The sequence below is a fragment of the Salvia splendens genome, chromosome 7 (assembly GCF_004379255.2).
Source record: "Salvia splendens isolate huo1 chromosome 7, SspV2, whole genome shotgun sequence".
In the NCBI taxonomy this organism is placed as follows: domain Eukaryota; kingdom Viridiplantae; phylum Streptophyta; class Magnoliopsida; order Lamiales; family Lamiaceae; genus Salvia; species Salvia splendens.
Window position 1 is genome coordinate 13,914,483 of NC_056038.1, and position 128,719 is coordinate 14,043,201.

A 128,719-nucleotide genomic window follows, 5' to 3' on the forward strand; every position below is an offset into this window, starting at 1 on the left:
GAAGACGACCGTGCATCTAGCTCTTCCGGCACATCGACCGACACACCCGATAGAGGGTTACCGTTAGGCTTCGAAGAGGTTCTATCTAGACAGGCCTCAATGCGCAACCAACATGAGCATGCGCAGCTCATGAGCGACATGATTGAAGAAGTGTGGGCTCGTAACCGCCGTCGCTGAGTTTGCGTTTTTTTTAATTCGCATTGTAATGTATTAATTTTTATTAAATGAAATGAAGTTTTTGAAATTCGTATTTTAATGTATTATTTTTTTTAAAATTCGTATGGATTTTGTAAATATTAAAAAAATGATGACGTGGCGCGCCATAGGGCGAGCCTTAGAGCGCCCCACTGCAGGTGGGGAGGTAGAAGGATAAAACTGCTGACGTGGCGCGCCTTAGGGCGCCCCATTGCTAATGCCCTAAATCTATTAACTTAAACTGTAGAGTGAAAAAGTTACAAACATTAAGAAAAATCTAAAATTTGTCCTAGGTGATAATATCTTCCACGATTATTTATAAACGAACAATCCAATGAAAAGAGAGGAGAATTTCTGTCTCTACAATTTGATGAAACCTCAAATTCATCGGTGATAATATGTGGTTGCACTTAATCCATCAAAGTGGGACAACCTCCATTAATTGAAAAAGTTCTCCAATTCCAAACCCTCTACTCTATATAAATCCACACACTCTCCAAACCAACCACACCAAACACCAAAAATGCATAAGCTATCCACATTGCTCTTTTCTCTATCCATCCTCCTCTTTGTCTCCAATGCCTCCGTGCAGGACTTCTGCGTGGCCGACCTGACCCTCCCGGCCGGCCCCGCAGGCTACTCCTGCAAGAGCGCCGCCAACGTCACCACCGCCGACTTCGTCTTCACGGGGCTCCGCAAGGGCGGCAACACCAGCAACATCATCAGCGCCGCCGTGACGCCCGCCTTCGACGCCCAGTACCCGGGCCTCAACGGCCTCGGCCTCTCCATCGCCCGCCTCGACCTCGCCCCGGCCGGCGTCGTCCCCTTCCACACCCACCCCGGCGCCTCCGAGCTCCTCCTCGTCGTGCAGGGGACCATCGTCGCTGGCTTCGTGTCGTCGTTCGCCAACCAGGTGTACGTCAAGAAGCTGGAGAAGGGGGACCTGATGGTTTTCCCTCAGGGCTTGCTGCATTTTCAGATCAACGGCGGGGGGAGGACGGCCGTGGCGTTTGCCAGCTTCGGGAGCGCTAACCCCGGCCTGCAGATCACGGACTATGCGCTTTTCGCGAACAATTTGCCGTCGATGTTGGTGGAGAAGACCACGTTTCTTGACGACGCGCAGGTGAAGAAGCTCAAGTCTGTGCTTGGTGGGAGCGGATGATGACCTTGTTTCTCACTCATATTTTTATTTTTAATTTTTTGTGGATTTGGGGGTTGAATTGTTGCATTGTTTACTTGTGTTTGGATTTTGCAATGAATTGTAATGTGGAAAACAATTGACAATCTAGTTTAATGTAATGGTATGTATCTTGTAGGAGTAGTATATATAGTCTCTAAAATCACCAACGTTAGAGCATCTCCAATAACCGGCGTCACCACCGCGACGCCGATTTTTCGCCGACGCCGGTTTGACGCCGAACCATTGGAACCGGCGTCGGCGAAATCGGCGTCAAAATCGGCGTCGCCATGCCGATTCCCGCGCTGACGCCGGTTCCGACGCCGATCCTCACGGGCGCCATTGTGCGTCCCGGATCGGCGCCAAACCGGCGTCGGATTTAAAAAAATTTTTTTTTTTTCGAAAACACTATATATACGCGCGTTGAACCTCATTTTCATTCGCACCACTTGTTTTAACGAGTATTCTCTCTACCTTACTTTCTGTTCAAGATCAATTTAAGAAATGAGTAATGCCGGTGGTAGTGGTGGGGATGCGGACGAGTACGAGCGTATGATGAACGAAGAGCTAGATGCCTATACGAGCCGTGAGGTTGATCGATGGATGCAGAGTTATATGCAGCCGGCGGCACCTCGCCCACGACCAGTTGTCCACCGTCGACAAGTGGTGCATCGTGATCATGAAGCTGCACATCAGCGCTTGTTCACAGATTACTTCGCAGAGAAGCCGCGTTTTGACGCCAACCATTTCAGGCGTCGTTTTAGGATGAGGCGGGACTTATTTATGCGTATTGTTAACGCATTGGAGCAGCGATATCTGTATTTCCGCTTCAGGCACGATGCGGCTGGCAGACCCGGCCACACCCCTATTCAAAAGTGCACTGCGGCAATCAGGCAGTTGGCCTACGGCACCGGGGCAGACATGTGGGACGAATACCTCCACATCGGTGAGACGACTGCCATCGAATGTATGAAGTATTTCTGCCAGGGCGTGATCGAAGTATTCGGTGATCAGTATCTCCGAAAGCCTATCCCCGAAGATTGCCGGAATCTGCTGCGGATGCACGGGGATCAGCACGGGTTCCCGGGAATGCTAGGCAGCATAGATTGCATGCATTGGGAATGGAAGAACTGTCCCGCTGCCTGGAAGGGGTTTTACACGACCGGCTACAAGGGAAAAAATCCCACGATGATCCTCGAGGCCGTGGCTGATTACCGGTTGTGGATTTGGCATGCGTATTTTGGGATAGCCGGTTCGAACAACGACCTAAACGTCCTCAACTCGTCGCCCCTTTTCAACGAGCAGTGCCAGGGCGTCGGTCCGGCCATCAGTTTTGTCGCCAACGGCAACCAGCATGATATGGGCTACTACTTGGCGGATGGGATATACCCTAGGTGGCCCGTCTTTGTGAAGACGATCCGGTGCGCATCAGATCCGAAGAAGGCCTACTTTGCGACGCGGCAGGAGTCGGCGCGAAAGGACGTGGAGCGCGCATTTGGTGTGCTTCAAGCTCGATGGGCTGCAGTTAAGGGACCAACGCGTTTGTGGCATGTCGACTGCATTGCTGATATAATGTACGCCTGTATTATCATGCACAACATGATCGTCGAAGATGAAGGTGTACAACTGACTGATTGGGTCACCGACGATAATGAAGCAGGTCCAAGCCACGGCGTCACCACCGCCAACGTACGAGGTGGGGTACCGCACGATGAAGAAGCCCTCCTCCAAGCACATGCCGACATGCGTCAGACGGAGGCTCATATTCGACTGCAAAAGGATTTAGTTGAAGAGTTGTGGGCGCGGAGGATTGCAAGGCGTTAGTTTTTATGCAAATTTATATAATTTTTTAAATGTAATTTTTTTAATTATTGTACTTTTTTTTAAAAATTAATGTACTTTTTAAATTTTAATATTATTATTCGAATTTTCCGTATTTGTCTCGTAAATTAAATTCCGTATGTTGATACGAGTGTAAATTAAATTATATAATTGTTATTAGTGATGTGGATAGGTAGTGTGAAGGCTATGTGAGGGCTATTTGATATCCAGTTGATGTGGCAAGCTGATGTGGCAGGAGAATTGTAGTGCTGATGATGTGGCAGTGTGAAGGCTATTTGAGGGCTATTTGACGTCCTAACCTATTGGAGATGCTCTTATAGTTCGGTCCCAAAAATAATGAGTTTTGACTTTGTAGGTAATTTATCACTGACTTGATGCTTGTAAAATTAAAATTGATGTAACAATCGGAATCGAAAAAGTAAAAATTGAAATGACAAGTCAATCTATTAAAATAATGTTATATTAATAAATCTGGCAAAGTTATTGTATTTGACAGAATTAGAATTGAAGTGACAAGTTGTATACTTCCATCTTTCAAAAAAAAAATATATCCATCTTTCATTTTTATTCATCCATAAAAATATAGTCATTTCTATTTAGAGAAAGTTATCCTAATTATTACTCTTATACATTAAGTTATTTATAACTGCCGAAACATATGAAATTCGCCTAATTTCCTCAATCTCACTAGGTGTCTTATGACTCATCTCTTTAGAGAGGATAGTTCCATGTCAAAAGATAGAAAACGTTTCTTGAAATTCTCCATGCTAAAGCGCTTAAGAACTGTATTGATGTAGGACTTTGAGGCATGCATAACTTTCTTCTGACTAACTCAGATAACCTTGATGCATAAGATGTGTCCAACGTCTGCCATGTCCTTCACATCCTCTTATTGTCACCAAACAATAAGAAATCCTAGTAAAGCTTGAGTCAGATGAATGTAAAACTAAATAACTGGAATAACAAAACAGTCGGTGAAATTAATAACCGCCCTTTTTCAAACGCCCTTTTTGTGGTGTTATTTTTGGAATGGAGATTTAACACGCTCTTATCTCGTTGTTTCGAACGGAACTCATTGTCTTTTTAGCTTAATGTCACTATATCGCAAAACCAAAAGAGTAGGAGGTAATCCAATGAAATAAACCAAATTATTAATTGTGAAACAATAATTGAATATAGAACAAACATAGAGAAGGGAGAAAGATGGTATTTTATTCCGAACAAAGGGTACTCGAGGTCGAGAACAATAAATATTAACTTTTATAAATGTTCACATATTATTTGAGAATGGAAAGAAGAAGAACTTGGAAAATCCTATCCTATCACAAATAATTAGAAATGGCCAAGGGCCAAGAATCTTCTAACTTTGGGCCTTTGTAGTCCGAGCCTAAATCGCACCCACCGCGGCCCGGTCAGCCCGTCGGCCAGTGAGCCCAGCCCCTTTAAGACAGCAACAACACAGCAGCCGAGAATTTGCAGCTCCTCCTGCAATGTAAAAACAAATCAACAACCTTAATTTACCAGCTACCAAAAACCTGCCATGTAAGAAAGGAAATAGGGAAGGAGACAATACCACTTTTTGATGAAGACCAAGGGATTGCCAAAAGAGGCAAGGATAGGTGGCTGCAAGCTCCTGCACTCTCCCCAGCCCTAACCGAAGGCTGCCATGGGTCAAGATCAGTCTCTTCAGCTGCAGCAGCCCTGCAGAGCACAGTTAACAGCCCTACCTCATTGTTGTGCACCTGCATTTCACCACCAAAACTCAGTTAGAAGTGCCACAAGGGATAAAGAAAGGAGGGACTTCTGCAATAGGATAACAAATGAGAGGGACTTCAACATGGCAGACTCTAACATGTTGAAGAAATCAGGTCACACTTCGACTTTGGCCACCAAGATAGAATTTGAAATAGATAATGAATTACATTTTTGTTATTTTATTTTTCATTTAAATTATGAAATTGTTTTACATTAAGTATTTAGAGTTGTTTTATTGAAATTATTATATTTTGTTTTATTTGTAAATCTTAATTTTAATTGATACTCCCGTTGTCCCATCGCATGTGATTGATTTCTTTTTGGCACGAGATTTAAGAAAATGATATTAATTGAGTTAAGTTGAGAGAATAAAGTAGGAGATATAATAAGAATTAACGTAAGAGAGATTAGATGTTTTGACTTTAGCTAAAAATTGAAAGTCAATCACTTCTAATACGACAACTAAAAAAGAAAAATTAAATGTCTCGCTTTGGCTCATCAGTTTTTGTAAAGGTAAAGAAAATTAGTGAAAAATTTATTAAAATGTGTGGTGCATTTACCAAAAAATAGTAAAATAAAAATATATTAAATTTTATATTAAAATATTAGTGAAATGAATTATTGTAATTTGTGGTGCATTTATCAAAAATAGTAAAAATAAATTATTAATATTTAAAGAGTAAAATTATAACTCTAACTTGAGACAAGTTTTATAAAATATAGTAAAAGAATATGGGAGGAAAAATATATTAGAACTTGAGTAATACTTTTATATATTCATATATAATGAAATGTGAGACTTACTTACCACTTATAATAAAAATACAGTGTGACTTTATTGGTCAATGGACCGAATCGAAAAAACGGGATTTCTGTTGCCGAGCCGAATGAAGGGAGTAATTAGCATGCATATAGTGTAGAAAATTATGTGAATAAGGTAATTATTTTAAATTTAATTTAATTAAAAATTTACTCCGTCCAATAGTTTTTTCACTCTCTCTCTCTCTTTCAGAGAAATATGTTAGTTTTGAGACGAAACAGATTTTATGCGTAATTGGTAAAGTAAGAGAGAATGTGAAAAAAGTAGTTGAAATAATATAATGGATGGTGGGACCCACCACAAATGATACATTAAAAGAGAAGAGGGAAATGTTTCCATAAATGGATTTTGACTATTTTTATGGGACGGACAAAAAAGGAAATTCAACATATTTCAAATACTCACTTCGTTCTTAAAAAATAGATTAATTTTGAAACGACACGGGTTGTAATGTGTAATTAGTAAAGTAAAAGTAAGATAAAAGAAAAAGAAAAAGTAATGGGTTTATTGTTAGTAAAAAAATATGACCCATCTAATTAGAGAAAAAAATCATTATTTAGAATTGATACTCCTTCTGTCCCAAGATAAGCAACTCACATTCCTTTTTGAGACTTCCCAAGATAAGTGAGTCATTTCCTTTTTTGGTATTCTCTCTCTTACTTTTTCTCTCAACTTTATTAACTCTCTTACTTTATTCACTTTTCACTTTACTAACAAAACTCCATTTCTTTAAATCCCGTGCCAAAAAGTTTGTGCTCACTTATCTTGGGACGGAGGGAGTATAATTTTAAAGGACGTCCCAAAATAGCCAAACTAGTAATCCATTTGTTCCATAAAATTTGTTATGTTTTGATCTTACACGGATTTTAAGATATGTAATGGATTGTGAGCTGAAAAAAATAGTGGAATATAATATCATATTATATATTAATTTTATAATAAAATGTGAGTAAGATTGTGTTATTAGAATGTTAGGTCCGCCGTAAAAAATGATAAAAGTTAAATATGATAAACTTTGTGAAATGGTTGGAGATTAAAATAAATAACAAATTTTATGGAACAAAGATAGTAGTACTCCTATATATTTAGGACCCTTTTGATAAGAGAGGTGGGATATGAGAGATATGTAAAACAAGAAATACGGGTTTCATGTCAAGATATGCAGAGATAAGATTTTTTCGTTGTAGTTTGATAAAAAAAAAGAAATTATCTAAATTTGTATAGTATTTAATAAAAGTGGCTTAACTTGAAAAATTAGTGGATTACATAAACATGGTTAAAGTTATAATTTTGGCAAGATTATGGCGGACCCCAGGGGCGGAGCCACTTTATAAGAAGGTGGGGCAAATGCCCCTCCTCAAATGTGTTTGCATTTGCCCCACCTCAAATGTGTTTGCATATACTATTTTATTGTTCAATTTTGCAAAAAGAAATTAAACTTCCCTATGTTTGCCTCTTCTCTAATTCTTAAATTTTCCTCATATATAATTTTGCCCCCTTTTATTAGCTCCGCCCCTAGCGAGCTTGTATCTTATGTAGGGTTTTGAGTTAAGCTTAAATATGATACTATCAAACAATTATAAATATTCACATATAATTCTTTATCTTTGTATTACTATCTTTTTCAAATACGTCCTTAGTAGATGGAGGGAGTATGGAAAGTTGAAAATTGGATTTTAATTATGTGGTATTTACAGAATTTCAAATGATGGCGACTTGCCTCAAAAGGATAGAAGTAAATAGAATATGATGAATGCTATTCCATATATATTACAGATATATATATTAATTTGGTAAGGAAAACGAATAGGTAACATGACCTGGCCTACACCTTTCTAAATTACGATTGCTATTTCTTTTTTCAATATACCCAATAATAATATTTATCTTTAAAAATTTGATTAATTTTATTTGGCAGACGCTAAATTGCATGAGATCATTTTCGAATTGTGTGTAACATTTTACGTAATAACGAAATTGGCATAAAAATCTTTAGAATCTAAAATCTTCGCCTCGATCTAAATCAATCTCTCTTGACTAAATACTACAAGACAAATGAATCAAAATGGTTACTGATTTTAAATGTAAAAATATTATTTGTACTAAAATCTTTATTGTAAGATTTTAAAAAGTTGATGCCATCCTAATTCAGTTCAAATTAAAGCTATCAACATTGATACATAAAAGTGCACTCAAAAAAAAAGTTACTACTATTAATTAATAGGGCCGCGTTATAATGCAACTAATTTTCAGTCCAGAATGCAAGACTTTTAATATTGCATATTAAACTTTATCAATAATACATGTAAATTTATATATCAACACAAAGACATAAATACATCAACAGTCTTGTGTTGATACATTTATATCTTTGTGTGGATAATTTTAACATATAAAATTGAAAAAGTTATGGGTTCTGGATTGAAAATTAATTAGCATTTGATTACCGACCATATTACTAATCGAGATTATCTATTCAAGATCTCTATAATAGATATCCACATAATAAATTCCTAAATATTTCAGTCGTCGCTACTATAAATTTATCCATTTTCCTCTTTGATTTTCACCATCTTTACCTCCATATCTCTTGTTTATTAACTCTACATTCGGTAATTTATCCGTACGATCATTTCTTTTGTGTATTTCATCTTTTTTTATTCGAATTTGAAATATTTTCACACTAATTAAACATGAAGTTATCTTTTTTCTATTTGTAGAAAAAACATCATTATGTGGGAATCGGGTAATTTTTGGACTGAAAATATAAACAATGCTCCAGTTGCTTTTATCCATGCAACAATGCATGTTTTGCTAGTTGATCATGAGGCAGACGCCCTAAACATAGTTAACCAGCTCGAAACGTTGCAGTATAAAGGTAGATATATTGAAAAAAAATTCTTTTTTACTTAATTCATTTACTATGAAAATATATTAAATCTTAAATATATATATATATATATATATTAAATTATTTAGGCTAAAGAAACTGCAAATTTTGTATTGTAATTTGTGTGATCAGTTAGTTGTGTTGAGCTTCCATATCCTTGTATACCAATGCTTGCGAATGCAAAATTCGACGTTGTGATGGCGAACATCAATTCTCCGGATCCCCAAGGTTTTAGACTACTTCTTCAGCATGCACTCAACATGTGTATTCCAGTAGTTTGTAAGTTTCTATTCATTTTGAAGCCAATTTTCTACTAAAAAATGTATGTGAAGTTAAATACTTTTGGTATATGTATAGTGATGGCAGATGATGACAACACGTTGTTGAGGGCTCTCGAAAATGAAGCATCCCTTTGCATCAAGAAGCCACCACCGGTGGAGTTTCTCAGATACTTATCGCAACATGCTACGAGGGAGAAGGCAAGGATGATCAGGGAACAGGATATAATCGCATCCAACAACCTAGGATCGCTGGGGGGAATCGAGTTCAGGGAAGTGGTTCATCGTAAAAACCCTAACCCTAACCCTAACCCTAACCCTAATCCTAACCCTAGAATGATGGTAAATAGGAATGGCAAATATAAGAGTAGATGTAGAGGTAGATATGAGGATTACAATCAAGGATCCAATTACACGATGAGTCAAAATGGTAATGTGCGGAAAAAGATGTGTACCGAATGGACTCAAGAGTTGCACGCCAAGTTCGAGGATGCAGCTTGGCAACTCGGGGAAGGAAGTACCTACATATTTTGATGTTAAATTTTATATTTACTATGTGTATTAATGTCATATTCATTTATAGGGTGTTTTCCAAAAGAGATCTTAGAGTTGATGAATGAGCCCGGTTTAACCAGAATGCAAGTTGCAAGCCATCTCCAAGTTCGTTTTCTGATCCAACTAGATTAAGCTTCATAACAAAATTAGTAGTATATCCTCATTTTTTATTCTAATTTAATTTATAGAAATGTCGCAATGATCTTTGGAAATCTCCGGAAGAGCGAAAGCCAAACCTTCAAACTAGTCATCATTCGTCTCCGAATGGAAATAGAAGCCAAGAGAAGCCAAGGCGGTTCGGGTCAATGCCCAAAATATACAGACCCTCAAAGACTCAAGAAACGAGTCAAATGAAAAATGGGTCGACCATTACTACTACTACTATTACTACTCCACAGCATTATGGAACGGACTTTATGCCTTCATCCAATGAATACCTCAATGATATGGATAGCTTTATCCATGACTTCTCCGGTAATCACAATAATGATAAGGTATTTTTTTCATACGCATTCTTAATTCTTTCTCAACAACTGAATATCTTCACAACTTCGGTGTTTTGTTGATGAAATTTTACTGCAATATCATATACTATGTTCTTTCTTTTTTGTGTCTAACACCAATATGCTACTTGTATGCAGACCGGTGAACCAAGTATGAACCAAGTATGAAAACAAAGAGCAATAATTAAAGAAGGATGTATTTCGACTACATATTCATAGCTGAAATTTTAATATTGTGTTTAGAAATTTCAATCTTTGAAATTCTTCATGCTAATTGTCTATCAATCTTGATACAATATTCAATATGAATAGATGACAATAGTATATATAGGGAATTACAAAAAGTTAATGCTCTATCTCAAACATTTGAAAACAGTCTCTGTGTTATGACTTTCTTTTTCTCATGGTTGTTTATCCATCCTCAATATATTTTGTCTTTCGTAAATAAATTGTAAATATATGTTTAACCTCTTCATTTTCAATCAACAATATTTGTATCGAGGATGGAATCCCCCTGCTTTGGGAGCTTTTGACATTGGTAATGTTATCCATAATTAATTCATCAATTAATAAGTCTAGTGTTATCGCACTTTATTTTGTACTATTATATTTACAATAGTCCCTCCGGTCCCCATTAAATATCTCATAATTCCTTATTTGGGCAGTTCACAATAAAGATCTCATTTCATTTTTACCATTTTAGTGAACTCTGTTGGGGTTAGGTGCCTCTTGCACAGCGGAAATTATGCATAAACAAATATATCATGCATACAGATGGGATCAATTACTTACATGTTAAACAATCAATTGCATGCTAGAACACATATAATTCACAAATAAGGAATCAAAACCATAATTCATGAATTCCTATGGTTTAGAATTATCGATCTGATTCTTCAAAGAATCGTCGATTGCTTGCGCCTTCTCCACGTGATGTTCTTTGTACTCGACCACGGGCCTTCTAATATGTATCCCGAACTCAAATAATGGCCTTTGGGTGGGAAAAGCTTGTCAGAATCGAAAAGAGCTTGATTATAAAGAAGACAGAACTTCAGGTCTGTGAAGAACCGATTTTTCCGTCCACTCCTAGAGAGGAGCACGGAAATTATGAGTTAATTAGCTATCCAGAGAGGTTGGACTTGAGCCAAACTTGTTAGACTTTTACTAATTAAATCGAGTCTCAATTTAATACAAGTCCAACAGAACCTTATTATCAGCCACTACAGTAAAATAATATTGACTGCCCGTCCAATCCTAAATTACGAGTAATTCGGGCTTTACCTTTTAATTTATTATTTCTCGTGTTTAAGATATAAATATTCATTAATTAATTCTAGTATGCTATTTGACTTTATTTAATTAATATCTTTTTTCAAGAGTTGTCTAATTCAAAATCTTAATCTATTTTGGAATAAATTCCAACCGGTCAGGTTTCTGAATAATAAACCTTTTTCGAACAACTCTTGAGGATATTATCAAACTGAACTCACCCAACACACGATTCATTGCAATAACAATACTAGCACCTCTAGACATTGATCACCATTTGATAAATCAAAGTAGTGTATAATCAATATCGTATGCTTTATGTTATGTCAACAATGATTAAGAAATAACAATCACCGAGACCTCGTCTTTCAGTAAATAGCAAGAAAGACTATTCTCAACTATTAGATCCTCCAGTGCTATACCACACCAGAGTCGTTTATTTCCTAAGGTAAGGAAACATGCAGACTGACACTGCAACCTTTCGTGATAAGTAGCCAGAGTCTATTTAGGCTGTGAAATTCTATTTCTCTTCTACAAAGAACCGACTGCGTCACCTTCTGTGAACATCATTCACAACCAGTCTACTATCCAGAAGAATTAGACTTGTTTGCTTCTTATATATTTAAATGTTCGAGAAACATCTTATAAATGCATAAGCAAACACCAATGCGATAAAATTACTTATTCTCGCCTTAGGTTAAAAGTGCATTGTAGAGTTTATTGTATACAAGCAATTATATAGGTGCAACATGCTCGAAAAATGCTTTTCAATATACCAATCCTAACAAACTCTCATTCCATTAAATCATTCTCACACACATTTTATTAAAACTAATAATCCCTCCATCACATTAAAAATGAAATGTTTTCTTTTTTGGATTGTCCCATTAAAAACTAACACTATCTCTACTTTTTCATCTCTTTTACTTTATTCTCTCCTAATTAACTTACTAAACAACATTACATAAAATCTTGTGCCGAAAACAATTGTTTCATTTCTAATGGGACGGAGGGAGTATAAAAAAGTAGGATCCACATTCCACTAACCTTTTCTACTCACTTTTACTAACAAAGTCAAATAATTTCTTAAAACTCGCACCAGTCAAATATGAGGCATTTAATAGGGACCAAAGAAAGTATTATTAACAAAATAAAATATAGATTAAATGATTTCACATACACAGTGGGATCACATTTTTTATAATCCAAATGGCTCAAGCCATCAAGAGTGACGAACTAGGCAAGGTAGAACATAGAGCACTACAAGAAACTTCGAAAACAAGCAAAAACTAATCTGACCAAGGACAACCACCTATATATTTACAGACGTAGTATTATTTTTAGCACTAAAACTAACTGCAAGTATACACAATAGTCTATCTAGAGCCTTTCTCCTAGCGGCAAGGAGCTTAGACATTATTGTATGAGGTGCCGAGTTCGAGTCTTCTTGACATCAGTTGTAATTTCCTCCTTATTTGTAATTTTCTATTTTCTATAGTATAGGAGTTTATTTATAATTTTCTCAGTTGTAATTTCCTCCTTATTTGTAAATTTCCTCCTTCGTATAGGAGTTAATTTTTAAAAAAAAGGAGTTAATTTTTTAAAAAAATAAAAAAGTATACACAATAGTCTTGGAGCTTAATTTGGCCAAAAGACTATCTTACCCCTCCCAAAGATCATACCAAAATCTCGTTTGTTCTCCATTTCCCACCTTCATTCGGATCTCATATCTCACCACTTCTTGAACCTCCTTGATAAAGTTCTCAAAGCTTTTGATTTGGTTCCAAAAACTATACTGATTTGAGTGGTTTATAGACCAAAGATTTCCTTGATGGCTATGGTCGTGGTTGGACCTATCGATTTCCTGCTATAATAGTTTGTGTTCGTCCGCAATCCTCCACCATCACTTGAAGAGTTGGGATGCATTCTTAATGAAAAAATATCTTTGATTCCCAAGGCTGTCTTTGTCCAAAGTTTTTTTAATAACATCCCATGCTATAAGATTGCCCCCTCTGACCATCATTTTCCCCCAAAAAATTGTCGTTTGATTTGAATAATGCATTCAACAATGCTTTAAGAAGGACTAACCTCCCAGCTCTTGAAAGATTCTCCACCTTCCATAATGTTAATCTCTTCTGCACATTTTCAATTATCAGCCTCCAAATTTGAGTCCTACTTAGGTTTCACCCCAAGAGTTGTATGATGCTGAGATAATTAATTGGCAGCTTTGCTACACCACAATTCAAGGAAAGTTGCATAGCCTCAATACAGTCATTGGAAGCGTTATTAAGAATCCATCTATTCTTCACTAAAGCTTATTGAATTTCTCCAATAAGGCTCGCTAACACTTTTGAGAGACTACTAGCAAGGTTCTTTATTTGTGGTGACACATTTTAAGTAAAATAGACAAAATTATTGTGTGTGGAGGATAAGTTCTGTCAACATAGTAGTATTAGTAGTTGAAGAACGATAGGAAGAAGATTTCTGGTTTATTTACTTGATAATTGAGAATACACGGTTGATACATTTTATAGCCATAAGATTGTACCTATATGGTAAGCCTAGATTATAGGGATTCTAATCTATTTTAGGAAGTAAATCATTTATATATAATCACTAATCAAAGGAGTGATCTTCGGTAATCTTCCATGATCTTTGGCAATCTTCCAACACTCCCCCACAAGTTAAGTAATGGGATTTCCAACACTTAACTTGTCTAGTGCTTCTCGGAACGACTTTGAGTTCACTGCTTTAGTCAATATGTCAGCCAATTAATCTTCGGACTTGACAAACGGTAGCTCGACAATTTTGGCCTTAATGTTCTCCTTTATAAAATGTCGATCCACCTCCAAATGCTTAGTCCTATCATGTTGAACCGGGTTCTCTGAGATGCTAATCGCAGCTTTATTATCACAGAACAACTTACAAGGTTGTGATGGATGAAGACCAAGTTCAGTCATAAGTCTCAACCATAATATCTCGGTGAGGCCACTCTTTATGCCTCGGAACTCTGCTTCTGCACTTGATAACGCAACCACCTTCTGTTTCTTACTTCTCCAAGTAACAAGGTTTCCTCCTACAAAAGTGAAGTACCCGGCGGTTAACTTTCTATCATTGGGGTTTCCCGCCTAATCTGCATCAGTGAACCCATGTACTTCTAAGTGACCATGTTTTTCAAATAACACCCCATGGTCTGCCATTCCTTTCAAGTATCGAACGATCCTTATGGCTGCTTCCCAATGATCTTCCTGCGGTGAGTGCATAATCTGGCTGACGACACCCACCGCATATGCTATATCTGGACGAGTGTGTGAAAGGTAGATAAGTTTTCCTACCAATCTCTGATATCTCCCCCTGTCGGTGAGCTTTCCTCCTTCACGTATCTGTAATACATGGTTCTGTACCATTGGAGTGTCGGCAGGTCTGCAATCTATCATTCCCACTTCTGCGAGCAAATCAAGCACATACTTCTTTTGGTTTATGAAGATTCCTCTGTTCGATCTTAAGACTTCAATGCCCAAGAAGTACTTGAGGAGGCCTAAGTCTTTCATCTTGAACTCTGTGAACAAGTTCCTTTTCAATTCACATATCTCCTCTTCATCGTCCCCTGTGATTATCATGTCATCGACATAGATGATGAGACACGTGATCTTTCCACCCCTTTTTTGAGAAATAACGTATGATCTGAGTTACTCTGCTGGTACCCATGCTCTCGGGGACTTTTTAAGCCCATATAGTGTTCTTTTCAGCTTGCACACTTCTTCGGTTCTAAACTCGTCAGTGAACCCTGGAGGAGGAACCACAAACACGGGCTTCGGTAGTTCGCCATGTAGGAATGCGTTCATGACATCGAACTGATGGAGAGGTCAGTCTCTGTTTGCTGCAATCGAGAATAATACCCGTACGGTGTTGATCTTTGCCACTGGGGAGAAAGTCTCGGCATAATCGACTCCATATGTTTGGGTATATCCCTTTGCCACTAGTCGGGCCTTATATCGATCGATTGACCCGTTTGGCCTTCTTTTGATAGTGAACATCCATCTACATCATACGGCCTTCACTCCTTCCGATAGTTTTTCTTTCACCAATGTATCATTTCTCATCAAGGCTTTCATCTCGGTAAGCATAGCTTCTCTCCAGTGTTTGCACTTCATTGCTTCTTCGGCCGTCTGTGGGATCTTCTGTTCTTCATACAGTGCAGCCTCAAAAGCTCGGGCCACTTTCGTCAGATTGCCTTGAACAAAGTCTGCCACTCCATATCTGCTTTTCTTTCCAATCCTCTCCGGAGAGTATCTCTTCGGGGGAACACCTCGAGTACTTCGTGGAGGAAGAACATACCTCCCGGTATCACCGTCTATAGCATTATCCTCGGTTTTTGAATTGTTAGTATCAACTGTAGAACTTTCCTCACAGATTGGTTCCGGACATACCTCGGATATTGGTGGAGGAGGGTCAGGTGAACGCGGTTGAGGAGACTCTGGAGGGGCCTGCTCGGCGACAGTGACAACCGTCTCGGGTGGATCCTCAATCGAGTGGCTTGGAAGTGGCACAAACCAACTTAGACAGTCCTCATAATTACTTTTAGGGTTACTTTCGGATGTCTCCCCATGACTGCTAAGGTGGTGTTTATAGAAGAACTCGGTTTCTAGGAAGTCACAGTTTATGGTGGTGGTGATTTTTCTAGTGCTTGGATCGTAGCACCTATACCCTTTTTGGTTGACCCCATATCCCACGAAGACACATTTGGTTGCGCATGGAGAAAATTTGGTTCTTTCATGTTTGGGGATATGAACATAGACAGTGCATCCAAAGACTTTTGGTGTCATGCTAAGGGATTCCGGTATCTGGGCTTGTTGGGAAAGGGTGTCAAGGGGTGTTTTGGTTTTTAGGATTTTGGTGGGCAGTCGTTTATGAGGTAGATAGAGGTTCCAATGGCTTTTGGCCAAATGAATTTTGGGATGTTGCACTCAATCATAAGGGCACGAGTCATTTCCAGAATGGTTCGGTTTTTTCTCTCAGCGACTCCATTTTGTTCGGGTGTATAAGCACATGATGTTTGGTGAAGGAGACCTTGTGTTTTAAAGAAATTGGACATAGCGGTATTAACAAATTCCCTCTCATTATCTGAACGGAGGATTTTTATGGTCTTGTGGAACTGGGTGTGTATCATATGAAAAAATAGGATGAATTTGTCAACCACTTCTGATTTATGTTTCAAGAAATAGATCCAAGTCATTCTCGTGCAATCATCAATGAATGTCACAAAATACCTAAATCCACTACCCCCAATAACAGGTGCCGGCCCCCACACATCAGCATGCACTAAATCAAACATGAATTTCATACGAGTATCTGAAGGTTTAAAACACTGTCTGTGGCTCTTGGCCAAAACACAAGTTTCACACGAAAAATCCCTAGGTAAAGAAAAGTGTGGGAACAAAAGTTTAAAGTAACCATGAGACGGATGTCCTAGTCTTCTGTGCCACAGCCAAGCCTTCTTTTTCGTGGACCCTTGAACCAGCATCCCACTGCCATGTTGAGCTACCCCATACACGTAGTAGAGTCCTTGATCTTCAGTGCCACGCCCAATGATCCTCCTCGTCCGAATATCCTGTAAGATGCAGAAAGTTGGATGCATTAGCATTGTTACTGACATTAGCCGCTGAGACAGGCTAGGAACAAACAAACAGTTTTATAGTCGAAGCGTGTGGGAAATTTTTATGGTTCCCGCCCCTGCTACAGTAATTAATTCCCCATTGGCAGTTCTAATGTAGGTTTTAGTAACTTCTTTAAAATTACTAAAATCATATCTTTCTGGAGTCATTGTGTCTGTGGCACCATAGTCAAAAATTCATCCCTTCCTATCAACATTTTTTGTATTTTTCACAGATAAAGCAGCGGAAATATTCATTAGAGGTGTAAACCGATTATGTGTGGAAATATGGCTAACTAGGGGTAGAATTCGGATTTTCTAGAGTATTTGGGGTTGGTTTCACAAATATCCAGATCTGGGGGGTCACATTTGAGATTATCAATAAGTGGCGGACTGAATTGCATAACTTTCATATTCAGGGGATTAAATTGCAATAAAGGGAAAGATCTAGGGTTTGATCCTGGATCAAACTCGATACCTCCTATTGCGCCTTCATTCCATTTTTGCGTCTCGTTCGTTCTCTCCACGAAATTTCCGACCCGAACTCCTCTGCCTCCGCTGCCACCGCCATTATCATCAGGATATTCTGGGGTACCCTGCCTTTGAATTTGGGGATTCCCCTGCCTTTGCCCTGTTTCACTGACCTCGGCGGCTGCGAACTTCGCCTGTGCTCGTGCTCTCTGTTTTTCGTCCCACCATTCCGAGAATCCCAGACGGAGGAAGCAAGTATCTCTCGTGTGTTTGTTTTTCCCGCAATGTGAACACCATAGTTTGGTTTTGTCGATTCTTCCTCCGGCTTGGTTGGCCGGTCTCTCTGTGCTCCGAACCTGTAGCCGATATCCCCTGATGATGCATCGGCGCTGCCAACGCCAGGATCTTCGGTGGGTTTGGAGGATTCCGGTGGCATGATCTTCAATAGAGCCGCCTCCCTCTGAACCCTTCCGTAAGCTTCTTCGACTGAGGGGTAGGGTTCTTCTTTGAGGATATCCCTGCGAATTGTATCATACTCAGGGTTGAGTCCAGTGAGGAACTTGAATAACCTTATGGTGTTCGAGAACTCTCAGAACTGCTTGACCCCTTTGTCGCAGCAATCCACCGGCTGTTTCCGACACCGATCTACATTGATCCACAGTCCGTGGATTCGTCGGTAGTAGGTTTCGAGATCCAGACTTCCTTGGCGGAGTGCGATGGCTTTATCTTCCAGATCGTATATAAGATACGAATCATTCTTGCCTTCAAACGTTACGACAAGATTGTCCCATATTGCCTTCGCAGTTTGGTGGTGAGCAAAGTCAGCAATTATATAGTTTTCGATGTTGTCGATGATCCACGAAAACACCACGAGATCAGTTTCCTCCCACTCGGCATATCCGGGGTTCTCTGGTTCTGGCGGCGGATCTTTGATGTGGGAATACCCTCCTCGGCTTCCTATCGCGACTTTCATCAGTCGAGCCCATAAAGGATAGTTTTTCCCATTCAGTTTGAATGCAACAGTGACGTGCTTGCTTGTTTTCATCTTGGATGCTTTGATTTTGGGTATATTGTCTCATTCGGAATCTGATTCTGATATGTTTTATGTGTAGGGTTTTTTTTTGGCAGCCTCTTGCTCGGGATTGGTATGGTATTTGGCTTGGGATCGGTTTCAGCCTCTTGGCCGAGATTGGTATGGTTTCTTGGCTATGATGAAGCTTTTCTAAGCCAGATTTTACTCTGCTCTGATGCCATGAAGAATGATAGGAAGAAGATTTCTGGTTTATTTACTTGATAATTGAGAATACACGGTTGATACATTTTATAGCCATAAGATTGTACCTATATGGTAAACCTAGATTATAGGGATTCTAATCTATTTTAGCAAGTAAATCATTTACATATAATCACTAATCAAAGGAGTGATCTTCGGTAATCTTCCATGATCTTTGGCAATCTTCCAACAGTAGTGATAAAAAAAAATGTATTCTGAATAAAGAAAATGAGTGAGGAATGAATCTGATGATAAAGTAATTACTAAAAATGAATAGTGAATAATTTTAGTAATGAAAAAATATGACTATTTTTAGAGTATATATTAAAAATAATGCTCCCTTTGTTCCTAATATTTTGTCGTTATTTAACCGGGCACGGGTTTTAAGAAATGTAATAGAAAGTAAGTTGAAAAAGTAAGTGCCATATGGGTCCTACTTTTATATATTAGTTTTATAATAAAATGTGAGTATGGATAAGTTAGTGGAATATTGGGTTCACTAAAAAAATAGTAAAAGTGTAAGGTGAACATTTTTATAAATAAATAAAAATAGAAATAAATGACAAATTTTCAAGAAGAAATTGTAGGTTAAGAAAAGCCAGGTCATTTTTTTTTTGGTTTAGTTATGGTGATTGAACCTATTAATTATCATTATGTAACATTTCCACAATTTCTTATTTGATATTATCTGTTTATCTCATTTACATTTATGAGTCATCACTCATTAGTCATTACACATCATTTTACTGTGTGTCGTAAAGTCCAGTTTTCAATTTTTCCTGTACACCATTTTACGTCTAGATAATCTTGATTCTCAGCTTATAGCTCCTCCATTTCATTATTATATTAATTTGTAATATTATTATATCGTTAAGTACGTTTAATATACATGTCGCAATAGATTTTCTGTACTGTGTTACTTTGAATTCGAATGTGTCGGTACAACAAAGTTATTACTTTATTATTTATTTAATGTTGAAATTCAAATTTTAACGAACGATTTCCATTTGAGCATATGTATATCGAATATAAATCGCAAATAAAAATAATCCATTTGTAACGGATTCAATATTCTAAATCGGTCGTGAAAATAATTAGTGTGGGATATATAAATAGGCTCTCTCCTAATTGATTAGTCTTTTGGGCTAAGCTCTCCTGTTTGGTATGTATCATCCTTCGTCTCACATTCCATTAACTCTTTTATACTCACATTTTATGTACATTACTAGTAATACTCCCTCTGTCCTTTAAATTTTATCACACTTTGACCGAGCACGGATTTTAAGATATGTAATGGAAAGTGAGTTGAAAAAGTTAGTGGAGAGTAGATCCTACTTTTATATTTTAGTTTTATAAATGAGTTAGTGGGATATGAGGTCCGCTATAAAAAATGGTAAAAAGTGAAATGTGACAAATTTTATGGGACGGACAGAAATGGAAAAATGTGACAAAATATAAGGTACGGAGGGAGTATATAAAAGTGAGACCCACATCTCACCAACTATTCCAACTCACTTTCGATTACATTTATTAAAACCCATGTCGAGTCAAAGTGCCACACATATTAAGGGACAGAGGGAGTAATTATTTTCATAAAAGTAAAAATTGTTATTTAAATTATATTTTTTGGTTAACTTCTTGTCAATATCACAACTTTTCCCTGCTAAATAAATTATTCCGACCGTCAGCGAATATGTGTCACGTTTTTTTCCTTTTAATCCGTCTGCAAATAGAAGTTCATATTCATTTTCACTATAAATGGTAATAGAGTCTCGCATTCCACTAACTCATTCAACTGATCACATTACATTTAAAACTAATATATACAAGTGAGACTCATATTCTTGTAACTTTTTCCACTTTTTTTAACATGAGACTCCGAAATGTGGACGGAAGGAGTTTAACTTTATAATATTTGCAAAATGTCCCATGAAACTAATTTTTCAGGAATTGGTGGTTGTTTGGAACCCAAATTTTTAGATGTAAACAAAATGTCGGTTCTTTAAAACATTATCGTTTAATTATTTTAAACAAATTTTAGGGAATTATTCTTAGATTGTATCACAGACGTCTGAATTTTTGGGCTTTACTATCGATTTGTAACTTCGATTCACAAAAATTGCAACTTACCGTTGCGCGGAAGCTAGATTGGGGTTTGCAACTGACAAACCGCAATTCTGGTATTCATGATTTGGCCTCTATATGAGACTATTACAAATTGTAAGAAGGTTATGATTTAATTGGTATAACTTGATAGTAATTATGAGATTTAACATAAATTTTTAAAAAAAAATTGCGCAACGACAATTTCACCATTCAAAATAGGTAGTAAAAATACTTATTTGTGGTGAACAGTAGAATTTACGAAAGGTGATTTACTATTTACTAATAGGACGGAGGGAGTAGTTAATTTTCTTTAAAAATAATTAAAAAAATATTTAAAAAAATCCACAATCGAGACTGGATACCCGATTTTTCAGGACTGGATACCCGAGTCAGGTATCTAGGTACCCGAAATCATTTTCGGATCGGGTATCAGGTATTAGATTTTAGGAAATTCGGGATCGGGTATCCGCGAGTACCTGATTTGACAAGCCTAGTGGGAACCATGAATAGTGAAGAGCATGTTTCTTGGGAAAAAGTATGGTTGTGGGTGTTGTGTCTTAACTAAGGCCGAGAACCAAATATGAATAAAAAAAAGTGGAATAAAAGTAGGGTCGAGCCCATAAATAGTGAAGAGCATGCTCTAAGGCAATAAACGTGGAGTATAGTTTTATTTTATTGTAGAATAAAGAGATGTGATGAATAAAATGGGTTTATGAATAGAATCATTCATAAATTATTAATTAGTCATTTAATATGGCCATTGATTGAATTCTCTTTTTTGTCTACCACATATGAATACATGATTGAATTTTTCTTTCCTGATTGTCACACTAAAAGTAATTGTTTTTCAATTTTTAGCAAAAAATAATATATTTATTCCTTTTTATTTTACTTTCTCTATTTTACTTTGTTTTATCTCTCTACTTTATTCTTTCATACAATATATTCTCTCTCCACGTACTCAATAAATATCACTTTCTTAAATCTTGTGTCCAAAATAAATCAATTACTTATAGTGAGACAGAAAGAGCAGTACTACTAAATATAGATTAGAGGATAAAATAATTAAATTCATAATTATTTTATTTAATTTACTTAAAATTGGAGAAAATCTTGCTTTAGGGACCCTTTCATATTACTCGCCCTATTCCTTAAAACTATGAATCATTTCCTTTTTTTAGTTTATGAATTTTCTAATTTAAAAAAAATCTCATGTAGAGGAATTCATGCAACAAAACAATATTTTTATTTTTTTTTATTTTTTTAACTTCTGTTTTAAAATTTGAGTCTCTTTAAAAATTTATGAATGGAGAGACAGAAATAAAATTATTCATTTTTGGGTCTTGTGCACTTGATAAGCCCATTTAAATTTTCCATAAATTTAAATTTCGAGCCCATTAGTCTGAAATGAGTGACATAATATTTCAACCGAACAGCCCCTTACTAAGCCCTAATTTCACCCCCGAATTTTGAACACGATCGATTCTCGTTCAAAAAATTCCCAAGTCGTTCTCTGCATCCGGAAGTCTCCTCAATCTAAATTCTTAGAAACTCTATCTATTCTCATCACTTTTGCAGCTGAGGTATATCTCTCTCTCTTGATGTACATGTCTATGAATGTGGAAGGAAACTTTTTTATTTTCATGCCGTGATTGAAGTAGTGAACCGAAGTTAATTTAGCAGGGTTTGCTTGAATCAAGTGATATATGAAATCCTGTAGCTTAAATTTCAGCACATGTTGTGTTCAAATGCTTGTTAAGCTGCATTGCGACCTACTTGGAACTGTTCACTGTTATTTATTCGTTTAGATAAATTTTTTCGTCTTAGCTTTTTTTCCCTAATAGATTCGTAATTTCGGGAACTGTCGCAGAGGTCTTTTTAAGAATGACGGAGGTGGGTGAAGACGTTATGCCGAAGGATGCCAAGATTGTGAAGGAATTATTGAAGTCTATGGGTGTCGATGACTACGAGCCTCAAGTCGTAAACCAGTTTTTAGAGCTCTGGTATCGCTATGTAGTTGATGTGCTATCCAATTCGCAGGTGTATGCAGAGCATGCTGGAAAGTCTGTCATCGACTCTGATGATGTTAAGCTTGCAATTCAGTCCAGAGTCAATTTTAGTTTCTCGCAGCCTCCACCTCGAGAGGTAGAAGTTTCATCTCGATTTTTGTTGATCCGTTGAGTGCTGTGTTATGATTCTTTTGAGCTAATATGATGTGCTTTCTTTAATGGGTTTGCTTATGACGCTAGTTGGTGCTGCATTATTACTAATTAGCCATTGATGTGGGCCGGGTTGTTTGTTTAACTCATTATTTGTAGTATCAACAGTTGATGCATATTATAAGCTTGTCCGGCGATGCAAATGAATCTATATATTGTAGTGTTGTCACAAGGATCCTCATGAGCTTCTCTAATTAACTGCTCCCCGTTTTTCTGCAAACACAAATATTTAGGATACTTGATGTTTTCAATAGCTTTTACTGGCCTATGTTGATAATGTGTCTATATAGTGTAATGGCGTGATCATGGTCACATGAGTGTACTAGTTAACTGGTCTCCCTTTAAATCTAAATTCGTATATTCTGGATACTCTTCTTGCATTCTAGTTTCTGATAACTTTTGGTCGATTCATCTTGCGAAGAACGTGTGCAAATTTTTAATAAACTCGGTTTGTGTTATTTATATGGTCATGTGATACTATTGTGTGCTACCATGTCCCTTAATAGGTGCTGCTAGAGTTGGCTAGGAGCAGAAACAAGGTCCCCTTGCCGAAATCAATAGCTGGGCCGGGGATTCCTCTGCCTCCAGAGCAGGACACTTTGATCAACCCGAATTATCAGCTTGCTATTCCAAAGAGACATAACATGCAAGCGCCTGAAGAAACGGAAGAGGATGAAGAGACTGCTGATGTCAATTCGAATCCTAATCCTGATAATCCTCAAGACCGGAGGAATTTGTCTCAAGGAGCTCAGCGCGTCTCGTTTCCCCTTGGGGCCAAACAGCCGAGATAAGTCTCCTATTGTAGTAATGCTTGTAATATTAAAAATGATTTATGTACCAAGTAGTAGTTGGTTTAGCTTGTATAATGCACTTGGTTATTGTCAATGGCAGAAATCTGAATTATAGACCCAAAACTTGAATGTCCTCATCTTAATATACCAGTTTAATTTTTTCTGACATACTGAAGAAACCCCCCTCACATAGTTACATTGCCAATCAATCTCAATCCAATCCCATCCCAATCTATGCGATATTTTCTTTAGATTGACTGTATAAGATTGAGTATTTAAAGAATGAAAGTTACAAAATTCATCAATTCATACTATCCCTTAAAATATACACCTTCAAAAGGGTGACAGATAGAGAACACAGCGCTATACTCCATCTGTCCATAGAAAATAATCTTATTTGTGGATGGCACGGGTTTTAATAAGAAATTAGTAAAGTAAGATGAGAAAAGGTAGGTAAAGTATGGGAAAGAGGAGAAAAAGTTGGTAAAGTATGAGATATAAACTTTTTGTTTTTAGAAATGAGACTATTTTTCGTGTACATGTGGAGTATATTAAAAACTAGAAATGAATCAATGAAGTAAGAGCATCTCCATCCGTGCTCTTGCCAACGAGCATGGATGTGGGCCCGGACCCACTTTTACTCCCTGCTCTTAGGCAAGAGCACAACACCCACATCCGTGCTCTTCCGCAAGGACAAGCTCAAGGGTCCCACCATTCTATTATTCAATTTAAATAAAAACATTTCTATAAAATTAAAATGCATTAAAAATATCCGAAATACTAAAAATTACATAATTAAAATCCTAAAAATTAAAAAGTATATAATTAAAATCCTAAAAATTAAAAATTACATAATTAAATTCATAAAATTAAAAAAACCACTATTTGTGGCCGAATTTCGCCCAAATGTGTTTGATTAGGTCTTCTTGTAGCTCAATGTGGGCTCGGGTATCGCGCATTGTGTTCCTTGTTTCGATCCTCTCACCCATCGTCGTATGCACACCTCGGCGTGGGGGAGACCTCGCGGGTGAGCTTTCGGCTTCATCCTCGTCGTAAAAGCTAGCCGCCATCGGTCCTTCGTCAGCTATAATCATGTTGTGCAAGATAATACACGTGTACATGATGTCGGCGATATTTTTCACGTACCACAGCCAAGACGGGGCCTTCACAATGTTGAATCGGGCTTGAATGACCCCAAAAGCTCTTTTGACGTCTTTCTGAGCGGACTCTTGACGCTGCGCAAAAAGAACCCGTCTCGGGTCTTGTGGGTTGCTGAGCATCTTCACGAAAGTCGACCACCTTGGGTAGATACCATCGGTGAGATAGTAACCCACGTGGTATGCATTTCCGTTGACAGTGAAGTCGATCGCCTGTGCTACACCATTCAAAACATCATTGAAGAGTGGTGAAGAATAGAGCACGTTCAAGTCGTTGTTGGATCCGGCAATACCAAAATATGCATGTCAAATTCATAGGTGGTAGTCGGCGACCGCTTCAAGGATAAGTGTTGGGCCGCCGCCTTTGTGGCCGCTTAAGTGTTGCCCCCTCCAAGCAGTCGGGCAATTCTTCCACCTCCAATGCATGCAGTCAATGCTGTCAAGCATACCGGGAAAACCATGGACTGTTTCGTGAAGACGAAGCAACCACTGGCAATCATCGGTGGTGGGTGCCCGAAGGAATTCCTCACCAAAAGCTGAACGAGCGCCGTCGCAAAAAATTTTAGGCAAAGGATTCCAGTTGAATCACCGACATGCAAATACTAGTCGAAGAGGTCAGCCGTTTGCCCAGTTGCAAGTTGTCAGATGGCACACGTACACTTCTGCAACGCCGAGAGACTTTGCCAACCGGCTGCGTCTGTCCTTATTTGAAAGTATTCAACACGGGCGGATAATGTGTTGACAATACGCATAAACAAGCATTTTGACATGCGAAAACGGCGCCGAAAGTAATCTTTCGGACACCGCGGCTGGTCGGAAAAATAGTCGGCAACGAGCCTTTCGTTGACTCCCTCCCGGTCTCGATGGATGTAGCGGCGAGTTGATCTAGTTGGTCGAGGAGGAGGGGCGGGGGTATTCGCGGTGACATAGGCTTCATAGGCGGCACGATATTGTTCATAGTATTCTTATTTTTCGCGCTCCGCTTCCGCAATGAGATTGGTTTGAGTGAGAGAGGAAGATGTAGATAAGTGGTATGAAAAATTATGAATGAGAGATGGATGGAAGATGATTTCATGTGAAAATGGATGATAAATGTGTGCATTTATAGATGATTTTGGGAATAAAAAAATTTAAAAAATCAAAAAAATTCCTGAAAAACGGTAAAAAAAATGCCATATTTTTTAGAATCTGAAAATATTTTTAAATTTTTACTATTATTTTCAATTAAATAAAAATGAATTTCCAACGGAAATGCCGTTGGCCAATCAGAACACGCCACTTCAGCTGCTCGCTGGCACGGACGAGCTCGATGCATCGAGCAGCGCCGCACCAGCGGCAAGAGCGCAGCGGCGAGCAAGCGGTGCCGCGCCGCTGGCACGGAAGGACGGACGACTGTCCACTCACCGCTGCGGATGCTCTAACATACTTCCTCCGTCCTTTTAAAATATAAACTCTTTCCTTTTTTGGTCCGTCTTATAAAAATATAAACTCTTTTCTTTTTAGTCCGCCCCCTAAAAATATAAACTCTTTAGGAAATTTCTTTATCTCTAGCGAGATGGTACCTATTTTCCACTAACACACTTTTCTTTTTATCTCTCTTTTATTTAACCAATTTTGAATTAAAACCATGTCGTTTTAAAAGTTTTTATTCTTAGGGGACGGAAGGAGTAAATTTCAAGGGAAATAACCAATAACAAACTAGTTGAAATAATAAGCCCACTAGAGGGAACCTTCTATCCACAAAACGTATTACTCCTTAGTTGTTGCTCTTGGATTAACGCATCTCCCCACAAAAAAAAAAAGACTTTCTTCCTAACATGTAAAAGGCATCTTAAACTCGTTAAACACTACGGGGGTGTTCGGTTAGTAAGATTGTATCCGAGATTAAATTTGTAGTGTGTTTGGTTCATGAGATTCAATCTCATAACTCAATCCTAGATGGATAATCATGGGATAATTAGTCTTAGCTAACCCCCTATAACTAAAATAATCTTACAACTCAATCCTAGATTATATCTTGGTGGAGTATTATTTTATCTTGGCAACCGAACACCACCTACTAGCATTGACCAATTAATACTCGGTTGTTGCACACACTTTTTCTAGGGACTTACCTAGGGTTGTCGAGGCTCTCGCTCCCAAAACAGGGGTGTGATCATGTCAGCCACATTTCAGGTTTTAAATCGAATACGCATACAAAAGTTGAGCTAAGCAAAACTAGTTTCAAAAAGTGTCCCATTTTTCAATCCAAAACAATTTTCCTTTACAGTTACCAAATTTCACAAGAAAAATCATCATTCACACATTTTCAACATAAAAAATTTACGATTTTACCATTGATCGTCAGTCATGGACTTCATTGATCCTACAATACCCCGATGCGTCGTCAAGGGTTAAACTCGGCATATGCCGGAATATGCCGACGTGTATTTCTTTATTTATATTCTCAGCTTAGACTTGTGGAGATTGGAGGAGAAAAAATTCAATGGTCAATCCGCACCAAGGTGTTAATCCAGGGACGGATTTACATGCATCCTACATGGGCAAATGCCCCACTTCAAAAAATTTCATTTGTGCTATTTTGATCATTATTTTTAAATTCTTTTTGAAATACCTTTATAAATGTCCCTTCTAAAATCCTTAAAATGTCTTTGTATGGAATTTTGTCCCACCTATATAGAATTTCTAGCTCCATCCCTGTGTTAATCCTATTTGGCATACCCTACTAATAGATATTTGACAAGGGGAATCATATATAGTCATGCTTCCAACTAGATATATAAACAATGGAAACATTAAATTATATGGAAAGTTTCCTCATATTCCATGTATAATAAATACACTATATATGAAAGTGATATTCATTATTCTATTTATTTAAATATTTAATCATCATAACAATTATTGTCAGTCATTTATACGTAAATATAAAAAAATGAAAGCTTTATATTTTGTATTAGAACTATTATTTGTTTTATTTTATTATGAAACAATGGAGATATTTCATGTATTAATTACTATCAACTAACTTTGATAAGATAAATTTTTTAATTGGGGATCACTATCACTTTTGTTATAGTAGTTTTAGTTTTTTTTTTTAATTTTAAATTTAAATGTTATTCATGGAATTTTTGTTTATGGAACTTTTTGATAGTATATTGAAAAGGATAAAATGTACTAGTATTAGTTTTTAGATCATGTTATTATTATTTAACTATTTTTATAATTTAACATAGCACTCGTATATAATATTCATACAATCATGTGCAATGAAAATATTAAACAAAAACTACACTATATAATTAGTCAGATAATTAATTTAATTTATACACTTCAGAATTATTTATATTGTTGATTTAATTTGTAAGTATTTATGCTAATAAACCTGCAGTTATAATTACATGTTTTATTTATCTAAAATTTTTGTATATATAAATAAATAGAAAAAATAAAGTACCACCTAAAATTTAAAATGGGTGACGTGATCGTTTTCTGTATTTATGTTTAAGATGACCTTGACAACAATCATGAAAATTGATTCAATATTGAAATACATAATAGTGTATGCATTATACAAGGAATGGGTAGAAGCTTTCCATATAATTTAGAGTGTTCCATTGTTTATATATCTAATTGGAATTGTGAATATAATTGGAATTATGAATATAATGTATTGCCATTTGTCAAAAATTTATTGGTAGGACATACCAAATAGGATTGACACTTTGGTAATTATTGAATTTTTTCTCAGATTGGAGAATATTTTATTAGTCAAGTAAATGGTGTAAATGGCCATTATTATATGAATTATATCATTCACACTAGATTATGATGATTCATCAATCAAATTTGTTGGTTATTTGTTCCTTATCAACGCACGTTTCTTGGTTTTTTAATCTATCATTTTTAAATTGTGTTATGAACATTCTATATAGAGTATGGTGAAAGGAAATAAAGTAGAATCAGAAATAATTATACTCGTCAGCCACTTTGGAAATTAAGTCATGAGTTGATAATGATATATGTTTGGAACTGAAATGAGATACGGAGATTTTTGCTTTCAGTATAAAGATTTATTGTTAGTAGATACATAAACTATGAGGAATGATATGGAGTAATATGTGAATAACTCATTTGACCCATCTTTAACGTTCTTCATTTTGATTTATATATTTAGTTTGATTTTAATACGTTTAAAATGTTATTGAAAATTTTAATCTTACAAAATTCATTAAAATCAAAGCTTGATTTGTTATTTTATTAATTTATTTGAAATTATAGAAAAAACGAGTAAATCGATCTTTGATTTTTATGAATTTGTGATATTCAAAATTTCAATAACATTTTTTAATGTATTAAAGTCAAACTAAATACTTATATCGAAACAAAAACTAAACGTGCGTCAAACGAGAGAAGTGCTCATATAAGAAACTCACATAAGGTTTGTAGCATATCATTCATCATCATAAATTATAGTAACAAAGTTTTGGTTTTTATTTTTTAATTGTACTTTATTTTTTTTGTTAAAAATATAGTACTAGAAGTATAACTTTTATAAAAAGTTGGTATGTCATACGATCATAGAAGCCGTGCATCAAGGATTTTACATACAACTGGATTCAACCAGTGATCAACCTATCAAGATGACGTTCAAATGCTCTGAATATGCCACCAATGTCTTCGGCTTCAAAAGAGGTTCACGTTGGTACCTTGCACGCCTCAATCGGAGTCCAGTGGAGAAAGTTATGGTCGATTTACGAAAGCCGCGCATTGCAGAAAAGTTCCATGCGGCCGGGTGAATTTCAAGGGGGATGAGTCACTCGGCCGGGTGTCCTTTTTAGGACCCGTTCTGCCTCAGCGGGTCACCCAAGCTATAATTAGTATTTTTCCTCATTTTCCAAGTTTTATTGATGAAAATAGATACTTGAGAGATTTGTTTCCCCTTTGAGGGTTTTTATCCAATTCTTAACTTTAGGTTGCTTGATCATCAATTGATTCAATCAAGCATGATCAAGTATAGGTATGCATCAAGGGTTTGTGAATTCCTTTGAATAGTGGAGCCATTAGTTGAATCTAGTATGTTGAAGGGTTAGAGTTGTGTTCTCCATCAATGGATTTAGCTAATATCAAATTCACATTTCTTCATCTCTTATCTCTCATCAAATCATTTTGGGTCTAGTTTTTTAAGGCTAGATCGACCCTATCTTTTTATTTATTATTTATTTACGACCCTATATTTTTATTTATTTATTTATTTATTTATTTATTTATTTTTGTGTTCAATTGCTAGGAACCAAGAATCATCCCTACACATTGAACACATTCTTCCTACCTAGTGGTGTTAAGAAGAGAGTTTGACGACGCATGCCCTAACGAGCTTCTTCGACTCGACTATGGGTATCCGACACCCCACCTTTTTCAAGTACTCTTATCAGCTTTTCAATCTCTCGTCTATATACGGGCATGAAGTGCTCAGCGATCATGGTCTGTGAGAGCCTTAGTTTACTATATAGTGACCTAGGAGTGAGAAAGATTGCGACTTCTGTGTTTTCCTCCGGGCTACTGTCCGAGTCACTGGAGGAAACGTCACAGTCTCTCTCTCGTTCCGACTCATCAGAAACTAGCGTCACTATGTGCATTATCTTGCCAGCGGGAAAAAATCTATGCACCTCCTTTGTGTTAGGAACTGAGGCTTGAGATTGAGGGTCACTTACCTCAGCGATGGCTGCTTCCTCTTCTTCCCGGATTTCTTTGATTGTACCACTTTCCTCATCTGATTCTGAGTGTTTATAAAGCTCGCGCTCTATTTGCTGCCACAGCTCTACCTCTGTCATCTGATCTTCAAACTTCGCAGGGTCCATGATATCGTCATAATCCTCAACTTCGGTATTAATGGTGAAGTCGATGATCTTATGCTTGTCTCTTCCGTCTGGTGAAGATGCGGGAAGCGTCAAGTTTTCAACAAGTGAGGTTGTTTCTTCAATTGTTTCGATAAGAGGCTCCTCTGACACGTCTCTTTGAGAAACGGAAGACTCGGAAGGGTCTTCAGTTACATTGCAACTCATCTCAGCTGCTGTGACTCTGCGACGAGGACCTATGCAAGACCATGACCGGAGGGCCGGGCGGGACCAAGCAGCTTGGGCCATACTCTGAGCTCTCTTCATGACGACCTATTTTGGTGAGAAAAAAAGCTCAGTTCGAGAGATATAGCAATTGACGCTCCAACGTGATTTGGAGACTAAGGAGAGAACAAACACCACTTCACAAATTTAAAAAAAAAAAAAAAAAAACTCAAGTTTCCCACATTGTACAATTGAAAGCAATTTTAAGATGAGAAATGGACACCTGTGTACGATTGGAGACTGGGCGTAGGATTGCACCAGCACCAGCTACTTTGGCTTTAGCACTTGCCATGGAAGGAAGACGAGAACCCAATGCTGAAGCAGAGCGATAAACTGTACTAAGTATTCTGGTACGTTCGATTTGATTCCGCAGATCATTCACCCAAGCAGATGCTGTTACCTGCAAAACTTACAAATCATTAGGTAATCAACACGTCAAAATATGAACAAGCCTCGTAACAACACCTCAGCACGCAAATCATCTACTGATGCAGCCGAGAATGTGGGCACTAAATCAGCTCCATTTATTACAGAGGTAATGCATTCATTACCAGACTCGGCCAGCTCCCATGTCATACAAGCAGCTGTATGTGATCATCGAAGAGGCAGTTAATAGTTTCCCGACATAAATCACAGGCTCAATTGCCAAGGAGGATAACATTAACAGAAAGGGAACCTGGAGCAAACGCAACACAGGTAGCAGTTGATAGTTCATGTGTTTCTCGCAAAATATATGTTAAAAGGGCAGCAGTACCGCCACCAAGAGAATGTCCTATGATCTGTAGGAAAATGTAAATAATTCATGTAAAGAGAGTATCATTAGAGACACAAGGCAAGAACTTAGTGCGGCATGTAAGGAAGTTATCTACTACTGATTTTTCTAGGGGTTTGGTTAACAAGAAGCTAAGAGAATGAGAGAAAGAGAGAGAGTGAGAGAGAACAAGTTCACCATCTATTTTTTTCTCAAAGCACCCATTCAGCAATAAAATATACTAGTACTTTTTTGCACGTTCTGAAAATAAAGGATATTCCGAAAAATTAAAATCTTGGAAAAATGGTGAGCAAACTTGGACCTTAAGTTTGTAATCAGGGTGCTTAGCAAGTGAAGTGAGAAGACAAGAAGTTGAAAGCTTTGCAATCCATCTAGCAGCTGCAACCATTCCACCATGTGCATAACCTAGAACTAGGTTGATGACTCCTCCCTCACAGACCACTGAATGATGGAATGGTACAACAGCTCCGGTAACAGCTGTCAAAGTGTCCTTTATACTGTGAGTTCCACGAATCAGCAATAGGACAGTTTTTTATTTGTGGTCAATCAAGACAGTGAAGGCTGGCTTCAAAATCTGCATAGAAAACTTTGCTGTCAGAAAAATAAAAAAGTATTGAAACTGATCTCCAGCCTAAGAATTTTAAAGAGAGCACTATAAATTATAAATGAAACTTACTCCAGCTTTAGGTTCTTGAAGGATAACGTCTTCTTGAGAATGGCCAGTCTCTTCCAGAAACTTGGGAAATGGTTTCTTTGAGAAATGCCAACGGTGAGTGAGCAAATATAGAAGATATCTGAGTTCTGCAGCAATTTCAGGTCCTTTAAGCAGTATACTATCACTACCTCCAAATTCACGGCCAACTTGTAAATTTCCCTGTAAAGTTTGCCCATAGCCTAATCCTCAGTATCATACAATTCAATTGAAAGATATGCAGTTCAGTGTGAAAGACTTCACACCAAAAAGAGAGCACATGAGGTTTAAACTTTTTGATGGGTGAATAAGTACTATGCTACCTACATAACCAAATACTATCTGATACTTCAACTCAAGATCACGCAACCCTAAGTTGGCAGAAGAGTACTTAAACGGCGCACTAGCTGTGAGCCAAAAAATTAGTAGAGTACAACAAATTTTCGTTCTGTCAAACTCGAAACTTACAACATAGCAAAGCAGATCTCTAAGTAGGGAATGCCAACTGGAGATAGATATTTAATTAATGATTAGCTAGTAACAATGCATAAAATCCAACAGAGACTTTCTTTAAGAAGTACCTTCAAATGCATGTTGTTAGTATGCCTTGAATTTGTTTCCTAATTGGGATAGGATTATGCTTCCTAATTATGATAGGATTATGTTTCCGAATTAGGATGGAATCTCATGTGTGCCTATTTATATGTGAGTAGAGCACATAATTCTGTGATCGTGATCTTAGATCTGAAATCTGTAACTGCAGTCATAATACAATTTGTTCTCCGTTCCTGCCCGTGGATGTAGCCAATTGGCGAACCACGTAAATTTGTGTCTTCTTTACGTTCTTTCGTTTGTCGATTACACAATTACTCTATTTTGTCATAACAAACGGGTATCAGAGCCTGGTTTTCGAACTAGGGTTTGAATTCCGCATCTGTTAGGGTTTCCGTGTTAATCGATCAAGATGTTTGCTCAGAACGTGAAGGTCGACAAATTCACCGGGAGAAATAGTTTTGGCTTAAGGCAGATCAAGATGCGATCCCTGCTGAAGCAGCAGTGTTTGTGGGCGCTGCTCAAAGCAAAGAAGGCAATGGAGGATGATGAGGAGTGGACAACCTTAGACGAAAAGGCCCACTCGACCATCATGTTGTGCCTGTCTGACGATGTTATCATCGAAGTTACTGAGCAGGAGACTATTGCCGCCCTTTGGATGAAGTTGGAGAGTCTATGCATGACGAAGTCTCTAACCAACAAGTTGCTACTGAAGCAACGTTTGTTTCGATTAAGCATGCAGGAAGGTATGCCCCTTCGGGATCATCTGAAAAATTTGAACAAAATTTTGTGGATTTGCGTAATGTTGATGTCATGAGCTGTTAGTTGCCCGTGGAGAGCAAATTTGAGACAAGGATGAAGAAGTTTGTTTGTTTGGTATTATGATGATGCATTTGGAAGGAGGATTCAAGTCAACGTAGAGATTTGTTATTATGCCTTGAATTTGTTTCCTAATTGGGATAGGATTATGTTTCCTAATTATGATCAGTGTTGTTAGGGTCGCGGGGTGCCCCGGGGCGATGAGGGGGGACCCCGGGTCGCGGGGTGATGGGGCGACGGGGCGAGAGACCCACGAATCGGGGCGCCAGAATAGCCGAATGATGATTATATTTGTGTCTCTTTTATAAGTTTGTTGCTTGAATGTATGGTCTTCATAGGAATTCCTACTAGTATTCCTCTAATAGAATTCACACTCACAATCATATTTTTCTCAATCTGAGTTTGAAATGGACCCCTATATATCATATCGATATAGTAATACTTTTGAAATTAATTGTAATACTAATGGCTATCACATAATTTCAGAATTTAGATACTATGCCCAAAGTAAAGTTGAGATCTTTATACAGAAATAGTAAATTTCAAAATTTTAGATACTATGCACAAATTAAAGTTGATATCTTCAGACTGAAATAGTAGTAAATTTCAAAATTTTATAATTAAACCCAATTTATCGGACAAAGTTGACATAGACACCTTATAAATACGGACTAACTCAATATACCGTAAAAGTAATGGGGTCAATTAGAAAATAATTATTTTAATATTGGAACTAAATTGATGAAATTGTAGAAATTGCCGTCCACTAAAGAAACAATTAACGAAAATGCCCATCACCTAAATCAATCCATTTCCTCCCTAAATCAACTCCACCGCGACAACAAACGACGCCGTTCAACCCACTCGGCGCCGCCATCTTCAGCTGGCCATTGAATTTCTTGTTTGCATAATTGATTGCTTGCCTCAGCCTCTGCTTATATTGAGTGCGTTTTTTATCAAACTTGATGCTCGAATTCGAATTCCCCCACATTTGACAGACGACCCAGGCGCTCCACGGCGACCCAGGCGCACCCCACCGTCGCTCCACGGATCTCGCACGACCCCGCCGCATCGGGGCGATTACAGGCTCGCTTTGAGCGCCCCGAGCGCGATTTTCACAACACTTATTATGATAGGATTATGTTTCCGAATTAGGATGGAATCTCATGTGTGCCTATTTATATGTGAGTAGAGCACATAATTCTGTGATCGTGATCTTAGATCTGAAATCTGTAACTGCAGTCATAATACAATTTGTTCTCTGTTCCTGCTCGTGGATGTAGCCAATTGGCGAACCACGTAAATTTGTGTCTTCTTTACGTTCTTTCGTTTGTCGATTACACAATTACTCTATTTTATCATAACACATGTGTTGTCTAGCATGTGTCTTATCCACTATTATATATGAATAATATATATTAATCAAAGTTCTAGTATAACATCTGAGGTGTATCCTATCATGTTGAGTGTCTTACGTTGCATGATTTGCATCTCGTTACATGGGTGATAAAAAGTTACACCTTACCCTTAAAGAGTAATTTTATCAGTCTAGGTCAAAATCAGGCAGGACGACATATCAAAACCAATACCAAACTCTTCAGAGTTTAAACAGTGATCTGTATTTGAACTTTACAGGTCTATTTTCAAGTTACATTGGAGATTCAATTGCAATGGGTGCAGTAAAAAAAGTCAAAACAATGGAACGTGTCATACACATACACAACACACACACACACACACTCACATATATATACACATATATATATAGAGCGAGAGAGAGAATTCCACGATGAAACAGAAGCTAATAGTCATCACATATCAGCACAAACATACCTGCCTTTTCAAGAGAAAGCTTATGCCAAAAGCCAAATCACCAATCGGCCACTTCCCCAAAGTTTCTGAATAAGTGAATCTAAGGGTCTCCGAAAGAGTTGAAATGGTCTCTAGCCAGGTCGCAGGAGCTTGTATAAGCCTATGAGAAACTCTTTCAATACCTAGTGGGGCATGAACTTGTATCCCCGTTCCATTTTCTTCATCCTCATCACCAGTTGTTGGACTTGATTGTAGTTTCTTATTTAATGTATAATACAAAAGTGCAGCAGCACCAGCTGCTGTTGCCATTGTGGCTGTCGCCATAATTCTCGAGTCCCTAAGGTAAAATAAAACAGAAATGCAAAATCTCAATTTGACCTTGCATTTAAAAAAAATTCATTCAACCTCTCGAACATTACTTGTAAGGAAGTGTATAAAGTCGAAGGCAAGCATTATAACTACAGCTAAAAACTGTGATGCAAATAAGAAACTATACAACAGTCAACCTAACGCAAATCCCTGAGAATCTATCAACTTCGTATGACTAATGTACGAACGAATGAGAAGAAAGGGAACCAAAATCTTTAACTACAGAACTTACATAGATAAAAATGTAATGTGAGGAAAGCAGAAATCTTCACTCTTCATGAAGTCTCAGTTCGATTTCAATAACAACAAATCCACCAACAAAACAAAAAATCACAACTGCCCAAAAATGAAATTATTATACACAACTTCCCATTCCCTGAATAGCCACAATTTAATTTTAAAAAAATGTGTATCTAATCAGTTAATAGAACAGCATAAAGAAAAATCCAAACCTAATCAATTCTTTCGAAATTGAAAAACTTCTAAAAGAAAACGATCGAGACCCTTTCTCAGAATTATTTAACCCATTGCAATCACAGAAAAACAACAAATACTAACCCCACAAGATTATCCCCCCAAAACTGCAAAAACCCAAAAATTGCTAATGGAAATTAACCTGAACATGATTAAAACCTTGAAAAGAAAAACCCTGAACAACCCGATTCTAAGGCATATAAAAATGAGTGCTTGCACAAAGAATACTCAACAGAAAAAGAAAACAAAGAAAACCCCAAAAAAAATATAATCAACTCAAAAATACTAAAGCGTCTAAATTATCAACGGACCTGAATTGATGATGGCCGAGTATCGACAGAAGTTAGATAACTGATGGCGGAATATTTTAGCTTTGCGTAAAAGAATTGCGAGAATTAAGTAGTAAAAAGGAAAAAAATTAGACTATGAATTTGGGGTGCAGTCAACACGAAAATTAAGGGTATGAATGAAATTCCTTGCGCGTTTTGCTAATTCGGGGAAGTATTTGGATTATATGATGATTTGAGCGCAAAATTGGAATTTCAATCCTATTTTCTGGTTAGCTAACTATGTTAAGCTTCTACTTTTCTTGATATAGAATTATACAGTAGAATTATTTATGAAGGTGCTCGAATTTCAAAGACGATCGTTTCGTGTCTACGGAAACTGCTCCCAATCTATTTATTTCTTTTCTCTGTAATTAAACGACGGACAGCATCCACAACGGTACTCTTGAGCACCGTCCGTGCCATCGGTAAGAGCACGCATGTGTTCGTTGCTATGCTCTTGCCGACGGCACGGCCCTGCTCTATGCATAGAACACGTCTGTGTCAATGGCAAGAGCACGAGCAGCCGACGTGGCATGCTCTGGTTGGCCATTGATTTATCATTTTTTATTATTATTATTTTTAAAAATTTTGAAAAAAAATCTGAAAATTCAGATTTAATAAAAAATAATATTTTCTCACTTCCTAATAAAATATATCTATTTTTTCCCTACTTTTAATTTATTTTTTCATTATTTTTACCTTCATACTTTCATCGATAAATACTCTCATTTCAAACATAAAAAAATGACCCTATACCAAACAACTCTCTCAATCTCAATTTTTAGGATTTTAATTATATAATTTTTAATTTTTATGATTTTAATTATGTAATTTTTATTTTTTAGTAATTTATAATGGTATCGGATATTTTTAATGCATTTTAATATTGTGGAAATGTTTTTAGTAGTTGAAGTATTTAAATTGAATAATGAAATGGTGAGACCTTTAAGCATGCTCTTGCGGAAGAGCATGAATGTGGGTGTCGTGCTCTTGAGAAAGAGCATGGAGTAAAAAATTAATAAAAGTGGGTACGGGCCCACGTCTATGCTCTTGCCAAAGAGCATGGACGTGGATGCTAAGAGCATCTCCAATGGTGGACGTCCGGGCGACTGGGACGTCCGCCATTGTAACAAAGCAACTCGGATACGGATATCCCGTATGGACGTCGGATGTCCTCGGATATCCGGGCGACGGGCGGGCGGACGTCCGCCATTGTGGCGTGGTCGGACGTCCGAGTTTAATTTTTTTTAATTTTTAATTTTATTATGTAAATTTTTTTAATGAAGCATTCGCAATTTTCTCGTATTCCGTGTCAAAATTATAATTCCGTTACGTAATTAAATAATTGAGATTTTTTTATTGCGGGAAATCCTAGTGGGAAGGGCGATGGGAAGGGCGGATTGTGCAGGGGAAGTCCTAGTGATGTGGCAATGGGATGGGAAGTCCTAGTGACGTGGCAGGAGGTGTTTTTGGGAAGTCCTAGTGGATGTCCGAGTGGGACATCCGTGCATTGGAGATGCTCTAATGATATAAAGCCCAAATTAATGAGGGCGGAGCTGAGCCGAGCATCTCCAATGCACGGATGTCCCACTCGGACATCCACTAGGAGTTCCCAAAAACACCTCCTGCCACGTCACTAGGACTTCCCATCCCAGTGCCACGTCACTAGGACTTCCCCTGCACAATCCGCCCTTCCCATCGCCCTTCCCACTAGGACTTCTCGCAATAAAAAAAAATCACAAATTCACAAATAAAGCAATTTACGTTTACGGAAATAAAATTTCAACACGAATGAAATGAAGTTCAACGAGTCGTATATATAGAGTTTAAAAAAAATTAATACCGGACGTTCGCCCGCCCGTCCGAGGACATCCGACGTCCTTACGGGACGTCCGTATCCGAGTTGCTTCGTTACAATGGGGGACGTCCCGATCGCCCGTCGCGGATGTCCGACCGGACGTCCGCCATTGGAGATGCTCTAACTATGAAGACAATTTTTCCAACAAAATTATGGTAGGAATCGCATAATGATGAATATCAATAAATACATGCACCCGTTAAATTTTAAATTAAGTTTGATTTAATAGAATAAAAATAAATAATTATTAAAATTTTATGATGTTTTTTCACATGACTTTTAAGCTTGATTTAAAATTAATATAGAAAATTTAATAAAATATAGTATTTTTTTTCTTAAAATGTATAGATATTTAATAAAAAATTTAATGTTTTATTATATTGTTGTAAAATGATTAATATGTAATTTATATTAAATTAATTATTTTTTATAAATTTATTTTCAATCTAAAATATAAAAATAGTTCACTTGTATATGTAAGTCAGTAAGTATTTATGTACTCTCAGTAAGTATTTATGTACAGAATATCATTGGACATATAGTTGTTTTGTAGTGGAGTACTCATTATCTTCAGTCCTTTCAAACAAAAGTTTATTATTCTCTGTGTTCTTAAAAAAGTTACATATGTCATTTATTTTTATCATAAACACTTGCATTTTTCTTATTTACTTTCTAGTACTACATGTGTTTATTATTATTTTTTTTTATATAAATTAAAAGGGGTGCAACATGAGGGCTTCATAGGGGTCATCCATCCTAGTATTACTCTCGCCCAAGCACACTAACTTCGGAGTTCTGATGGAATCTGATGCATTAGTGCTGATATGATCGCAATCATCTGTTTCTTATCTAACTATCTCTCCAAACATTTTATTTTCTCTACATTTAATTTTTAATATCATTTTTTAAAATTTCAAGTCCAAAAGAAATATTCAAAATAATATGGAGTAATACATAAGGAGTAGTATTAGATTTCACATAATAGTACTAATATTTATCGTCAAAGCATTTCAAAGGAGAGGGCTAAAGTCTTATAAGTAACATAATTACCTTATTTTCATAAAAATAATATTCTCTAAGGAGAAGGGTATGTGAGAATGTATTATACATTTTTCCATTTAAAATAGTTATTTTTACTTCTACATCAATGTAGAGGTAAAATCTTATAACTAACATATTTACCTTTTTTCATAAAATTTTATTATCTGAGGAAAAAAATATTTGAGAAATTATTATACATTTATGTTTTGAAATGCATATTGTACTTCTATTTTATTTTAGAAAATAAATTATTTTCTATATACCCTTTTCCTTTAAAGGTTGTTATATTTTGAAATGAAATATTTCCTTTTTCAAAAATATAAATAGATGATATATCTAGTCAATATACACTCCCTCCTTACAAATAGAGTATAAAATAACACAAAAAATGTCAAAAAAATGTAATATACAAAGTATTTTACTCCCTCCATCCCCATTAATTATCCACTTTGTTTCGGAACGAGTTTTAAGAAATTTAAATGAAAGTGGATTAAAAAAATTGGTGTAATATGGGTCACACTTTTATTTATTGATTTTATAATAAAATGTGAATAATATAAGTTACTAAAATGTGATGCTTACCTACTATTTATGATAAAAGTGAAAGTGGATAATTAATGAGAGATGGACGAAAAATGACAAAAATGGACAATTAAAGCATCCGCAATGGCGCCTGTCGGGGCGGAATTCCCACCGGCGTGCGGGAATTCCGTCGCTGACGTCCGCCATTGTGCATGCCCGCAACGGATACAGAATTCCCCCGAGGACGTCGCAGTTCTGTGGCATTAAGCGGAATTCCGCGGGGAAGTCCGCCATTGCGTTGACTCCCGCGGAATTCCGCTTTATTTCATTTTTTTGGTATCGTCTATATATATTTGTGTCAAAATTTTAATTACGTAAATTGTTTACTTCCGGAAATTGTTTAATTTGTGAATTTGTGAATTTTTTTATTGTGGGAATTCTGTCGGGAATTCCGCCATTGTACAGTGGGAATTTCGTATGACGTGGCAGTGTAGTGGGAAGTCCTTATGACGTGGCAGGAGGTGTTTTTGGGAATTCCGCAGGGAATTCCGCGCCACTGCGGATGCGCTCCTACTAACTAAGAGCATCCACAATGGCGGCGAGCGGATCGGCTAGCCGATTTCCGGCACTGGCCGGTCCGCTTGCCGAACCATTGCAGCCGGCCAACGCCAAATCGGCGAGCGCACGCCGATTCCCGAGCGCTGGCCGATCGGATGGCCGCCATTGCAGGCTCCCGATCGTCCAACCGATTTTTTATTTTTTTTATTTAATTTTCGAAACACTATATATACGCGATTTGCACGTCATTTTTATTCGCACCACTTGTTTTAACGAGTTTTCTCTCTATCTTAATTTTTGTATAAGAGCAACAACGCGAAATGAGTAGCGCGGGTGGTAGTAGCGGTGGTAGTGGTGGGGATGCTGAGGAGTACGAACGGCGAATGAACGAAGAGTTGGAGGCCTATACGTCCCGTGAGATAAACCGGTTGATACAAAGGGCCTTACAGCCGGCGTTACCTCGATCTCGACCCGTTGTCCACTACCGAGCAGTGATTGAGCGGGATCACGTAGTTGCACATCAGCGGCTATATGAAGACTACTTCGCACCGGAGCCGCGGTTCAACACCAACCTTTTCGGGCGGCGTTTTAGGATGAGCAGGGCCCTGTTTATGCGTATTGTTGACGCTTTGGAGTGTCGATATATGTGTTTCCGTTTCAGGCACGATGCGGCTGGCAGACCCGGCCACACACCTATTCAAAAGTGCACTGCGGCAATCAGGCAGTTGGCCTACGGAGGCGAGGCAGACATGTGGGACGAGTACCTCCACATCGGTGAGACGACTGCCCTTGAATGTATGAAGTATTTATGTCAGGGCGTGGTTGATATATTCCGTGATCAGTACCTTCGAAGCCCTACCCCCGAAGACTGCCAGGAGCTGATGCAGATGCACGGGGAGAAGCATGGGTTCCGGGGTATGTTAGGCAGCATAGATTGTATGCATTGGGAGTGGAAGAACTGCCCCCTGCCTGGAAAAGGGTTCTACACGACCGACTACAAGGGAAAGAGTCCCACGATGATCCTCGAGGTCGTAGCTGATTACCGGCTGTGGATTTGGCATGCATATTTTGGGGTAGCCGGGTCGAACAACGACCTCAACGTCCTCAACTCGTCGCCCCTTTTCAACGAGCAGTGCCACGGCGTCGGTCCGACCGTCAGTTTTATCGCCAAAGGGAACCAGCATGATATGGGCTGCTACTTGGCGGATGGGATATACCCTAGGTGACCTGTCTTTGTGAAGACGATCAGGTGAGCATCAGATGAGAGGAAGGCCTACTTTGCGGAACGGCAGGAGTCGGAGCGCAAGGACGTGGAGCGCGCATTTGGTGTGCTCCGGTCTCGATGGGCGGCAATTAGGGGTCCAACGCGTTTGTGGCATGTCGACTGCATTGCTGATATAATGTACGCATGTATTATCATGCACAACATGATTGTCGAAGATGAAGGTGTACAACTGACTAGTTGGGCCAACGACGATAATGAAGTCAGTCCAAGCCACGGCGTGGCCGACCCCAACGTACGAAGTGGGGTACCTCACGATGAAGTCGGCCGCCTCCAAGCACATGCAGACATGCGCCAAGTGGAAGCTCATATTCGACTCCAAAAGGATTTAATTGAAGAGTTGTGGGCGCGGAGGACTGCACGGCGTTAGTTTTTTTTTTTAATTATGTAATTTTTTTAATGTACCTTTTTTTTTAAATAAAATTATTGCATTTTCCTGTATCTGTGTCGTAAGTTGAATTCCGTATTTTGTGTGATTGTTATTTTTATAATTTATTTATTGTGGCTAGCCTATGACTAGGCTATTGCTTGTCCTGATGATGTGACAGGAGGAGTTTTTAGTGCTGATGATGTGGCAGAAGGAGTTTATGGCTAGGCTATGGCTGGGCTATTGCAATTATGGATGCAATAAGGTAATATACGTACGAAAAATCTCAATCAATACAAAAAGGAGGAAAAGGAAAATTTTTAAAAGATGCATAACTGAAAAAAAAGGAAAATTTATGATAGAAATTCTAGGACATTTTAATCGCTATAGGCACAATTTCTCTCCGGCCACCAAATTCTAGGGTTTTACTTATCAGATCTAAGCTTCATCCATAAGTCAACCGTAACTCTCATCGAATCGACAGCTGTTAACTCTTAGTCTTTGCGGGTTTCCTATATAGCCAGCCAATTTCAATCTTGTAGTACTAATTTGGGTTGAAGGACGGAATTGGGGTTGTTAAAAAGGTGCAATCTTGAGCGGCCCATGCAATATAGTTCTTTGAATTGGTTTGATTTTCGCTTCGTTTCTGGAGAATTTCCAAGAATTTGAAGTCTAGTTATGAGTTCATCAATGTCTTGGGCGGAACCAGCGGATGTCTATCTCTCTACTTCTCTTGCCAGTTATCTTGACAGTAAGTTTTTGAAATTCTATGTCCTTTCTCCTCAGTTTTGTTTAGGTTATTTATTCGAATCGTATGAGAGTTTCTTGAGTTATTTCCATTGGTTATTGAAGATTTGGGTGTAATTCATTATGTGGGACTATATAATATTGCGTTCTGTATTGGAACTAGTAGTCTCAATGCTTATCTTAAAGAGATCTTGTGCGTTGAGGACTAGAGTTATTGCATTTATCGTAGGAACTTCGATTTGTTATTTGGAAAGCTTGTAGAGCAAATTCACACCCTTTCTATCATATTTTTGCCGGCACATTATCTTCTTTGGAAACCTGTGATAACAATTTGGCACTCAAGAAGAAATTGTCACAACTAGTTTCTTTGTGTTGCAACCTCTTTCTTAAGCACATCGGTTCATTTTCGTAAGAGTTTAGAGGGTATATTTTTGAATTTGTGCAGCCCTTCCATTTTTATACTCTTGCAAATTGAGTTCTATATTTTTTTGTTTGTTCTGATCCCATGATTCAGAGTGCTGTAGAAAAACAAACATCAGGCTGAGTTTTCCACTTAGTATTTGCTCATTATTTTCTTATATGTCTAATCCTGTAAGGGGATTCAATTGTCTTCTGTTTGTTGTGAATATCTTACATTTGAATTGAAACTTTTGTCTTTCTCCCAGAGAAACTTCTTGTGTTACTTCGAGATGGACGGAAACTTTTAGGGATTCTTCGATCGTTTGATCAGTTTGGTATTGATCTTGAACTACCCATCATTTATTAGAGGCAACGTGCATCGTAAATGTAATGTTCGATTGACAAAGTTTTACTGTTGTATGTAGCTAATGTTGTCCTAGAAGGTGCATGTGAGCGTCTTATCGTTGGTGATCTATATTGCGACATTCCATTAGGTCTATATGTAATGCGTGGAGAAAATGTTGTTTTGATTGGGGAGCTGGTATGTATTGTTAAGATTTTTAGAACCTTTTGCATTTCTTACCTTTTTATCTTTTCCACTTGCATATAACATAATATGATTGGTCAGGACCCACTAAAGATGGAACTACCCCCAAATATGGTTCGTGTTTCAGAACCAGAGATAAGAAGTGTAAGCTCTACTTTCTGTCATAATACTCGAAATAATGGAACTGATTGTCAATTTTATGTGTTCGTGTCTTAGGTGCAAACATGTATTGTTAATTTAGTACCATAATTTGCAGACATCTGAACAATGGTTTAGCATTGAACTTGGTGAATATCATTTTAGACCATTACTAGCTAACCAAAATATGAAACTTTTAAAGTCCTTGAATTCTGCATATATGAGTGTCCCCTAATGATGTCATGCTGCATAATCTGTATTCCTAATCGGGTGGGGACGAGTCCTACCTTTTGACGTCTTTTTGGTCAGACCTTACAAAAAGTTGATTTATGAGTTCTCTGCATCCTTTGCTTGTTCTCTCAGCCTCCATAATGATATGCTATCTGAGTTGAAATATTTGAAGCTACTCTGCATATAACTTTTAGAATTAGTTACAAACAAACATTGAATTTTTTTCCCCTTGTGTGAAACACGATTTTCAATACTTCTGTTTTCTTACTTTCCAGGGTTGTGGTTGTTGCCCTGCCTTTCTTGAATCCTACTTTCTTTTGTAATGATTATAGGATATTAAGTGCCTTCTCTAATTCCACGGAAGTTGACGACATTTATCTGAGTTTAGTTTGACTACTCTTTCACATTCTTTTCATTATAGTCTGAGATGTTTGGTCTGCCTGGTTGCTACTTTTAGTTGTTGTTACATTTCTAGCATTCTGAGTAGTTGCATTTTGCCATTTGGTCAGGCACAAAAAGTGGAGAGGGAGGCGTCGGAGCTCATGGGTACCATGAAAAAGAGGATGGATTTCCTTGATATGGATTGATGTCACAACTTTTTTCTCGGCTTTTCTCGATGACATGCCCCAACATCTGCGCAGCTTTGCTGGAAACAGTACTTTCTCTGCCTCCCGCAAAATTATCTTAGTCCTCTTTTGCACTGACAACATTTAGTACTGCAAACAGATAAGTAGATTTCTCAGACTTTTTGAATTATTTCTGCACACCTTTGTCTTTCCGGCCAAACTATACATGATGCGTCTCCCTCCGGGAAAGAATCGAAATTTGAAGTAGGCGGGGGGTCCTTCCGTATATTTTGTTCTGGAAGGGCTCCAGAGTCTTGCTCTTGTTGGTATTTTTTGGTATAAACTGGTGTTCAATCTATTGTTTTATAAGTAGCGTTTGAAGTTTTTTCCATGTATGCAATCTTTCACTTCTGGTGGTTTTGGTTTGTTTTTTTTTATTAAATAACTTTAAAGATTGAAAAAAAATTGTGGCAAATTTATGCTATTACAAGAGTATAGGTTTAGCTTAAATGAACTTTAAATCTTCACACATCTATACATGATAGCGTGTCATGTATTGATGGAAGCTTGGTGCATTTAAAAATTGTGCAAATTTGTATTAAATTAGTGTTAATATCTTGTTAATGGGTGATTAATGAAATCAGAGAGAGAATGATAATTTTAGTGAAATGCCCCTGGTAGTCGTACCCCAACCGACAGATAGAAACGTGTATTTCTTATATAGTCCACATATTAGGACTTCAGAGTTAACTTGTCTGAAATCCAGTGTGACAGGTTGCACCGTTGTTTCTTCCTATCTGGGTATTCACAATGCGTCCAAAAAATACCAGCTTCAGTCCCATTTTTCTGCTGTTACAATAACTTTGTTCATTTAAGTTCCAATATTTTCAATGTATCCACCTCCATTTTCAACTTCAACACAATTTCACTAGGATGTATGTTTTGAAAGAGACGAAAATTACTTCATTCCTATTACATAAAAATTGGTTTTATTTAACCTATTTTTTTTCTTCTCTGTTACTTTAATAATTTCTCATTAAAACTTATGTTGTCCATAAATAAAACTATTTTCTGTGCACGGATGGAATATTAAATTATTAATAATAAAAAAGTTTTGAATCGCATGATAAGCGATGTTTCAGCCGGGATTGGTGTTGTTTGCTAGGCGGCCATATGGGTGAGAGGAGCTGCAATGCAACTCCGTCGAGTAGCCGCCCTGGATGGGGCTACATCGTGAATGCCCTCAAGTGCATAATTTCAACTCCTACTATGTTCAAATTTCACATTTTTTTATTCTAATCGGATGCTCAAATTCATTATGAATCATGTTGATATAAAATTTGAGGATTCAATTGATGAAAAAAAAACAAGAAATTAACAATTTTAGACTACAATAATATGTAAGTATTGCATTATTTCAGCATGATTGTATTTGGTGGGATTGCGGTAGAGCGAAAGATATTTGCCTAGCTTAAATAAATATGTTAATATTATAGTAGAGGTTCTCTATTATAGTATGTGACTGCTAAATAATTTATATATGTACATACATGTGTTCCAAGAAATAAATTAAAACGTGTCAATAGAGAACGTCTCATATTAATTGAGATGATTCTTTAGGCAAAAAAATTAAGAAAATGATTTGTTTATTAAATTGAGGGGAAGTACAATTGAGGTGATTGTTTTGGCAAAAAATTAAGAAAATGATTTGTTAATTAATTGAGGTGAAGTACATCAGGATGCACAATGAATAAAGTAAATGAAAATAAAAGAAAAATGTTAATTTTTGTTAAAAAATAAATGAATTGATTAACCTATTAGATTTTTAAAAAATATACTCAATCAATCTGTCTCCAAAAAAATAGACTTACCATTTTGGACGGTCCCAAAAAATTAGACAAAATCTAAATAGTATAAAAAGTTTTCAACGAATAATAATTCTACGTATCATTTATAAAGTAAATCCCATAATCCATTTGCATTCATTCCATTATCTTTTCCCTATCTATTTTTTATTTTGTTTACATCTCTTTCTTATGACTAACTTGTAAAGTTTGAATCAATTGAATATAAATTTTGAAATGAAGAACAAGTAAAAATAATTAAGTTTTTATTGCTATGTTGAAGCGCTACGTGTAGCACCATTAATGGCTTAGAAATTAAGCCAAGGTTGAGCTCGCCGTAGCAGATAACCCCTTTATTAGTCAATGACCCTAAACAATTGACAATAGTGTGAGCTGATTGACTCCTCTGTAGTTCACCAATTTCAGCGCTCTCACTCTCCCTCGCTCTCACACTCTTTCAGCAGATCCACACGCCACGCCTGAGCAGCTGAGCTCAAGTTGGTTCCACAATGCTGCGCTTGAGCTCCGGAATCCCCACCCTGCGCCTCGCTGCGGTGGCGCTGCTGCTATGCACTCTACGCATCAAGGCGTCGGTGCACGAGTACACCGGAGAGAGATTCGCCGCCAAAGGAAATGCGTTCGTCGTTCACGGAGGCAGCGAGGGGATTTACTCTTCTGCCCCCAGTCTCAACGAGTCCTCCCCCGGAAACTCTTTTATCCGGTGAATTTGCTATTTCACCTCCTTTTTTCTCTTTCGCGGAATTTCTGTGTGCTTTGTTGTGTTGGATTGTTGTTACATGATTGTTTGATTGAGGTGTTATAGTTTGAAGATGTTGAATCTAATCAGGGGAGATCCGCTCTAAATTTGACTTGGAATTGATGTTTGTAGTTGTCGGTGGTTGGTAAGTGTGTGAGAGTGTTCGGTGTAATGCTTTGGATTTTTACTCTCTAGTGAAATTGATTGATCCGGAAAGATCCTGCATGCGGTGGTTACTTCAGAAAAAGCTTCGGCCTACTTTATTGATTTTTTTTTAAACATGAGATTTGAGCATTGAGTTGAAAGCTAATGCAACAATCGTTGTTGACTTGTAGTACCTGAGCTATTTTAATTCTCAGATGCTGGAAATGAATGCCTCTAGAATGATAATCCAATAGAAAAACGTATCCAAAACAGAATATGATGGTTTGTTCTGCAAAAGGTCGAAAAAGCTAACCAGAATCTCCCTGTTTTGGGGACTACAGAATGTTTTTTAACCATTTTCCCAATTTTAAGTTCTTTGCTTTTCCTAATACTCCCTGTATCCGGTAATATGAGCCTCGTTTTGCCATTTTGGGTCGTCCGCCAATAGTAGTCTGATTTCACTTTTACTACTATAACTGATAAGTAGGATCCACATTTCACTCATCATTTCATTATAAGGCTAATATATAAGTGAGACTCACATTAGCTATTAGCTAATATATAAAACTGAGACTCACATTCTACGAACTTTGTCAACTCACAATTCTTAACATTACCTGTGCTGAAAAAAGTAGGACTCCCATTTTTGGGCGGACTGAGTACGTCTTTGTGGGATATGTTTGATTCTTAAGCTGTGATTTTAGATCTGAGCATTTGAAATCATTATAGATACTAAGAGATAGCTGATCCTTTTCTTTATCTAAAAACCAGATTTGAAAGGATAGTATTCCATAGGCCGTTGGATCTCTCCAATTTCAGCTCAGAATCTATTCATGCCGTTGTATTTGAGGTCGACGACAGGGACACAATTGGAGGTTCTGCATATGGAGGTCAGAGAGCTCTATGCTGCTCAGCAGACCTAGCAAAGCTTGGAGTCTGCAAGCAAGGTCAAATCATTTACCGCCCTTCTACCAATAATCCAGGATGGCCACAAGTATTTGGTGTATCATTTGATATAGATACGACAGACGCCACTCTGCAGCCAATATCCCTGCAAATTACAAAAACTGGGATGTACAACCTGTATTTTATTCATTGTGATCCACGGCTTAAAGAGGTTTATGTTGAGGGGAAATCGGTATGGAAAAATCCTACCGGTTACCTACCTGGCAGAATGGCTCCACTCATGAGATTCTATGGGTTCATGTCTCTTGCATTTGTGCTGCTTGGGGTATTCTGGTTTTCGCAGTATGCAAGATTTTGGAAAGAAGTCCTTCCATTGCAAAACTGTATTACACTCGTGATAACACTGGGAATGTTTGAAATGGCCTTGTGGTACTTTGATTACGCTGAGTTTAATGAAACTGGAACCAGACCTACTGGGATCACTCTCTGGGCAGTCACTTTTGGGACGGTGAAACGTACGGTGGCACGACTAGTCCTTCTCATTGTTTCCATGGGTTATGGTGTTGTCAGACCTACCTTAGGCGGGCTTACATCAAAAGTTATGTTACTTGGAGGAACTTTCTTTCTTGCATCTGAAATACTTGAAATTATTGAAAATGTCGGTACTGTGAGTGACCGCTCAGGGAAGGCTAGACTATTTTTCGTCCTGCCGGTGGCAATTTTGGATGCTTTCTTCATTCTTTGGATATTTACCTCCCTCTCTTCCACCTTGAATAAGCTTCAGGTACAAGATTCTCATTCTTAAGCTAATCTTTGTGTCCTAGCTTGGCAGTAAAATAGACTATCAAGTAAAAACATGTGGTTGCAAGTGTATTTTCTCAAAGTAAGGTCTCATGTGAATGTTGTGCCAATCGCCATTGGATTCTGCATGTAGCCTGCTACTATAAGTGGATGTGATTGGGATAATTATGTCCTGGGTTGCATTTCACTGTTTATCCAGTAAAATCCAGAGTAAGATGCACACTCTCATACACACACAGACACGTATATATAGTCCTGATTTCAAGTTAAATTAATTCTTTCATGCTCTTAACAAGCCAGTGACTTGGTAATTGGGTATGCAGTTGATATTTCTCTCATAGTCTATCACGAACTTGGAAGTGATTGGTGTCTGGTTGTACTAACTTTTTTCCTTTGACTCCTTTCTTGTTTACTGACATATCTATTTGCTCCCATTCTTTGATTACTCGACCTAATAGGCTAGGAGGTTGACTGCCAAGTTAGATATTTACAGGAAGTTCACCAATGCATTAGCGGTTGCAGTTATTGTGTCTGTTGGCTGGATTTGCTATGAGGTAATGTTGGCAGCTTATTCTAACGAGTCAAATCCAATATCTTGTCTCACGACAGTGTCCATAGACAACAATTGAGTTCGAAATAAAACTTGCCCGCAAATAGCATTTTGTTGTATTGACTAATGACCCCCTGCTTTTTTCAGCTTTATTTCAAATCAAATGACGTATACAATGAGCTATGGCAGAATGCTTGGATCATCCCTGCGTTCTGGCAAGTACTGTCTTTCTCCCTATTATGCGTCATATGTGCTCTTTGGGCGCCGTCACAGAACTCAATGCGGTAACCATCTTGTTCAAAACTCTTATTTATATATTTCTGGTTTTGGTGGTTCTGACCGTTAAAATATAAGGATTTTGTTTTCTCATTCCTTTACCCTGCCACTTTCTGTGTTTCTGTTTTCATCATCTCGCCATTGGCATCCTGATACTGTGTACATACAGTAGAAAGAAACACTAAGATCTTTGGTTATTTTCCTGTATTTAAATCTAAGCGAATTCATTAGCAGAACTGCCTGTAGAACTTTATGCCAAGAACTATGAAATGCTATGCACAAAAATTCTCCCCTCTTTTGCATCTGCGTTGTATGTGATTGGTATTTATGGCCCCAACCAGATATGCTTATTCATCCGAGGATGCTGAGGAAGAGTTTGACAAAGATGACACTCTGAAACTCATAAAACCATCACAACTGGTCCCAAAGGATGTAAGGAGCCCAGAGTTTGACACTCCCACAAGCGGCAATGGTTCTCCCCATAGTGATCTTGAACAAGAAAAGACTGCCTAAAATGGTCCACATATAGTCTGTAACTTCACTTCACCAATATACATATGGCGTGGCTAATAATCAGATCAGTAGAATACTTAAAAGTTGTTGCCAGTGAGTGCCTTGTGGAAACTGCGAGGGTGGAATATGAGAAAGAAGTTTGGAAATATAGCTATTTGCAAGGCTGGATTGTTTCTTGTTTTCTCTCTGTTTTCTACTCAGTTGTATTTCATCCATCTATTTGTTGATTGGTTTTTGTGACCTTACTAGAAAGTATCAGCTCTAGGATTCCTTTTAAGCTATTCTGATATCTGGTGTAAGTTTAATTTTATCTTTGCAAGTATAAATGCCATTATTTTTGCATATCTAGGGCTCGTCGGATGGTAAGGACTAAGGATGATTGTAAGCTTGTGTAGCCGATGTTTAATGAGTGAAAATGCAGAAAATAACAGAGAGATAGAGTGTGTGTGTGTGTGTGTGTGTAATGATACTTTCCCCACATCAAGAATTTATAGTATATGAGCATGTTGCCAAATTGAATCCTGTCAACCAAGAAAGTGGAGTGGATTTCATTCTCTTCAGCCCACATCCATGCCCAAGAAACTGGTCATGATACCACAAAAACTAAGACTCACATCCCCTCATTGGCTCATTCGGATGCCATGTTCATAACACCATCTCCCTCAAGGATCGATCTTCGATGTGGATGGTCGTCTGCTCATGGGATTGACCCTCCACTGTTATCCCTTCTATCCGCCTAAGGGCCTCTGCCATGTCCAAACGCTGCTCAGGTCTGTTCTCGGCGCATGCAACACCGACATGGAGAAGCTGCTTCATCTCATGTTTGGACTTTTCGGTCTGTTCCAGGTGCGGATCATATAGTTCGTCCTCTTTCTCATCAGCAATGGCTGATCCCGCCAGTTGGACTACATCGACCCCACCCTCTCCGTTGTTGACAAACTGAGAAGTGACTTTCCCAGTAAGAAGTTCAAGAATGATGATTCCTAAGCAATAGACGTCGCATTTTGGTGAAATGTGGTGATCCAGAATTGCTTCTGGAGCCTTGTATGCTGCTAGTGTTTGTGAAGCAAGGCTGCTGCTAATCACCAGACATAGCCCGTAGTCTGAGAGATGAGGCTCGTATTGTTCGGTTAGAAGCACATTGCTGGATTTGAGATTACCGTGTGGGAGGTCGAGGGAGGAGAGCTCGGTATGAAGGTAAGCCAGACCCCTGGCAATGCCTTGAAGTATCCTGAGTCTTGTTGTCCAGTCCAGGTCGGAGTGGGTGTCTGTACCTGGAGATGAAGGTAAAACGGTTGGAGCAAGCGGGCTAAGATATGCACGTGTTAGTTCGTTAGTTAGTTAGTTAGTTACTCACCGTGTAATTGCAATTGATAGAGGAGACTGGCTTTAGGTTTATACTCGCACACCAAAAGCTTCTCATTAGTGCGAAAGTGATAGGCCAAGAGTGTGCACACATTTGGATGGTTTAAACAGCCAAGCCTTCTCATCTCGTCATCAAATTGTTTCTTCCCAGTCTTAGCATTCTCTTTGATCCTCTTTACCACGACGGTCATCCCGGTGGGCATCATGGCCTTGTAGGACGAGCTGGTGGCCCCGGTCGACAGCACTTGGGCCGAGGATTTCATGAGATCCTGCATCGAGAACCCACCCTTCTCCTCATTCATCATCACTATCTCCATCCCTTTCCCATATTTCCTCTGCTCCTTGTGGAGCGTGGAGGAGCCCGAGGCTGACCCCTCCGTACGGGCCACCCCATCGGTCCTCCTAGCACTCGATATGTGGAAACTAGAGCATTCGTCTACACCACCACCCCTCTCCTGCCTCCTCTTCATCGCGAAGATACCAACCACCACCACCAAGAACAACAGTGCCGCCACCATCAAGAACCACATGAAAAATGACATGTGCATGCGACTCATCCCGGGCCGTGAAGATGGCCCATAAAGCCCCACATTAGGATCAACAAGCCCCGCGTTACCCTTGAATGCATTCGTCCCGAATCTCATCAGGCCCTCAGGGATCTCACCTTCCAAGTTATTATTGGAGACGTCCAAGAACATGAGAGCTGGTAGCTCGGGCGGGGGAATAGGCCCTGAAAACTGGTTGTTATCCAGGCGTAGCTCTGCCAAACGAGCTAGCTGGAACAACGAGGCTGGAATCCGGCCCGAGAAGCTGTTTCCCGACAACCAAACCTTCTTGAGGCCGGCCATGGGTTTGAAATAGTCAGCTGCAATCTCCCCTGAAAACTTGTTCTTCGAGAGGTACAATCCCTTTAACAGCACCATGCGATTGAAATTCGGGATAAGGCCCGAGAAAGAATTCGAGATGAATCCAACGCTTCTCAGGGTCGAGAGCAAGGACAGCGACTCAACGTCTATCTTACCGGACAGCCCCAAGTTCTTCAGCCGGAGGCTCGAAACCAATCCGTTCACGCAGACTATGCCGATCCAATGCGCATCCGCTGCACACGGCTCCGTCCCAGGCCTCCATGAATGCAAAGAGGATGAATCCACGAAGGATTTTTTGAATTTGAGGAGAGCTTCGGATTCAGAAATGGAAAGTGTTGGAGGAGAAATTAGCAGAAAAATGCACAAGAATATGGATGAACTGGCTATGGCCATAGGGGTGCTCACGGGATCAAGAATTCATATGTTCATGATTTTCAGCAGTAATTTTCGGGGGGAATTTGTTTCAGACAGAGGGACATGGATTTTTCGTTTCTTTTACCGCGACAAAACCGTTATTCTCTATGTTTAGGCATTCACCTCCAACTCTCTAATAACTACCCCCATCTTTAATCTTAAATCTTGGGGTGGAAGTGGGATGAAATGAAAGATTTTACGAAATGGACAGAAATGAACAAACATAAAATTATTGTGGTCTGTTACACTGACATAATCCGAAAAAGAAGACGAGTGTGGCAATTCTAATTCTAAAAATGATTGTAGTCTGTTACACATTCCAACAATTTCTTAAAACTCGTGTCCTAACTAAATTGCACTCCTAAATGGAGACGTTGGAAGTATTATTATTTTTGTGAAAAAATGGTTAACAGGAGTTTTATAGAAAATTGTGGAAAGGAAAAAAAGAGTTTAAACTAGAAAACTTGTGTATAGTATGATTTCAACGTATTAACGAATATAGAATTCTATTATACTCTTCCAATCTATGTCCATATTCAAATGTTGAGATGGTATTAGAGCATGTTCAATCATAGGGATTGATACACTAGCTCCAAAAATTAGCCAAAAAATCAAACAAATCCAACCATGGTTCTAAATCCTAATGGAAGATAAATCAAGTCTCATCATATGATACACGGCAAACATGGAATTGGAAACGACACTCAATGCTTTCCCCGCAACAAGAGATGACGAGGCACATGAAATTGAGTTTGGAGGGGGCGACGATGAGTGGCTGAATCATCGGCAATAAGGAGACTTAGTTGAAATTTAAAAAAAAATGGAAGAGAATTAAGAATTTGAGGGCGACTCGACATCCTTTGATTTCTCATATCTCTCGATTATATGTGATATTTTTACCTTCTTAGATGCAAAAGATAAAATGCAGTACTAGTTAGTTTAATGTCCATCGACCTTTACAAGAAATTTTTTTCAGCAGAAGAGTTGAGAGCGAATTTTGGGGTTCAAGCCAAAACAGATGTAATATTGATGCCTGGTTTTTTGTGCCTCCCATTATTTCAGAAAGTAGGTGATATTTGGTATGTGAAGCAGAAGTGGTGGCATTTAAGTAGTTTCTGTGCATTTTAGGTATGTAACATTGAATGGATTTGCATCTTGTTTCTGCCTATATAATTTTCTTCCAAATCCTGCATTTTAGTCTTTTTATCTTTTTCTTCCTTTGGGTAATTGGTATTTTGCCAACGGTTTGGAAATTATTTTTATTTTTCAGCTTAATCAATTAGCAGATTGAGCCAATTCCTAGCGGAAATCTGCCTCCTGGGTTTGACCCAAGCACATGCCGCAGTGTGTAAAGGATTTCTTTTTAGCATATGTTTAGCCTTTTTTTGGTTGTGCTATGTGATTACCTTGCACATACTCTGATGTTCTAACCTAATATTTCAGCTACAAGTAATGAATGTATACTTTACGTTAAATGTAACTGAAATATTGGGCTAGAACATCAACGTATGCAAGGCTGCAAGCTAATCCATACATGAGTTATTGCACCAAAATTAAAATAACATATGCATATGTATGTATATATATTTTATAATAATAGATCAATTTGATGTTGGTAACCATATATGACCCCTTTAGTAGACTATCTAGTCCTTTTGAGGAATACTCTGGAATATATATTCTATCTTACTCATGTGATACCATTTGTCTTTCTTGGGAAGATCCTTATAAGTTCCTTCATTTTTCTTTGTTTTCTTTCTTTTTAAACTTGTAGGTTTTTTATTTTTTGAGAAAATGCAGGTATGTTGGAAACATTCACACGCAGGTGACAGAACCACTTCTTCAACAAGTTTTTGCAAGTACTGGGACGGTTAGAAAGGAAAAGGTGCGACTGCTCTCAAACACAGCCTTCTGGTTGTTCACATACATCTAAATTTTGGATTACGTTGATTCGATGGTGCAGTCATCCTACGGATTCATTCATTACTTTGATCGTAGATGTGCTTCTCTTGCAATATTGACTCTCAATGGAAGGCACTTGTAAGAAGTAATTACTGAAGATGCAGTGTTGTGTGCTTCACATTAATATTATCGATTATGAATTTCAGGTTTGGGCAGCCTATAAAAGGTAAGTAGGCATAGGCTAGTGGTCAGAGGGAAGACACGTCAAGTGGGCATCGTCATTAATGTTTTTATACGTGTGGCAGGCACCAGCTTATAAACTGAAACTAAGAAGAGGGTAAGGAGGCAGCAAGCACTGATGCTCCTGAGAATAACCAGTGTGTATGTTGGTAATCTTTTGCTTACTTCCCCCGATACATAATTCCTCTTTATGGATGTGTGACTCTGACGGCAACTTTTCAATAAATCTCTTGTTTTGACTATAACTCTTCAATTTAGAGCATCTTGCTTTCCCTTTCCCAAAATTTACTTCCTTGGTTTTATTCTACCAGGTAACCCAGCTTTACTCTTCAATGTAAATTAATTTTTATATCTGCTGAAATCTATTTTCTTACTACATGGTTTCAGTGTATTAGTGTAATGTATTGCTTTGTAACCTATAAAATCAGCATGTTAGTTTGGACCGGAAAAAACAAAACTAAAATGCTCTTTAGTTTTTCAATCTTCAAGCTATACATAGAAGACTATGTTATTTTTAAGTGCAATACAAAATTGACAATTAAAAATAATTAAAATTCATTAACGTACACAAAATCTCAAATAATTCAAAGAGCTAAGTTTTATTTTATCTACTTTTATGTAGTAATTGTAGTCTAAAAAAATTATTTGAAATTATCAATAATCAATTTAATAAAAAAGACAATGGCATTCCTTAGTTGAATATATGATTAATTTAAATCTATGATTGTTTAATTAAATAAAAAATTAATAGTTGCTATGGTTGTTTAATTAAGTAAAAAATTAATAGTTGCTATCAACTGTCTAATATCACAATGTCGCGTCTTAATATTATCATTAGGCCATTTACAACAACATCATGAAAACTGTTCATAGTTCTCATATCTATTCTCTTGACTATTCGTGAATCATATTTTTTCTACTTTATTAAAATTTTATTTCAATGTAGTATATATTATATATTATGATTAATTTAAATTGGTTTAATTTGTGTAAACAAATTTTAAAATATGTACTCCCTCCGTCTCCAGTATATGTTCCATTTTGACCCAATATGGGTTTTGATAAATGTAAAAAAGTTAATGATATACAAGTCATATTTTTGTATAGTATTAATTTTATGATAAAATACGAGTAAAATTGAGTAAATAAAATGTGGAGTCCATTAAGAGACGGATCAAAATTGAAAAATGGGACGAATAATGATAGACGGCAAATAAAATTGACAAACCAAACCCCTCTTTTATATTCTGATCCTTTGAAGTAACCAACCAAATGTCGTAACATAAAATCTCGATTCCCATTTATTTCCCAACCGTTTTGGACACTCCAAATGAAATTCTTGCACAGAAAAACTAAATCTTACATAACATTCCCCTTTCATCAAAAGCGCATTTCAACAATCTGCACAGCTAAAACTGACCAACAAAATCAAGAAGAAGAAGAATCCCATATTTGGGTATGCACAAGACAAACCTTTCTTCAAATTCAGCAAACCATCGTTCAAAAATGCGCCAAACAGAGAGCAATCCAGCCGGGAAAATCCTCCCACGCACAGATCATTCTTTTCGGCTTACAATCAGACACTTCCACTTCCAACATGCTCATCAATTTCTACTCAAAATGCGGCGCCGTGGATCATGCCCGCAAGGTGGTCGACGAAATGCACCTGCGAAGCGTGGTTTCACGAACACCATGATCGGCACCTACACTCAAAACGGCAACGGCGAAGCAGCTCTGTCTCTATTCGCCCGGATGCTCAGAGAAGGATCGGAGTTCAGTGAAATCGCCTTGTCTAGCGTGCTATGCGCTTGCGCCTCGATTTTTTTACCCTTTGAGAGCAAACAGTTACATGCCTTAGTTGTTAAGTCGTCAATGGAGTAGAATGCCTTCGTTGGCACAGCTTTGCTCAATGTTTATGCAAAATGCCGATTCATCAACGACGCTTTGCACGTGTTTGATTTGAGGCCATGCCGGATAAGAGTGACGTGACATGGAGCTCGATGATGGCTGGATTCGTGCAGAACGATCTGTATGAGGAGGCATTGAGATTGTTTCTCACAGCGCAGAGAAATGGAGTCGAGATGAATGTTTTCATGATCTCCTCTGTTCTCTGTGCCTCGGCTGCCTTGGCGGCGTCTGTACAAGGGAAGCAAGTGCACGCAGTCGTGTGTAGAGCCGGTTTTGGTGCAAACGAGTACGTTGTTTCTTCTCTCGTCGATGTTTATGCAAGATGTGGTAGCATTAATCAGTTTATGGGGACTGCCATCAGTTTATGAAGGTTGCATCGGCTGTAACGGGGCGCGAGATCGTGGTGAGGGACAATAATGGGTTTCACCATTTCAGAGAGGGGGTGTGTTCGTGTGGAGAATTTTGGTGAGACTGTGTACTGAGATGAAGAGGTGTTAGACAGTAGCTACGAGTTATTGAGTGTAGGAATATGTTAGTGAAAGAGGTGTGATCTTTGTGATGAACAACAAATGGAATGTGTGATTTTTTGGGGTTGATCTTGATTCAACAAGACCAACAAATAATTGTCATTCTCCCTCCTGTTACACTTATGTCCAAAATGTCGTGCTTGTTGGAAGCCATATTTTAGAATTTTATTCATTTCTTCTCCTTTTGCTTTTTCTGATCTTCCAGTGTTCGTGGGGTAACAAACCAAATCCACCTGGAACTAGTTTTTTTTAGCTGGTCATTTCGTAGAAATTCGTACAGTATAGTTTTTATATTAGAAATATTATTTCATATATGGAAATGATAAATTAAACCTATATTGTACCATTCTTATAAATTAAATTATTGTTAAATTACAAAATTGTTGTATATTTTTAACATCATACTACTAGGAGAAAATAAAATTTTCATAGTTAAATCTATATATTCAAGTGATTATACAAAATTCCTCTTTGCTGCGTTTTCAATGTAAAATAATTTTTATATCTGGTGAAATCTATTTTCTTACATGGTTTCAGTGTATTAGTGTAATGTATTGCTTTGTAACCTAAACGTTGCTATAAAAGCAACAATTTAGTTTGGACTGAAAAAAAAACTAAAATGCTCTTTAGTGGCTTGAGGTTATCTTGGACAGAAAAAAGTCTAATAAGTGTCAACGTCCTTCCAGCGATATTACATAAGTCAAAGTCTAGAGATGTGTGTAATTTTAAAAATGTGGACCGCATTTGATAATGTGGAAAAGTTTAGGCACCGAAAATGTTATTCACACTACAAAATAATATCTATACACAATATTAGGGATGTCAATTTAGCCCGCAACCCGTGGGCTGGCCCGAATAGCCCGCCAAATTTATAGGGTTAGGGCTGAAAATTTCCAGCCCGATAAAATTACAGCCCGATTAGTCCGCACCCGATTAACCCGCAACCCGTTAGGGCCAGACCCGAAAACCCGATAAAAATTCTATTGTTCTATTTGTTTGACTCTAATTCGACACTTCATTGATTATTTTTTAATATAGATTACTAAAAAATAACTTTACATTTTATATATTAAATATATAAATTATATATTAAATTTTTATTAATATAATAATAGAGAAATGAATTAGAAACTTCAAATTTACTAAAAAATATATTTAAATTTCTAAACATGCTTTAAAATTTCTTGATGTTTATGTTTAATTTTGCATAAATCTCAAATATTAGTATTTGATCATGTTTATGTTTGAGTTTAAGCATGTATCTCAAATTTATCATAATTAAATATTTTACATTTTATAAATATAACTCATTTTCACCATTATTTATTGGATTGATCGCATGTTAATTTTATCAGTAGCAACCCGATTAACCCGATGGGCTAGCCCGAAACCCGAGCTTTTAGGGTTAGGGTTGAACTTTTATAACCCGAAAAAATCACAACCCGATTAGCCTGCACCCGATTGACCCGCAACCTGAATAGGGTTGGCCCGAAACCCGGTGGGCTGGCCCGATTGACATCCCTACACAATATCACCATGAGATGTAATCAAATGCTTTATATAGTATTATACAAACTTCAAATTATGATCGCGAACATTAGATTTTAAGATTTGATATGAATAGATAACAAATAACATCAATAGAAAACGTAACACAATGTCAATCGGTTGACAATGTTGACATTGTGTTGACATATTTTATTGACGTTATTTGTCATATATCAAATCTTGAAATATAATAGTCCATATCATAGTTTTAGGTTTGTAGAAAGATGCAATTTACAGATTATCACTGCCTATAACCCATGCCACCATATACTCCATTAGCATAATTAACACATTTTCACCTAAATTAATTAACAATTCATAGCACCAAAATGTATTTCGCAAATTAACAAGAAAATCCTAGAAATTCAAATAACCAACAAAACTTCACAATTAATGAATAAATAATATCACAATTAGTAACATATACACATGAATATTTTCAAAATTAAGATAAAGAGTAAACTTATTGGTATCTCATTGAAAATCGCCTTTGCTGCCGGAAATTTCGAAGATAGACAAACCTACTGCATGGAATGAGGAGGAGGGTAATCTAATGGTAAGAGCATCTCCGATGGCGGCTAGCGGACTGGCTAGCCGATTCTCGGCGCTGGCCGGTCCGCTCGCCGAACCATTGGAGTTGGCTAGCACCAAATCGGCGAGCGGACGCCGATTCTCGGGCGTTGGCCGATCCGCTCGTCGGTCAGCTGGCCGCCATTGCAGGCTCCCGATCGGCCAGCTCGATTTTTTTTTTAATTTTTCGAAACACTATATATACGCGATTTGCACGTCATTTTCATTCACACCACTTATTTTAACGAGTTTTCTCTCCATCTTAATTTCTGTACAAGAGCAACAACGTGAAATGAGTAACGCGGGTGGTAGTAGTGGTGGTGGTGGTGGGGATGCTGAGGAGTACGAACTGCAAATGAACAACCTCAACGTCCTCAACTTGTCGCCCCTTTTCAACGAGCAGTGCCAGGACGTCGGTCCGACCATCAGTTTTATCGCCAACGGGAACCAGATGATATGGGCTACTCCTTGGCGGATGAGCTATACCCTAGGTGGCCCGTCTTTGTGAAGACGATCAGATGCGCATCAGATAAGAGGAAATCCTACTTTGCGGAACGGCAGGAGTCGGCGCGCAAGGACGTGGAGCGCGCATTTGGTGTGCTCCAGTCTCGATGGGCGGCAATTAGGGGTCCAACGCGTTTGTGGCATGTCGACTGCATTGCTGATATAATGTACGTTTGTATTATCCTGCACAACATGATTGTAGAAAATGAAGGTGTACAACTGACTAGTTGGGCCAATGACGATGCTAATAAAGCCGACCCAAGCCACGGTGTGGCCGCCCCCAACGTACGAAGGGGGGTACCTCACGATGAAGTCGGTCGCCTCAAAGCACACGCCGACATGCACCAAGTGGATGCTCATATTCGACTCCAAAAGGATTTAATTGAAGAGTTGTGGGCGCGGAGGACTGCACGTCGTTAGATTTTTTTTAATTAATGTAATTTTTTTAATTAATGTATTTTTTTAAATTTAAATATTATTATTGAATTTTTCCGTATCTGTGTCGTAAATTTAATTCTGTATTTTATGTGATTGTTAATTATTTATTTTTTATAATTTTGTTTATTGTAGCTAGCCTATTGCTTGTCCAGTTGTTTGTCATGTTGATGTGGTAGGAGGAGTTTTAGTCCTGATAATATAGCAGAAAGAGTTTGTGGCTAGCCTATGTCGGGCATATTACCGTTGGAGATGGTCTAAGTAAAGGTGAAAACTTGTCGTGGTTTGCGTTTTTAGTCATGCTTCACACTTACACGTGTTTAAAGATGCGGTTTAATTTTGCGTTTTCAGTCGGTGTAATGGTTTCGTGTTTTTAATCATATGTAATGCCTACACGTTTTTGCCAAAGATGAAATAAAAAAAAAGTTTGTTGAACCTATATTACACACTTAGTCCCAGACTTTTGGGGTTGTAACACCACAAACTACTGACAAAAAAAATGTCATACACCCATAGGATTTATCATAATAACGAATGAGATAATTTTCACTTTTTTTTGACATTCTTAGGACCAGAACACCCCCTAGGCGTTGGAGGACAATTTTGTACATTTGAGATGTCCGCCATATGACATTGAGGTATGCAATTTTTGGTATCATCTTTATCCTTGAGCTTCAAGCAAGAGTGATCCTCGTTGCAGAAGTAGTTATCGGAGTAAGTGAAGTTCTCAAGGTGCGGCAGCGAGCAGATGCTCGCCAGAATCTGGACGGAGAGCTTGTTCCCGACGACGTTGAGCTGCTCGAGGCTCTTCATATTCCCCACCGACTCTGGCAAGCTCCCAACGAGGTCGTTTTTGCTGATGTCGAAAACCGTCAACTTCTCGATCTCCTCCGGCAAGCAGCCTCCGGAGCCTGTGTTCATGAGGATTATCTCGTTGAACGTGGCTGCCATCTTCACCATCCCCTGGGGCAGGCACCCTCGAAGGTCGTTGTTCGCGATATCCAAGACGGAAACCACCTAGTTGCCGTTTTTAGGCAAATTGAGCTTGAAGTTGTTGTTTATCAAGAGTGCGTCGCCAGAGAATTTATTATACAGGTCGAGAACTTATTACGAAATCACATACTACTTGGCAAAAATTTTAGGGATTGCCAAAAATGGCCTTAAGGGGCTAGTGGTATTTTAGACCAACAAAATATCTTTTGTGATTAAGTCAAATGGTAGGGGTGTATGACTATATTTTGTTTAGTTAGGAGGAGTTTGTTGTGTTACAGTTCCAAAAACAAGGACTAAATGTATAGTTCACTCTTAAAAAAAGAAACTAGTTATATGAAGAAATAATTTTAATGGTCGGACGAAGTAGTACTCTAGAATTAAACCCTTGTCGCCTGTAAAGCCCTAACTTGAGTTATAATTTCCATCCTCAGTCGGCCTCACGCCATGGAGGTCGACATGGATGTTTCTTCCAGCTATTACGACCCAGAGAACCTCAGCAGTAGAGAGCGGTTCCGTCGATACGGGTAATTTGATTTGTTTCCCGATTCCATTGATTGTGGGCATCGATTTTGTTGTATGTTTCTGAGTTTCTATGCGTTATGCTTGGAGTTAGGATCTGCTTTTGCAAATTTCGAGCTCCGTAATTGTGCGGATGGGTTTTTACTATACTCGCATAATGTTTGTTTTCTCAAAATTTGGGAGTTTGCCTTTGTTCCCTGCTTTTTTTTGGTAGAATTATCCATAATCTGTCGAAGTTCGCATAGTGGATTATATGGATCAGAGCCGGAGGTACTGTCATGGGGATCTATTTTATCTGTTTATACGCTGCATCCTCTTATTTGGGAGCAGATTATATCTTTAATGAGTTACGGTACAGAAATAGACTAAGACTCCATTTCAGAGTTGACTAAAGAAATAATACAAGTGTGTCCAAAATCTCAATTCATCAAATTTCAATCAAGTGTTTCCTTTGATATTCTGGAGCTATAGAATGCTGTCTTGAAGCTGGTCTTGAATTTGGGAGATATTTATATAAACTAGCTATTCAAATGCTCTCTGAGTTTTATGGATTTTATGTGATGGGTTACTGGAGTTAAAAAGATATCAACATGTGCAGGAAAAGACATCCTGGCTCTAGCCTATCTCCTCATCATGATAATTCGGCTTCAAGATTCAGTAATGCTGCATTATTTCTTGAAAACATTAAACATGAGGTTGAGATGCATGAGACGGATTTCGGAGGAACACCTTTTGAATCTACTGCTAAAAGGAGATCTTACCATGATAGTTATGGAGTTTCCACAGTCGATGGTGACATTGATATGATACGCAGGAGGGGAAGTGAATCTCTTAAGGTCTGCAAGAAGGAAGAAGATGAGCACATTGAAAGTGCAGATACGACTTTCTCTTTGTTTGCATCTCTATTGGATTCTAGTCTTCAAGGTACTTAATCGTGTTGTTTGGCTTATGAATTTGCAACTGGTGTTGAGGCTGTGAGGGATGTCTCAGCAGATGCAAACATTCCACATCTTTGTTTTATACTACTAACTTTGGCTGGTATAGGGTAGAAGTTATACTAGACCTATGTTTGGAACTTTGGATATTGTTTTATGGATAATTATATTCACGTCCTTGATGAGCTGTTTGCTGTATAGAATGATGGATTTGTTCTAAAATAAAACTTAGATTCCGTGAGTGTACTGGACTTTTTTTTGTTCCGATTTTGGGAGAGATGCATTACCCTCATGCGTCTCTTTTTAATAAAACGCATGATGGAGATGCGTCTTTAAGGGAAACGCAAAAGGGTCATGCGTCTTTTTAACGACGCACAACCATCATGCGTCTTAGGGAGAGACGCATCCCCCTCATGCGTCTCTTAACCCTTATACATGAAACCATTCTTGGTTGTTTCTCTTTTATAGAAACATCCTTGAATGTTTTATGTTTCACTTTCGATGTGGGATAAAATCATTCTTGGTTGTTTCTCTTTTATAGAGACATCCTTGAATGTTTTATGTTTCACTTTCGATGTGGGACAAAATCATTCTTGATTGTTTCTCTTTTGTAGAGACATCCTTGAATGTTTTATGTTTCACTTTCGATGTGGAACAAAATCATTCTTGGCTATTTTTCTTTTATAGAGACATCCTTGAATATTTTATGTTCACTTTCGATGTGGGACAAAATCTTTCTTGGAGAAATGCATCTTCTTTAATTTGTTGGCGTCCATCTTATAAGAATTCTAAAGTTAAGCATGTTTCATTTCTAATAGAATAGATAAAGTATAATTCATAGAAAAAGCATAGAGGAGTTCAATGATGTTTGAAAATAAAATAATATTCTATAAAATAAGAGTGTTGGACGTGATAAATGATGATCCTAAGAAAGACAAAAGTGTTGGATGTATCTATAAAACATAAAATAACCAAAGATGATTTTGTCCCACATCGAAAGTGAAACATAAAACATTCAATGATGTTTCTATAAAAGAGAAACAACCAAAAATGATTTTGTCCCATATCGAAAGTGAAACATAAAACATTCATGGATATCTCTATAAAAAAGAAATAACCAAGAATGATTTTGTCCCACATCGAAAGTGAAACATAAAACATTCATGGATATCTCTATAAAAGAGAAACAACGAAGAATGATTTTGTGCCACATCGAAAGTGAAACATAAAACATTCATGGATGTCTTTATAAAAGAGAAACAACAAAGAATGATTTTGTCCCACATCGAAAGTGAAACATAAAACATTCATTGATGTCTCTATAAAAGAGAAACAACCAAGAATGATTTTGTCCCACATCGAAAGTGAAACATAAAACATTCATGGATGTCTCTATAAAAGAGAAACAACCAAGAATGGTTTCATATATATGGGTTAAGAGACGCATGCGTCTCTCCCTAAGACGCATGATGGTTGTGCGTTGTTAGAAAGACGCATGACCCTTATGCGTCTCCCTTAAAGACGCATCTCCGTCATGCGTTTCATTAAAAAGAGACGCATGAGGGTCATGCGTCTCTCCCAAAATCGGAACAAAAAAAAAGTCTAGTACACTCACGGAATCTAAGTTTTATTTTAGAACAATAAAAGAAAAAATCCCAGACATTCCACATCTTTGTTTTATACTACTAACTTTGGCTGGTATAGGGTAGAAGTTATACTAGACCTATGTTTGGAACTTTGGATATTGTTTTATGGATAATTATATTCACGTCCTTGATGAGCTGTTTGCTGTATAGAATGATGGATTTTATGTGGACTTATAGATTATATATGTCTCAAAACATTTCTAGAGCCCTTAAAATGTGAAATTTTTCCTCTATATTGCTTTATATGCAAGATGATCAGTCACATATATCATGAGTTCTCTGCACTGGTAACTGAGGAGATAATAAAGAATTAAAGACCTAGGGGCATGATCTGTTGGAGGTAGATGCTAAAGTTTCTGTTATGAGTAATGAGTTTATCATGCAACAAGAACAAATTTTAGTTGGGCATAGAGACGTATAAAATGAACCAATAAGCTAGTTACTATTCTATGATAACATAGTTGGAGTCTAATTGTTCTATATGCATCTGTAAGCCACACTTGCATTTTGGTATTCTTGCGTTGATAAGCAAATGTTAATTTTTTGCCACATGTTCATATACATTGTTCGTTTTGCACTTTAGGAAGCTTACTTACAACTTTTGGCACATTGTTGAGCCAACAACTGTAATAATTTCAAGTAATTGACTTGTCAGTTTGCTGTTTGTATTCTGCAGGGTTGATGCCTATCCCTCATCTGATACTACGTTTTGAGAGTTCATGCCGCAGTGTTTCAGAGTCAATTAGGTGTTTATATGTTAACTTAAATACTGCTTTGATCAGTTAATAGATTTTTTCCACAATTTTTCAGAGGGTTGAGGAGAATTTGTTGTTGTTATTGGTTTTCCATTTTACATTGTTTCTCTTGCTATCTAGATGCTGTTGGCATTACCTACATATTATATGCATTTTGATGAATTCTAAATAGCAGGCTTTGTGTGAAGGGTGGTTGAATCTTTTTGCTGAACCTGGAGAAATCATAGTCAATGCTAAGCTCTCAATAGATGCTTATGTTTGGCTTGTTCATTCATCTAATGTGTCCCACCATTTGCTCCCTTTAGTTGGTGAAGAAAAAGATGAATAATTTTTAGAGATTCCAATTTGCGTAATGGCCAATCTGTTGTTGGGTGCAGATATGGTGCCAACGAGAGGTATAGAATAATCGAGGATAAGTTAATGAGGAAGAAAGCTCGATTCTTGCTTGATGAAGCTGCTTCATGGTCTCTTCTATGGTATTTATACGGGAAGGGTAATCTGCTTAACTGAAAAGAACTTTTATGTTCTTGCATCTACTTCTAAGAGTATCGTTTTCGAAATTCCATACTCTCCATAGTAGTAAAACCTTGGAAGTTAACTATATTGTACTGAGTCCTGAAGCATCTTGTTGTCTGTCTGAATCAAACACTTAAGCCTTCAAGTTTGTTCTTTGTTTGTTTGTATGTTAATGATTTTATATTTTCTTCCAAAGGAAATATATAAAGCTAATGTATTTTCTTATGTTTTGTGCAGGAAATGAAGAACTCAGAAATGATCTACTCCTGGTATCCATAATTTAACAACATCATGTGTAGCATCATAGGATTCACTTTAAATTCGTTTTTAGTCATATAGTTTTTCATATGTCATCGACTCATTGCAAGTATTCTCAGTTCTGACATAGTTCTGTTGTTTTGTTATACATGCTAAATGAGTTACTTTCTGACAGTTCCCAACAACTTCCCATTTGGAGGCGTGTCAATTTGTCATAAAAGATTATACAGCACAGTTATGCCTCAGGATTGTTCAGTGGCTGGAAGGTTTAGCTTCTAAAGCGCTTGATTTGGATAGTAAGGTAATATGTGCACCAATACATTCATGTTTGTAACAGATTATGATGAGGGTAGTACAAACATTTCACTCTTATCTGTGGGTGTGCATCTGCTTATTTTAACACTGGTTTCTGATGGTATTATTTTTTGTTGCCTTGAATGGTTTACATCTCTGGAGTCACTCTACGTTATGTCAATAGTTTGTTAGTGTTCTCTTCTGAAAGGATATTTTTATCTTGCTGGGCTGCTTATTAGACATGTTCTGTGGCTACGAATAATGATTCTGGAATGGTCATACCAAACCAAATTCTTTTTTGTTAGGGAACTAATGTACTTGATAATAATATTGAGAAAACAAAGCGATAATGAGGGTGTTTTATGGCATAAGTAGCTTACCACCTTGTCGGTGGAACATATCGTGCTAATCTGATACTCCCCGCGTTCCATGTTAATAGAGGCTTTTCATTTTCTGCACTCATTTTGGAAAAATAATAAGAAATAGTTAAAGTGGAGAAAAAGTAAAGTAAGAGAGAGAATAATGTAGAGAAGACTTTTCTCAAAGACTGTGCTATACATTATTCTCTCTCTTATTTTACTTTTTTCTCCACTTTAACTATTTATTATTATTTTTCCAAAATGAGTGGAGAAAATGCAACGCCTCTATTAAGGCGGAACGGAGGGAGTATTAAACTATATGAGAGGCAAGGGCTACTTTTGTTGGAACCTTTTTTTTTGGATTAATCCCAAAGTAGAAAAATCCTATGTTCAATTAGGGTTGTATAGCCTAAAACTCATCTACAACTCATTACTCTATAGTTCGTCTATATTTAATGTCTAGTTTGTGGAACTTGGTCTGCATAGCTTATTTGTTATATACATCTATAAGCAGGTGCAAAGCTAATTACAGTTGGATAATCATGCTTGATGTGTATAGTCATGTGTAAAAAGTTATAATGCAACTTTCTAACTTATAGACGAATCTTACTTGCATGTATCCTGTAAATCTTTTGATGTCTGTGGGAAACTATATTATCTTTGTTCTTTAGCCTCCTGCTAAGGATTTACAGGATCAATATTCATAAATCATAACCAGTAACTACATGCTTAATTTTATACTAATCCTGCCAAATTAGTTAGGATGTATACTATATAACTAAATAACTAAGTTCCACATATGTAGCTATATTCACAATTATATAGTGAAGTACTATCTGCTCTTGTACTAAAACATTTATGCCATTACTGTGCCTCACATCAGTATGTTGACCCATACAAAGTCTTCAGAGGCTTCAAAGATGACTTTCTCATGGAGAATTGTTATTTTCATTTTTTTTCAGGTTAGGGGGTCTCATGTTGGCACTTACCTTCCAAGCTCTGGAGTTTGGCATCATACACAAAGACATCTTAAAAGAGGTGCCACAAATCAAAAGACAATTCATCACTTGGATTTTGATGCACCAACACGAGAACATGCTCAGCAGCTGCTTGATGATAAAGTACATTTCTGCATAAATTTTTTTGGTATATGAATAAATATATAGATGAGGCCAAAATGTCACTTCACTTACATCAGCCATAACCTTTTAATCTATGCTTATTTCTTTAAATGCTTAACTTGCTTGATTGTTAGTCTCCAATTTCGTCACGATTGTTTGTTTGTTCTTGGTCTTTGTTGTGTTGCTCTTGTTCTATTATAGTGCTGTTTTACATCCTTGTAAAGTCGAGCAGACATTGTATTTCCTTTGGCTTTTACCTGGCAGAGCTGTATGGAGCCTATCAGACACTTCCATATACTGTAGCAACAAATTCAGTTTGAAATAGTACTAAGATTCTACTCATATTCTCTCTTTAATGCTTAGTAGTTAGATGGTACCTAGAATCAATTAAGTGGAAATCAATTCTAGTATCTTACAACAATCAAGAGACAACAATAACTATTAGAATGTTAAGAGGGCATGGAAACTTGTAGGTTCGTTTAGGAAGAAGAAAGAAAATGTAATTAAGATATTAGGAAAAATAACCGTTTAATATGATTGCACGTATTTATTTTTGCTTTAAGTTAACAGTATTTTAGTTTCAAGTTTTCCTTATGTTTACCACACTGTTTTCTGTGCCAGCCTCCTGCCATATTTTTTTTTCTTTTGTTCGAGTACTTATCTTTTGCCTTGAAATTTCTGAAAGTAGATTCTATTTTGGTGATGAATAATGCTTCCTTGGCATATGATGTAGCAGCACTAATTGGTATTCTTTTCATCTATGATTCGTGGCCCTGTGGCATTTCAAATATATTTATAATTGTTGGGGTATAATTTATGCAACTCACTAGTATTTCTTTTATTTGGTTCCACATTATTATGTTAAAGAACCTTTTATTAGTCATAACCGTTGCATGCTGATTCTTACAAATGGATTTTTTTTTCAATAATAGAAACAAGATGAAGCCCTTTTTGAAGATGTCTGGACTCTTCTGAGAGCTGGGAGACTAGAAGAGGCTTGCAATCTTTGCCGGTCTGCTGGACAGGTGTGACTATGAAGTACTGCAGAAGTTTTAGATTTATTTATCTTTGTTCCAAATGCCAAAAAACAGATTTTCTTATGTCTGGTGGAAACTTTTCTTTGGCAGCCATGGAGGGCTGCAAGTTTATCTCCTTTTGGGGATTCCAATTTATTACCGTCAATTGAAGTCTTAGAGAAAAATGGCAAGAACAGAATGTTACAGGCCATTGAACTAGAAAGTGGAATTGGTCATCAGTGGTATCTTTGGAAATGGGCTTCCTATTGTGCATCTGAAGTAAGTAGTACGCCAAAGTCATTACTTTAATGGTTTATCATATGATATGTACACATTCATAGATAAAAAGATGGATTTTATAAAGCTGCTTCTTTAAATAGTAATGGCCATGGAATCTGCCATTGCTTTATCCAATCCTTAAACCCTACAGACTTAACTGTGGAAGATATAGAATCTCTTGAGTTTCCTAATTTGAAAAGCACTTGGAAATTTTAGCACCTTCAAGGGTTTACAGATTTTTATTTGAATATGTGCATTCCTGCATAGTCATGATCTACATTGTACTGTTGAACTGACGTTCATTTCCTGGTTTTGTTCTATTTGAGAAAATTGCTGAGCAAGATGGTGGCAAGTATGAAAGTGCAGTATATGCATCCAAATGCAGCAATTTGAAGCGCCTTCTACCAGTTTGCACTGAATGGGAGGTTTGTCTCTAGGAAATCTTATACCCACTGTGTTACCTCTTCTGTGCTGGGCTGATGGTAGGGATGGAACTGTGTATAAATCTCTGATTTTCTGGTGTTATTTCCATGAGAAAGTAAACTTTTTACTATGTTAGTATTACACATGTCATCTTTCTGTCTTTTCAGTCCGCATGCTGGGCAATGGCTAAATCATGGCTTGATGTCCAAGTTGATATTCACATAGCTGGCTTGCGGCGAGGTGAAGATGGCCAATACAATAATTTTGAAGAAGCAATTGGGCGAAGTCCAGGGCAAGGAAATCGTGTATCTCTGCCCCGTGGATCAAATAGTTGGCCACTTCATGTGCTGAATCAGCAACCAACGAATCTTTCATCACTGCTACAGAAGCTTCATTCTAGGTACATGCATCAGGCTTCGGGAATTTAAATTTTCCTTTATTGTTAACAACTGATATTGGGTAATTCCATCTTGTATACTATTAGTGATACTGTGCATGAAGCTGTTACTCGAGCATGCAAGGATCAGCAAAGGCAAATTGAGGTAACAAGCCTTGTGGATGGGATTTTTTGTCCGTGCTTAAAGTATTAGTTCCATTTCATATAATATTAACTTCCAGAAGATGCTTGTTTACTTAAAATGACTGACTTGACATTATACCTGCCTGCAATTGCACCTTTGGAGTTTGTCTTGGATTTTTATTTTTTTCCACTTCTTCATTTAATTTTTGCATTTTGGCTTACTTAGGCAATGTGAAGAACCTACTTCATGAAAAGCTTTTGCCTTTCTGGTCATATGCTGACACTCTTTCACTTCATGGACATTTTAACTGCAGTGTTATTTCTATATATCTATTTATTTATTTTATTTTATAAATCTGTTTTTGTGTTCTGGTGTGGTTTTTTGCAAGATAGCAAATTATATTTCATTTATGGGAAGATAAGTTCCAATGTCATACATGATACAACATGTCAGTTACTGCAAGGAATCATTGACAATATCCTCCGCACAGATGAATCTTATGTTAGGGGACATACCCCATTTGCTGGACCTCATATACTCTTGGGTATCACCTTCAGAGGATGACGGAAATATGTTCAGGTAGTACTTACTGTTAAATTCTCTAAATTCTGTCCACATCGACTTGGTGAAGATCCCATCTAATCTATATAAGTGTGGATAACCCTCCCCCTTATGAGGCCTTTTAAGGGGTGAGTGGCCCATTTCTAATACTTATATTCTATTATTCTGTTATTTAATATAGATGCTTCATGAACCATGCAGAATCTCATTATTTATTGTTTGCGAGTCATGATTAATACAAATCTGCTGGACATGCATCTTGTTTCTCAGGCCTCATGGTGATCCACAGATGATGCGCTTTGGTGCACACTTAGTCTTGGTGCTTCGTTACTTGCACGCAGATCAAATGAAAGATACTTTCAAAGAGAAGATAACGACAGTTGGTGATTTAATTATTCACATGTGAGTGGATTGTTGTTTAGATGGTCTAACTGTTGGGGGTTTCTGTAGATGCAAATATGTCAGCGTGAAATTTATTCTCTCTGAGTTTGTGTAATTTTTTGGGTGATGGTCTTTCAGGTATGCAATGTTCCTGTTTACTACACAGCATGAGGAGTTAGTTGGAATATATGCATCTCAGCTTGCCCGCCATCGCTGTGTCGATCTATATGTCCATATGATGGAATTGAGGCTTAATAGCAGGTAAGCAGTTACGGGTACTAATCATGATGTTCTTTATTTTGTTATATGTGATTTATTTATTGACGTTTCAGAATTGGTCTTCATAAAAGAATTTCTCTTTCTGCTACATGCATTGCAAGTCTTTACACTCATGACCCATTGGTATTAGATGGATGATCCATCAGTGGGCACCATGTATGTAAGATAATGTTGTTATGTAACTGGGATTGTGTAAAACATCATTCGTTTTGCCTGTTCATATAGCTCCTTAAATTAGTAGCATCATTTTGTTGCATCTTCTCCATATGCAGTTTGCATGTCAGACACAAGATCTTTATTTCAGCTATTGAGTATTTACCTTTTTCTCCCGATGATGACTTGAAAGGCAGTTTTGAGGAAATCATTGAGAGGTACACTCAGTTTATTTTAAACTCATTACTAATTTTGACTTCGACAAACTGTTCATGTGGTCAATGTTTTGCATCACAGAATTTTGTCCCGGTCTCGTCAAATTAGTGCTGGAAAGCATGACAAGTCCTCTGATATTGCAGAGCAACATCGCTTGCAAAGCCAACATAAAGCTATGGTGGTTCAGTGGCTTTGCTTTACACCTCCTTCCACAATTAATGATGCCAGAGCTGTTACTGCAAAGCTTTACCTTCGTGCACTAATGCATAGGTAGTTGGTTTATGTATCCTATTCTTCAAGTGTTTGATTTAGAATGAAATCTGTCTGAACTGTAATATTTTCACAGTAGGCTGAGATTCCTTGAATTTTTTGTTATTTTTAAATTCCAGTGTGCTCTTTATGACATTCGCACCACAAACATGACTTTGGGGAACTTGGTTTACTTTTTAATTATTTGTGTACTACTTACTACTTTTCTTTGGCTGCTTCAGTATTTTTCTAAAAATGCACACCTTCATGATCTTTTTGCTTTATTTAATCATAGCTTTCATTTTCACACCTGTGTTTTAGTTGAGTGATTGGTTTCTTCTGGTGATGTAGCAATTTGCTGTTCCGGGAGTTCGCTCTTATTTCTATGTGGAGGGTACCTGCAGTACCGATTGGGGCTCACACAGTGCTTAGTTTACTTGCTGAGCCTTTGAAACAACAAACAGAACTTCTCCATTCTACCGAGGATTGTGATGTTTCTGAAAGTTTCAGAGAATTCCAGGATTGGGTATATCTTTCACATTAAGTCTGGCTGTTATTGATATTATAATAACCTCTATTGCTGACTCCTCCAGAGTTTTATTTAATAATCAGAGTGAGTACTTCTCTTGCGATGCAAAATATCGTAAGTGGCTAAAAGTTAAACTAGAAAATGCCGAGGTTTCACCTGGTGAACTGTCACCCGAGGAAAAACAGAGGGAAGTTACTGCAGCTAGAGAATCTCTCGAGTCTTCATTTTCTCTGCTACTAAGTGAGCTATTCCACTCTGCTTATCTACATTTCCGTGGATTAATTAGGGAATTAGTCTAGATGTTGTTTTGTTGTTAAAAGAGATTTGTTGTTTAAGCTTTTCATCATGAATATGTCCAATGTGAGACATCTAAAACAATGTTTGACACTGTGACTGCGAACTGACAGTTGTTCATACTTGTGATTGTCTTTAGGAAACAATGATCCTTGGCTCATTCCAACTCAAGATCATTTGCATGAATCGGTGGAATCTGTCTACCTAGAACTGCATGCCACAGCTGTTTTATTACTACCTTCTGGTGAGTGTATGACACCTGATGCTACATTGTGCACAACATTGACAAGCGCCCTTTACTCGTCAGTAAGTGAAGAGGAAGTTCTGCATCGAGAATTGATGGTAAAAATTTTAACTTCCCATCTTTGAATTCTTTCCTCAGTTTTTTAAGGAATTTGGGAAGACTGTAAGTGCCAAATTGCTGCTCTTAAGCATTTACCTGTTTTAATGTTACTTGTGGCTGGCTACCCTCCTATGTTTTGGAGGATTCCCAAATGTACTTTATGTAATTTGCTTCGCTACTTGTCATGGATTGAGATAGTCATAGACATGTACTTGTACTTCTCTGTCCTTGGTAATTCTAGTTGTAAATAATCATCAATCTCTTGGATTCGGGAAAAAGTTAATGATAACAAGGAAACCATAAATATAACAGTTTAGCAATTTGGCCTACATCTGAGGATGAATGCTTAAAGAAAACAGCTAATACTGTTTTCTATTTATTGCATCAAACCCTGCTGGAAAACAATGAGAACAATAAATCAATCAAATCCATCAAAGAACCAGATTATATATAATCATAAATTCAAAATAACATGTTTTTTAAGTATTTCAAATTGTTATCTCTTATATTCCAAAGAATCAGCTTTGAATTTTAGAGTTGTTTCTATGTCTGCAGGCAAATGTGGCCATCTCTCCTGGAGAGAACTCTTGTATTGAAGTTGTTCTTCGCTGCTTGGCAACAGAGGGTGATGGGCTTGGACTACATGATCTCAATGATGGTGGGATTCTGGCTACTGTCATTGCTGCTGGCTTCAAAGGTATGGTTGTCCTAGTTATGGTTATCATCTTATTGCAAGATAGGCATATTGGAGTTAAATGATTTCTATGGTACCAAAATTACATGCTGAGTCGATTTTAAATCTGCATTTGTGAAATATATGGTTCTCTGCCGTAAGGTCTTTTGCAGCCTCTGTTTCCAAGCATTATGTGGGTTTGTAATTCTGAATGTCGCTGGCCTAGTTGATTTCAAATTATAGTGAAAATAGATAACCTTCGATTTGGATAGTTTTTGTATCTGTAGTCAGAATTACCTGCATGGTTGTTCTTCAGTTCTTGATACTCATGAGGTGTGCACATTTGGAAAAATTCTCCATGTCAGGAGAGCTTGCTCGTTTTCAAGCTGGTGTAACGTTGGAGATCTCCCGCTTGGATGCTTGGTATTCAAGTGCCAATGGTTCTCTGGATGGGCCTGCAACATATATAGTTCGTGGCCTGTGTCGCAAGTGCTGCATTCCAGAGATTGTTCTTCGATGTATGGAGGTAATGCAAATTACTTTAATCATGTTGAGTTCAATCAGGTATATGTAAGTGCTGCATTTGTTTAAAAAGTAGTGCAATAATTCATATACGTTATCAGGCTATGTAATTTCATAACTTCACCATTTTCTGTTAGTTTTTTTAGGGAAAATGTGCTGATACTTGTAATAAATGTATTTGTGAATTATGCTATAGGTATCTGTTTCACTAATGGAGTCTGGGTATCGACCAGAGAGGCATCACGAGTTAATTGAGCTCGTCACCTCTCCTGAAACTGATTTTCTCCATTTATTTAGCAGGGGCCAGTTGCAGGTAAATTTCCTCTCAACTTTTCTACTTCCCATAATTGCTAGATGCCTGAACCAGTCAGTGATTGCTCATTTAATCTTTGATTCAAAGAAAAATGAACAAATAAGACCTGTTTCTGTAATCCTTCCCTAAAAGTACCATCCATGGTGATTAGTATTGGACATTTGTGTATATGCAGGAACTCCTCCTGTTTGAGAGAGAATATTCAATAAATGAGATGGATCTTGAGGAATTGCCAAGCACAATTTCGAATCCCGCAAACTAAAGCTGATGAAAGAAAAATTAACGGCATTCATAAACCTACCCTAGGCACCATTTTCTTGGTATATGATACAGAAATTCAGAGCTATATATATGGCTTAGTCTTGTAGCACATACTGACAATTTACATCTAATCGAATCTAATCTAGAGGACATGTTTAACACCTTTTGAAGCATTTTTCTTGCATTGAGTGTGAGTTGTGACTTGTTTGAAATGCCGTTGATTGAATCTGCTCTAATATTGTTTAAGCAGTAGTAAAATTTAAGGATCGATGATCTTATAAGGGAGGATGGAAAGGCTAAAGTGTTGTCAATTGTCATTCACAACATATCTAATCGACTAGTTAAGCAAGTCTGTTTCGAAGTATGGAGCTCTGTCAAACATCACCAGAATCTGTTTCGGACGTAGAGGAGCAGGAACACCACTCCTAGAACAACTGCAACTGGGGCCCATTTCCGGATCAGAGCCTGAACAAATCAAAGAGAAACAAATTCACTTATGAACATAATGATCAACAAAATATTACTACTAGATTTGGTTTTTAACAGAATTGTGGCGGTTAGAATCTGACCCTCGTCACTGAACTTGTAATTGTAACAAACTGACCTGTCGATTTAAGTCCTTCGCCCTATCTGCATACATGCGGGATTCAGAGGTCAAGCGACTGGACATCTGGCTAACCTCTGCAAAAGTTTATACAATATCAACTATTTGAATGGAAAAAACATAAGACCAAGACATGATGATGACAACTTGACAGATGCCTAGAGCTCCCAACTAGAAAGTCCCATAACACAAGTCTTCAACTAGGGAAAGCATGCTAACATGTACAACTAAGCCGCTAAGCCAAGGTCATACGGATATTGACAGCGCAAAAAAAATTGATGAGACTATAACTTACGGTCCAACTTTTCACCAACACCAAGAACTTCCTGTACATTGCGTGTCATTATCTGGTGAACTTCATAGAGTTCATCATTCAACTTTGAAATATTCCGTTGAGTTGTGGTATCCTGGTACATTTTCTTTGTCTTCTGTATGAATGTATCTAGAAAATGCCATAGAGCAGATACTAAAAAAAGTATTCCAACAAATACTAATAACAGAAACCATGTGATTGAGCAATAGCTTACCAAATTTGATAAAAGCATATGGTCTTGCAGCAGTTTCTATCTGATTCCCATATACGCCCTCAAATTCATTTTTGAGGTCTTCTAGATATTGAAAGGCAAGTTTCTTAGGATAAGCACGATCACACATTGTCAAATAGCATACACGCTCTTCAATGATATAACTACACCTCAAATTAAGGACTTAAATTCAGTGGAGAAGGAAAAGTGGATAACACCACCAAGTATATGAAATTTATCCGATGGCAATATCATGGCATCATAACGAAATCATCAACCAAAAGCAGTACAGGACTTTTATTACATTAAAGGCGTACATAAGAGTGTGTTAGGAACTGAAAATGTTAATTGACATGCCAAGCATTCAGTGATATATGCATTCAGTGGTAACCCCAAGAACAGATTCAGTAGAAACCACTTTATGGTCATTATCCACATGAAGATTTCAAATGCAAATGGTATGAAACTAATAAAGGCAAAAATAATGTTGAATTGTTCCCTTACTAAAAAGAAAGGAGTGAATAGGAAATGTAGGTTTTTGTCACTTATAATGATTTTGCTAGTTGAGCACAAGCATTTAAAATTTTTATAAAACTCTAACCAAAATGTGCACAAGGATACTGGAATATATATGGCCCTGTTTCAATCGACATTCTTGATGGCTCATTCTGTCCTCTTGCAAGGTTTTTGAACAATGCCTTAACTTGCTGTTTGTAAAATTCAGCATCTTGCACATCACGGCCATCATCCAATCCCTCTACTAACGGAAGGCCATCAATAGCACGAGCTATCATTGTCAGTTTCACCATCTTTTTCGTATGTCTCACGGCTACGGCATAATTAGCAAAAGAATAATTATTCTTGTGATTCTAATTAAATTTGCAAATGAATAATATATCTCCAACAATTTGATAAATACATACATGTTCCTGCATACAGTTCTAGCATATCTTAAGAAATGGAGAGGAGAATAAGAGAGGAAATCAGAAGTTCACTGACAACTGCCAGTAAGGAATTGTTAGTTCTTTAGATGCCAAGTATACTAAGTTTTCAGAGAAAAACTTCATCACAAAAGAACATATTTGCTGTTAAAATATCTATAATAATCAAAGAAAAGAACCATGCTAGCATAAATAATACTCCCTCTGGCCCCCTTCCCACTATAGTTGATTTGTATTCCTTTTTTGGTGCCCCACTATAGTTGAATCATTTCCTTTTTTGGAAAAATCAACACATTTGATATTTACGTTATTCTTTCACATACTTTATTCTCTCCCCCACTTAACTCATTAAATACAATTTTCTTAAATCTCATGCCCAAAGAATTGCCTCAACTATAGTGGGACAGAGGGGTATAACAATAATGTGAGTAGAAAAACAATTCAACCTTGTTATTCTAGTCGTACATTTCTTGCTAGGGAAAAGGAAATCGGCTTATAGAACATCAAGCCCGAACAAGTGACAATCATACGGGGAATTACTAGTGTGTAAGCACACCTTGTGAAACCTAATAAACCCTATGCCTCTATGCAACAACGACTCCACAGCTGCAGAACAGTACACAAGACGACCTAGTGTTCAAATTCAACACATTTCAAACCATGTTGGGAAGATTCACTACGAATTCCATCTCTCTCTTATTTTCGCTCACTCCACCTCTATTAAAACATGATTTCGGATCGAACATCAGCAGCAAACAATAAAACATCTCAAAACCTCGGCTCATTTTCAAAAGAAATCAATCCAACAAAACACGAATAGAATCCGCCATCACAGCAACATACAGACGCATTGAGCTTAAATTCAGGAACGTGACATAATCATTACAGAAAACGGATAGAATCCGCCATCAAAGCATTCGGAAACAGAAATGCATAAAAGAAGTAGCATACGAATCACATGCGAAGGCGAACGCGTCGTTTGATGCAGTTAGGTTAACCAACAGCCAGAAATCGCAGCCTTTCAATTTGGATCGTCGGCTAGAAATTTGAACGAACGCTCTGTAACGAAGAAACTGCAAATAACAGAATTTGATTTTGGGGGAAATTCAAGTATGAGAATAGAAACTGGGGTTTTACCATTTATTTTTACTACTAGTAGTTGTACTATTGTTTTCTCTTTCATGCTACTATCTCATTTTCAACTTAGTAATTTTAGCAACTTATTTTTTTTATTGAAAATTTAGTAGTAATACTTATTTTTCAAAAACTACTTTGCCTAAATTACTTATTGAAAGAATGCTTGAACACCCTGTCTAAGGTGTGATCAATGCTAACCCTTCTTAAATTGATAACTTGTTTACTCACCAACACAGTGTATTAAAAATGTTAATACGACAACATTAATATGTCAATATAAATTCAGTTGACATACTTATGTCTTTGGGTTGTCGTTAATATTTAAATCTCAATACAAATCAGAATTTGTGTTGACATATTAATATCGTCGTGTTGACATTTTTAAAATACTGTGTTGATGAGTTAATAAGTTAGCAATGGATCGCACTCCCATATGAGGTGTGATTATTGTTAATTCTTGACAATGTTCCATAAATTTTTATTTCTTGGATCCGTCACTATAATAGCACATGATGTCCAGTTCAATGATTTCCATCTCTCTGCTAATAAAACTTAAGCAGAGCAAAAGTCCAAACTTACATAGATGTTTGGCCACTTTCTTACAAGAGAAAATGGAGCCATAATTTACGCACAAACAAAAAAATCAGAATAATTTATACACATCTTTTTAGTAGACTGTGATCAGAGAGATTTTCTGGTGTCCAAAGCTGATGCAGCAAAGTCAATATGAACCAGCAAACATGCATACACCTTCTGCTTCAACTCATCAATCCTTCCCAACACTTCCCCTTTCTCCAATCCCGAGCCGCTCTTAACCTTATCCAGCCACTCATTAGCTTGTTTGAGCTGCGACAGTGTTAGAGCAATGTGGTTGTTTTGCTCAATAACTCGAGCGGAGCTCTCTTTCCCCTTCTTCTCCTGCCCAACCGGGAACCCAAACTCAAGGGCTTCTTCGAGAAAATTCAAGAACCAAGACTGCGCCTCGTTTGTTAGTGTCCTCAGCAGCTCCATCATCTCTTTTGCGTTGTCCATCTTCGACCATTCTTGCTTGTCAGCATTGCTTAGTTGTGATGAGATCCCCATGGTTTTAGGCGTGTTCGTGTTCATGTTCATGTTCTTGCCTGGCTTTCGGCTAGGCTTGTCCTTTTCTTGCAGTGCTGATGAGTCTGTGTCACGTGTTTGTGTTGTCACGTCTGCTTTTTCGATCATATTTTGCAGTGTGAAGAATTTTGATAGATGAAGATGTGGATTTTGGGGGGACGCGGATGAGTAGATATCAGCAAACATACTGCAATGTATATAAGTACGAGGATTAAAACGACGTTGTTTTGTTAATGGAACCTGGATCATTAAGCATTGGCCTAACTAACCTTAGGCATTTGGCAAGATTTGCTGCCAAATTTGCTTCTTTCTGAGCTTGTGCTGCTACTAGAGAAGCCAAGTGACCCTTTCTGAGCATTCCCTTGTCACAAAAACGACATCGTGTATACCCGATAAGCTACATGTGTTTTTAGTAAATACGAGATTCGAGTATATATACGGACCTTCCCGGGCTTGACAAGGGTGGGTGGCAGATTGCACCATGAGATGGCTCCCTCGGTAGACTGTTGCTTCTTGTTGTTGCCATTAACCAAAGAAATGGAGTTGATGATTTCTTGTTTGTTTACTGTCAGAATCTTGGAGTGTGTTTGTGATTTCTTTGTTGATCCCTCTGGACTAGTTATCCTTGTCTGTAACAAACTAAACCATTCAATACATAATTCCTAAAAGAGGAAAAAAGTTTTTTAGTCTGCGAACTTTGCAAAACTATCATTTTTGGTTCGTAACTTTGAGGTCCGTCAACTTCGACTTAATATTATTTGAAACTTTTTCATTTTTTTTGGACATATTTACCCTTGAAGCGATGAAGGGCAATTTAGTCTATTTACCCTCTATTCTTCATTAAAATATTTAATTTCTCGCTCTTTCCTTCTTCTTCCCCTTCTTTCTCTTTTACTCATCTCAATTGTCCCTCTTCAAGTCGATTCCCACACCAATATGAAGAATTCAATGCATCAAACTGAGATGTGAAAATCGACTTGAAGAAGGACGATTGAGATGAAGAAGAAGGGGGAGAAGAAAGAAAGAGGAATAAATTAAATATTCTAATGAAGAATAAATAGACTAAATTGTCCCCTTAGGAGTATTTCTGTCCAAAAACTGAAAAAGTAGTTCAAATGATATTAAGTCAAAGTTGATGACTGTGGACCCAAAAAAATGTTCTCTTCTTAAAAATTGGTTTGAGAAAGTGGAAAGCTTACCTCAATGTTTGTGTGCTTAGTTGATCTGAAGGATGCATCTGTCTTAGCAACTCCAATTTCACTACTCTGATTCTCTTTCCCATCCAATTCCATCACTTGAGATTTGTGCTTCACCAAACCCTGCATATACCTTGAAGAAACTCCAGCCTTGTCCTCCTTGATCACAATCCTCTTCTTCCCACCACTCTCCTCTTCTTTAGGCGGCAGCTCAGCCTGAGCCACCGCCAACTTCTGGGAGCCCTCAAGGAGCTGCATCAGGTCCTTGGGGTTCCCAACAAAGGGGTGGCGGCCCGGGACCGGCCTGACCCCGACTAGGGTGGGCACGGGTGTGCCGGCCTCCATCCTGTCCACGTAAAAGAACTGCCCCAACTGCAGCTTGTTGTTAAGGATGAGGTCGGTGTCTGGCCTCGAGAGCGACACGTATGTCGAGTGGGAGGAGTCGGAGACCTTCACGAAGAAGCCGTCGTCCGGCCATAGCTCGGATCCCGAGATGGCCGGGACTATGCTGATCACCTGAAGCAGAGCGGACCGATACTCACCCCTTACTTTAAGGTTGGAGTCTATGCTTTGGAGGAGCTTCATCAACACTCCTGGCACTAGAGATGCCATTTTCCTAACTCATGCACAAAAATTGTTAACAAAATATATCACTTGAAAAGCAAATATGGATTTTTTTCAAACCAAACTATTTGACTTATTTGCAAAGATTCTTGCAAAAGATTGACAAAAAATTACCTGAATTAATCAGAAAAAGGGAATATTTGGTGGAAGTTGGACAGCATGAACTAGGTGCATTACTTTACATGGGAGGCACGTAATGATTAACAACTTCCTCATGCCTTTGAAGCCAAGGGACAATCTTGTTCTATAACTAAGATTTTTGGGGTGTGAATTTACGATTTCGCCCCTCCCTTTTTGAGAGTTGAGATTTCCATGTCAAGGAAGGGGGAGTGGCTTTATTGTAATAGGTGAGGGTAATTATAATATCTTGGTATCCACTCTTCTCTTCTGATTACTGTGGAAAAGACAAAATCAATTTAAAGTCAAATGCATGTATCATTTGTTTATCATCTTCTAAAGTTGTGGTATTGTAGTATTTCATAGTATAACCTGGTTTAGGTGTACCAATCACCCATGCGTTATTAATTTGGCATATTCTACACCTAATTGAATGATTATTTGTTGGGTATTAAGGCACCATTTTAGGCAAAATGATCAAACAAACATTATACTATGTTTTTATGTGAAATTAGGTGCTTTTTTCGAGGGAGAATGATTCACCACTAATGATGACCACCCTCATAATCAAGCATCCAATAAAATTACAAAATACTACTATCTTGTACATATTACAAAATTAATTGAAGCATATGCACGCATAGTTGATTACTTGTATTTTAATTGGACCGCACCATCAAAAATAGTCTCATATCATGACACGAATTTTAATACAAAATCGATAAAATATAACAGAAATGAGAGATAATGTAGGTATAGTATGATGGACTAAAACGAAAACAAATGGACTATTTTTTGTGATCAAGAGCGTATAATACTACAAAGGATATTGATTGTGAATTGTGATTCTTCTTCCTCTAAAGTGCAGCAGTAGGTATTAACATCATACTTCATAATTCATATTCCATTCTCCAAACTACCTTTTTACATTAGAGTGCAGCAAAAGAGAATTGACTACAGAAAAAATAATGCTTTTACCTACCAAAATCACATACAGTTGCTCCACCAATTGGAACTATGAGTTCATCACATAACAATTTAAATTCTACAAGATATGGCTAAAATCCAGACGAAGCCCGCATAGCATAGTGTACCACGATACTTATCTTGTGCTGGTAGAGCTTAATGGAATAGCCATCTATGCCTTCAATGACAGGTGATGTATTTGTACACGGGAGATGTTTTCAGAGCCAGGATTATCGAAGCTTCGAATCACTGCCCTTGCTCCGGAATGTTGATAATGAGAAAAACGATCTTGGAGCTGGAAAATCAGTAGCAAGACAGAGTTAACCAGGTATATGCACCATTAGCATCAATCGATAGCACCACACCAAGAACAAGAAATGTGTGTGCATCGAGTTGACAATGCAAAAGAAAGGCATATTTCCAGAAAGAAGATATCAAATAAAATCTAAGACTCTTGTAGCTACATGATTCATGTGATAAGGTTAAACGTAAGACAATGTTTCATAATGTTATAAGTTTTCACCTTTGATGGTGCTTCCAGACATGTGATCTTCCCTGAGTTTGAAGTTGGCTGGAGGTCCTGAAATTGAATTCTCGGAAGATATAACTGTGGAATAAAAAGGGTCATGGGTTAACAACAAACATTTAAATGCACAAACCAGATCATTATGATTCATAAGCTGCAAAAAAAAGTACTACTACTAGAATACCAATTGAACAATTTAAGGGACTTCAAGAAAATTGCACCATCAAAACCAACCACAATGCAGAACTACCAATATTTCCAATAATTTCAGCATGCAGACACTGGCGAAACGCTCTATACCATAAGCAGACACTTGTGAAAATGACATTGATATGACTTGATGAACAAAAGTGATATTGAGTGGGTTTATGTGTACAACCATAACATTGAGCCATAAAACTGAAGGATGTGGTTTGAGCTCAGACAAGCATTAGAACACTGAGAAAAAAAAATTAATTAGCAATAACATAATACTCTACTACTGGATAAATTTTCATTCATAATATTTACCAGTGCTATATGAGAACTCAGCATATGGAGGTAAAACTACAACATGAAGATATACATGCACATATATTGGCACAGCAAATCTCTGTGAATAGAAATAGAGATGTAAACATGGATGTACGAACATATATCTTAAATCACCTGATTCATTGAAATACTCGCAATCATTGAAGCCATCATCAGAAGCTTCAGCATGAGAAAATCCCATTCTCGACTTCCTCAGATCATCAGATGACCTATTGGCAGGATCTCTCCCATCTTCAGTATCATCATCTCCTTCAGATGTGGTCGCAGAGATCCAGTCAACCAAGCTCTCTGAACCACGACTTTTCCTTCCAAACTTCAGTAATCGTTTGAAGCCACGCGTCACATCCTTGCGTGGAACATTGTTGGAGGAATGTGCAACCAACATGGGCTTTTGTGCAGTTCCCCATTTCTTCCTCATTCGAGCAGCATCGGCTTCTAATTGATTTGAGGAGTGCAAATTCCAAGAGGCAGGACTTCCTCCTGGGGAGTCCACTGAAGGATCAATGTCAGACATCTCATGAGGGTATGAAAAAGGATGCTGAGAATGTAAATTCCATGACACAGGACTTTCCCCTGACCAATCTGGTACAGATTCAGCAGGGTGGAAGCTCGAAGGAATAGGCAGGTTAGAACCTAAAGCTTGGTCCACTAGAGAAAATGTTAAACCACCAATACCATTTTCCGAACCCGAATTAACAGAATACTCAGGTTCCAGCCCTTCTTTTAGTTCCTCATTGTCAGAAACATTCTGAACTTCAGTCTTTAAGCTGTCGAGTTCTTCCTCCCCTTCATCATCAACCGTACTTAAAAACTCCTCAGCTCCAGATTCCATGTCAAAATTGTCATCTTCATTGTGTATAAGGTCAGATACTCCCGAGGCCTTCTCACTAGCAATGCTCAATTGAGATACAAAGCTTTTGCGACTGCCCTTTTTAAGAAAAGGTCTGGTTACAACATTTTTCTGGATCTCCTCATTGAGTTTTGGTGTGGATACAATAACATCAGAATCAATGGGAGACATTTCTCTGAAATCACTTGGATTTGCAGAACTTTTCTTGAGGGACTGTAATCGACGCGACTTATCCTCCCTAACAACCGCCACTTCGTCATTTGAGATTTTGCTGCGGGCATAGCTTCGAACTTGTGAACGTGTTGTTTTATTGACTCCAGAAGGCTTGGTATTTTCTTTTCTCATTTCTGAAAAGTTTGGGACCGATTGTGCAAGTGGATTTTCCGGAACCATTCTTCGCTTCCCATAACTAATGCTAGAATTTTTCGAAGCAGAACTTGGAACAGGAGCTGCAGTACGAGGAGTGGACAATGAACTTCTATTAATGGTTAAATGCTTTTTCCCCTGGGTACCTCTACCATCTCTAAAAGAGGGATCATTCAAACCCTTATTCTCATGGGGATTATTTTGCTCTGGAAGATCTAATGCTTCCTCATCGTTGTCACTGTCCCCAAAATCTAGGTGTTGCTGTCAAAAGGAAACTTTTATATAGTCGGTTAAAAATCAAGAGAAGGCTAACTCCAGTAAATGCTAAAATTAGAAAATAGAAGTAAGATGGTTGCATTCATTAGAGACATACATCTCTATAAGACAACTATAGATCTACCTGTTCCCTTTTCATAATAGACCTGCTATTATATGATCTGATTCTCTCAATATGTCGATGAGCACTTGATACATGATCTTGATTGTCTACAGATCCAGAAAACTTAGCTTTCATCTCTGATCTATTCCTTTCAATGCTATCCTGCATGGATTTCAATCTGGCTTCTTTCTCTTCCCTGTTGGCACTCCAATCTTCCCTCAGCTTTGCATCCCTCTTTTGCATATATCTATCATAGAGCTTCCCTCGGGAGCTATCTGTAACACTAAGATCAGAAAATTGTGTATTCATAGCATCACTGTCGTACTGACTATCAACAGCTTTCATGGGGGAGGCAGTATCAAACTTGGTTGAGTTCTTAGAAACCCTACTGGGTTGAGCTGACTGGTAGTTTTCACCTACTATTGGTTTTGTGTAGTGTGAACTACTTGATGGTTCATGTGACGTTTCTATTAACCTTCCTTTACGGGCAGAGTTGGATTGGTCTCCAGGGAGTCGCAACTTATGCTCAGCAAACATTTTTTCAAGCTCACTTGCTTTTATCTTCAAATCGTCAAGTTCCTGATTATCCTTTGCCTGCCTCACTCTCTGAGCTTGGCTTGTGGGTGTTGAGAAAGAATCAGAACCTTCCTGGGCCTCTACTGTTACTTGACCAGAAAACTGCATCCTGCTGTTCCCACTAGAACTAGCATCAACTCGTTGAATTCGTGTCCTCTTACTCAGCTCAGCAGTCAAAACTTGTCTATTGAACTTTAATCTCTGAGGCCCAGAATCTTCAAGATTTGACACATGACTATCTGATACTTTCTCAGATATGTGGGATTCTTTCTTCCCAGCAACTTCAGTTTTCACCAAAGGTGTTACCTCACGGGATGCCTTCTCAAACATGCGGGTTTCTTTCTTTTCGGCTGCTTCAGTTTCCCTAACAGACCTCACCTCTTGGTGAGCAGATGAAGAATCCCCTTCAATCCCCTTATAACGGGAGGCAAAGGCCTGCAAGATTCTTGAGCCGGCACCACCATCTACTACCCCGGTTCCAGCAGCACTCTTTTGAGCAGATTTCACCATAACTTCCATACCAGACTCATCCCTTGATTCAGAACTTTCACGTTGTTCCGAACCTTCACTCTGCTGACCAGATTTTATCTGCATGCGCCTAATATGAGACGAAGACAAAACCTGATCCTTGAATCCAGTCATCTGTGTCTTGCCGCCACTAAACACTTCAGCCTTCCCTTGATTCCCAAACCCAGTCACCCCCTTGTCTCTACCTATATCCTGTGTTTTAAAATCATCCTCGGATTTTTCTTGGTTCTCAACCCTGTTTATAAACGACCTTGACTGGGTCTTCCCACGTTGCTGATCTTTCAAAACACCACTTTCACTAGATCCCAAATTGAAATTTTTATTGTTAGACTCAATCAACCGCTCAAAAGTAGAAAAGGAAACACCTTTGGTTCCGCCGTCCCCGACCCCACCAGAGCTAGGCAAAACCTTCATATCCGGCTTAGCAGCAGATGATACCTCTGCATTGTTATCAATCAAAGTTGAAAATTTAAATTCCAAAGAAGCCGCTGCAGGGGCCGTGTTACAGGCAGGGCTATCGACATCCTTCTTCTCAGAACTCAAATCAAGGCTAATGCTCATATCACTAGCGCCGCTCCACCTTCTAAACACCGCCTTCTCTGAAACGTCTGATGACAACCTCCGCAGCTCGACGGGCTTCCCGCCAGAATTTTCTTTCTGCTTACTCTCAAACATGTTGATTCGGTCCTGCACACTGAGGCGCCTCGATGGCTGACTCGCTTGAATCGACTGGACCTGATCGGGGGTCGACGTCTCATCCTTGGATTCTTTTTCTGCAGCAGCACCATTGCTCACCTTTTTTCCTGCTTCACTCTCGACGCTGGACTCTCTGCTGAAAGCACGACGTACTGGTAGATCCGGCGGTTGAGACAATGCATGTTCGCGGCGCGGCTGCGGAGAAGGTGGCATATCGTCGTCGATGGACATGTCGGAGCCATACGAGGCGCGAGAGTCGGACACAGATGTCCATGGGTGTGTAAGTTCGGGGCGTCTCTCGTTCAGCAATTTGAACTTGCAACATGCTTCACTGAAAATACACACATGATCGCCATTATTTTATAGAGAGAACGAATGAGGAATTCCCAAATGTAGGGCCAAACGAGGTAAATTTTACTAATATGTATCTTTTGGGAAGCCATCTTCAAATTTGGTAGGAATATATCTTTAAACATTTTTATTAAAATAAAACAATTGTTTCTTATTTTGATAAACAAACATAAAACCCCGAAATATGTTTAGACCTGTTTTTCATTACAGAGGAGGTAAATTTTACTAATATGTATCTTTTGGGAAGCCATCTTCAAATTTGGTGAATATATCTTTAAACATTTTTATTAAAATAAAACAATTGTTTCTTATTTTGATAAACAAACATAAAACCCCAAAATATGTTTAGACCTGTTTTTCATTACAGAGGATTCCTTTATAATTATAAACTGTGTTCGTCTCTTCTCTAACCTAATGCAACTGAGTATATTGATGATTTCATTTTATAAGCACGCACGTAGACATAGAGAAGTGCCTGCATGTTTCAGGAGTCCTTACTTTAGGCGACGGGCACCAAAGCTATCAGCAAAGTTGTGAAGTTCCGAGACTGTGTGAATGGTGAAGCCAGCAGCAGCAGCGCGAGCACAGGCGTTCGAGAGGTCCTGACGGGCTGCAACGAGCCTCACGTCGATAGCTCTCAGAAGCTCCTTCCTGCATTCATGACAATAATGAATATATAAGTTGAGGTAGGGAGAGAAGAAAGAAAGCACAAACTAAGAAGCTACACCAAACATTAAGTTATATCCAGTTCTGCAGCAGATAAGGAGTAAACGATTTCATTTTCCTCAATAAACTATGCTGGAACTGAGTAATATATATACCATCATCAATAAATTCATACAGGTACTGATGTAATAAACCAACAGTGAAGGAGTTAGGAGCTCATACTTTGTGGCATCATCTCCAGATGTCGCCCCAGAACCACCTCCACCTGTACGCAATAGATCCAATGAGTAACGGGGTGATCATCATTATATATTATAACATCAGCGAGAATATGATAATATACACAAGGCAACACAGGTGAAAATGTTCCAACTGCCCCTAACATCTTATGATTGGTAAGAAGATTATAGGTAATGTTATGCAATGAAATTAAAGTACAATCTATATCAAATGTCGGTACACGACATTGCTGGCATGCCTACCATTTACAGAGGATGTTAGTAACTGCAAAAGCTTCATTCATTTCCAAGCCTACTATATTAGTTGAGCAGTGGTTTAAAACATTATACAAAGAACTTTCTTCAGTTATAGTGTTGTGTAGAGATGCGACAACACACGCTATTTGATTTTCTTTATCTATCAGCTTAGTTTCTTCAGGTTGGGCAACCACAGGATATGTGGTGGCAAATTCTTCTTCTACTAGAAGGCTTGCTTGTTTTAGATCAAGCATTCAAAAGATACAAGGATTCCCTTGAAGATGATGAACACAGGTGAATAAAAGCAAAATCTCATCTCAGTGTATAGCTGCTAACGAGTCACAGACTCACAGCAAACCAACAGCACAAGCTATTCCATTAATCATGAGAAGAGTAGGCTTTATTTACTTTCTAGTTTCTCGAGATCGTTAACTAAACCAAATAGCTATTGGGAGAAAATTGTACATCGAAAATCGTCTAGCACAACATGAATTAGAGCTAATTTATTGTAGGTAGCTATGGAGACATACTGGTAAACTTTGGTCAGGCCATCTAATTTTTTTTATTATGCAGAATGTATATTATTTCAAGATTCTTCTTTCCATCTCCTTTTTAATTCGTCATATTTCAAATAAGAAAAGGAGAAAAAAGAAACAAATACAACATGCAAGTTACTAGCAACCTTATGATGCACTTTCATAGAAATAGAAAATATATCAAGTAATAGGAAACCATACCAGAAAGTTGATCTACTGCTCCCTGAAATCGGTAAGAACGCTAATTAGACAAAATTCTTCCACAGGATTGCCAGTTAAGACTTCAGCTACAGAAATAAATAACCTGTGAATAAATCCTTCGAGCGGCTTCCAGCTGTGACATCTCAGCATCCAGGGTATTGACCAGTTCCAAAACTTCAGGTGTGCTAACAAATCTTACAAACCTAGATATTAAAATTGTTAAGCGTAGACATTAGATTTAGTGCTGCATGCATAACAAGATTACTAGCAAGTTGCAAATCGCACTACCTCTCTAGTGTACCCTTGGTGAACCATGTTTCAGCATTCTTATGGCGGCCGACTTCAAGCTTAACTGACTGTGAAGCAGAGGCACCTTGTTCCTCTGCAATCTGTAAATGTGAAACGAATGGTTTAAGCAATCCTGAGGCTAGTTTCTCTGTGCTCCCATCACTCGAAACAAACAATTCGCATCTGGCCAAAAGGATATTATAGTGAATAACTAACATCAGGAAATGATCAAATCATCACGAAAACAATCGTTAAGCATATCTAACCGTGAGCGCTTTGGAGATAGCTGTAATACAGCATAATCAAGAGGGGCGTCTGACTTCATCTTTGCCATACTAGTGAACGGTTATGTTTTCTTGGTCTCTTTCACATATGCGGTTGCATTGCCAAAAATCTCAACATAAACCACAATGTATCTACTATTTTTAGTTCCAAGCTACAGTATCCTGTATCCCGAGTGAAAAAAGGTTAAATTAAAAGGATAAGATCGATTATAAGAAAGCCCCAATGCATTAATTAAGATAGTTGAGATTAAAAATCATGCCCATATGCATTAATTTAGATGAAATCAAATCCAACTCACAATGCACTTCCGTAAATATTCATACACTGAGATTAGAGTAAGAAAACCAATAAGATGAGAGCTAACGAGCAAGATCTTAATTCAAAATCCAATCTTTAACCAAAAACTTATACTCCATTTAATTAGATCTGAATAAACCCAGAAAAAATAAAGAAAATAACCTTATCAATTAACTGCTAAACACAGATTCAGCTCACAATCGAACCTTCAAGCAACAAAACTGACAAACCTAGAAAATCCAATTCTGGTGAAACCAACTAAAGACGAAACGAATTGAGCAAAATCCGGAGCTGACCTCAACAATGCCAATGCGAAGATCTTGAGTTCGGTAAGCCGATCGTCGGATTCAAAATCGACACCCCCACGAAATCGAAATGTGATTCGAATTTCAAAAGAAATGCGAGGGTTTCGGGCATTTACAGTTCAAAATGCTGATTAAAAGAAGAAAGAAACCTACAAAAGGGACTTAGGTTTCACTCCTTTGTGGAGTGTGTGTGTGAATTTGATGTCTCTTTCTTCCTGTTTCTCCTCTACCTGTCTCTCCGTAACGCAAAAAAAAACTGTGTAGACAGGAGTTCAGTGCTGTACAGATTGTGTTTCAAACAGCAAAATCAAATCCTTTTTATCTTCTTCTCGATTTTGAAAATAAACACTTTCTATAGTTGCTCTAGGAAGAAATGTTTTTTAAGAGCATCTCCAATAGAGGCGAGCGGCGCACCGGTTAGCCGATTCTTGGCGCTCGCCGAACCATTGCAGCCGACGAGCGCATGCCGATTCCCGAGCGCTCGGCGATGCGCTCGCCGATCTCCTGACCGCCATTGCAGGCTACAGATCGGCGAGCGATCGGCGAGCGGGATTTTTTTTATTATTATTTAATTTTCGAAACACTATATATACGCGATCTGTACGTCATTTTCATTTGCACCACTTGTTTTAACGAGTTTTCTCTCTATCTTAATTTATGTACAAGATCAACAACGCGAAATGAGTAACGCGGGTGATAGTAGTGGTGGTAGTGGTGGGATGCTGAGGAGTTCGAACGGCGTTTGAACGAACAGTTGGAGGCCTATACGTCCCGAGAGATCGACCGGCTGATACAACTGGCCTTGCAGCCGGCGGTACCTCGACCTCGACCTGTTGTCCACCGCCGAGAAGTGATTGATCGGGATCACGTAGCTGCACATCAGCGGCTATTTGACGACTACTTCGCACCAGAGCCGCGGTTTAACGCCAACATTTTCAGGCGGCGTTTTAGGATGAGCAGGACCCTGTTTATGCGTATTGTTGACACTTTGGAGCGTCGATATATATGTTTCCGCTTCAGGCACGATGCGGCTGGCAGACCCGGTCACACACCTATTCAAAAGTGCACTGCGGCAATCAGGCAGTTGGCCTACGAAGGCGCGGCAGACATGTGAGACGAGTACCTCCATATCGGCGAGTCGACTGCCCTTGAATGTATGAAGTATTTCTGTCAGGGCGTGGTTGAAATATTCGGTGATCAGTACCTTCGAAGCCCTACCCCCGAAGACTGCCACGAGCTGATGCAGATGCACGGGGCGAAGCATGGGTTCCCGGGTATGTTAGGCAGCATAGATTGTATGCATTGGGAGTGGAAGAACTGCCCCACTGCCTGGAAAGGGTTCTACACGACCGGCTATTAGGGAAAAAATCTCACGATGATCCTCGAGGCCATAGCTGATTACCGGCTGTGGATTTGGCATGCATATTTTGGGGTAGCCGGGTCGAACAACGACCTCAACGTCCTCAACTCGTCGCCCCTTTTCAACGAGCAGTGCCAGGGCGTCGGTCCGACCATCAGTTTTGTCGTCAACGGGAACCAGCATGATATGTGCTACTACTTGGCGGATGGGATATATCCTAGGTGACCCGTCTTTGTGAAGACGATCAGATGCGCATCATATGAGAGGAAGGCCTACTTTGCGGAACGGCAGGAGTCGGCGCGCAAGGACGTGGAGCGCGCATTTGGTGTGATCCAGTCTCAATGGGCGGCAATTAGGGGTCCAACGCGTTTGTGGCATGTCGACTGCATTGCTGATATAATGTACGCATGTATTATCATGCACAACATGATTGTCTAAGATGAAGGTGTACAACTGACTAGTTGAGCCAACGACAATAATGAAGCCGGTCCAAGCCACGGCGTGGCCACCCCCAGCGTACGAAGTGGGGTACCTCACGATGAAGCCGGCCGCCTCCAAGCACATGCCGACATGCACCAAGTGGAAGCTCATATTCGACTCCAAAAAGATTTAATTGAAGAGTTGTGGGCGCGGAGGACTGCACGGCGTTAGTTTTTTTTTTGTAATTTTGTAATTTTTTTAATGTACCTTTTTTTAATTTAAATGAAATTATTGCATTTTCCCGTATCTGTGTCGTAAGTTGAATTCCGTATTTTGTGTGATTGTTATTTTTATAATTTTGTTTATTATGACTGGATTATGGCTGTGTTATTGGTTGTCCAGTTGCTTGTCCTGATGATGTGGCAGAAGGAGTTTTAGTGCTGATGATGTGGCAGGAGGAGTTTGTGACTGGGCTATGCCTGAGCTATTGCTATTGGAGATGGTATAACAGCGGATGTAAACAAAACACTCAGTCTTTACTGATTCGTATAACTGTAGAGTGTATATGTATTTCTACCTAATCTTAAAATATCTAAATTACGCTTACACCTCTATATTTTCTCCTTTTTATACTTTACTCCACAATTTAAAATAGAGACGTCACCACTCACCCATACACAAAATTATGAATTAATTAATATGATAAACTTCAATATAATTCTCCCATATTTGATTAATTCACAATTCAAATACAGTTGACCCTAAATCTGATGAATATACAGCTATTGTAAAAATAAAAAAATGCAACTATTGTATAGTTCCATCTTGACAATTGATTTAAAACTCCAATTTTAATTTTGATCAATGCATAACAATATAAAACTAAAATTAAATTAAATAAATCTTTCAGTTTATATTTAACACATGCATAACTAGTTTTTAGGATATTGTTGAGACACACAGCTAATTATTGGTGCAAATATTGTAATATATATGTATTAGGGGGTGATGAATTGCTAACTCATCATTTAATTGCTAACTACAACTAATTTAAGACCATAGAATTTTAGAAATCTTGTGGTCTAAAATTTGTCACGTGTAATTTTTATTTTTATTAATTAAATCGAAAAAGATAAAAAAAATATCACATTAGGGTTTTGGATGAAAATGTCAATATAGTGTTTTGAAAATATCAATATAATGCTTTGAGAATGTCGACACAATGCTTTGAGAATGTTAACACATTGTTTATATTGACATTCTACATGTATTATATTGACATATTTTATATACTGTGTTGACATTTGTTGCTGTACGAAAAAATTGAAATTTTTTAAAAAGAATTTTCAAATTTTGACATCGGAATATATGCAAGTGAGATCTCGTTAGAATTCTTATGAAATTATCTTTAATTTGATATATGTTGTGCGTAAACATAATTTAAATCGAGAAAGTTATATGCGTTTTAAAGTTATTAGATATTTTTCAAAAGTTATAACTAATTTATTGTAAATTGACCTTAATACTTTTATTGACATTTTTTGATGATCGTATTAACATTCAGAGGATGATAATCTAGGCTATTGATTTGAAGACCCTAATCCACCTCATATACATATATTATTAACTAATCATAGTATTTTTTTGATATTTTTTTTGGTCTCCACTGGCAAAAAGTGCCCCCAAATTTTAATATGTGACGTGCATATTCAAACGCTCAATGCACAACCACTAACGCGGTGTATGATAATTTTTTAATTGATTGTGATTTCATTACAATATAGTACTATGTTTTAGTATTATTTTCATGACGTGTCTTTTTTTTCAAGGACCATACATGAGACATTCAATAATTTTTTTTCATTTTTTCTATCATTTGCAAAAGAGTGAATCATGTAAATTGGTATTTGAACTTTAAAGTTTGTGCATTCACATTTTCTAGATTTGGAATATATCATGAGAAGACTCTGGATTTTGAGCTTTTTTTGCTCATCTTCATTTATTTTTGAACCGTTTCAGGCATATTTACACCATGAGAGCATCCGCAGCGGTGGCGGTTGGCGCCACCGCCGTCCGTGCCAGCGGCAAGGCGAAGGACCGCCACCGCTGCAACCGCGCCGCTGGCACGGCGCTGCTCGATGTATCGAGCACGTCCGTGCCAGCGGACGCACACGTGGCGGTCTCCCATTCGCCAACGGCATAGCCGTTGGTTTCAAACATTTTTTTAATTTTTTTTTAAAAAAATCGGATTTTTATTAAAAAAATCGATAAAAAATAAAAAAAAAAATTTTCACTTCCCCAAAAAATTATATCCGTTTATAACCGTTTTTCCCCACTTTTTAATTTTTTTTTTTATTTTTTTTACCCCAAAAATACACACTTTCATCTATAAATACCCCCAATTTCACTCCAAAAAATTCACACTTTCACTACACAATTCTCATCATCAATCTCTCATATCCATTTTCATCTTCCTCTCACACCCTACAACACCACTATGTCCGGTAACGACGACAACCCAAGCGGCTCTCACGGTTGGAACCCCGAATGGTTCGGTTCGCAACCGTTTCATAGTCCGGAAACGGAATATTCGGCCCCTCCTCTCACCCAAGATTCGGGCGTTCCGAGTGGCTACCGGCCATACCCAATCGACGATCAAGGTGCCTCCGATGGGCGCTACGGGTGGACACCGGAGCCTAGGCCTCGCGCCCCTTCCCAAATGCCGAATCCTCCATCTCGCGCCGGTGTCCGCACACCGTACTCACCGGCGGAGATGGAAAGATTGTTCAAGGCGTACTTGGAAATCTCCGAAGATGCGGTGGTTGGAACGAACCAATCCGGCGATCACTTTTGGTGGCGCGTCTCTAGCCGGTACAATGCACACCGGCCGCCGGGAACGATCGAGCGCAACGAGAGTATGGTGCGCAACTGCATCGGCCGAGCCAACGAAGAAATTGGCAAGTTCAACGGCTATTTCATCCAGGAGTCCCGGAATGCCGGGAGCGGCCGAAGCGAGGTCGACATCATCACTGCCTCGCTGAGCACCTACCAATCCATGAACGGTAAGTCGTTCAAATATCTTAACGTTTGGCAGGAGACGCGGACGCACCCGAAGTATAAGGGAGGCATAACATCCTCCTCTAGCGGCTCCTCCAAACGCTCACGGTCGGCATCCCTATCCGACGCCGGCGAAGAAGTGGCTAGCCAACTCGCCGAAGCTAACTTGGGTAGCCCCGATGCCCAACCAAGCGGTTCCCGACGCCGACCGCAAGGTAGGAAGAAGGCGGCGGCCGAACGACGTCGCGCCGCGACTCCATCTGCCCCTGCTCCCGAACCCGCACCCTATGTTCCACCTCCACCCCCGAACAACTCGTTGTGGGCCCTTTTGGCCCAACTCAATTTGGCCGATAGGTCAACTATGACCCCCACGCAACTTCAAACGCACGAGTCCATGATATTGGGTCTCCAAAAACAATTGGGGTTGGTGCCGCCGGATGCGTAGTCTTCCTCGGGTTATATTAGCCAATAATTATGTAATTTTTAATTTTTAGGAGTTTAATTATGTAATTTTTAATTTTTAGTATTTTAATTATGTAATTTTTAATTTTTAGGATTTTAATTATGTCTTTTTATTTTATTTGTAATTTGTTATTTTTATTGTGGTTTTTTTAATGAATTTTAGTATTATGAAAATGTTTTTGTGTAATTGAATTTTATATTAATTGTGCTCGTCCTTGCGGAAGAGCACAGTTGTGGGTGTTGTGCTCTTGCCAGAGAGCAGGCATGAATAGTACCGCCCGGGCCCACAACCGTGCCGCTGGCAAGAGCACAGTTGTGGATGCTCTGAAACTCTATATTCTACAATAAATTTAGTTTTTCATGTTCTAATCGAAAGTAAGAAAATAATTGAAAAATATTGAAACAAAACAAGATACACTTTTGGATGAAAGAATCTTGATTAGAGTCTGTATCTTTAACCTTGGGATGATTGAGATCTTCATTTTCTCAATCATATTCTCTCCGCTATTATTGTGTGAGAAGCTTCTGAAATTGGCAATGCCATATGTGACTCGGCAAGTGGCAATAAGAGCCAAATTGACTTGGCCAAGTGGAGTCCTCTGGAATCAATGACACTGATTGTGACTCAGACGAGTGGCTAAAAGAGCTACACTCACTCGGCCGAGTGAGTCCCTCTACAGTCTTTTTCCGTCCGATGTTCGTTCTTTTGTCACTTTATCCTGTTTTTACTTGTTATTTCAAACATTCTCAACAAACTCGTTAAATTCACCAATTGATAAATAATTGATTGACAACTCAGGGTTCGAGCTATAAAACCTGACAATAAACTCACCAAACTCTAAATCAAACCTATATTATGTAGGAGTTTATCAAATCTATTTAGGTGATTGCAGGATTAATTGATTTCATGTCAATTCAAATAATATGCATGTAATTCATGTAAAAAATTAAAAACCTAAATATGAATCCTAAGGAATATATAATTTACTATTATGATTCTTCAAAGAATCGATGATTGTTTGTGTTACTCCACATGACGTTTCTCAACCAGGAATTTTCTGATTTGTTCCCGAACTCGAAACATGATCTTTTGAGTGGACAAAACTGTTCACTCGCAAAGGACTAGATCTAAAAAAGAGACATAAAAATAGCTTGTAGGAGAAAACGTGAAGTGTGTGTTGTCATCTTCAAGAATAACAATTTAAGAGACAAATTTTTTTGTCTTCTGTCAAATCTCCTTATTATATAGTACTCCAGTGATGATAGACCGATATGTATTACTTGTTTGATCACCTTTTGTGCTTCAAACGGAACTAATTTGCATGAAAAGATTCAAAGATATCGCATGCTCAATATGTTATACTCCATCCGTACCCAATGAATATGCACTTTGAGTTCGGCATGCGTTTTAATGCAAAGTTGGTAAAGTAAGAGAGAGGTAGAGAGAAAAACAATTAAAGTATTGTTAGTGGAGAATGAGCTCCACCTTATTAAAGAGAAAATAGTTTCCAAAATTAGAAAGTTCATATTCTTGTGGGACAGGTTAAAAAGGTAATAGTGCATATTCTTGTGGTACAGAGGGAGTATATAAAGATTCAGAAATAAATTTTTTTGAGATGGCGTTGTTTCATAATTAGCAAGAGAGTCACTGTAAATTCATTGAGTGTTGTAGACAGATACTATAACTTTTAACAACATATCACTAAAATGTATCTAAGTTGTGAAATATAGTTTTACTTTTGCAAGACAGTAAGACATCGACTAAGAGACCTTTAGTGATGACCTGGCCACGATTCAGTTTATAATGCAGAAATACTAATGAAAAACTAACACAATGCGACACAAATATTCCAATATATGGAAAAAAAGGTTTACATATCCAAGCAACTCGAAACACATGTTTTAGAATAGTACTACATCCGTCTCTTAAAAATAGAAACTTTTAAAACATGAGTTTTAAAGCATAATTGTTAAGTAAGAAAGATATAGAAAGAAAAGGTGATTGAAATATTGTTAATGGAAAATGGATCTCACCTCATTAGAAAGAAAAAAGTTTCTATTTTTAAGAGACAAATCAAAATGAAAATAGTTTCTATTTTCAAAGGACAAATGTAGACTAGTATAGTAGTACTTTTATCTTAACAATCTCCAATTTATACTAAAAACATGCTTTCGAGTATGTTGCAAAACTCTCTTTACTTATACTAAAAGCAGTGTTAGGTCCTCGATGATTCTAACTCTCTTGATCCCTTCGGTTATATTTATTGCCCAGCATAGCCTATCCCAGCACAACCTATCCCAACTAATTACAGAATTACATATCAAGCTCTCATTTATACTCCCACCGTCTCCAGAGAGTATGAACTATTTCTTTTTTCGTCCGTTCCCGAAAAGTATGAACTTTCTAATGTTGAAAAGTTCAAACAACATATTACCCCTACACATCATTTTATTTACAACGTATACCATTATCATTAACAACTTATACCATTATAATAATATACACCTCACTCTCCTCTAACATTATTTCCACTACCCTTTCTCTCTCTCTCTTACTTTTCCCCTTATTTATTAAACTCGTGGTCGAACCCATTATTCATATTCTTTAGGGACGGAGGGAGTACTAAATAGTTAGTGCATAATTTCATTTTGATCACTATTGAGTTATTTGCTTAACTATTTTCCCCACAATTTGTCCGACCATAAATCATGCCCTTTTTATTATATATAGTGTATAATGGGGATAATAATTGAAATATTGGTTGAAATGGACCACTTTGAAAAAGAAAAAGTAAAAACATCCAAAATATCAACAAAAATATGATGGCAAATTGAAAGTGACAAATATGATATGGGTTAGCTTAAAAGTTATGCCACAAAATCTAATGGGCTTGCCTATTATAAAATTCATTTTATAAGCAAAGTTTGGATATCCAACACCCAAACATTACTCAGACAAAATCCTATCTTCTGCAGATGAAAGTGGTGCAAAGCAAACTTAATTTAATTAATCACTTATAATATAGTTAATCACTTAAACAAAAGATGTACAACTGCACCATCATCCACATCTATTGAAGGTGGCACCCAAATATCAGTAAATCATAGTAGTACTATTTGAGTTTAAACTTAAACAAAAAGATTGAATAATCCACGAGTTTAAGTTAAGCAAGAAAACAATTTTATTGGGTAATATGCACACAAAAGGGGGAATCTTAGAAAAACATGGAGGGTGTGATCCGACAAACTCTCCCGCAAAAGATCGATCTTATCCACAAAGCCGCCACGCCACCAAAGGATCAACATCAACATCAACATCAACATCAACATCAACATCAACATCAACATGCTCATATTTAACGATCCAAAGCACTCAGCACAATCCTAAACACAACATATCAGCAATTATGTTAGAATTAATTTCATTAATTATTTAATTATCACCATGCCATCCATGTATACGCAGTTGGTTTTTTTCTCCCTACAGAGCCCTGTGTAGTCATATTTATATAGTTGTGTAGTACTACATTCATTGATACTAATATCATGCCTACATTTGAGTTATCTCTCTAGTTAGATCTAACTAGTATATGTAGTAAAGATTGTATGTGTGATATACTCCTCTATAGTATATGAATCAGTAGTGATCTAACAAACACACATAACTACTAGTAGTAATTTTTAAAGGTTATATGAAAAGCATCCTTATACTAGTAACTAGAAACAGATCTAGTGCATATATAGTATAACTCAATAAATGGATACGATAATTCTCTTTTTTCGTAAAAAAGTACTCCTTCCGTCCCGCTTTAGCAGTCCTAGTCACTTTTGAGCACTCATTTTATAAAAATGATATAAATAGTTAAAGTAAAGTAAGAGAGAATAATGTAGAGAAGAGCTTCACTACATTGTTCTCTCTCTTACTTTACCATTTCTCCACTTTAACTATTTATTATCATTTTTACAAAACGAGTGCTCAAAAGTGACTATGACTGCTAAAGCAAGACGGAGGGAGTACTACAATACTACAATTAAATTTAAGTCCTAAACCCACTATAATATTTTTATTTTTATCACTCCCTTAAATCTTCATAATTGAGACATTTCCTTTGGCACAAATATTAAAAATATTAAAATTTAAATGAAGAAATAATAAAGTAAGAAAGATAATAAAATATGAGAGAAAATAGAATAGAAAAATTAAAATATGTTAATTATTAATACTCCCACCGTCCCAACCTAAGTGAGACGTATTCATTTTTTGGATGTCCCAACCCAAGTGACACATTTTTTTGGGATTTATTAACTCAACTCTCTACTACATTATTCTCTATTTTACTTTTTTACAACTTTATTCTCTCTCATACCTTCTTATTTTTTTGTGGACGGGGGAAGTATATTTTAATTCACTAAACTTCACTACTTAAATTTTTGTGCTAAAATAGAAAAGTCTCACTTAGGATGAAACAGAGGAAGTATTATACGGAGTACATTGAATCAACTCAATTATAGTGAAAAAATGACTCCCACCAAAGAAAGTACTACTCCATCCGTATTCAAAAAATAGAAACATTTGAAACAGCACAAATTTTAATGCACAATTGGTAAAGTAAGTTAAAAGAATTGGTAAAGTAAGAGAGAGGGAAAAAATGAGTAAAGTAAGAGAGAGGAAGAGAAAAAGTAGTGAAAATAGAGTTAGTGGATTGTGGAGTCCATGCCCTAGAATAGAAAGATTCTAAAGTTTCTATTTTTAAAGTTTCTATTTTTAAGGAACGACTCAAAATGGAAATAGTTGCTATTTTAAAAAAACGGAGGGAGTACTATCATATTCCTTCCGTTCATATATAAACTATTTTTATTGTGGTATGTCCTATAAAAATAGTTCACTTTTGTTTCTGTTAACTTCTTTTTCTAATGAGATAGATATCATTCTCAGCTAACATGAGTATTTATTAGTAGCTCTCTTGCTTAACAATTATGAATTAAAACCCATGCCGTCCTAAATATTTTTATTTTCATGGAGCGAAGGGAAGGGAGTATTCAAAATAAAGAACGTGGATTGAACTCTGAGGACTAATTAGCAATTAGCGATAACAATAATAGAAGGGCATACAAAAGTCAACCCACCAATCATAACCAGTTGGAGACTTGGCCACAGAGTTTTGCACAGCAGCAGTTGCCGATTTTCTCCTCGTCAACTTCTTAAAATTCCCCGCAGCCCCAGGGGTATTTGCTAAAATTACCCCAAAACAAACAAATATTAGAAAACAGCCCCAAAAGAAGAGCAGAAAATTTTCATGCAGGTATTTAATTTCTCTCTCTAGGTTAATCGACATCTAAAATTGAAGATCTCTTACGCGTAAAGGGCGAGGTCGGAGTGCTGGAGCACGACGGCGACGACGGAAGCGACGGCGAATCCACGGAAACTGTAAGATTACGATAATTATTAATTCCGCTTCCAGGAACGGGGATGCTCGGAGAAATCTTGTTAATCGGGGGCGGAGGCACCGGATCCGGCGGCGGTGCGGCGCTAGATCTGGCGGAGAAAGAGTTGTATTTGCGAAGTTTGCCGAGGCCGGAGTCCGGCGTTGGACCAGCTAGAGTTTCATCCCATAGTTTGTCGAGAAGTCCCATTATATTGGAGATATGATTCTAAAATAGCAGAAAATTTAGTTACTACTCTTTTACTTTTATTTTTCTTGTTGTTGTGTAAAATAGGATGGATGAAGATGTTTGCTAGACGATTTAGTTTTGGAAGAGATCTATCTGTGTGTTGAAGAGAAAGAAGATGAGATCAAAAGAGGTAAATAAAATTAAAATGGGAAATGAGTGAGACTGTGGAGTGGAGCTGGTGGTGTACAAGCCTTTATAGAGGACATGATAACATGGAGAGAGAGGGAGAGTAAAGTTAGGTGGATCTTATTTGGAAATTAGTAGTACTACCATTTAAATTATAGGACTCCCTCCTCGATCCCTCAGTGATATGTAGTTTTGATTGATAATGGGTTTTACTCCCTCCAACTCTAAAGAATATGCACTTTGAATTTAACACTGGTATTAATTCAAAATTGATAAAGTAATAGAGAGGTAGAGAAAAAAAATAAATAATGTAATATTGGTGAAGAATGAATCTCATTATTTTCAATTTTTCAATTTAGTTACTACTATTGCACTGCCCTGAGGGCCGCAGCGGCCGCCGGCGATTTTCAATTTTTTTCTTCTTCATTATTTCTATATATACACCCATTCCCTCTCATTATTTTCACATCACTCCAATATCGTGATATGCGAGGCGGTGTTGTTTGTGTGATGTTGATAATTCTCGTTGTATAATTTTCCCCTATTTGTAATACAACAAAGATTTGGTTTTAATTTCTTTTAATTAAATAATTTTTTTTTCAAATTTTTAGTCCTATAATTTTTATTCAATTTAAATTAAAATATGCCAACAATTAATTTAAATTAAATAAAAATGAGATTGGTGGCTGTGGACGCGTCCACTATTGAGCTGGACAAGTTTTTTGTGGCTGTGGACAAGTTTTTGTGGCTGGTGGAAGAGTTTTTTTGTGGCTGTGCCTTGGGCATGACCACCTATTGTGGACACTATAATTGATAAAATAAGAGAGAGATAAATAAAAAAGTAACTAAAGTATTGTCAGCGAATCAAACCTAGGATGAGTTTGGAGCAAGAAAAAGAAGTCTTTGCGGTGCAGAGAGCTTTACGCGACCAGGTAGATTTTGTCACGATAACCCATGTGAACGGGTGAGATTGCCACCAAATCCCACCATATATATCGGGTCATTTGTGAAATAATTGTCCGGAGAGTCTAATCCGACCGGGTGACTTTGCCACACTATCTTACCCGGCCGTGAATCACACAAAGTTTTTTAGAGATCCGTACCCGGCCGGATGACTTGTCACACTATCATACACGAACCCGACTGAGTAAGTCGCATAAAATTTTTAAGAGACCTCTACTCGATCGGGTGACTTCGTCAACATACAACAATTGCAGTCATGGGAGTTCACACACGAAAACTGATAAAACCGTAGAGAAGAATCTAAGAAATTTGAGGATTAAAAATGAATGATGTTATCTTAGAAATCTTCATCAACTCAAAGACGGGTCATCATCCACAACTCTAAATCTCTAGTTTCTTTAGTTTTGGTGCAATCGAGTTTCTATATCTAATATAGAGATCACATATTATGTTTTCTTCATTTTCCATATTATGTTTTCTTATATACCATGGATGAACTTAAAATTACTACTACAATTTATCAATCTGAAATATACATCAATGATCATAGTAGATATTCTATATCTAATATAGATCACATAAATAATTTCTTCATTTTCCAAATTATGTTTTCTTATATCCCATAGATACAATCATGATCTTTTAAATTACATGATGTCTAATCACAAATACTAATAAGATATCTCACCTAATCTATAATATCTTAAAGGTAACTTCCAAAACTATGATAATAATGCATAAATAAAGAGCTAAGTATTTGTTTCAGAGGCGTTCTTGATTACGACCATGACGATAAGAATTTATTAAACTGAATAATTACGTGATCAGAAAAATTAAAAAGATAAATGATCAAATTTATATAATAGGGGAAGTTGACCTTGTAGCTGGGCTCACCTTTTATTTGAAGTTGAACACGTCATCGGATAAGATAGATACCGAAAGCCACCTATTTTTGTTGTAGAAAATTCATTGCTGTAGGCCCCACTCCCAGTCACGTGATTGGGATGGTGCATCCCTTTTCTCTTTTTTTTTTCCAACAAAGTCTTGCCATGGCCCCAATACTACAATTTCATTTTAAATTTATTTTATTCTTTTCATCTCCAAATAACAGTAATACTATAATATTACTCTGTCTCATGATTCTTGAGATTTTTTTGGAACCAAATTTGTAAAAATTATGTTTAATGAATAAATGAAGATAAAATAAAATTAAAAAGAATAAAAAATAATAGTAAGAAATAAAATAAAGTAAGTGAGATTATATATTTTGTTTTTAGCCATAAATGAATACGACTCAAATAACTTGAGATAGTTCGAAATGGAACAAGTCTCAAGTAATTTGGGACGGATGAAGTATTATTTTGCTATTCTTTGTCTTACGAAACCAGATAAGTTTTTCTTTTTTATAAGCTGAGTTTTATTCTCCATTAATAATATTTAATTCATTTATTTTCTATCAATCTCGTATTTTATCAATTTCATATTAAAACATGTCGGTCTTTGTTTTTAGAGAAAGAAGTGAGTATGTAATTATGAATTACTACTAGTTTAAATAAAAGATTTCCCAATATGTGGTTGTGTAAAAATATCTATGTTGTGGAACTATACTTTCCCTACATATTGGAGTATAAACTGGCGAAAAGAAAACTAGGATATTAGGTAGAGTGGTCAAATTAGAAATCAACTTTGTCATAGCGGAGTTAACACAACAATTGAAAACTTATTTTTCTTAAAGACTAATCCGCCAAAATTGTGGCTGTCTATCAACTAGAATTTGACAACTCTATATATTTCTCATATTAGAAGTCGACTATACTTATGTCCTACTCGACTATTTTGTGGATAAGGATTGCTAGATTTTTTTTTATTGTGTGCTTTTATAGTAAATCAGAATAATAAAAAATGAGTTTGCAAAATTACTTTCTATATATGGCTCGTAGTAAACTTGCAATAGTAATTTATTTTGTGGTACAATGCGCTCTAGTTTATCGTTTCTATTTTGGATGTGTGCCGATTCTATTAGTGTAATTTATAGTAGTAAGAATGTAGCCAGGACGGAACCAGGAATTCATAGTAGAAGGGGCAAATATATACGTGGAGAATTTTTAAGAATTGAAAAAGTGACAATTAGTGAAAAACTTAAATATAGTACATATATATGTGCAGTGAAAAACTTAAATGTACCGTACGTGCAATACAATGACAGTTAGTAATTGAAGAAACTTGTTCAATATTAAATCCATAATTTTGATACTATAATACTCCCTCCGTCCCCGATTAATTGTCACTCTTTGACCGGACACGAGTTTTAAGAAATATAAAGAAAAGTTAGTTGAAAAAGTTAGTGGAATATGAGACTCACTTTTTTATATTGATTTTATAATAAAATGTGAGTGAAGCGAGTTAGTGGAATGTGCTATTTACCATTTATGATAAAAATGAAGAGTGACAATTATTGAGGGACGAACCGAAATGGAAAAGAGTGACAATTAATCGGGGACGAGGGGAGTATAATGTACACTACTTTTGCAAAAAAGGTTGAAATCCCAACCCCAAGAGACCCTCATAAGCCGGTCCGATAATATTGTGAGAGGTAATATGTAGTGATCGCTAAGAGGGAGGGCCGTAATCCTACTAGTGTTAGTCTGTTACGTTCTCTATGAGTGAGTACCGTCTCCACTCAAATTAAACATTAACTAATTGGGCTTGGCTAATATTCTAAGAGATGGAGTATTATATATGGGCTATTTGATGAACTTACAACCTAAAATTATACTATGGACTAAGGTCCAACCTTAAAAACCCACATATATGCTCTTTGGGTACATAAATAAATATACTCTTGTAAAAGAATGGGATAGAATATATACTAGTCCATTCTCTTAGAAAAATAGCTTAACAAAGGAGCCTTTGTTGGGATTGGCACTAAAAGATACTCCCTCCGTCCACCATAAGCGAAATACTTCTTTTAAGCATTTATTTAAAAAATAAATAAGTAATTTACTCTTCCACATTATAGTTAAGAAAGATATGTGAGAATTAGGCGAAAAAACCATGCAAGACAGATGCTACAATTGGGGAGAAGCACAAGCCACCATCGAACATTTGTAGATTCCTTTAGAATTGGTATCAGTTATAATTATCTGGTAAATTTCTAGTGTGTTGTATGCATGTGTGAAATTTAATTGTTGATTCTGTGTAGATAAATTTTACTTCGTTTATCTTAGATTGTTGAAAATCAAGATTGGAGCAAGATCAAAACGATTCAAGAATACGAGGATATAACGTGGTTCGGCGCAAGCCTACGTCCACGGACAAAATGAGAAGGAATTCATTGATGATCAACTACGGATACAATGAAGAAGAACACTCTCATATCGAATACAAACGGGAACTATGAACACTCATATTCTCTCCCTCAATCTCGCTCGAAACACGACCCTGTTTCGAGAGCACATAGCACAGATTGCAATTGTATTCTCTCTGATATGAAGCTACTCTCTCACACTTGCTAAGCTCGTTGCACACACATATATATAGAAGATGTTGATCAATGTAACTGATCAACTGTCAGTCGCATTCCCATGCAGCTGCTACCTCCACGCTCCATGCACCCGAGCTCATTGTTGTTCCGAGTAACCGCTTCTTGATAACTATCAATCGGTTGTAACCGCCGTCAACCACTAACCGCTACTTTGATCACTCTTGAATTCTTGGAGTGTTTTAATAGCTCAAAATATCCTAACAATCCTCCACCTTTTGAGATGATTCAAACACTTCCCTTCTCTCTTCTATGACCTTTGTCCGACCACCCCTTCCTTTGATCATCTTCGAATCAAATTCACCAAGTTCAATCAACATTTGAACTTTGTCGATCCCATGTTGATCCCATTATTGCTCAGCGTCAATCTTGACTATTCTTGTCAGTATACAATTATTCTGACTCCGAGAATCATCTCTAGATTCTCCTCCATCACTTCCTTGATCAGCTACAACGCCTCCACCGGACGATAAAGCCTCCACCTCTCCTGAATCTTCCCCGTTGAGAATTGGAGTTGTTGATCCCTAGAGATATGACACATCTCTCATGAGTGATATCTGAATTTCTGTCAAGATTTATGCCACCTTCATCGTTGAGGATCACTGCCTGGACCGCAGCGCCATATACCACAGCCTCATCGGTTTGATACTTTTGCAGAGCTGCTGCACCCTTTGGGATTCTCTTTGAACCGCTAACGAGCACGACATCGTCGATGCTGCTCTTATGCTTCTTCGCATCCCTCAAACACTTCTCCATTGGTGAAGTCGGGATTAGCGTCGCCATTACGCCTCCTCATCCTTTCCCAGCTATTCGTCGGCAATGTACTCATGCAAATGAATGCCGTATGTAAAGATGGGAGGTCTGCACGCAAGGTGTTCGATGAAATTCCTCTCTCGTTTAAAGACGCCGCGGCGCTAGATGCGCTCACCGTGTTCGTTTCGATGCGGAGAGAGGGCGTCCCGATCTACCACATCGCGATGGTTTCGTTGTTGGGGACTTGCACGAAGGTGAGGAACATTGTGTTCGGGATTCAAGGGCATGCTTGTATGATGAAGATGGTGTTCCACGAAATGCCTCAGAGAAATGTCGTTTCTTGGACTGTGCTTTTGTGGGGTGTGTTGAAATGGGAAGGGCTGGAGAGAGGGATGAAACTGTTTGATGAAATGCCGGAGAGGAATGTGCTTTTGTGGGTTGTGTTTTAATAGCTCAAAATATCCTAACAATCCTCCACCTTTTGAGATGATAAAACACTCCAATGCATCAACGAGTGATCAACGAAGGTAGTTGGAAGATTGCAACAGAAAGTTCAGTTGCAGATTAGTTACAACAGTCTTGCAGTTAATTGAAACTGATCGAGCTCTTCCTATAAGTATTGCTGCAAGCCGCAGATCATCGTGAGAGAGAGAAGAATCTCTAGATTATGTGGGAACGGGAGGGAGAGAGCAGCTCCATATCGGGGAGAATACAATTGCAATATGTGTTATGTGCTCTGACAAACACAGATTTTGCATATTTTTAAGGACTAGATTTGACTTGTTTTAAATGTCAATCATGCAAATTAAGTTCTTAAATTGTATATGTTATACATTTGGTATTTTTGACGTGTTTGTTGATAAATGATAGAAAAAGGTGAAAAAAGGCCAAAGTGCAGCAGCCTCTGTTCAAGCCCATTCTGGAAGCGATTTTGAAGTCCAATCAGTTCCTACTAGATACCAGTCTCTTCGTCTTCGAAAGACCTTCGCGTGGATACCTTAAACATCTAAATCGGAGTTCTGTGGAGAAAGTTATGGCCATTTTACAAACATCGCGCAGTGCAGTCAAAATCTGACGGAAATTAGGCGAAAATTCACGGAAGAAAAGAAATTATTATATTGTGAAGCCAAATCTCTCCTATTTCTTGTAGGGCACGAAATTTATCAAAAATAAACCTTTTTACAGCTTATAAATACCTCTGAACCTAATTCATAATCTTTATCTCAGAGCCTCCAATCATTCTCCATCTCTACACCTCTTTCCATTCCATAATACACACATAATTCATCCATCTTCCATTGGAGCGGAGCTCTGCAGATCCAGTCAAGAGAAGACTTAATATTGAAGATTCAACCTTGGGTTTTATCGATTTCTTTCATGTCTCGTCCTTTAATTGTAGTTTTTACTTGTCTATGAGTAGAACATCTTTTGTAGAATTTTTGGTATAGATATTCGATTGAATTTCCTTGTTAGCTCTGGCAGTTATTTGATTTATCTGGTGCTTTCTATGTTCAATTGATTAGCTACCTCTTGAATACATGTTAGAGTTGATTAGAGTACCCGGGAGACGAAATAATTGACTTGGAAAAAGAGATAATTCACACCTTAATTCAATAGAACTCGGGAGAGTTGAGGTTTTGAGTGAGGTCTTTGATCGTATATGCTTTTAGGAGTTAGGGGTTTAAGGGTTAGAAGGGGACTTCAATCCTATCACCTAATCTACAGGTTTCTCACCTCGGGAGGGGGTTTAATCTATAATTGTGATCGACTTAATAGCTCTGGAGACCGTAATTCAAGGAAGTCGATTGTGTTTTTTGATCCTAAAATTCTACATTCTTAAGCCTGCTTTGTATTATTTCTTTTTATGTTTTCCATTTTTTTGTTTATTTCTTTCAATCTAGTTTAATTAATCAACCCAAAAATTACGTGTCTCTAGATAGTATATGACGCTTAGTATATGGTAGTCAGTTGCAATCTTATTCCCTGTGTTCGATATCCGGTACTGACCTTTAGCTATACTAGATCTACCATGTATGCTTGCAGGTATTTTTAGTGCTAATAAATAGTGCATCAAGTTTTTGGCGCCGTTGCCGGGGAATATTATTGCTTTAAGCTAATATTGTAGAACGGTTGATAATACTAATTTGGAGTGTAATATTTTGTATAGTTTTGTTTTAATTGTTTTTATTTTATTTGTTTGCAAGGAGCACGAAGCACAACAGTGGATTACTCTGCGCTCCTATGGAAGATGCAATTATCTGCTACAACATTTGAATATACTCCGTAGAGTGTGGGTGAGATATAAAATATGTTTGCTCTCTTGTTTTTGTTATTTTTTACCGTTGGTTTTCTCCTCCGTAGAGCTTAAGTTAAATAAAATAAAAATAAAATAAAAAATTCTTTTCTTAAAATTTTTTTTTCTATTCCCGTTTGAATTTTTCCTTTTTTTTTACTTCTTATTCTTCGTTTTTTTTCTTAAAGAAAATCTTTAAAAAAGAGAAAAACTAGAACCTCCTTCCCTCTATTTTTATTTTATTTTCTCCACGTAAATCACCCACACACACTTCAAATTCACATCACTTAAGCAAATTCTTTGTACTCTACCAATTATTCATGTGCTTAGCTGTCAATCAACACAAGGTATGTTCTCTTTTAATTTCTGAGCTATGATCTTGAATTCTTTCATTGAATGACTTTGTTGTTGATATATATATTGGGAGTTTGGATAGGAGTTTGATGAGTGACGATTTAATTTGGATTTATTTTTGGTGAATTTGTGAGTTTTGGATATTTGCAAGAAATAGTTGTTGGGTGTGCTTGGGTATGTTTGGTCTTTGGTGGATGAAAATTAAATATCACTTTGGCTTGATTGTTGACACACATAGTTCATGTTCATAGCATTGCGAGGCTATTTTATCTTGCATGAATTGTGTTTTTAGGAGCTTAAATTGTTTTGCGTGATCTTGGTCTATTGTTGAAAATTTTTGCAATTAATTGGGGGATAGAGAATATTACGGGGGATGAAAAATGATCATGTTAAGGTAGATAATTTGATTTGCATATTTTATGCCTTGATATGATTAAAGTTTAGGGGATTGCCACATGTTATGCATTGTACTCTACTATAATTTTCTTCATTCTATGCTCACATTGCGAAATTGTAGGTACATTAGGCATCCCAAAGAAAATCCCGAGAATGGGGGATATTTTATGAGCCTCAAAGAACGTCAAGCTAAAGACGTTAACCAAGCGCTTGTTGGGAGGCAACCCAATATTGGTATTTTTTTTATTAAGTTTGATTTGTTTTCTTAGTTTACTCACCTCTGCACAGACTTTGCAAACTTATTCTTAACGTAGTTTTGAATAAGTTTGGGGGATGAAGTGGTGGACCGTGAGTTTAGTAGTTTTTGCTTATTTTTGTTAGTTTTTTTTAATAATCCCGAGGTGAATCTTGTCATGACCATAACATAGAAAATTTAGAAATACTCATGTTTAGGAACATCAGACTGAGTTGCCTATGATTAAAAGTTCGTTTATGTGTTGATTGAGTTGACTTGATGCATTGATTTGAAGGTTTAGCGAAAATGTGCATAAATAATTAATTGTTTGTTTGCCTTGAATCTTGCTTATACCTTGTGAGACTTGAGCTATAAATTTATTTCTTGTGTGATTTATCTGTATTCATGCATTTGTTTCTAAAACTTGCTCCTAGTCTGCTTAAGTCTGCAAAGTGTTTAGATGATAAAAGAGGACGTTAGGCCATCCTTCTTAGCTACTTTATATATCCAAATTATTGACCTTACTCAAAATATTTTTCCCTAGCTAGCCATTTTGAGCCTTTAAAGCCTTTTTCTTTGGAAGCTAAATAAAGGGGGAATATTCATACACTCTTGGAGAAAGTTCATATCTTATGGAAAAGAGTTGGAGAGATAAGGTAGAAAGAAAAGTAGTGTGCTTACTTGTGAAAAGTGCATAGACATTTGTGATTTGAATGAGATAATTGGTTGTGCATAGAAAGAAAAAAAATGTACAAAAGAAAAAAAATGAAAAGAAAAAAAAATCAAAGGAATTTGGGAAGTGAGAAGAAATTTAGACAAAGTCTAGAATTTACTGAGATTCGAATTGTTGGTGCAGTGCTATGTTTGATGTAGTAGAAATTGATCACTTTTGCAATGTCTGGGATTAGTCACGTTTTAGCCATATTTCCTCACCTTACCAAAGAGCCTACATTATAACTGAAAATAAAAACCTTTCGGATTTTTTATTTTAATCACATAAAGTAGAGGAGTGATTAGACATCGAGCAAGCCTATGGTAAACTTTGCATGTTGCATGATCTGAGAGCATATATTCTTTACCTTATACACTTTGAGAGTGAGTGATAAACACATTCTAAACACTTGTGAGCGCATATACTTCAAGGTGATCAACGAGCTAGTAATGAAAATGCACTAATAAGTTTTGCTTGATTTGATTTGTATTCTTGTCAAACTCTTCATTTCTTGTTACAATTTTTGAGGCAACTATGAAGTCTAGTTCTTAGCATCCGTGTTTCTTTAGTAGTTTTTCTCTTGTTTTGTTTGAGGACAAACAAATAATTAAGTTTGGGGGAGTTGACAAACATAGATTTTGCATATTTTTAAGGACTAGATTTGACTTGTTTTAAATATCAATCATGCAAATTATGTTCTTAAATTGCCTATGTTATACATTTGGTATTTTTGACGTGTTTGTTGATAACTGATAGAAAAAGATAGAAAAAAGTGAAAAAAGGCCAAAGTGCAGCAGCCTCTGTTCGAGCCCATTCTGGAAGCGATTTTGAAGTCCAATCAGTTCCTACTAGATACCAGTCTCTTCGTCTTCGAAAGACCTTCGCGTGGATACCTTAAACATCTAAATCGGAGTTCTGTGGAGAAAGTTATGGCCATTTTACAAACATCGCGCAGTGCAGTCAAAATCTGGCGGAAATTAGGCGGAAATTCACGGAAGAAAAGAAATTATTATATTGTGAAGCCAAATCTCTCCAATTTCTTGTAGGGCACGAAATTTATCAAAAATAAACCTTTTTCCAGCTTATAAATACCTCTGAACCTAATTCATAATCTTTATCTCAGAGCCTCCAATCCTTCTCCATCTCTACACCTCTTTCCATTCCATAATACACACATAATTCATCCATCTTCCATTGGAGCAGAGCTCTGCAGATCCAGGCAAGAGAAGACTGAAGATTGAATATTCAACCTTGGGTTTTATCAATTTCTTTCATGTCTCGTACTTTAATTGTAGTTTTTACTTGTCTATGAGTAGAACATCTTTTGTAGAATATTTGGTATAGATATTCGATTGATTTTCCTTGTTAGCTCTTGCAGTTATTTATTTATCTGGTGCTTTCTATGTTCAATTGATTAGCTACCTCTTGAATACATGTTAGAGTTGATTAGAGTACTCGGGAGATGAAATAATTGACTTGGAAAAAGGGATAATTCACACCTTAATTCAATAGAACTCGAGAGAGTTGAGGTTTTGAGTGGGGTTTTTGATCGTATATGCTTTTAGGAGTTAGGGGTTTAAGGTTTAGAAGGGGACTTCAATCCTATCACCTAATCTACAGGTTTCTCACCTCAGGAGGGGGTTTAATCTATAATTGTGATCGACATAATAGCTCTGGAGACCGTAATTCAAGGAAGTCGATTGTGTTTTTGGATCCTAAAATTCTACATTCTTAAGCCTGCTTTGTATTATTTCTTTTTATATTTTCCATTTTTTTTGTTTATTTCTTTCAATCTAGTTTAATTAATCAACCCAAAAATTACGTGTCTCTAGATAGTATATGACGCTTAGTATATGGTAGTCAGTTGCAATCTTATTCCATGTGTTCGATATCCGGTACTGACCTTTAGCTATACTAGATCTATCATGTATGCTTGCAGGTATTTTTAGTGCTAATAAATAGTGCATCATGCTCTCGAAACCAGGTCGTGTTTCGAGTGAGATTGAGGGAGAGAAAATGAGTGTTCATAGTTCCCGTTTGTATTCGATATGAGAGTGTTCTTCTACATTGTATCCATAGTTGATCATCAATGAATTCCTTCTCATTTTGTCCCTGGACGTAGGCTTACGCCGAACCACGTTATATCCTCGTGTTCTTGAATCGTTTTGTTCTTGCTCCGATCCTGATTCGTTACATAGATAAATTTGGACAAAGGTGATAAACAGATTTTACACTTAGGATTTGAATTGATTTAAAATTGCATGAATTTAGACCTTGTGAAAATTGAGCTTAATATTTATTCATACAATGATTTGTACATATTTTCAGAACTTGCACCTAGCCTGTCAAATCTACATAGTAATCTTAATAATAGAAGATGATGTTAGGTCATCATTATTAGCCACTTTATATCTTTATTTGACAATTTTCTCATAAATTTCCTAGCAAGTCATATTGATTTTGCAATGATTTTACCGACCCTTCTCCTCCAGTTTCGACGAATGATTTCTTCAAAATAATCATATACTACTAGCTCATTTAATTTTGATCTACACCAGACGGATAGTAAAACATCATTTCTTAATAAAGATATTAGCTGAAACAATTTATATGGTGCAACTTAAAAACTGTGTATGGACTATGGCGACCTAATGAGAATGACATGAAAACTAAACGAATTCATATATGGTTTTAAACAATTACTATCTTTAGGGCAAGTTTGATAGCATATGTAGGATATAGTAAGAAATGTTGTCTCTCTTTTAGTTTCAAACGAATACTATTGATGAATCTATGTATTTTAAGTTCAGTGAGAGCGAATTTATCTCTAGTTCTATTAAGGGCATCCACAATGGGACGCCCAATAGCACGCCCGACGCGTGCCATCGTCCGCCCCATTGTGGGTGCCCGCCATCTTCCGCGCCCAACGCCCACGCCCGATGCATTGTCCGCGGTTGAAGCGCGGACGATGGCCTATCGTCCGCGCCATTGTGGGCTCGGCGGACGATGGGCGCGGACAATAGGCCATCCTCCGCGCCATCGGGCGCCCCATTGCGGGATCGGTGGACGATGGTCGCGGACGATGCCACACGTTTTTTATTTTTTTTTCTATTTAAACCTCGTTTCTCATTCACTTGTTCATACGAACATCTCGTCTATCTTGTTTCGCTCCTCTCTCACATTTCTACCTATCTCACATACCAAAATGAACTACGGAGATGACACCACTAGTTCTAGCTCCTCGGAGTCGGGTAGTTCGCACTCGGAGACCTCGACAGCCTTAGATGCAGCCGTTGAAGAGGCCATGGTGGAATGCTTACTCGAACTGCAGCGCGAGGAGGCGGCGGCGGCGGCGGAGCAGATCCGCAGGCCTATTTGACGTCGGACGTCTGTCCGATGCGACCACGCGGCAGCTCACCAACGTCTGGTTGAAGACTATTTTGCCGATCAACCACGGCGGGGACCGACTGTTTTCCGCGGGCGGTTTAGAATGCCGCGTTACCTATTTCTCAGCATTGTCCGGACGTTGTCGTCACGTGATGAATACTTCACGTATCGGGAAGACGACATCGGCAGACCAGGCCTTACACCGTTGCAAAGTGCACGGCTGCACTCCGTCAGTTGGCCTACGGCACCACGGCGGACATTTTCGACGAGTACCTCCACGTCGGGGAGACAACAGGCCGGGAGTGCTTGAAGAGATTTTGTAGGAGAGTTGTGGAGGCCTACGACGACACATATTTGTGCAAGCCGACTGCCGCTGATTGCCTGGGCCTGATGAAGATGCACGAGACGGCGCACGACTTTCCTGGGATGCTAGGGAGCATCGACTGTATGCACTGGGAGTGGAAGAATTATCCGACGGCGTGGAGAGGCCAATTCACTAGTGGATACAAGGGCAGCCACCCGACTTTGATCCTCGAAGCCGTCGCTGACCATCGGCTCTGGATCTGGCATGCGTACTTCGGCATAGCCGGGTCGAACAATGACATCAACGTCCTCAACTCCTCCACCCTCTTCGCCGAGCAATGCAACGGCAACGGCCCGACCATCGAGTTCACTGCCAACAGGCGCCGATACCACATGGGGTACTACTTGGCCGATGGCATATACCCACGGTGGCCTGTTTTTCTGAAGACGATTAGCTGCCCAATGGGTGAGAAGAGGGTTTTATTTGCGCAAAAGCAGGAATCGGCGCGGAAGGATGTCGAGCGGGCATTTGGTGTGCTCCGATCAAGGTGGGCCGTTGTGAGAGGGCCGGCTCGTCTTTGGTTTAAGGAAATCATCACCGATGTCATGTATGCGTGCATTATCATGCACAACATGATAGTCGAGCATGAAGGTGAGAGCATCACCCAGTGGAACGATGATGACTGTGCATCTAGTTCGTCCAGCACGGCGACCGAGCCCCCCGCTAGAGGATTGCCGTCGAGCTTCGACGAGGTTCTATCTAGACAGGCCTCAATGCGCAACCAACAAGACCATGCGCAACTCATGAACGACATGATTGAAGAAGTGTGGGTCCGTAACCGCCGTCGTTGAGTTTGCGTATTTTTTTTAATTCGTATTGTAATGTATTAATTTTTATATATGAAATGAAGTTTTTTCCCAATTTTTTGTCATTTAAATATTCAAATAAAATAAAATGCATATGGCGCGCCTTAGGGCGCCCCATTGCAGGTGGGGGTAGGAGGATAAAACTGCTGACGGGGTGCACCTTAGGGCGCCCCATTGTGGATGCCCTAATTGAGTGATATTCTTCTTGGTTGCAACAATATAGATTTATTACATGATACCAATAAATTTCCTCATTAAAATTTAAATTGAAGATTCGGATGACGTTTCATCTGTATTACTACAATAGAAATACATCAGGGTCGTTCCTTAGATGAACTTGGATTATCACAAAAGATCATATGTGGATAAAGTGTTGGCAATATTTAAAATGATAGATTGTATTTATGCTAATCGGAGGGACTATATCTTGGAAGAGTGTTAAACAGAGATTGATAGCCCACCTGGCCACCTCTACAGTAAAAGCAAAATTCATAGATTCTTTTGTGGAATTACAACATGGAGTATGTTTGCGAAACATTGTTCAATAACCGAAGTTTATGGATAATATAAAATGATCAGTCAAGGTATATTCTTAACAATGATTTATTGACATCTTAGTTAAGTGAATCATAAAAGAATTGTTCTTCTTAAAAAAAATTTAACCTTGTGGTTGATTTTTTTAACTTATATTTTCCATTTATTAAATATGTGATTAAGTTTCAAGAAAAAAATCTTCATTCATCTCTAAAAAATAGATAAATTGTAAATGATACGAGTTTTAATATGCAATTGGTAAAGTAAGAGAGAAATGAGAAAAAATAACAGAGAAAAAAAGGAGTGGAATGAGTATTAGTGGATTATGGGGTTCACATTATAAATGATGTATAAAATTATTATTTGTTGAAAAACTTTTCATACTTAGACTTTGTTTAATTTTAAGGGAAGACCCAAATTGGTAAAACTAGTCTATTTTTAGGGGCCAGATGAGGTATTATTTAACTAGGAGTTATAAGAGGTAATAAATTGATTTTTATGCTCTTATTATTTCAACTTGTTAGTTAAGATATCTCTTGCATGATTTTTTTGCAGTTCAAATTTTTGAAACATAATTTTTCCAAGGACTATTTATCAAAGTTTACTCTTTATTTTTATTAATCGAATTCAACATATATGACTTACGTAACGTGAATAACTACTTTTGATTCCAATATTTTCGACTTTCAACCAAACTAAGTAGACATGAAAAGATACTAAATGCAAACAGCATAAAAAAAAATGAAGAAAGCTTGAACATCATTACATATGAAAACATGTTTCCATACACAAATACAAGCGGAAAAAAAGAAGAAATACGAAGCACAAAATCAAGTAACAATATATGCCAAGAGGCACAGCACATTCCCAGCTTCAAATCCAATTTCGATTTGTTGAGTATACATATGTAGGATTAGCCAATTGTTAGAGCTTAGAGTTGCAGCATATCTACGCAGATATGCCTCTAGACGAGACATCGTGGCCAGTCGAGACCTTCTGCTTCTGCCCATCCCGCCTGCTGCTACCTCTCGCCATTGTTTCTCCGTCTGCATTTTGCTGGTGCTCCGCCTGTCTTATGCAGAATCCCTCAAGTTGGGTGGATTCGGTGGTGAACTTTCGAGAGCTCATCTCGGAGCAGTTTCTCTTGTTCGAGGTGCTTGATGCCTCACTGGACGAGGCACGCGTGTTTGCACGAGAAGAAGAGTCCGAGACATCGGTGTCACTCTGGAATATCTCATGAAATAGAACTTGCAGATCTTCAAAACTCTCATTTCTTTCCTGTTAAACCATATAATCCCACAACTTAGTTGATGGCTTGATGAATTGATTCAATGAAAAAGAACTCACATTTGGCTTATTTTGGTTCATCATTACTGCCATTTCACTCAAGAAATCACCCATGCCCTGCATAATATCCCAAATCTAAAATCAAATTTTACACAAATGAATGAAAAGCAATTCATTTCAATTGACACAAGTAATAGAAAATGCCCCCTATTTATCTTGATGTCTACTAACTAAGAAAGAAAATACAACAAAAAAACTCAAGTGTGCCTTGAATAAGAGAGGAAGTGAAATGCTTAATTACAACTCACATCTTCATCATCATCGTCATCGCTGTTATAGATGCCTACATCGTACAGAAACCTTTTGTTCGCATCCGAAAGAACTAAGAACATAAAAATTCTCGTGAGTCGAATCATCATACAAGCAAACCTGCTGCACTTGCCACTCTCAGCAAATAATCAACAACAAATCACAATTCAAAACACCAAACATCCTAGAGCAACATTTCTACAATAGCCAATCTATGTATTAGTGAAGAGTAATGAATAATTCATCCCCAAATTTTCTTCTTTTCTCCATCATCCACACAATTTATCCATCAAAACACATTTTCTAGCAATCAAGTCAAGTAAAATGAAGCTCCAAATACCTGAATATGCTTGCTGAATATCTTGGAATTTTTTCTTAGCCTCTTCCACAAACTTTTGATTTGCAGAAGCACTGCAACGATCCGGATGCCATTTCTACCATTAATGAAAAACAAACACAACTCAATTCATCAACATCTATACAACTTCCCATCTCTTATTCAAGCAAAAGAGAATTTAACATGATCTTCACAATTCATATCACAATGATTCAACGGCATCCAAAGAATCAATCTTTTCAATTAAGTTTCAAGAAAAGTTGCAAATAATCATAGAAATAAAACAAAATTTGAAAATGACAAATTCTAACCAATGCAAGTTTCTTGTAGGCATTTCTCAGTTCAGCTGGCGTGCATTCTTTCTTCAGCCCCATCACACCATAGAAATCACAGTTTCTCTCTTCCCCAGCTGCCATTTCTCAGTGTATTCTCTCAAAAATTCAATCTTGTCGACAAATTTCAGGAATCAGGATTTCAATCACCTCAAAACCAGCCAATCCTTTTCACACGAATAAATAAATATCCGACACGCTGCTAAATGGAGTACTATTCAACAAAGGCTGCAAGATTACAACGCCACGAAACCTCAGCATTTTTTTTGAGAGGGAGATCGCTCTATGCTTAGAAGCCTCTGGAAAGATTAATTTTCGCAATTATTTATATATATGCGTGCAATGGATTACACCATCCGCAAAGCTGTCTCTTATCCGTCTCTAGATTCTTAATAGCATCCACAATAGTTTTCGCTCAGGCATAGCCCAGCCACAAACTCCTCCTGCCACATCATCAGCACTAAAAATCCTCATGCCACATCATCAGGACAAGCAAATAGCCCACCAATAGCCTAGCCACATCACTCCTAATTATATAAAACAAATAATAATTGACAATCACACAAAATACGGAATTAAATTTACGACACAAATACGAGAAAATTCAATAATAATATTAAAATTTTAAAAAGTACATTAATTAAAAAAACACACTTCATTAAAATTAAAATAACATTACAACATCCTCATTAATGAGTTTGTCCCACATCGAAAGTGGAACATAAAACATTCAAGGATGTCTCTATAAAAGAGAAACAATCAAGAATGATTTTGTCCCACATCGAAAGTGGAACATAAAACATTCAAGGATGTCTCTATAAAAGAGAAACAACCAAGAATGAGTTTGTCCCACATCGAAAGTGGAACATAAAACAATCAAGGATGTCTATATAAAAGAGAAACAACCAAGAATGAGTTTGTCCCACATCGAAAGTGGAACATAAAACATTCACGGATATCTCTACAAAAGAGAAACAACCAATAATGAGTTTGTCCTACATTAAAAGTGGAACATAAAACATTCAAGGATGTCTCTATAAAAGAGAAACAACCAAGAATAAGTTTGTCCCACATCGAAAGTGGAACATAAAACATTCAAGGATGTCTCTATAAAAGAGAAACAACCAAGAATGAGTTTGTCCCACATCGAAAGTGGAACATAAAACATTCAAGGATATCTCTATAAAAGAAACAACCAAGAATGAGTTTGTCCCACATTAAAAGTGAAACATAAAACATTCAAGGATGTCTCTATAAAAGAGAAACAACCAAGAATGAGTTTCATAAAAAAAACATTAAATAAAAAAATTAAAAAATCCGCTGGACGATGTGCTCGGCGATCCGGACCCTGCAATGGCGCAGAGCGGATCGCCGAGCGCCCATATATCACCTAGCGCTAGGCGATTTTTTTTTCGGAAAACCGCTAGGCGGTTGCAATGGTTCGCCGAGCGCACCGCCTAGCGCCGAGGCTCGGCTAGGCGGTGCGCTAGGCGCCATTGTGGATGCTCTAACTATTCATGGGCCCCACTGTCCTTTTCACTCCATCTTTTAACTAAGAGACAGCACATGCATCTCTCCATCTCTTAAGCATCTCATCCCTTAACTATTCATTCAATTTCATTTTTTTATTTCCAACAAATTCAATTAATAAAAACACACTTCATTAAATAAAATAAAATTACAATTTAAAATCCTAAAAAAAAACTACATAATTAAAAAAAATACATAATTAAAATAAAAAAAATTACACACTTAAAAACTACTCCGCCGACGAATCATCCCCCGAAGGCGGTGGCGGTGCACCCAAGCCACTTGTAGGTGGAATACCAATTTGTCTTGCCATATACTCAATTTCGGCAAGATGGGCTTGATATTGGGGAGGCGTCATGCAGGAAGTGTCAGCCATCGTGGCAGTCAAGTACATGGACAATAGGGTGTTTGAGCCCGAGACCGAGCTCGTCTGGCTTGATTCGTCTCGGCCCCTCCTCCCTCTAGCTGCCTTCGCCGCCTTGGTCCCTTGCGGCCGACGGTGCCCACTGGAGGAGCCCCCTGCTTCGGTGGCCGTACCCTCAACCTCTTGTGACGCGTTGCTTGACCCGCCCTCACTGGACGAGTATTGGCCACCCGCCGTGTGCTTCGTACTTTTCGAGCTCGAGCCTGTGCTGGACTGGACACCGCCAGCCCACCTTTCAACGTCTTTTACCGCCTCCCAAACATCGACATGTTTGAATTCTTTGTCGTTGTCGTCAAAAAAGACTCGCATAGCTGCTCTCAGAATGTCGGCTCCACTGGCTCCGCTTTGGTAATTCGCCGCTTCATTCTTGTAGATCCCGCAAAATTTTTTGACATCTCTGTCGACTCGGTCAAAATGACTGAGGAGCATCTTCATGGTGCGGAGGCGGGACCCCTTCGGCTTGTTTTCGTTGTTGGAGTCGGTGACCTTTTTCCAAAAACACTTGCGGGTTTGATGATTCCCGACGATGTGATCGTACGAGACATTGACCCAAGCGTTGAACAGAGTCATCGTGTCCTTGCGGCTGTATGGATGACGACCTACATCCTCCTCCTCCTCAGCCGCCTCCTCCCCTTCCTCCACGACGTCAAATGCGCGACCCCCAGAGTTTCCACCGCCTCGTCCTCCTTCCGGATTGGGTTCATCCGGAAAATCCTCCATAATTTGGGATAATCCCTGCGATTGCCCATACCTCTGGGCGGAGGGACGAGAGTATGCATCCACATCAAAATAGGGTGGTTGGTACGCCGTCGGCGCAGACGAGCCTTGGGTGCCCGACGACGACAAACCGGAACCGGAAGCACCCAAGACATTGTATATGCCCCCAGTCGCCAAACGTGTTTAAGTCATAGCCGCCGGAGCCGCCAGAGTTTCCTCGTCGGACATTTTGAGATGAAAATTGGAGAAGTGAGATGAAAATTGGAGAGAAAAGAGAGATGAATTGAAAAGAATAGATGTGTGTTTGTGTGTATAATGTGAATGAAAGAGGAGTATTTATAGAATAAAAAAAGGAAAAAAATTATAATATTACCGTTGAAAGGTAATATTACCTTTTTAATTTTTATTTATTTATGATTTTTATTAAAATCGAATTTTTAAAAAAATTATTTATTACGTCAGCAGGACGACGCCCACTCGTGGGCCGGCGAGTGGGCGTCACACCTAGCGCCAGTGTTTGCCACATGGCGCTGGCGCGTGGCGAGACGTCTCTCCAACACACTCTCCGGGCCGAGACGCTCGCCGAGATGAGACCGAGATGGATGGTTGCATCCCCGTTTCGCTGCCGTCTCGTCTCTCTAAGACCGAGATGGGAGCGAGACGCGTTGTGGATGTTGTTATACATTTGTAAAAAATGGTGAGAGAATTGAAATATTGAATACTTCCAAAAGGTTACCAGTTTGTTAAAAAAGAAATGGAGGTGGTGATGTGATCAACGGCTGAGATTCATTTTTCGTAGATATTTGTGGCGGGATTCGTCTCTAGAAGCTTCTCATTAAGCTCTGTTTCATTGTTTAATAATGGACCACGGAAGAAAAGGGCAGCTTTCATTCCTCATGTTTCTTTTATTTTTATAATATAATAATAATAGTAGTAATAATAATTGAGATTGTTCTGTCCAATGCATCAGTAATTTGTTTTAGAGCATCCACGTTATACTAGTAATTGATACTTCTCGTGTCATATCATCATGTCATTTCCACGGTTTAGCCAATGCTCTAATCATCCCGAGAAAAAACAGCAAAAATAATAACAACGAAATAAATAGAAGAAAAAAACATAGAAAAAAATGAAATGAAAACAGAATTTTTTTTATAAAAAAAATCGGCTGGCCGATCGCTCGTCCACGCAATAGTGGACAAACGATCGGCCACGCCTAGCTCTAGGGCGTTTTGTTTTTCGTCCTCTCAGTTAGCCTACCAGTAGTGGACTAGCCGCTCGCCAGCGGCTAGGATGCCGCCTAGCAGGGGCGGACGTAGAAATATTTATCCATAGGGGCTAAAATTTCTAAATTTTATTCTAAAGTATACTTTTGAATAAATTAGATCATTTGTAGGGGCTTTTACATAATAATTTACATGAAATCTTAATATTTTTTTAAAAAAATTAATAGAAAAAGGTTAAAAAAATAATATCAATGAGGGCTTAAGCCCCCCTCCTCACTTGGGTCCGCCCATGCCGGCTAGTCCATTATTGTGGATGCTCTTAGCATAAGCTTTACTTTATAAATTTTGATAAATTAAGAAATTAGGAGCTGATGAGTGATGAGGGTATTTTTCTACATAGATTCACACATTTCGAAATTTGATCGAGATAGAAAAAAGAAAGTTAAAAAAAATAAACTTACTAAATTCAAAAGAAATCAGAAGTAAGTTTTTCTAAAAAAAATAATAAAAGAACTTTCAAAAGTAAATCCAAGTCTATTATTTAGATTAAGAGAAGTAGAAGTACATAAATTGATATAACCTATAGTTATTAACACATTTTTATCGGATTCCTGTTGTCAGAACAAAATAGTGAGCCAAATATCGCATATAATAGTTTGCCGCCATTGTAGTTGAGTCGTATTTTTTTCAATTATTCTATGATAATTCAATATCTCTTTTTATTTTTATAATTTTTTTATTTTCTTTCTTACTTACTTTAATTCTTAAACATCATTTTTTAAATCTTGTACTAAAAAAAATTATATTTCAACTGGAGGTAGTATTAGATTAGGATATCAGACCTTTAAAAATCTATACAAATAGGAGTATAAAATAAAAGTAGCATCTTAGAGCATCTCCAATGGAGGACGTCCGGTCGGACATCCGGTCGGACGTCGCGACGGACGACCGGGACGTCCGCCATTGTGGCGTTTAGGGTCGGATACGGACGTCCCGTGAGGACGTCGGATGTCCTCGGACGTCCCTGCGACGGGCGGGCGGACGTCCGCCACTGTGGCAAGGGTCGGACGTCCCGCTCGGATGTCCGAATTTTTTTTTTTTAAAACTCTATATATACGGCTCGTTGAACTTCATTTCATTTGCACCACCTGTTGTTAACAAGTTTCTCTCTTCTTTTACTACAAATTTCATTTCTACTTTTAATGGAGAACGATAGGAACTCCCCGACCACGAGCGAGTCGCAGACTCCGGCGTTTCCCATCGACCTGGAGGGAAACGTCAGCGGAAATGCGACAACGGTTCCGGCAATGGGACAGATGGGTGGAATGGGTGGGATGATTTCTAACTATGTTTTTTTATGTTTTATGAATATGTATTTTTACCCGTATTTTGCTTTCCCGTATTCCGTGTCAAAATTATATTTCCGTTTTTACGTAATTAAATTATTGTGATTTTTTTTATTGCGGGATGTCCTAGTAGGAAGGGCGATGGGAAGGGCGGATTATGCAGGAGATGTCCTAGTGACGTGGCAGTGGGATGAGAAGTCCTAGTAATGTGGCAGGAGGTGTTTTTGGGATGTCCTAGTGGATGTTCTAGTGGGACGTCCGTCCACTGGAGATGCTCTTAGCTAATTGCCAGAAGAAAAAATGCAAAAAGGAAAACGTGTTGGGCTTAATAATTTAAAGGAAGCAAGTTGCTTACAATAAACTCGTTTTGGTAGACGAGTAGAAGTAATAACGAATAGTCAATAACCAACTTGCTTATCTACATTTCTCTTAATTATTTAATAGTACTAATACATACCATTAACATTCATATTTTTGGAAAACAAAGCTTGTGAGTTTCGAGTCCAACATCAAATTATACATATAACATAAATATTTTTATTCTGTTAATTTTTTTTGTTTTACTTTTCATTTTCCAATTTATAATATTTCTCCCTAATCAAGTTGGAGTCCTATAAAAACTAGCAAAAGTATAATTTTACATTTTCAATTCTTGGTGGCAAAAGCTAGAAGAATCTAAATTAATGAGATATGCAAGTTGCCAAGTTGAAGGTATATATATGGTGGAGAAGTAGCTAGGCAGCTAGAAGCTACTATTTGGCATTTTATTTCAATGGCTTCTATTTTCCAAATCTATGTGCATATTGCTTTCCTCCCCACATGTTCTTCATCTCTAGATTGAGACCTTCTCCAGAATTTTCATTTCTACATACCTTAATATTTCAACCTACTCACAGTATTCAATATAAAATATCTGGAAAATTAGAGTAATTCATCTATCTTTTATCCTAGCCGTCCCATAAAAATAGATTATTTTTAAAATAGTACTAATTTTAATATGCAATATTAATAAAATAAAAGAGATGAAAAGAAAAAGTAATTTGAGTACTAATAATGGGGAAATAAAGTCCAATTCATAGAGAGGAAAAAAAGTTTCAATCTTTAGAGCATCCACAACCGTGCTCTTGCCAGCGGCATGGTTGTGGGTCCGGCCCCACTTTTTCTGCCTGTTCTCTGGCAAGAGCACAACATCCACAGATGTGCTCTTCCGCAAGGACGAGCACAATTAATTTAAAATTCAATTAAACAATAACATTTCCATAATAATAAAATTCATTAAAAAAACCTAAATAAAATTACAAATGACAAATAAAATAAAAACGACATAATTAAAAGCCTAAAAATTAAAAATTATATAATTAAAATACAAAAAATTAAAAAAACCACTACTCGTTGCCGAATTTCATCCACATGTGGTTGATTAGGTCTTCTTGTAACTGAATGTGGGTTCGGGTATCGCGCATTGTGTGCCTTGTCTCGATCCTCTGGCCAACCGTCGTATGCTCACCTCGGCGTGGGGGAGACCTCGCTGTTGAGCTTCCGGCTTCATCCTCGTCGTAGAAGCTAGCCGCCCTCGGCCCTTCGTCGGCTATAATCATGTTGTGTAAGATAATACACGTGAACATGATGTCGGCGATATTATTCACGTACCACAGCCGAGCCGGGGCCTTCACAATGTTGAATCGGGCTTGAAGGACCCCGAAGGCTCTTTCGACGTCTTTCTGCGCGGACTCTTGACGCTGCGTAAAAATAACCCGTCTCGGGTCGTGCGGGTTGTGGAGCGTCTTCACGAACGTCGACCACCTTGGGTAGATACCATTGGCGTGATAGTAACCCATGCGGTATGTATTTCCGTTGATGGTGAAGTCGATCGCCGGTGCTACACCATTAATCACATTATTGAAGAGCGGTGAAGAATAGAGCACGTTCAAGTCGTTGTTGACTCCGGCAACGCCGAAATATGCATGCCAAATCCATAGGCGGTAGTCGGCGACCGCCCCAAGGATAAGTGTTGGGCCGCCGCCTTTGTGACCGCTTAAGTGTTGCCCCCTCCAAGCATTCGGGCAATTCTTCCACCTCCAATGCATGCAGTCAATGCTGCCAAGCATTCCGGGAAAGCCATGGACCGATTCGTGAAGACGAAGCAACCGTTGGCAATCATCGGTGCTGGGTGCCCGAAGGAATTCATCCCCGAAAGCTGAACGAACGCCCTCGCAAAAATTCTTTAGACAAAGGATTCCAGTGGACTCACCGATATGCAAATACTCGTCGAAGATGTCGGCCGTTTGCCCAGTAGCGAGTTGTCGGATGGCACACGTACACTTCTGCAACGGCGTGATACTTTGCCGGCCGGCTGCATCTGGACCTGTTTGGAAGAATTCAACACGTGCGGACAATGTGTTGACAATTCGCATGAACAAGCGCTTTGACATGCGAAAACGGCGCCTGAAGTAATCTGCCGGAAACCGCGGCTGGTCGGCAAAGTAGTCGGCAACGAGCCTTTCGTGGGCTCCCTCCCTGTCACGATGGATGTAGCGGCGATTTGATCTAGTTCGTTGAGGAGGAGGAGCGGGGGTATTCGCCGCGACATATGCTTCGTAAGCGGCACGATGTTGTTCGTAGTATTCTTGTTCTTCGCGCTCCGCTTCCGCCATAATATGGGTGAAATCCATTTGAGGTTTTGAGTGAGGGATGAATGTGTTGATAGTTTGTATGAAAATTATGAATGAGAGATGAATGAGAGATGATTTGATGTAAAAAATGGATGATGAATGTGTGTATTTATAGATGATTTAGGGGGAAAAAATAAAAAAAAATCAAAAAAATTCAGAAAAACGAGCAAAAAAACTGCTATATTTTTGGGATTTGGAAAATAATTTTTTTTATTTTTTTATCATTATTTAAAATTAATTAACGAATATTTAAAAAAAAAAATATTCAAAGGCAACGGCTATGCCGTTGCCCAATCGTGTGCCACCACGTCGACTGCTCACTGGCACGGCGCTACTCGATGCATCGAGCAGCGTCGTGCCAGCGGAGGCGAGCCTCGTCCTCGCCGCTGGCATGGACGGTGGCCTTCTTCCCCACCACCATTGCGGATGCTCTTATAAATACTTAATAATAAGGAATTTGTGAATACCTTCTTATCATTGTGTAAGAATTTTGTTTATTAAAATATCTTCACCAAAAGTTAGGCACGATTCTTGCTTCCTATTTTTTAAGTTAATGAATAATAAGTGGCAGTTTTTAAAAGGATCAAATTAATAATATATACTGTAAAATAATGTATGTGGAGGCACTAAATAACCATAGAATAATACTCCTTCTCCCTCCGGTAATTAATATTCCCTCTATTTTTTAAAAAATAGCAACTATTTTCATTTTGGGTCATTTCTTAAAAATAGAAACTTTAAAATATTTTTATTGTAGGACATAGACCCCTCAATCCACTAATTCTACTATCACTACTTTTTTTCTTCCTCTTTTTTAATTTACTCATTTTTCTTTTCCTCTCTTTTACTTTATCAATTCTTTTCACTTACTTTACCAATTGTGCATTAAAACTCGTGCCGTTTCAAATGTTTTTATTTTTTGAATACGGAGGGAGTAGTAGTCTCATACTCTCATTCTAATTTTGATTTGATCATAAAATTAGTCCATTTTTCACTTTTTGATAATAATATCCTATCTCTTTTTTCTATCTCCTACTATAACAATGTTAAAACTTAAAACTATTAACAATGAATGGAAGGAAGGGAATAAACAAAATATAATTGATTTTCCTTGCTTAAAATTGAGGGACATTAATGTATAAAAATGATAGTAAATTAATTTAATTTTGGAAAGAGTTGTGAAAGGTGCGTGACTTGTGAAAGTGTTTATGTTATATTTATAGATAAAAATAAGATGGTAGTATTAAATAATACTAGTAAAATATTAAAAATTGGCTTGCGATCTGCCCCCGAGCACTGCAATGCGTACCTAGCACTCCTGGTGGCGGACCGCAAGCCGACACGACCTCCCACCCCTCTCCCAACACACTCGGCCTCGAACCGGATCCCCCTGCAACATTGGGTGCATAGGACAATGGACCCGACCCCTTTGATAGAGATTCGAATATCCTATCCTTTGCTTGTTGAATTGTAGTGTATGCCCTAAATTTGATAATGGTCAATAAAAATAGAAAAAATATTCATAAAAATTTGACAGCAACAAAAAACTGGGTGTTGGTCCATAATATACATAGGGAGTTTGCTGGAAATCACATGAGTCCGAATTTCAATAATTTCCAAATCACACAAAAAGTGGAGAAAAAGAGAAAAGGAGTTTAATTGGCTTGTAGCAATAATATCGACCATTATATATTATTATTGTTATTGTTATAATAATAATAATAATAATAATAATAATAATAATAAAATTATTATTATTATTCATCTCCTATACTATTTTGGAGCTGAACTAAATTAAGAAATGGATAATTAATATCACACACCATTCCTACGTTGCATTGGTATTCCCATACTATAAGATAATGTTATTAAATTTAGTTATATTGTGTCGGTCATAACTTGTAAAGTAACCATTTATTATTATTTTTATAAATCTATCGGTCATGATAATAACAAATAAAATATTCAAACCAGAAGATAAGAAGCTATAATTGGTATTACGATTATTGATATAGTAGTAGTTGGTTTCTCCTCTAGATTAATTATTGATTAACGGGCTTCAATTGACAAATTGGGCCACAAGCCCAGTGACAGATTCGCAGATATATATACCCAAGTCATTACCTGATAGGCTAATGCAACCGGTGATATACTCAAAATATTCTCTTTATCTTAAAGTAATATTTTTATTCACATCTGATTTAAATATTATATATTTATTGAATATTAATATTTATTTGTATACATCTGTTATTGTTTATCCTCTTTTCTGCAGATTTGTATGCATCTGTTATTAGTAGTGAGGTTAATTTTGAATTATTATACTTCTTGAAGATTTAGAGAATGTGAGTTATTGCAATGCAGCTGCAGTGTTGATACTGTTCCACATATATAGTACAAGTAA

At 37.8% G+C, this 128,719-nt stretch overlaps 11 protein-coding genes and 3 pseudogenes across 11 annotated transcripts; 6 read left to right on the plus strand and 8 right to left on the minus strand.

Moving 5' to 3' along the window:
- The first annotated feature begins 612 nt into the window (after nt 1-612).
- On the plus strand, nt 613-1,494 carry LOC121811414 (auxin-binding protein ABP20-like). The gene has a single exon (XM_042212270.1). The coding sequence runs from the start codon at nt 719-721 to the stop codon at nt 1,355-1,357; it is 639 nt and encodes a 212-aa protein (XP_042068204.1). The 5' UTR covers nt 613-718; the 3' UTR covers nt 1,358-1,494.
- A 20,721-nt stretch (nt 1,495-22,215) lies between these two features.
- On the plus strand, nt 22,216-23,920 carry LOC121811211 (transcription initiation factor TFIID subunit 9-like). The gene is made up of 3 exons (XM_042212020.1): nt 22,216-22,370; nt 22,658-22,932; nt 23,513-23,920. Exons 2-3 carry the CDS (start codon nt 22,672-22,674, stop codon nt 23,795-23,797), a joined length of 546 nt encoding a protein of 181 aa, XP_042067954.1. The 5' UTR covers nt 22,216-22,370; nt 22,658-22,671; the 3' UTR covers nt 23,798-23,920.
- Nucleotides 23,921-29,382: 5,462 nt separating this feature from the next.
- On the minus strand, nt 29,383-36,845 carry LOC121742336 (annotated as a pseudogene).
- Nucleotides 36,846-39,471: 2,626 nt separating this feature from the next.
- LOC121742752 lies at nt 39,472-39,588 on the minus strand (annotated as a pseudogene).
- A 3,279-nt stretch (nt 39,589-42,867) lies between these two features.
- On the plus strand, nt 42,868-45,547 carry LOC121741503 (sm-like protein LSM1B). Its single transcript, XM_042134274.1, has 5 exons — nt 42,868-43,273; nt 43,935-44,003; nt 44,094-44,209; nt 44,297-44,359; nt 45,094-45,547. The coding sequence occupies exons 1-5, from the start codon at nt 43,201-43,203 to the stop codon at nt 45,169-45,171; spliced, it is 399 nt and encodes a 132-aa protein (XP_041990208.1). The 5' UTR covers nt 42,868-43,200; the 3' UTR covers nt 45,172-45,547.
- A 1,827-nt stretch (nt 45,548-47,374) lies between these two features.
- On the plus strand, nt 47,375-51,283 carry LOC121741502 (transmembrane protein 87A-like). Its single transcript, XM_042134273.1, has 5 exons — nt 47,375-47,715; nt 48,667-49,585; nt 50,061-50,156; nt 50,300-50,436; nt 50,770-51,283. Exons 1-5 carry the CDS (start codon nt 47,504-47,506, stop codon nt 50,939-50,941), a joined length of 1,536 nt encoding a protein of 511 aa, XP_041990207.1. The 5' UTR covers nt 47,375-47,503; the 3' UTR covers nt 50,942-51,283.
- Nucleotides 51,284-51,369: 86 nt separating this feature from the next.
- Nucleotides 51,370-53,229, minus strand: LOC121810449 (pollen receptor-like kinase 3). The gene is made up of 2 exons (XM_042211215.1): nt 52,299-53,229; nt 51,370-52,215 (listed from the first exon to the last, which is right to left on the minus strand). The coding sequence occupies exons 1-2, from the start codon at nt 53,227-53,229 to the stop codon at nt 51,587-51,589; spliced, it is 1,560 nt and encodes a 519-aa protein (XP_042067149.1). The 3' UTR covers nt 51,370-51,586.
- Nucleotides 53,230-57,024: 3,795 nt separating this feature from the next.
- On the plus strand, nt 57,025-58,257 carry LOC121741162 (annotated as a pseudogene).
- Nucleotides 58,258-62,526: 4,269 nt separating this feature from the next.
- Nucleotides 62,527-75,790, plus strand: LOC121811486 (nuclear pore complex protein NUP107-like). The gene is made up of 24 exons (XM_042212359.1): nt 62,527-62,737; nt 63,331-63,656; nt 65,990-66,059; nt 66,446-66,561; nt 66,822-66,853; nt 67,018-67,143; nt 68,458-68,616; nt 69,549-69,641; nt 69,744-69,911; nt 70,238-70,336; nt 70,502-70,734; nt 70,819-70,876; nt 71,346-71,434; nt 71,687-71,818; nt 71,936-72,058; nt 72,349-72,447; nt 72,527-72,715; nt 73,046-73,220; nt 73,307-73,463; nt 73,657-73,859; nt 74,416-74,557; nt 74,899-75,059; nt 75,252-75,368; nt 75,544-75,790. The coding sequence occupies exons 1-24, from the start codon at nt 62,658-62,660 to the stop codon at nt 75,628-75,630; spliced, it is 3,234 nt and encodes a 1,077-aa protein (XP_042068293.1). The 5' UTR covers nt 62,527-62,657; the 3' UTR covers nt 75,631-75,790.
- Nucleotides 75,791-75,882: 92 nt separating this feature from the next.
- On the minus strand, nt 75,883-78,823 carry LOC121811487 (25.3 kDa vesicle transport protein-like). The gene is made up of 6 exons (XM_042212360.1): nt 78,650-78,823; nt 77,379-77,586; nt 76,761-76,921; nt 76,529-76,675; nt 76,234-76,310; nt 75,883-76,094 (listed from the first exon to the last, which is right to left on the minus strand). The coding sequence occupies exons 2-6, from the start codon at nt 77,564-77,566 to the stop codon at nt 76,011-76,013; spliced, it is 657 nt and encodes a 218-aa protein (XP_042068294.1). The 5' UTR covers nt 77,567-77,586; nt 78,650-78,823; the 3' UTR covers nt 75,883-76,010.
- A 527-nt stretch (nt 78,824-79,350) lies between these two features.
- LOC121742599 lies at nt 79,351-81,987 on the minus strand. The gene is made up of 5 exons (XM_042135792.1): nt 81,871-81,987; nt 81,136-81,748; nt 80,380-80,565; nt 80,206-80,297; nt 79,351-80,123 (listed from the first exon to the last, which is right to left on the minus strand). Exons 2-5 carry the CDS (start codon nt 81,742-81,744, stop codon nt 79,517-79,519), a joined length of 1,494 nt encoding a protein of 497 aa, XP_041991726.1. The 5' UTR covers nt 81,745-81,748; nt 81,871-81,987; the 3' UTR covers nt 79,351-79,516.
- A 715-nt stretch (nt 81,988-82,702) lies between these two features.
- Nucleotides 82,703-91,030, minus strand: LOC121741367. Its single transcript, XM_042134095.1, has 11 exons — nt 90,691-91,030; nt 90,079-90,258; nt 89,813-89,995; nt 89,628-89,727; nt 89,525-89,546; nt 88,534-88,576; nt 88,144-88,296; nt 85,516-87,625; nt 84,014-85,376; nt 83,363-83,446; nt 82,703-83,134 (listed from the first exon to the last, which is right to left on the minus strand). The coding sequence occupies exons 2-11, from the start codon at nt 90,144-90,146 to the stop codon at nt 83,070-83,072; spliced, it is 4,191 nt and encodes a 1,396-aa protein (XP_041990029.1). The 5' UTR covers nt 90,147-90,258; nt 90,691-91,030; the 3' UTR covers nt 82,703-83,069.
- A 7,966-nt stretch (nt 91,031-98,996) lies between these two features.
- Nucleotides 98,997-101,925, minus strand: LOC121741831 (dormancy-associated protein homolog 4-like). Its single transcript, XM_042134758.1, has 3 exons — nt 101,356-101,925; nt 101,126-101,231; nt 98,997-99,382 (listed from the first exon to the last, which is right to left on the minus strand). Exons 1-3 carry the CDS (start codon nt 101,630-101,632, stop codon nt 99,355-99,357), a joined length of 411 nt encoding a protein of 136 aa, XP_041990692.1. The 5' UTR covers nt 101,633-101,925; the 3' UTR covers nt 98,997-99,354.
- A 14,952-nt stretch (nt 101,926-116,877) lies between these two features.
- On the minus strand, nt 116,878-118,693 carry LOC121742090 (dnaJ homolog subfamily B member 3-like). The gene is made up of 5 exons (XM_042135124.1): nt 118,380-118,693; nt 118,072-118,165; nt 117,731-117,804; nt 117,483-117,539; nt 116,878-117,413 (listed from the first exon to the last, which is right to left on the minus strand). Exons 1-5 carry the CDS (start codon nt 118,482-118,484, stop codon nt 117,084-117,086), a joined length of 660 nt encoding a protein of 219 aa, XP_041991058.1. The 5' UTR covers nt 118,485-118,693; the 3' UTR covers nt 116,878-117,083.
- Nucleotides 118,694-128,719: the final 10,026 nt, after the last annotated feature.

What these genes read in the sequence shown, in the direction of transcription:
- LOC121811486 (XM_042212359.1), top strand. Translation starts at nt 62,658, where the DNA reads ATGGAGGTCGACATGGATGTTTCTTCCAGCTATTACGACCCAGAGAAC. An exon ending in AGTGTTTCAGAGTCAATTAG is followed by an intron (nt 66,060 to 66,445) that starts GTGTTTATATGT and finishes TGTTGGGTGCAG; the next exon opens with ATATGGTGCCAACGAGAGGT. An exon ending in GGTGATTTAATTATTCACAT is followed by an intron (nt 71,819 to 71,935) that starts GTGAGTGGATTG and finishes ATGGTCTTTCAG; the next exon opens with GTATGCAATGTTCCTGTTTA.
- LOC121811487 (XM_042212360.1), bottom strand. Translation starts at nt 77,566, where the DNA reads ATGGTGAAACTGACAATGATAGCTCGTGCTATTGATGGCCTTCCGTTA. An exon ending in ACAGGGCCATATATATTCCA is followed by an intron (nt 76,922 to 77,378) that starts GTATCCTTGTGC and finishes TTTGAGGTGTAG; the next exon opens with TTATATCATTGAAGAGCGTG. An exon ending in ATATGCTTTTATCAAATTTG is followed by an intron (nt 76,676 to 76,760) that starts GTAAGCTATTGC and finishes GGCATTTTCTAG; the next exon opens with ATACATTCATACAGAAGACA.
- LOC121741831 (XM_042134758.1), bottom strand. Translation starts at nt 101,632, where the DNA reads ATGGGACTTCTCGACAAACTATGGGATGAAACTCTAGCTGGTCCAACG. An exon ending in TCCGACCTCGCCCTTTACGC is followed by an intron (nt 101,232 to 101,355) that starts GTAAGAGATCTT and finishes GGGTAATTTTAG; the next exon opens with CAAATACCCCTGGGGCTGCG. An exon ending in TCTCCAACTGGTTATGATTG is followed by an intron (nt 99,383 to 101,125) that starts GTGGGTTGACTT and finishes TGTTGTGTTTAG; the next exon opens with GATTGTGCTGAGTGCTTTGG.
- LOC121810449 (XM_042211215.1), bottom strand. Translation starts at nt 53,229, where the DNA reads ATGGTGCTGTTAAAGGGATTGTACCTCTCGAAGAACAAGTTTTCAGGG. An exon ending in CTATCAATTGCAATTACACG is followed by an intron (nt 52,216 to 52,298) that starts GTGAGTAACTAA and finishes CTTCATCTCCAG; the next exon opens with GTACAGACACCCACTCCGAC.
- LOC121811211 (XM_042212020.1), top strand. Translation starts at nt 22,672, where the DNA reads ATGACGGAGGTGGGTGAAGACGTTATGCCGAAGGATGCCAAGATTGTG. An exon ending in CGCAGCCTCCACCTCGAGAG is followed by an intron (nt 22,933 to 23,512) that starts GTAGAAGTTTCA and finishes GTCCCTTAATAG; the next exon opens with GTGCTGCTAGAGTTGGCTAG.
- LOC121741367 (XM_042134095.1), bottom strand. Translation starts at nt 90,146, where the DNA reads ATGGCAAAGATGAAGTCAGACGCCCCTCTTGATTATGCTGTATTACAG. An exon ending in TCTGGAGATGATGCCACAAA is followed by an intron (nt 88,297 to 88,533) that starts GTATGAGCTCCT and finishes TCATGAATGCAG; the next exon opens with GAAGGAGCTTCTGAGAGCTA. An exon ending in CTATTATGAAAAGGGAACAG is followed by an intron (nt 85,377 to 85,515) that starts GTAGATCTATAG and finishes TCCTTTTGACAG; the next exon opens with CAACACCTAGATTTTGGGGA.
- LOC121811414 (XM_042212270.1), top strand. Translation starts at nt 719, where the DNA reads ATGCATAAGCTATCCACATTGCTCTTTTCTCTATCCATCCTCCTCTTT.
- LOC121742599 (XM_042135792.1), bottom strand. Translation starts at nt 81,744, where the DNA reads ATGGCATCTCTAGTGCCAGGAGTGTTGATGAAGCTCCTCCAAAGCATA. An exon ending in CCCTTGTCAAGCCCGGGAAG is followed by an intron (nt 80,298 to 80,379) that starts GTCCGTATATAT and finishes TTTTGTGACAAG; the next exon opens with GGAATGCTCAGAAAGGGTCA. An exon ending in AATCTTGCCAAATGCCTAAG is followed by an intron (nt 80,124 to 80,205) that starts GTTAGTTAGGCC and finishes TATACATTGCAG; the next exon opens with TATGTTTGCTGATATCTACT.
- LOC121742090 (XM_042135124.1), bottom strand. Translation starts at nt 118,484, where the DNA reads ATGGCAGCTGGGGAAGAGAGAAACTGTGATTTCTATGGTGTGATGGGG. An exon ending in CCTACAAGAAACTTGCATTG is followed by an intron (nt 118,166 to 118,379) that starts GTTAGAATTTGT and finishes CATTAATGGTAG; the next exon opens with AAATGGCATCCGGATCGTTG. An exon ending in TGAACCAAAATAAGCCAAAT is followed by an intron (nt 117,414 to 117,482) that starts GTGAGTTCTTTT and finishes ATGGTTTAACAG; the next exon opens with GAAAGAAATGAGAGTTTTGA.
- LOC121741502 (XM_042134273.1), top strand. Translation starts at nt 47,504, where the DNA reads ATGCTGCGCTTGAGCTCCGGAATCCCCACCCTGCGCCTCGCTGCGGTG. An exon ending in CCACCTTGAATAAGCTTCAG is followed by an intron (nt 49,586 to 50,060) that starts GTACAAGATTCT and finishes TCGACCTAATAG; the next exon opens with GCTAGGAGGTTGACTGCCAA. An exon ending in TTGGCTGGATTTGCTATGAG is followed by an intron (nt 50,157 to 50,299) that starts GTAATGTTGGCA and finishes TGCTTTTTTCAG; the next exon opens with CTTTATTTCAAATCAAATGA.
- LOC121741503 (XM_042134274.1), top strand. Translation starts at nt 43,201, where the DNA reads ATGAGTTCATCAATGTCTTGGGCGGAACCAGCGGATGTCTATCTCTCT. An exon ending in TCGATCGTTTGATCAGTTTG is followed by an intron (nt 44,004 to 44,093) that starts GTATTGATCTTG and finishes TGTTGTATGTAG; the next exon opens with CTAATGTTGTCCTAGAAGGT. An exon ending in TTGTTTTGATTGGGGAGCTG is followed by an intron (nt 44,210 to 44,296) that starts GTATGTATTGTT and finishes ATGATTGGTCAG; the next exon opens with GACCCACTAAAGATGGAACT.